The following is a 144,179-nucleotide window of genomic DNA, read 5'->3' as shown; positions in this document are numbered from 1 at the left end:
TTCCAGGTAGAACCGGACAGACCGGGGGCAGGCTGGAAACACGGGGAGGAAGGGGTCTGGTACCGGTAGATCTTGTGGGATGGAGGTGTTCAACAGTGTTCGCCGAAGGAGACCTTGATTTCTTCACCAGGACTGGCACTACTACAGGGTGAAAAGCCCTAGGGCAAGTTATATTTCACATTGGCTTCCAAAATCTGCAGGATGGAAAGATTTCAAGTCTCCCGTCCACCAACCAAATAGCTTGAGGCACAGTGATTTACCGGATCCAGGACTGAGTTCAGCGGCTCGTCCCAAGGGGAGGATCCACTTCACCTGCGATAGGGCTGGGACACTTAAACAATCAAGGGGGTCCCCAAGGTGCTTTATGCCACGGGAATCGACCCACAGAGGCTGCCATACCGGACCTAACCTCTGACCTACCTGGAATCGACCGGAACTTCATCACGGCAGAGACCAGTGTGCATTGAACCAGTAAGTAAAGACCTGGAACCCGCACCTATTGACTTTCACTCTGATTGCTGTCGCCCTGCGCTCCGGCGCTCCCGGGGACTGCCGTGTCCCCGCCATCCTCCCAGGGCCCGCTCTGCCTGTGGGGAGCGATACAATCCAAGCTGCACCCAATATCTGCCCCGGAGAGAAACCCTGCAGCGGCGACCACCTACCTGGCCGCATACCACAGGTGGCATCACGATCATCTAAAGACTTTCCTCACCGTCACCCCCATCCTCCACCTTCAACTACAACCCTCATCCTCCCTCCTGCCTCTCGTCCATCGGCATCCTTTTCTTCCTGTACGCCTCGGGGAAACAGAACCTGGCCAAGCCACCCCATGGCGACGCAGAGGATCTGCACCCCCGTCCCACCAACGAGTAGGTTAAAACACCTATCCCGTGGGGCGCTACAGTTACATTGCCCGATCACCACTAGCTTCTCTCTCCCTGCCTTCAAACATATAACCAACTAACAGGAAGTGGCTGTTCACATCCTGTTTGCGTGGAGAGGGCAGATGGCAGTGATTGGGTTTGAGGCTTGTGTCACGTAGCAACACCCCAGAAACACGAGTACTGGAAAACGACATGGAAGGTGAGTATAGCATAATTATTTTAATGGCGGCAAACATGGGGAATGAGAAGGGATTGTCCAAATAGTGAGTGGACAGCCCCTTTAAGAATCTTGGATCAAGAATTATCACAATATAGCATGGGTGGTGGTTATGTCTTAAGGCCGCTTTACACATGTCATGAAAATATTATAAGCAGATATGTTTTCATGATCTCTGGATCAAGAGTCATTCCCCCCTCCTTCCTCCAGAGCCCTACCAAATTAACAGCCAGAAAAAGATTTCCTTGTCAGGAGATGGAACAGATACATTTGAATTAGCTTATCACACCTTCCCCCAGTTCTTCAAACACCCCCTGCGTAACCAGAGACGCTCTGACTACAATCTGTACACACCGGGGTGGAGTACAAGTGTCCTATAGCTTTGCTGATCAAAGGGCCAGGGCAGCCGTATTGTCTCCGTTGGGGAAGTATTAATATTGCGAGATACATATGTCCCCCAGATATCGCGGGCATACCGCTGATCTCAAAATTCCATAACGCACATCTCACATATTTTAGCTTAATCGTAGGACATACGGAAGAGCCACAAATTAAAATCTGCCACCCAAAACATACCAGATCCCCCGTGTGTGGTATCCACCTTCTGCTAAAATCATAATATAAAAAATGAGGTTAATATCGTCCGCGGGGGATGCTCCCACATGGAGATATGAGGACTATGAGGACTTCATAATGTTGGAAGAGGGGAAAACCCCCTCCCTTGCATGATGTCAGCAGAGGTGGGGCTGCGGGTGAGAGAGAGGTTGATAAAAGCCAGTGTCTTAGTAGCCACTGTGTCAATGCCCAGGGGATATACATTCTGTGTATAGGATTGTCTATTTCCAAGGGGGTGCCCCTATCCTATATCTGAGCCATATTCCGTGACCAGGTGTAGTAATCTCTTTCATTTCTCCTTTTTATTTTATGTAACTGTCTATATTGTATTTGTATTGTTCCCTTTTGTAAATTCTTGTATATTTTTATAAACACTGCATTCTATTTTGGATTAAATATATCAAATTTAATAGTTTCTTTCCTCATGCTCTATATTTATGAATCCACAACCTGAAGGGCCTTATGCTATCTGTAACGGGTGTATGAACTTCCTGTACTAAGTTTCGGTGGTGGCAGCAGAATTATTGTTGTGTAGAATTATTGGGGTGCTGTCATTAAGGGTACAGAGGTATATACGTATATATTCCATTAGCGGGAATCGGTGATATATACATTTACCCTTGCTGTGAGACCTCCAATATTTGACATTATTAGCTCAGCAGCCTCATTTACTTATTGTCCGGCAGTTCCGAAATTGACCTGACACTAAGGGGGCGCTAGAGAGTAGTCGGGTTCTTGACAAATCCATGAACAGCAGCGAGATATCTGAGTGACTCCCCCAGCTGTTCATGACAAATTGGTAGCAGCAGTGGGATATAGAGCATCAGTGATCTGGTTTGAGCAATCATCCCTTTCACTAAAAAGTTGCAAAAGTTTTGAGGATCGAACTCAGTGTTTAAATATACCTAGAACAATACTTTACGTGTAGCAGTTTCCCCCTCCCTCCTCTTGTTTTTCTATCCTATCTTTTATTTGCCACTTATGGCTGCGCTGACTAAAGCCTGATACAGCCAGCTGATGAAGGAGACTCTGATTGCCATCTGCACGACCAGAGAGATTGATGTCAATGGCAAAAAAAAGCCAGACCTCATTAAAGAACTGTTACAATGGGACGCAAAGCAAGTCCGTTCCCCAGTGCTGATGACAGGGAGACAAGCCAAGCCCTGGATGATACTGCGGCCAAGGCCTCTTCTACAGCTTCAAGCCAGAGCAGCGACCGGGGCAGCATGGACTCCTACCTGCAGATGGCCCTACAACAACTCGCTGCTGATGACCGGGAGGGACGGCTGAAGCTCATTCAGCATTATCAGGAGAGAGCTGAGCGAGAGGCTGAGAGGGCCGAGCGAGAGCGCCAGGCCCAGAGAGACCATGAATTGAAGATCCTCCAAGCCCGGCAGCAGACCTCTTCCTCACTGAACTGTGAGTCCAATAATAACAACAGTTTTAAGCCCCGACCGGAGCACTTTCCTGTGATGGAAAAGGACAGGAACTTGGACACCTTTCTTAGGGGATTTGAAAAGACTTGCTTGCTGTACCAGTTGCCCTCAGCACAATGGGCACGATACTTAACCCCAGGGCTGCGAGGCAAGGCCCTGGACGCATTTGCCAGTCTCCCTCAAGAGCAGAGTGGAGACTATGAGGCCATAAAGCAGGCCCTAATACGGAAGTATCAGCTGACTCCAGAGATATACCGCAAAAAGTTCTGAACCCTCCAGCGTGGACCATACGACAGCAACAGAGACGTTGTGGATGGGCTCCGGACCAACTTTAACCAATGGGTCCAAAGACTGTCCGCCACCACTGCTAAACAGATAACAGACCTGATGGTAAAGGTCCAATTCCTACACCTTTGTCCTGCGGAGGTGCGACAGTTTGCGATGGACAGGGAACCAAAGAATGCGAATACAGCAGCACAGATTGCTGACACCTATGAGGCCAACCGTGCATCGGAGATGCGGAAGCCGTCCACCTCCAGCTGGAAAGGGGGTAAGATGACTACTACCACCCCTGCCCCTGCCAGCCGACATTCTGGAGGTCCTGCCCCATCTTCTAGCACCCGGCCTACCCCTGATATCCGCCGGTGTTTCACCTGTGACCAACCAGAACATATTAGCTTCACCTGTCCTGAGAGGCAAACGAGGAGCCCCACACCTGAGGCCCGAGGGCCTAGTTCCAATGTCTTGTTTGTGGTTGAAGGGATTTTTTATATATGTACGGTATATACATATATGAAAAACGGGTTTAAGCCGCGCTAAAGAAACAATATTTCCAAGGTATTAAATTTAGATCTCTTTTTTATTACAGTTCCAACGCGTTTCAGAGACATAAACCGTCTCCTTCTTCAGGGAAAAGAGAAAATGTACACACAGTATGTAGACCAGTTGGTTATATAGGAGTCCATTGAAAGCCACGTTGAAAGCCATTAATTATTAATTATTAATTATAAATGATTCAATCTAAAAATATATATATATTTTTATAAATGAATTTTTATATGGATACATATGTCCTTTTCATATATTTTTTTACATCTATATATGTATTTTTTATATATATATATATTTTTCATATAAATATGTACATTCATTATGATGTACATATGTATGTACATTTTTCATCTAAGTCATCTACAATTATATTTTTGAATAATAATCTTTGCATTATAATTTTCATTTTATCTACATATTCACTTTTTCATATGTTTTGTATGTCTGTTTCCTGCACTCAAGATGTTGGTGCGGCATTTGAACCCGAGTCACCTTCACTGTGTTTTTCACGCATGCGCCTTCCTTCTTTTCCCACGGGTTGAACTCAGTTCACCCTGGTTCTCATTGAGAACTAGCTTAGTGTCTCTGCGCAGGCGCTCTTCTTTCACTATAAGTTCATAGCCTTTGCTTTCTAGGAATTCCTCGGAAGTCTTTGTTTTTGTTTTACTAGTATCTATATACACACACGTTCTTCCTAAATCATCAGTTTATGATATTCAAATGCACATTCTTTTTATTAAACTGACACAATAGTCAATTTTGCATAAATTTCAAATGCATATTCCCTTATCAAACCGACACATTTATTCTACACATTAATACCTGTAGCTTTTGGTGTTTTTGACATCCATATACACAGCGCATTTGCATGTTATGTTTTTACACCTTTAACCCCTTACTGCGGAGTCATTCAATAATTGTTTGTTTTTTTCCCCTTCAACAAGCAGTCAGCCATAGAGTAATGGATGGTTACAAGCTATTTGGAGTTAGAACTCAGGGAAATATCCCCCCTTTGGGGTTCTAGTACCACATTTAACAGTTGTTTTTTATGTCTATCATCACATTCACGCGCTTAGAAAAAAACCAAACAGTTTCAATAATTTTCATTTATCACTTTTATTCATCATTATCTTTTATTTTTTCAGTCATTTTTATGGTGTGAAAAAGTCAGATGCTTGTATACATGTATATATATATTTTTTTAAAAGCTAACACGATTTCGTTGGAGTCTTCACGTGCTCATGAGTCATTCTGTTACCATGAGAGCATTGACGTCACTGTGATCAACGTGGCTTTCAATGGACTCCTATATAACCAACTGGTCTACATACTGTGTGTACATTTTCTCTTTTCCCTGAAGAAGGAGACGGTTTATGTCTCTGAAACGCGTTGGAACTGTAATAAAAAAGAGATCTAAAAAAAAGAGATCTAAATTTAATACCTTGGAAATATTGTTTCTTTAGCGCGGCTTAAACCCGTTTCTCATATATGTATATACATATATAAAAAATCCCTTCACCACGATTATTACGGGGCCGCTGCTTGGAACCACGCTGACACTCACATGCTTTACAAGGAGTTGTGACTGGCACAACTTCATCAGGTGAGTGTTTCATCTTTATTTTCTAAACGGTTATTGCCGGGTAAGACCCTATTTGCGCCTTTTGTTTCCTTATCTCTAGCAGCCTTGTTTGTGGTTGAGACGGGTGGTCGAGCCCGTGAGAACTGACAGCCCTTTACCATGGGCGAGACCATCACTGAGGGGCTGAAGGACACTAGTGCAGAATGAACTCTCATCCGCCCTGAATTCGTGTTGCCTGTTGAACTTATCCTGGGGAAGACCCTGACTGTCACTGAGGCTGGGGGTGTTCACCAATCTTTCCCAATGGCCCGTGTTTTCCTGGACTGGGGTGCTGGGAGGGGATGGAAAGATGTGGGGGTGTCCCGAGGCCTTCCAGCAAATGTTTTATTGGGGACCGATTTGGGGCGGTTGGTGGCACAATACGTCCCTGACATTCTTCCCCAATCTGATAAGTCATGTGATACAAATGTTGATAAGTCATGTGATGCAAGCGCCGTTGATAACTTATGGGATGCAAATGTTGTTAAGTCATGTCATGCAAGCGCCATTGATAAGTTATGTGATGTAAGCCTTGTTAAGTCATGTGACCCGAATATTGATGATCAGAAGGTGATTATTAATGTTGTGCATGAAAATAAATTGGATGATTGTGCGGGGAACTTCAACCACGTCACGCTGCGGGGTGACGCTGCTGAGGATTTCCCCAAGGTAGTGAGTGTCCGTGCTAAGGTAGATGGAGGCAGGCATGGGGGGGGGGGGGTCACATGCAGCTTGTCAGTGTCACGACGGACTGTGACATGACCGGTGGTAGCTGCCCCATAAATAGCGCTGACCCTGAGGTATCACATAGGGATGCGTCTCATGGTACAGGAGAACTCAGCCATGTCACACTGCGGGGTGATGTGGCTGACGATCCCCTCACAGCTGTAAGAATCATTGCTAAGGGAGATGGAGACAGGCACGGCAGCCATGAGGAAGGTGGCTGTGTGCAGCTTGTCAGTGTCACGATGGACTGTGACATGGCCGGTGGTAGCTGCTCCATAATTAGCCCTGATTCTGTGGTACGATATGATGAGAGGAAAATGTTTTCCCCGGTTGGACAGGGTGATGGGACAGTCGTATCCATGACCTGCCCGGACGATGGGAAAGTTGTGTTCGCTGCCTGTCAGGGTGATGGAAAAGCAGACCCCATAACCTGTCGCGGTAGTGCAAAAGTGTCTCTCACAGCCGGTCAGGATGATGGGAAAGCTGTGCCCATCGCCTGTATGGAGGATGAGAGTATGGAGGATGAGAGTATGGTGCTCACTACCTGTCAGGGGGAGGGGCAGACAGCTTTCCTACCCTGCCAGGGAGATAGGAAAGTTGTGCTCCCTACTTGTCAATGTGATGGGGAAGCAGAACCCATAACATCCCAAGGTAGTGAGGATGGTTTTTCACCAGCTGGCCAGGATGATGGGAAAGTTGTACCCATCGCCTGTCCAGATGATAGTAAAGTTGGATCCACTGTCTGTTAGAGGGATGGGACAGACGTACCCACCCCCTGTCAGCAGGGCGGGAAAGAATCTCCCACCACCTGTCAAGATGAGGCACCCGTGTTGCCCACAACTTAGCAGAGTGATCGGAAAGTTGAATCCCAAACCGGTCAGGGTGACAGGAAAGTGTGGTTCCCAGTCAGGCTGATGGGAAGGTGTCTTTATCCCCTGGGGAGACAGCCTATGTAGCTGCTGTCACTCGCCAACTGGGTACTCAGAATGCAGGCAATGCACTGAATTCTGGGACTTCAGCCTGCAACGGGCTAAAGGAGGTCCAAGAGGGCTCCTGTAAATGTGACACCCTGGACCACCAGGGGTCACAGGTAACAACACCACCAACACCACACACACACACCCATCCTTAGTGAGGACACAACAGTCACCCGAAAGGGAGACCTGATGCCTCCCTCAGGGCAAGTAGGGCACACCAGGTGGGCGGAGTCAGGCAGAAATACACGCCCACCGAGGAGACTACTGTCCTGAGGCAGGAAATACAAAGGGAGGAGTTGTAGAGCGACAGTGACAGGAGGTGTAGAGGAGTAGAGCTGTCAGGGACCCGGGTAAGAGCCTGAGACCCTTCTAACGTCAGGCAGGCAGACGGTAGTGGCCGCCTGCAGGAGTACCGGTGTATGACCGGCGGAACCGTAGGGACCGGGCAGGGTTGGAGCCCGCCGGACCTGAACCGGGGAGTCAACCGTTTACCGGAGCACCAGAAACTGGATACTCAGATCCCATCCTAGCTTGGAAACCACTGAGTGTAGGCAAATTGACTGATTGTAGTCTGGACCTCACGGGTTCATTCTCACCCCAAGACCCGAAAGAAGGCAAAAGCCCACCGAGACCGGGGGAGCGGCACCGCCAAAGGCCAACCACCCGACGGGCCAGCGCCTGCGGGCAACAGAGGGCTCCTCCGGCAGCTGAATGCCGGGGAGCGGGCTACCACTGGCCAGGCAGGGGAGCCGAATAACAAAACCAGAGGTGCAGGGAAGAGGGACCATCACCAACCTCACTGGGGACATCAGCAGCCGGCCGCGGGTACCGACCATCCTCGAACTTTGGTTTACCAGTGACTCTGAGTGTGATTAATCGTGAGTACACCAGTGCCATCCGGCACCGCAGCGCGGCACCCTGCACCACATCGCCATCGCCGTACCCATCGGGCCCCGGGACGCACCGCCCCTACCCACGGAGGGGTTAACACTAAGGGGCACTTTGCACACTGCGACATCGCAGGCCGATGCTGCGATGCCGAGTGCGATAGTCCCCGCCCCCATCGCAGCAGCGATATGTGGTGATAGCTGGCGTAGCGAAAATTATCACACACACACTCACCTGCCGTGCGACGTCCCTGTGGCCGGCGACCCGCCTCCTTGTTAAGGGGGCGGGTCGTGCGGCGTCACTGCGACGTCACACAGCAGGCGGCCAATCGGAGCGGAGGGGCGGAGATGAGCAGGATGTAAACATCCTGCGAACCTCCTTCCTTCCGCATATCCTACGGAAGCCGCGGTGACGCCGGTAGGAGATGTTCCTCGCTCCTGCGGCTTCACACACAGCGATGTGTGCTGCCGCAGTAGCGAGGAACAACATCGGACTGTCGCATCAGCGTAATTATGAATTACGCCGACGCTGCACCGATGATACGATTGCGACGCTTTTGCGCTCGTTAATCGTATCATCGAGACTTTACACACTGCGATGTCGCATGCGATGCCGGAAGTGCGTCATTTTGAATTTGACCCCGCAGTGTGCAAAGTGCCCCTAAGGCTGCGCCACCAACACCAATCCCAGGAATACCGTCCACTCCTGCCCCGTCCCCAAAGCAGAGAGTGCTTAGAAAAGACCAAGGGGGACACAGCGAGAACATGTCGGCACCCAGCGCAGACGATGGGATGGCGCCAGTCGCCGGAGCGGCGGCGCCCGATGGTGGAGATGCGGCCGTCCCTGCTCCGGTCGCACGAGAGCGAGAGAGGCCGCGGGTCCGGCGGTCACCCAGGTAATGCCGATCTCCCTGCCCTATGTGCTCGGTGCAGCCTGGCTACCCCAGTACGACGGGAAGCCTGATACATTGCAGACCTTCTGGAAAAAGATATGCTCGGTTCTCGACCTGTATGCCATGACTGGCAGGCAGCGTGCGGTGGTAGTCCTGGGGCAGTTGACCGGCGCGGCTGAGCAGGAGGCGGAGACCTGGGCCGACGCGGACCGGACCTCTGTGACCACCATCTTTGAAAAGCTCCAGGCCGCCTTCGAGATGCGCACCGCGGCCGAACTCCGGATGCAGTTTTACCACTGCCGGCAGCGGTCAGCAGACAGCATCAGGGACTATACCTTACGTTTGCAGACTGCTCTCCGAACCGTGAAGCGGGCAGATACCATCAGCAAGGCCGATAGTAATAAGATGCTGGTGGAGCAGTTCCTACGGGGCCTGGGGTCTGCCGAAGATCGCAAGCAGCTGCGACTTTGGGCCCTGGAACACCCCGACCTGGACTTTGCAGTAGTGAAGGAACGGGCCATCAAGGCCCTGCAGCCTTTGGAGGTCAGTCTCCCAGACGCGGCCCCCCTTCCAGTCGCCACCGCTCCCGTCTCAGTACTACCCCCACTGCTGGCCCTACCGGCACCGTATGCGCCCGTCGGGGCGAGGGATGAGCTGGCAGACAAGGTGCAACGCATGAGCGAGGAACTGGTCGCCGCACTCAAGCTTCTGCCGAGAGTCAAGCCGCCGGAGACCGTCAAGCTCACCGACCGCCCCGAGGATGTCCCGTGGATGCAGCGGAGGAGGGCCAGCGATCCCCGGTATGGACTGCCGGTGTGCTACCGGTGTAACCAGCCCGGCCATTATGCTCATCGGCTGGCCGTTAAACGAGCCACCCCTGGGGCCAAGGGCCAATCCTCAGGAGTAGACCCCTATGGCCCGGCGGACTGGCGGGACCGGTATGTTGGTGGCCGCCCTATCATCTCGGTGGCGGTGGATGGGATCCCGACCACAGCCTTACTGGACACTGGATCGCAGGTAATGACCATGCCCTATGCATTGTACCAGCGTTATTGGGATGACAGTGAGCTTAGCCCCCCCGACAGTGGTATGACTATTGTTGCAGCTAATGGGCTCCCTATGACTCAGGTGGGACTTAAGGAAGTGACCCTGACTGTGGGAAGGACAGAGCTGAAGCGTCAGGGGATGATTGTCGTGCTGCACGAGTCTAGTGACCGCAACCCGAAGATAGTTTTGGGGACAAATGTGATTGAGCACTGTATGGGCGAGGTGTTGAGTTTGCTGCAGCAGTTGTCCACCACTGCAGGAGCGGGCCGGCAGAGGGCACTCCAGCGTGAGATCCGGGCCCTCCTGCAGCGGCAGCAGGTGAACCTGACAGGTGGAGAGATTGGTGGTGCGCGGGTGATGGATGTAGCACCCTTGGTGGTGCCGCCCAGGAGCGAAATGATGATCTGGTGCAGAGCAGCAGTCGGCCCCCAGGGACAGGATTACCCGGCGATGGTGGAACCCTTGCCTTCGGAACACTGGCCCACCGTAATGGCGGCCAGGGGGGTGATTGACGTCAAAAAGGGGAGAGTGCCAGTGAGGGTGCTGAACTGTGGAGAGGAAGAGGTTAGGCTCCCCCGCTATGCCACGATAGCTAAGCTGCTCACCATCGACACCCATGCCATATACGAGACCATGCCCGCTGCACCTACACCCGACACCAGCCGCAACACACCACCCTTACAACCAGAGGAGTGGTGCCGGGAGCTACATGTTGGTACCGAATCTACCCCAGCACATCACAAGGAGGCGGTATACCGGGTGGTTCAGGAGTATGGGCAGGTTTTTAGCAAACATGCGCTAGACTTCGGGAGGATTAAGGGGGTCCAACACCATATCCCCACGAGCACACACCCGCCCATCAAGGAAAGGTATAGGCCGATTCCCCCAGCACACAATCAGTGCGCCAAAGATATGTTGCACAGCATGAAGGAGGCGGGGGTCATTCGGGATAGTTGTAGTCCCTGGGCAGCCCCACTGGTGCCAGTGAAGAAGAAAGAAGGCACCATGAGGATGTGCGTTGACTACCCCAAAATCAACCAGATTACGCACAAGGACGCCTACCCTCTCCCCCGCATCGAAGAGTTTCTGGCCGCACTGAAAACCGCTAACTATTTCTCCACTCTTGATCTCACCAGTGGCTACTGGCAGGTGGCGGTTGCACCGGAGGACCATGAGAAAACTGCGTTCACTACCCCGATGGGACTCTGCGACTTCAACAGCATGCCATTTTGGCTGTGCAATGCCTCGGGGACCTTCCAGAGGTTGATGGAGTGCTGTCTCGGCCATCTTAATTTCGAAACAGTTTTACTGTACCTGGATGATGTGATCGAATACTCCTGGACGTATGAAGCCCATCTGGAGCATCTGGTGGAAGTGTTTGCGGCCCTCGCTAAATACGGGATGAAACTGAAGCCGTCCAAATGCCACCTGCTGAAGCCCAAAGTACAGTATCTCGGGCATGTGGTGAGCACTGAAGGTGTAGCCCCGGACCTGGAAAAGATCACAGCCATCCAGGACTGGCCACGCCTGACCACAGTGAGAGAGGTGCAACAGTTCTTAGGCCTGGTGAACTACTACCATCGCTTCATCAAGGGGTACACGAAGATGGCCTACCCGATGCAAGACCTCCTCGTGGGACAGACCAAGAGTGGTAGACCCTCCGGGGGCCCCGTTGGTGTGGCGTGAGCAGCAGGAAGAGTCCTTTCGGCAGTTAAAATCGGCATTTACGGGAGAAGAGATCTTAGCCTACCTACGGCCTCCCCTTCGTGTTGTACACGGACGCCAGCAATGAGGGCCTAGGCGCTGTTCTGTCCCAGGTCCATGACGGAAAGGAGAAGGTGATCGCCTATGCTAGCCGGAAGCTTCGACCCACCGAGCGGAACCCCGAGAACTACAGCTCCTTCAAACTGGAGTTCCTGGCCCCGGTGTGGGCAATAACCAAAAGGTTCAAGCACTACCTGGCCGCAGCAAAGTTCACCGCCTACACGGACAACAATCTATTGACACACCTGGACACGGCCAAGCTGGGTGCTCTTGAGCAGAGGTGGATGGCTTGACTGTCTAACTACGACTTCACCGTCAAGTACTGGGCCGGGCGCAAGAATACCAACGCGGACGCCCTATCCAGGATGCCGCATCTACCCGACGAGGGGGCAGAAGAGGGCCGCCTAGAAGAAATAGAGCTGCACGCGTTTCACCGGCCGCAGGAGGAGAAGCCCTGTGTGGCCCAACAACAGGTGGACCTCGACCCGCTGCCCAGCCAGGAGTGGCGAGACGCCCAAGACCAGGCGCCTGCAGTCTGACTGGTTAAGACCCTGCTAGCCCAAGGCGTGCGCCGAATGGACCCGGTGGCCCCCTCCGAGGCCCAGCGACTGTGGAAGGAGAGGGATCGCCTGTGCCTGTACCAGCAGAAGTTGTAACGGGAGCTGATCGACCCGAAAACCCATGAGAAGGTTTGCCAGTTGGTGGTGCCTCAGGATTGTGTACCCAAGGTCCTTCAAGCTTATCATGACGGTGCTGGGCACTTCGGTTGGAAAAAGTTGGAAATGCTGTTGAGAGAGCGGTTCTACTGGAATGGGATGCGGGATTCCGAGGAGGCGTGGTGCCGAGAGTGCGGCCCTTGTACGCTGAGAAGACGGGATGAAGCTAGCCAGAAGGCCCCGCTGCAGCCGATTGTTACCCACCAGCCGCTGGAATTGGTTGCCCTAGACCATGTCAAGCTTGCGCCCAGCCGAAATGGGTAGACCTACGCCCTGACCATCGTGGACCACTACTCCAGATTCATGGTGGTTGTCCCGGTAAAAGATCTGACCGGCCCCACCGCCGCCAGGGCCTTTCAAGCCTACTTCTGCCGGCCCCATGGCTACCCGGAGAAGGTGCTTACTGATCAGGGCCCGGCCTTTGAAGCAGAAGTGTTTCAGGAGTTCTGCCATTTGTATGGGTGCAAGAAAATCCGGACCACCCCCTACCATGCCCAGACCAATGGGATGTGTGAGAAAATGAACCATCTGGTCCTGAACCTCCTCAAAACGTTGCCCCTGGAAGAGCAGAACTTGTGGCCGGAGAAGCTGCCTGACTTGGTAGATATGTACAACAACATACCCTGTAGTTCCACCAAGTGTACCCCGGCATACCTGATGAGGGCCCGACCCGGTCGACTGCCGGTGGACTTAGAGATGGGCTTGGAAGCGCTCGAAGCCCTGCCCTCCACCGCCAGCTGGGATGCCAAGCACCAAGTACAGTACCGACGGATTCAGGAGTATGTGGAGTGGAACCTGCGTCAGAGCTGGGAGAAGCAGGAACAGCGCTTTAACCAACGAGCTCCGGCTACTCCCTTCAAGCCGGGAGATGTGGTGCTGAAGCGAAAACGCAGAACCCATAAGCTTGATGATCAGTGGGAGAGAACTCCGTATGTTATACAGCCCACCGGATGGGAGAATGAGAAGACCTACCTGATCAGTCGTGACCAGGGGAGGACCATGGCTACCGTTTCCAGGGACCACCTGAAGAGATGCCCGGATCCCCTGAGGCTGGTAGAAGAGGTCCCAGTTCCCGTGCCCGGTGATGAAGCAACAAAGAAAGAGGTGATCCATACTATTATGGGAGATTTTCCAGCGGACTGGCCCATGCAGAATGGTGCGGTGATTGTTCCCGTGATAATGATAAGAAGTGGAGATGGAACCGACCGCCAGAGAGCCAGCAGAGTCAGTGCCCAGGGATGCACCTACCCCCTGTTCCCCTATGCGTCTACCTACTCGACTCGACACCCGGGAAGAGGGGCTTGTTGTCCCCTCTCCCCCATTACCTTCCCCTGATGCCCTAGTACTGAGACGATCCACCCGCCCTAACCTAGGTAGGCCCCCGCTTAGGTACAGAGAGACTGATCTGTAGGGGTGCAAGACCTGATTGTGTATATAAGTTGAATGAACGAATAACCAATTGACGAGACGTTTACCTGATTAGCTACTGAAGTGCCCATCCCCGTTGGGACTTGTGTTGCCCCGTTGAACCCCCCGCCCCCCCGTTTAACCTCTGTTGCGTGAGTGACTGCTCATGGACAAGGCCGTGGACTTGCTGGCCACCCAAAAACTTTTGGGCTTGTAAATATTGCCCCATCCTGCCCCCTTTACATGTCTTCCCGTTTCATTAGCCTCCGGAGAGGCAGATTGGAGGAAGGACCCGCAGCAGAGCAGGCTGGGTTCCGGTCACCACCGGGACCGGTGACCATCCTCCGGGGAGCCCTTGTGCAACTGCTGGGTGCACCGCACCGTACCCGTTCCCGCCTGGGTGATCTGGCCAAGTTCCTGTTTCCGGACTGGGGAAGAGGGGTGCTGCCCTTTTCTTAGGGGCAGCATCAAGGCTAGGTTGTTTGGGTGGGGAAGGCGGAAGGACATGAACCCGTTCCGTAATAAAGTTATGCAACGTTAAAGTAAATACCTCCCGTTATGGGAAGACCTGCAGAAATCTTATATTGTACAAATGTTATTAGAATTGTAATTGTTTTCCCGTTTTTCACAGTTTAACAGCAAAAATAAACCGAAGTTGGTTGGTCAGCCCGCGGACGGTCTGCATTAAACCAAGGGCCAATGTGACGCCCTGGACCCCCAGGGGTCACAGGTAACAACACCACCAACACCACACACACACACCCATCCTTAGTGAGGACACAACAGTCACCCGAAAGGGAAACCTGATGCCTCCCTCAGGGCAAGTAGGGCACACCAGGTGGGCGGAGTCAGGCGGAAATACATGCCCACCGAGGAGACTACTGTCCTGAGGCAGGAAATACAAAGGGAGAAGGAGTTGTAGAGCGACAGTGACAGGAGGTGTAGAGGAGTACAGCTGTCAGGGACCCTTGTAGGCGCCTGGGACCCTTGTAACGTCAGGCAGGCAGACGGTGGTGGCCGCCTGCAGGAGTACCGGTATACGACCGGCGGAATCGTAGGCACCGGGCAGGGTTGGAGCCCGCCGGACCTGAACCGGGGAGTCAACCGTTTACCGGAGCACCAGAAACCGGGTACTCAGACCCCGTCCTAGCTTGGAAACCAAGTGGAGTGTAGGCAAATTGACTGATTGCAGTCTGGACCTCACGGGTTCATTCTCACCCCAAGACCCGAAAGAAGGCAAAAGCCCACCAAGACCGGGTGAGCGGCACCACCAAAAGCCAACCACCCGACGGGCCAGCGCCTGCGGGCAACAGAGGGCTCCTCCGGCAGCTGAACGCCGGGGAGCGGGCTATCACTGCCCAGGCAGGGGAGCCAAACAACAAAACCAGAGGTGCAGGGAAGAGGGACCATCACCAACCTCACTGGGGACATCAGCAGCCGGCCGCTGGTACCGACCATCCTCGAACTTTGGTTTACCAGTGACTCTGAGTGTGATTAATCGTGAGTACACCAGTGCCATCCGGGCACCGCACCGCCGCGCCCTGCACCACATCACCATCGCCGTCCCCATTGGGCCCCGGGACGCACCGCCCCTACCCACGGAGGGGTTAACACCAAGGCTGCGCCACCAACACCGATCCCGGGAATACCCTCCACTCCTGCCGCAGCGGTGGTGCATCCTGTCACCACAAACCGTGGGTGGCGTCACAGCTCACCCGACACCCACCGTACACCACCACCCCCCACTGCTTCCCCCTTAATGGAGTGACGTGGCCCCCGGTCCGGAGGCGCTCGAGCCACCGACCACCCGAGCCCGGACCTCGAGCGGCTCAACCCGACCAGCGGAGCGGCCGAGCCCTCTCAGGGTGGTACATAAAGTTGGGGCTTTAATACCACTCCTGGCTACCCTTAGTCAGGGGTTGTGGACTGCCCTGCCAGCAGAAGACGATCTTGAGCTATCGAGTGACCCCACGGAGACTCCTGTTTCCGAGACCAAAACTGAACGGGTACCGTGGGATCCGGGAAGTTTGGCCTGGACCTCAGTGCTGCGTTCAGCCAGGGCAACTCGCGGAACCCAGAGCACACCCTATTGGGCCTAAGCCAAGCAAGAGACTGCGGAGCTGCACCTGGAGAAGTACCCAGAGATCCTGCCTCCATAGCGCAGTCAAGAAGGGGGAGGTGTCATGAAAATATAATAAGCAGATATGTTTTTCATGGTCTCTGGATCAAGAGTCATTCCCCCCCCCTTCCTCTAGAACCCTACCAAATTAACAGCCAGGAAAGATGTCCTTGTCAGGAGATGGAACAGATACATTTGAATTAGATTATCACACCTTCCCCCAGTTCTTCAAAGACCCCCTGCATAGCCAGAGATGCTCCAACTACAATCTGTATACACAGGGGCGGAGTACAAGTTTCCTGCAGGACTATAGCTTTGCTGATCAAAGGGCCAGGGTAGCCGTACTGTCTCCGTTGGGGAAGTATTAATATTGCGAGATACATATGTCCCCCAGATATGGCGGGCATACCGCTGATCTCAAAATTCCATAACGCACATCTCACATATTTCAGGTTAATCGTAGGACATACGGAAGAGCCACAAATTAAAATCCGCCACCCAAAACATACCAGATCCCCCGTGTGTGGTATCCACCTTCTGCTAAAATCATGATATAAAAAATAAGGTTAATATCGTCCGCGGGGGATGCTCCCACACGGAGATATGAGGACTATGAGGATTTCATAATGTTGGAAGAGGGGAAAACCCCCTCCCTTGCATGTTGTCAGCAGAGGTGGGGCTACGGGTGAGACAGAGGTTGATAAAAGCCAGTGTCTTAGTAGCCACTGTGTCAATGCCCAGGGCATATACATTCTGTGTATAGAATTGTCCATTTCCAAGGGGGTGCCCCTACCCTATATCTGAGCCATATTCCGTGAGAAGGTGTAGTAATCTCTTTCATTTCTCCTTTTTATTTTATGTAACTGTCTATATTGTATTTGTATTGTTCCCTTTTGTAAATTCTTGTATATTTTTATAAACACTGCCTTCTATTTTGGATTAAATATATAAAATTTAATAGTTTCTTTCCTCATGCTCTATATTTATGAATCCACAACCCGAAGGGCCTTATGCTATCTGTAACGGGTGTCCGAATTTCCTGTACTAAGTTTCGGTGGTGGCAGCAGATATATTGTTGTGTAGAATTATTGCTGTGCTATCATTAAGGGTACAGAGGTATATATATATTCCATTAGCGTGAATCGGTGATATATACATTTTCCCTTGCTGTGAGACCTCCAATATTTGGCATTATTAGCTCAGCAGCCTCATTTCTTATTGCCCGGCAGTTCTGAAATTGACCTGACACTAAGGGGGCGCTAGAGAGTAGTCGTATTCTTGACAAATCCGTGAACAGCAGCAGGATATCTGAGTGACTCCCCCGGCTGTCATGACAACACGCTACGGCATCGCTCAAGCGATCTTGTTGGGGTCATGGAATTTGTGACGCACATCCGGCCGCTTTAGCGATGTTGTTGTGTGTGACACCGATGAGCGATTTTGAATCGTCGCAAAAACGTTCAAAACTGCTAATCGGTGACATGCCCCCCTATTCCCAATTATCGTTTCTGCTGTGTGTACTTTGTAGTTCGTCGTTCCTGTGGCAGCACACATCGCTGTGTGTGACACCGCAGGAACGAGGAACTTCACTTTACCTGTGGCCGCCGGCAATGAGGAAGGAAGGAGGTGGGCGGGATGTTACGTCCCGTTCATCTCCACCCCTCCTCTTCTATTGGGTGCCCGCTTAGTGACGTCGCTATGACGTCGAACAAACCGCCCCCTTAGAAACGAGGCGGTTCGCCGGTCATAGTGACGTTGCTAGGCAGGTAAGAAGTGTGATGGGTCTGAGCGATGTTGTGCGCCACAGGCAGCGATTTGCCCGTGTCGCACAACCGATGGGGGTGGGTATGCACGCTAGCGATATTGGTAACGATATCGCAGCATGTAAAGCGGCCTTTACAGTTGGCACCAAAGTCTAACCATGGTGATTGAATCTAGCTCCATTTGTAGCAATTCAACCCTTGAAATGTTGCAGACAGTTACAGTGCCTTGCGAAAGTATTTGGCCCCCTTGAATTTTTCAACCTTTTACCCACATTTCAGGCTTCAAACATAAACATAAAACTTTTTATGTCATGGTGAAGAATCAACAACAAGATGGACACAATTGTGAAGCTGAACGAAATTTATTGCTTATTTTAAACTTTTATAAAAAAAATAATAAACTGAAAATTGGGGCGTGCAATATTATTCGTCCCCTTTAATACTTTGCAGCACCACTTTTTGCTGCGATTACAGCTGCAAGTCGCTTGGGGTATGTCTCTATCAGTTTTGCACATCGAGAGACTGAAATTCTTGCCCATTCTTCCTTTGCAAACAGCTGGAGCTGAGTGAGGTTGGATGGAGAGCGTTTGTGAACAGCAGTTTTCAGCTCTTTCCACAGATTCTCGATTGGATTCAGGTCTGCACTTTGACTTTGGCCATTCTAACACCTGGATACGTTTATTTGTGAACCATTCCATTGTAGATTTTGCTTTATGTTTGGGATCGTCTTGTTGAAAGAAAAATCTCCGTCCCAGTCTCAGGTCTTTTGCAGACTCCAACAGGTTTTCTTCAAGAATGGTCCTGTATTTGTCTCCATCTATCTTCCCATCAATTTTAACCATCTTCCCTGTCCCTATTGAAGAAAAGCAGGCCCAAACCATGATGCTGCCACCACCATGTTTGACAGTGGGGATGGTGTGTTCAGGGTGGGAAAAGGATGAAAAATTCAAGGGGGCTGAATACTTTCACAAGGGACTGTATAACAGCAGTATTTAAGAAGTTGGGTATGAAGATAAAGTGTCCCTTCCAAAGCTTATTCTCCCCACTCCACAATGCAATTGTTGAGGTGTCGTGGCAGTCAGGAACCTATTGAAAGCCCACGTGTCTGCCATTTTTCTTCACCTATGAGGCCCAGCCTGTAGGAGATCAGTAGTATTATACTTTTATTTACATATTTTTCAGGCATATTTATTTTAATTATTTTTTAGATTTTACTCTAGCTTTGCAGTGCAAAAGTGCAGATTCAAATTGATGAGACCTTATAAGGCTGTGTGCGCACATTGCGTCGTGTCAAATTCTGCAGTGATTTGACAGCTCATGTGCGATTCAAATCGCTGTAGAAACACTGCGTAATGGACGCAGTGTTTCTGCAGAAAAAATGCCGATTTCATGCGCTTGGGATGCTGCCTCTCCCATAGACAGAGTGGGAGCTGCATCCATAGCGCACGGAATAATTGACATGCTGCATTTTTTAACGCACCGCTTTTGGATCAAAATTTCAGCATCAAATCACTGCATTAAAAAAAGCATTGTGCACACGTATCATGCACAATCTTCACATATTGTGCTGGGGACACAGGACGCATGTGCTTACGCTGCAGTGCTAAACGCTGCGTAAATGCATATGTAGCGCCCCTGACTACATCAGGGTGCTACAGGGAACTGCATCCTGTACTCCAGGGTGCAGGGCCTACCCCCCATGGTTCCAGGTTCCCATCAACAGTGTCACTAACACCCATACAGGCGACAGGTTGGGTCGCAGACGGTGGTCCAGGACCACAGGAGTCGGAAACCCAGTCGCCGGGTATTGGAGAGGAGTAACAGACTTAGTTTTGGAGAACGGTCGGCACCTGAAGTCCAGTAACCAGACCGGTACTGTGCATGGCGGGGAACAGGACCCTAGATCAGGGAGTAGCTTCGCGCAACCTGATAATTCACCTATGGAGGATAGTCTCTTTATGAACTTTCCCCAAGAGCTCAGGGATTGAAGGCATCAGCACAACGCGGGAGATAGGGTTCTCCAAACTACAAAACCCACTAAAATCCCAAGTGCCAGCCATCGAGAGCACAGCTGTCATACACACGGGTAGCGGGGCCCCGAAAGCTTCAAGCCGAGGGGCCACAATGGTCAATAAATTTATGCACGGAAGCAGGGTCCGGACTTACCAAGTGACACCTGTGGGAGCAGGACCTGGACGGGCTTACCCCATAGAGACTGCGGTGCCTAGAGACTTTGGTTTACCATCTGTTTGAGTATCTGCTTATTCCACCTGATCCAGCACCACGACTACCGCAGTGAGTAATCTGAACCCTGCACCCTGCTTTGCAAGGCCAAGCCACCCGTTTATCAAATCCCCATTGTCCGGGGCCTTCCCAACCTGCGGAGGGACTGACACCTGGCAGCCCCCACACCATCTGCCCTGGTACTCCTTTCGGCAGCGGTGGTACTCCCCTTTAGGCCTAAGCCACACGGCGAGAAAATCGGTGCGAGTGGAGTGCGATAAAACATCGCATTCCCCTCGGACCAATTCTAGCCTGTGTGTCAGCTCACATGAGCGATTATTTTCTCAGCCCTAATCGGACCGAGAAAACAATCGCAGCATGCTGCGATTGTAAGCTGAGACTCTTTCTCTCGCACCCATTCAAGTGAATGGGGCGAGAGAAAAATCGCACTGCACTCGCGGTACACCGGTGTACTGCCAGTGCAGTGCGATAATGGCAATAGCCGGCTACGGAGGAGAGAGGGAGAGAAATCCCTCCCGCCCCTCCTCCGTGCCAGCCCGCCCCTCACAGCTGAGGTCTGCTCACATGATCGGACCTCAGATACAGGCACACTCATATGACACTCTGCTCCTGCTGTTCTGCCAGCGCGAGCCGAGTCTCATGCGAGCATCGCAGTAGTGCCCCATGTGGCCCCGGCCTTATCGTAACCCTCAGGTGGCGTCACGAACATTCATCCCCTGTAAATACCCCTCTTTACATTTGACTGGCCGCAAGCCCCCGGGTCCGGAGACCCTCGAGCCATAGCAATCCCAGATCCGAGCAGTACGACTGCTGCAGGGGCGACACACATGCAATACGCACACATGCGCACATGCCCTTAAACTCTTACGAAAAAACCCTTAAAAGGAATCTGACACCAGGTTTCTACTGTTCCATCTAAGCAATGTTGTAGGGGCAAATACCCTGATTCCAGCAATGTGTTGCTTACTGGACTGCTTGCTGCAGTTTTGCTTACAAGCTATTTTATTTGCTGTAGATCTGCCAGTTGTCTGATTGCCTAGCTCTGTATAACCACGCCCACATCACTGATTGGCTGCTTTCTGTGTGTGCTCTGTATCACCCTGTCTACATCACTGATTGGCATAAATAATCAAAAATTTCGTATAAAACCACCTTAAATTATTATGCTAATCAAAAAATACCTCAAAAAGGAATAGGTGGCTTTTTTAACGTTAAAAATAATTTTTTATTCAGAAATTTAGTTTAAAATTACATCAAATGCATATTTGTAAACACTAATAACAAGGACTGGATCAAATACCCATGATAGAGCAGCAGCGATTAAACCAAAATTTACAACCCTTTAATTGTTAGACCAACTTGTATGTAATGCCATAATTTTAATGTTTTTCAAAAAAATAAAGCATAAAGTGCGAAGTGCTTCTTCATTATAAATAACACTGAATTATTATGGTAAAAAAGGTATTAAAGTGAAAAAAGCTATTATAATGCAAGTGCCAATAAATCGCAATAAGTATTGCTAAATACAAAATACCTTAAAAATGGTCAGGGTTGTTAGGTGTGCCGCATATATCCCCTATATATGCGGCACACCTATATGCCGGGATATATGCGGCACACCTAACAACCCTGACCATTTTTAAGGTATTTTGTATTTAGCAATACTTATTGCGATTTATTGGCACTTGCATTATAATAGCTTTTTTCACTTTAATACCTTTTTTACCATAATAATTCAGTGTTATTTATAATGAAGAAGCACTTCGCACTTTATGCTTTATTTTTTTGAAAAACATTAAAATTATGGCATTACATACAAGTTGGTCTAACAATTAAAGGGTTGTAAATTTTGGTTTAATTGCTGCTGCTCTATCATGGGTATTTGATCCAGTCCTTGTTATTAGTGTTTACAAATATGCATTTGATGTAATTTTAAACTAAATTTCTGAATAAAAAATTATTTTTAACGTTAAAAAAGTCACCTATTCCTTTTTGAGGTATTTTTTGATTAGCATCACTGATTGGCAGTAGAAAGCTGCCAATCAGTATCTGGGGCATAGTCAGACTATATGGTAACAATTTTACTAGTCCTATAATGATAAAAGTGATTTTACTAAAACTACAGCATACAGCCCAGTAAGTGATACATCGGTGGAATCAGGGTCTGTGCCCCTATTTCATGCTGCTCTAAGATTAGGTAGCAAATCTGCTGACAAATTCCCCTTAAAAGTTAAAAAAGTGAAAAATATTGCATTTATATCAACTCCGTTTTACCGGAACAGAAAAAAAAGTAAAAACCCAAAAACGATAATGTTTAATTTTCTAAATTAATAAAATGCAATAATATTTATCTCCTAACTGTGAACGTAAAAAATGAAAAGACAAAAACATAAAAATGGCATTTTTTTTTAATTTTTGGGTCACCCAAAAAATATAGAGTAAATCAAGATCAGAAAGTCATTTTGATCCCAAAATGTTAATGATAAAAACTACAGGTAGAACAACAAAATAAAAACAAGTCCCAAAACAACATTATCGACTAATAAATAAAGATGTTTTAGGTCTTGGAAGGCAAGGAGGAAAATCTGAAAGTAAAGAGGTGACCCACAAGGAGTCAGCATAAACTTGGAGAGACGCTGGTGATAAAAAGTATATCATAGGTAATAGAGGACATGGAAGGGACAACCCCTTTAAATGCGATATCTGGCTGGTAGATGAGTGTTTGTATGAGTGCCATCTCTGAGACGGAGGCTATGGATGTCTCCCTCGCTGGTGTCTACAGGGCTTCGCTTGGCTGCATTGTCATGAATAGCTGCTTACTCATTATTAGTTACTCAAGCACTTTGGAAATATGCAGCCGTTTCGTCACATATGCATGGTGTGTACATCCCCTTTTCTTATGGTGTTTAATTAGCTGGAATTACTGTTCTGCCCCAGCCACATAACAGCAGTCACAACCGAGACCTGTGAAGACAAAACAATAATTAGTCTCCTGCCGGGACATTCCTGTACAAAGGCGGCGAGCGAAGAATAAAAATGTGCGACGTTCTAGACTTTCCTATATAAACCATCGCAGAATCGTGGTTGAGTTTTCTTCTACCATGAAGATCTGTGCATATATTAGGGTCCTACATCCAAAGTCAGAAGGCTTCTTCATACCTCCTTTATTCCCCATCCAGAACCTGTTCCTCAAACATCCTCAGACCCTTTGTATTGAATTGACGCTTTGGATTCGGGTTTCAGCTACAGAATGCTAGTGACACCTGAGGAAGGTCATTCTCTAGGCTTCCCCATGTCATGGTAGCCATAAGAGACCCAAAATATATCTCAATGTTATGTATGATCCTAAAAGTAGAGAAGTATTCAGGTTATGGAGGCAGGTTTCATACCTACAACAGAGGTTCCCGAAATTTCTTACCTTAAGAGCCACATTCAGCTCTGAGAAATGATCCAGAGCCACAAATCTTAGAAGTCAACTGTGCACCCCTTTGAAGTCTAAAATTCCCTATTTTATAGTATAAATACCTTTTAAGTGCCCCCTTGAAGAAGACCTATCACCAGGTGAAAAGTGACAAGTTTTTGCACTTATTTTATTCCCTCTGCTCCCCTAGGTATGTTATAAACGATAACCTCACCATACAGTTCCAGAGATATGGGACTTTTATTTAGAGCTAATTGTGATAATCCCTACAAAGTGGGTGATGCTGATAGGTAATTATGCCAAGCAGGCAAAAGACACGCCCCCGAGGATCCTGTGAGCCATTCCCTTTAGGTAAATACCATGAAAATTACCACTAACTAAGAAGGCACATATCTACGCCACCATATGGCAGATTTAAAAAAACAAACCAGAAAACAGAAATGTTAGAGGAGCTGCTGGAATAAAATACCTGCCCACTTTTGTGATAGGTTCTCTTTAAAAAATAGTAATGCCCGTTATGCGCTCCCATATCAAGTAATAATGCCCAGTGTGCACCTTGTCAAGTATTAATGCCCCTGAGTGCTCCCAAACCAAATAATAAAGCCCCCTCAGTGGGCTCCTTAATACAAAATGATGCCCCCTGTGGATGCCATTAACCTTTGTCCAGCTGAATAGGTACAATTGTAACTATTCCCTTTTTAAATTGCAATAATTTTTTTTTCGAAAAGCCGTAGAGGGCTGAAATTTTGTGACATCTCAGCAGTTTTGGTCCAGAATAAATTGGCCAAATTTCAATAAAATATCTCCACCCCCTTCCGAGATAAGGGGTCGAGAAATTTTGGCAAAATTATGCAGCCTGACAAAGGTTAAAGTTGAAAGTGTGTACTCACTTCACGAGCCTGTGAGCCCCTCTGGTTGGGGACTTGTACCTAGCAGCAGTTCATAGTTATGGCAGTCTTGCCTCTGAAGTCACAATTCCAACCTCTACCTGGACTCAGATGCTGGGTGATTAAACAAGGACCACGGGAAGGGCAGCCTCCAGTTAAGGAGACCGCCTATGCCAAACATGGTATCCATCCACAGACAGCTGTTTCGGGGTATTTGCCCCTCATCAGTGTGGAGTAGGATGGTGTCTCCGCGGTGTTGGATGTTGATCTCCCCGAGGTCAACCATCCTTACCTATGTAGTCTTCTATTAGGCATTGCTCCCACTAGCCAGTTTCCTACACCACACTGATGAGGGGAAAATACCCTGAAACAACTGTCTGTGGATGGATTCCATGTTTGGTATAGGTGGTATCCTTGACTGGAGGCTGCCCTTCCCGTGGTTGTTCCTTCCCGGTGAAAGACCTGGCTAGTTTCCTGCCAGCGTTGAGAAACATGTGATGGTGTCTCCGCGGCATTCTTGTTTTGCATATTTTCCCAGGGGGCCTTGTTCTAGTGTTACAGCGTTGAGAAACACGTGATGGTGTTTCTGCGGTGTTGGATGTTGATCTCCCCGAGGTCAACCATCCTTACCTATGTAGTCTTCTACTAGGCATTGCTCCCACTAGCCAGTTTCCTACTCCACACTGATGAGGGGCAAATACCCCGAAACAGCTGTCTGTGGATGGATACCATGTTTGGCATAGGTGGTCTCCTTGACTGGAGGCTGCCCTTCCCGTGGTTGTTTCTTCCCGGTGAAAGACCTGGCTAGTTTCCTGCCAGCGCTGAGAAACATGTGATGGTTTCTCCGCGGCATTCTTGTTTTGCATACGCTCCCTGTTCCAGTCATGACCTCCTGCCTATTGATCTCGGATCATTACCTGACCACGTCTCTGTTTTCTCCCTGAACCTAGTATGTGCTCTCCTGGATTTCTGACCCTCAGATATTGAATTGACTACGCCTCTGTTTACTCCTTGTGCTCATACGTGTCCTCCCATTATCAGACCCAGGCTTTCCTGACTACTCTTCTGTCCATTCTGCCCGTTAGTAGTGACTGCATCACAAGTTTATCTACATTAAAAGGAACCTGCCAGGTGCAATATGCACCCAGAACCACGAGCAGTTCTGGGTGCATATTGCTATTCCCAGCCTAACCGTCCCTGTATCTAGTAGCATAGATAAAGAGATCTTTTGGAAAAAGTATTTCTAAAGATCTTTTACTGTATGATAGTGCGCATGATCCTGGAGTTCCGGTCCATTTCTTCACTTTGAAGTCAGGACGTGTACACCCGGCTTCATAGTGCGCATGACCGAAACACTGGGGTCATGTGCAGTGAGCCGAAATCCAGTGTCGGGCGGCGATGGCAGCCGGAGAGGTGAGTGAGATCATCCTCTGACGCTGCACGTTCATTAGCATGTTAGCACTCCCACAGGGACATACTAACATGCTAATGGAGCCGAGTAGCCAGAGAACTAACGCCCAGGGGAATAGTCCCCTCGCTCATTAGCATACAGTAAAAGATTGATGGAAATACTTTTTCTAAAGATCTCTTTATGCTAGTGTATACAGGGACTGTTAGGCAGGGATTAGCAATATGCACCCAGAACTGCTCGTGGTTCTGGGTGCGTATTGGACCTGACAGGTTCCCTTTAAGAACACAAGAATGGGACCTACTCAAATTCGACATGTCCAATCTTTATCAGAAATGAGTTGGGAAATCCCCATAGACATTTGATAGTCGGTCCTTCTAAAATCATTCTCTAGTATGAATGTAGTTACAATCGTTATAAGCTGTTACTTTGGACCACTCTTTGAGCCATTCGTTGTGGCATTTTAGATGTCTGGAATATATCAGTATCATTATAACGGACCAGGCAAATGCCAGTGTGGAGAAAAGCTCCCAGTGGCCACGCTGAGGGAACTTTTCTGATCTCCACAGACATTTTCTGACTTACAATTCTGTGACTTGAGCAGAACTTAAAAATCTTTTAATGGGCAGGAAACCATTACAAAGCCATTCTTAAAGAAGAACGGATAGGATAACAGTGCAGATACTTGTTATATGGGTGGTAATTCCCCACCTCCAAAAAACAAAAAAAAAAATTGAAGGTGAAAGCCACTTAAAAAAAAACTAAGGTTAGATACTGTGGATGTAAATACCTGTTTTATATCAGTATTTGTAAGTTCCTCTTGAAGATCAAAGGGTCAGATAGGACAAATCGTGATTTTTTTAATGTTTTTTTAACCCAACTTTTGCTTTGGAGCAGGGACGTTTCAAGCCCATAAAAGAGCAGTGAAGTCAAAGGTTTATTTTAGTGATTTATTATGCATTGCTTATACAGCTTTACAGAAATTACCATCACTTCCCACGTTGGGACTCACAATCGAAATTCCTTATCAGTATGTGGAGTGTAGGAGGAAACCTATGAAAACACTGGAAAAACATGCAAACTTCATGAGGTTAGGATTTCGGCTCTACAAGCCAACAGTGCTGACCACTGATGACCAAAATTAATAATTGCTGCTCATCAAAAAGGCTTAAGGATGCTTTGACACCAGTATCATATCTTCCATCTCTGTTTGGTTCCAAGTGGTCATAAGGGGATCATACTGATTTTAATGGGTTCCATTATTTTTGATAATGGGAGTAGTACAGAAAGAGCCACCGGTGGAAGCACCTAACTCATTCCTGAGTCTGGATGAGCAGCTGTTATGCAACACGGCCAAGTGGTGTTGGTACAGCAGGCCAACACAGCTGGAAACATGGAGACTGCAGTGGCTGGAAGAAAATAGGAGGAGCAGGACTGGAACCATAGGATCCGATGAAGCAGAATTGAAACAACAATAACAGATGAAGCAGAGATGTAGTTCAGAACAATGAGCAATGGACTAAGACGATATAGTTGCGCTCAGATTGTAATGGAATTCATTGTGTAGTAGGTACAGCTGTATATCAGATTAATCACAGTCATAGGTAACCTGACGTTCATCAGACAGAGCTGAATAGCAAAATTGACTCATCAGCAAAGCTGACCTTGTCAAAATGTCTTGTTCAGAGCTGGCAGAACAGAAAAGAGTAGAGTAAAGGCATGGACACCTACTGCCTAAATTCTCAAATATATTCTTGCTACTTTTGCCAGATTAAAGTATGTCAGAAGAGCAAGTGGTTGCAGAAGGAGGATGGAGTCCTAGGCGCTGGATCCAGGAGAGGTGACTAAGGCTAAGTGAACACTGTGGCATTTTTCACGTAGGTCTTGATGAAGGGGTGATTCATCAAGAGACACCTGAATCTTACTCCAAAATTACTAGTGAAAAAGTCGAAAGAACATGAGCTATTTGCTAATTATACGTGACGAAATGTCCATATCAAAGACATTTCCTTCCCCTCTCTGGACAATGGACTCCTGTGGACCTTGTCCAACTTTATTGGAAATTCAACTTGTTCTTAGATGTCCTACAGCAGCCATGGTCAGAAACATGGAGCTGACAATTGACTCTAAATTGGGCATTTTTCTTGCCAAGGCTTGGCTTCTTGAGGCAAGATGGGTCTTGAGGAAATTTGGAAAATGTTTTTCAACAATTTTGTGACGTCTAATATAGACTTTCTGGAATTTGCTGCAGGACAAATCTGTTGTTTTTCCGGTATAGTATCTTTGGATCTCATTTTTTTTGTTTAAGTCTTATTTATGCAGGACGATAACCAGCACATGAGTGTTCAAAATTGTGGGTACCCAGTTATCGCTTTGAGTAAGCATGGTGCCAATCAGCTGATGATTGAGCAAAGCATTTGTTCTTTGGTTAGTTGTATTGGCTATAAATTATTATTGTCTGCCGCACATTGCCCTGTTAAACAGGAAATATCCTGCCACCATGATGGTAACAGACTGAGTGCACTGTGTATGGAAGACTGGAAGGGATAGCTTGTTTATGGTCAGAAATAGGCTTTTGTAAATGAGCCTATCCTCTCCCCCTAATCTTAGGGTGGACAACTGTCATGGGGACTGGATGACAGGAACGGGACACCTAAGCTGAACCTCGAACTGGGAACCCTGTGCTGTCCCTCAGCTCAGAGGTACGTTAAATGGTTGCGAAGTCTGAGTTGCCAACGTGACCCTAACTACTGTCCAAGCCCTGATGTAGTTCCCCTTCCCCACCTCGACCCAAGGGGTGAGCTGGGACCATAAACACAAACCACACAACTAAACATGGACGGAGAAAACAACAACAACTCGTACACATGGAAATCACACACAAAGGAGCAACTAAACATGCAAAAGCGAAAATAACATAAAAGGGAGGAAGTAGTCAGACAACTGAGAAACGTCCACACCATACAGTAAGCACATCAAAGACTGCTGCAGTCAGCACCAATGCTGCAGCCAACACACCAAGTAGCAGAGAGGGCTCTTCCAGCTCCTTACACCTCCAGGCCAAGCTGGCAACTGAATGAGAATAACCGGCACCCTCTGCTGGGAGCAGAGGGTATATATGGGGGTTGGGAGTGGTCTCAAATCGGAAACACCTGAAGAGGCGAAGACATGCTTGCTGGAAAGGAATGCAGACATTAACCCTCTAATAGCCAAAAGAAAAGGAATACATTTAATGTGCAGACTCTTAAAAAAAGAGACTCTGGCCCAGCACCTATCATTAATCTCTATAATAGGGTGATGACTGTGACAACAACCATGAACAACTATACCTCCTGGCCCTCCATACACATGAACTCTCGGCTTCTCCCAAGTGTGCATACACTCTCAGTGACAGAGAGAAATGAGACAATGCCAGATGCCTATGGCAGCAGTTTATTTCTCTCTATTTCTCTTAAGAATAAAAGATTGGGCATGTTGAAAGTATATATGCCTGATCCCTCTTTTCGTCAACATATTTTATTCAGGGAGAATCAAGAGACGTCCTTGCACTGTTAGATGATATGCAGGTCCCACAAAATTTGGTTGATGTTCATCTAATGTGTATTTCTTCTGCTGACAGACAATATCACCATACTGGAGCCTCTGACAATGTGGCAGAGGTGTATTGGTTGTATTGTTAGATTTGTATACACAGTAGTTCAGGATGGAGTTGACACAGGAAATTAACACATAACTCCTAGAGAACTGGCCGTTTGCAATGACCACAAACATTATATGTTGAAATCTGGAAACTTATAAACTGTCCTCGGGAATGGTCTGCTGAGAGAACAGCATGGATGATGGTTCATTGATGGATATAGTGTGTGCTGGTGCCATCTATTCCCCAGGTAAATGACGCAGATGCACTCAATTATCCATATGATGTAAAACGTGATTCATACGTTAAGGCCACTTTGTTTCATCATGTATTAGTCCAATTCTCATATTCTTGGACCCATTTTAGACACTTTCGGTGGTGGTGAGCATTATGGTTGATGCAATACCTTTCTATGATAGTTGCAATGCATTGCTTGTTCTAATGCCTTTCTGTCATAGCCACCAGTCAGCATTTTGGGCTCCAGACACTATTCTGCAGTAACGAACCAGAACCAGTAATGAGCCTTGTATGTTTAAGTAACGGTCCCTGGAGAATCGGTTCTCCTTCCTTGAACCTTTTTTGATAGTGACTAAGTGCAAATTCTGTGTATCAAAACTAGTAACAAGAAATCCACGAGACCTGCCATTATGTGAGAACATCTCAAAAAACCTGTAGTGTAATGAATCACACCCCAAGACCTGTTTTATACTGAGGACACCTCACAAGACCTGCCTTATACTGGGAACAACCTACAATACTTGTTGTATACAGGGAATGTCCCAGAAACATCCAACAAGATTTGCCAAATATGAGAAATATCCCAAAAGATTTGTTTCCTACTGGAAACATCCCACAATACTTCCTTATGGTGAGAGCATGCAGAAGACCTGCCATATCCCAGGAACATTCTATAAGACCTGCAATATACTGGGAATACCCCACAAAACCTGTCATTTCTTGGGTTGCGTGTTCTATCATATGCCTGGAACACCCCAAAAGGCCTTTTCTCTACTGGGTTCACTCCAAAAGACCTTCTGTGTTGCGTGAGCATTTAAAAGAGGTCATGGTCATGAATACACCACAAAACCTGCTGTGTACTAGGAACACCACAGCCCTTCCGAATGTAGTGGGCCTCCAAAAGGCATGTCATATGCAGGAAATACCTAAAAACCCTGCAATATACCGGAACCATCCTATAAGAGCTGTGGTATCTTATGAAATATATGACCTGGAACACCTCAGAAGACCTGTCAAGAATAACCCAACAGACCTACTGTCTACTGGGAATATCCACAAGATGTTCTACCATATACACTGGAAATGTCCTACAAGACATTTACTGGTAATAACAAAATGTGGAACATTCCACAAGACCTGACAATTAATGCGAACACCCCGAAATATCTGATGTCCGCTGGTAACACCAGCATCTGCAAGTCATGTCATATCATGGAAACATCCTACAACATCTGCTGCCTATTCGGAACACCCCACAAGACCTGAAGTGTACAAAGAACCCCCCACAAGACGTGTTGTATATTGGAAATACCCTACAAGGCCTGCCGTATACCAGGAACCCAAAACAAAATGTATCCTGGAATATAAACCCACTGCATATCTGGAGCATCCCACAAGATCTGCCATATACAGGGAACACCCCACAAGACCCACAGTACACCAGAAACACCTCACAAGACCTATCGTATACCGGGAACAACCCATAAGACCTGCTGTATACCATAAACACCCCATAAGACCTGCATATATCAGGAGTAACCCACAAGACTTTCCATATTCTGGGAACACCACTCAATACCCGTATATATACCAGGAATAAACCATAAGACTTACCATATATCAGAAATACCTCCCAAGACCTAACATCTACCAGGAACAGCAAACAAAACTTTATTTATTCTGGAATATAGACCTGCTGTATAACTGGAACACAAAACAAGATCTACCATATACAGGGAACACCCCACATGACCTGCTGTATAGCAGAAACACCCCACAAGACATGCATATACCAGGAATAACCCCAAAGACATTCCATATTTTGGGAATATTCCACAATACCTGCATATACCACGAATAACCCCTAAGAGTTTCCATAATGTAGGCCCCCCCAAATACCTGTGTATATACCAGTAATAAACCATAAGACTTACCATATACAGGGAACACAACACAAGACCTGCTATCTAATATATAAAGCTGAATGTGTGTATGTATGTGTGTATGTCCGGAATTGGCATCTGCACTGTCGCAGCTACAGCCACAAAATTTTGCACACTCACACGTCTGGACCCCGAGAGCGTCATAGGCTATGTTGTGAGGCAAAATTTTAACCCCGCGCGTTCCAATTTACCAATCAATTTTGCCCCTATCTACATAATGGGGAAAAAGTGAAACAAAAAGTGTATCCGCACCGTCGCATTTACAATCACGAAATTTTGCACAGACACCTCATGTGACCCAGGGAACATCGTAGACTATATTTTGACAGGAAAATGTAACCCCACGCTTTACCGTTACTCTCCAAAAAACATGGCTCCATTAAAGTAAATGGAGCCAGGAACTACAGGTTATAAGTAGGAGCTGTGATTGGTTGCTATAGGAACAAAAGACATTCATAGTATAAGAAGCTTATACAGTTAGGTCCAGAAATATTTGGACAGTGACACAAGTTTTGTTATTTTAGCTGTTTACAAAAACATGTTCAGAAATACAATTATATATATAATATGGGCTGAAAGTGCACACTCCCAGCTGCAATATGAGAGTTTTCACATCCAAATCGGAGAAAGGGTTTAGGAATCATAGCTCTGTAATGCATAGCCTCCTCTTTTTAAAGGGACCAAAAGTAATTGGACAAGGGACTCTAAGGGCTACAATTAACTCTGAAGGCGTCTCCCTCGTTAACCTGTAATCAAGTAGATAAAAGGTCTGGGGTTGATTACAGGTGTGTGGTTTTGCATTTGGAAGCTGTTGCTGTGACCAGACAACATGCGGTCTAAGGAACTCTCAATTGAGGTGAAGCAGAACATCCTGAGGCTGAAAAAAAAGAAAAAATCCATCAGAGAGATAGCAGACATGCTTGGAGTAGCAAAATCAACAGTCGGGTACATTCTGAGAAAAAAGGAATTGACTGGTGAGCTTGGGAACTCAAAAAGGCCTGGGCGTCCACGGATGACAACAGTGGTGGATGATCGCCGCATACTTTCTTTGGTGAAGAAGAACCTGTTCACAACATCAACTGAAGTCCAGAACACTCTCAGTGAAGTAGGTGTATCTGTCTCTAAGTCAACAGTAAAGAGAAGACTCCATGAAAGTAAATACAAAGGGTTCACATCTAGATGCAAACCATTCATCAATTCCAAAAATAGACAGGCCAGAGTTAAATTTGCTGAAAAACACCTCATGAAGCCAGCTCAGTTCTGGAAAAGTATTCTATGGACAGATGAGACAAAGATCAACCTGTACCAGAATGATGGGAAGAAAAAAGTTTGGAGAAGAAAGGGAACGGCACATGATCCAAGGCACACCACATCCTCTGTAAAACATGGTGGAGGCAACGTGATGGCATGGGCATGCATGGCTTTCAATGGCACTGGGTCACTTGTGTTTATTGATGACATAACAGCAGACAAGAGTAGCTGGATGAATTCTGAAGTGTACCGGGATATACTTTCAGCCCAGATTCAGCCAAATGCCGCAAAGTTGATCGGACGACGCTTCATAGTACAGATGGACAATGACCCCAAGCATACAGCCAAAGCTACCCAGGAGTTCATGAGTGCAAAAAAGTGGAACATTCTGCAATGGCCAAGTCAATCACCAGATCTTAACCCAATTGAGCATGCATTTCACTTGCTCAAATCCAGACTTAAGACGGAAAGACCCACAAACAAGCAAGACCTGAAGGCTGCGGCTGTAAAGGCCTGGCAAAGCATTAAGAAGGAGGAAACCCAGCGTTTGGTGATGTCCATGGGTTCCAGACATAAGGCAGTGATTGCCTCCAAAGGATTCGCAACAAAATATTGAAAATAAAAATATTTTGTTTGGGTTTGGTTTATTTGTCCAATTACTTTTGACCTGCTAAAATGTGGAGTGTTTGTAAAGAAATGTGTACAATTCCTACAATTTCTATCAGATATTTTTGTTCAAACCTTCAAATTAAACGTTACAATCTGCACTTGAATTCTGTTGTAGAGGTTTCATTTCAAATCCAATGTGGTGGCATGCAGAGCCCAACTCGCGAAAATTGTGTCACTGTCCAAATATTTCTGGACCTAACTGTATGTGAGGTAATAAGATGTCGGTGGGGAGACGGATTGAGAGAGACAGACAGACAGAGAGACAGACAGAGAGACAGACAGAGAGACAGACAGTGAAAGAGACAGACAGAGACAGACAGACGGGTAAAGAGACAGACAGAGACAGACCTTGAAAGAGACAGACCTGGAAAGAGACAGACCTGGAAAGAGATTGACCTGGAAAGAGATTGACCTGGAAAGAGACTGACCTGGAAAGAGACTGACCTGGAAAGAGACTGACCTGGAAAGAGACAGATGGGGAAAGAGACAGACAGACATACAGACAGGGACAGAGACAGGCAGACAGGGAAGGCGGAGACAACCAGAGAGACAGACAAAGATAGATGGGGAAAGACACAGACCTTGATAGAGACAGTAGGGGAAAGAGACAGAGAAATAGAGACAGACAAAGAAAGAGACAGACAGAGACAGGCAGACAGAGAAAGAGACAGACAGGAAAAGACACAAAGAGATGGGGAGACAGACGGGGAAAGAGACAGACCTGGGAAAGAGACAGACCTAGAAAGAGACAGATGGGGAAAAAAACAGAGAGATAGAGACAGACGGGGAAAGAGACAGACAGAGACAGGCAGACGGGGAAAGAGACAGACGGGGAAAGAGACAGACGGGGAAAGAGACAGATGGGGAAAGTCTGTGTGGAATATCTTGGGTGTTGAAATATATGTTGTGAAATGCTTCTATTAGCTTAGTTTTTGCCTTTTAATAATAACATTTCTATGTATTTCTTTTGTGGTTTTTGTGTGCAGAATACATTTTTGTTATAACATTATATTTTGTTAACAACAGTTATTAACCCGGGCGAAGCCGGGTAGTACAGCTAGTTTACTCATAACACCCCAAAAGCCCGTTCTATATTAGAAACACTCCACAAAATATGCAGAATACCTAAAAAAACCACAAGACCTACTGTATTTCGGAAAAACACAGCCTGAAACCCCTTATTTTGGAGATGCTCAAAACCAGTTGCCTAGACATTACAATTAGCGCTTTTTTTTAAGTCAATAGGATTCTTGCACATGTTTTTGCTACCAAAACATCAATTTGAAGACTTGACTGATCACTTTCTCCAAATATATCCACCTCTGACAGGCACCATTGTCACCAGATCATCAGTGTTCTTAACGTCATCTGTCAGAGGTATTAATGTTAGAGCCTCTCAGTGTACAGTGTACAACCTAGGGATATATGTAGGATTATCAATTAGCTAATTATGTCATATTACCCCAGATGAAACACTACAGATTATAATCATTATAACATGATATGGAGATGATAGATCCGTAGATTTAGAATTATAGCAGCTTTTGTGACCTTTCTAAACAGAGCTGCGATGGTTGGCGAAGTGTAATGTATTTGCTCATGTGTTACAATAAAGTGATGGGAAATATATAGTTTATTACAAAATAATCGGGAAAAGAATATTCTTGCCTAAGAATATCCAAGGCTGGAATAACTCTTTAACTTTCAAACCTTGTCTACGTTAAATAATCTAAATACAGTTGATATAAAAAGTCTACACACCCCTGTGAAAATGCCAGTTTTTTGTTGTAATGTAAAAAGAATAACACTAAATAATTATTTCGGAACCTTTTCCACCTTTAATGTTACCCTTAATCTGTACAAATCCATTGAGAAACAAACTGAACAAGAAAAATAAATAAAATAATGTGATTGCATAAATATGCACATCCCTAAACTAATACTTTGTTGAAGTACCCTTTGCATCTCTGACAGCATTCAGTCTTTTTGGGTTGGAGTCTGTCAGTTTAGCACATCTATAATTTGCAATCTTTGCCCATTCTTTCTTGCAGTAGCTCCACATCTGTGAAAACATGAGGTCATGTCCTGTGTTCAGCGCCCTCTTCAGGTCACACACAATGTTATGGATATGATTGTAAATCTTTAAGACATTCCATAGTTATCAAAATGAACCGATGAGCTTTCGATCTAACACTCAATCTCTACATAACCCCTATGTAGCTGACCCCCTCCTTTGGAAAAAGGTAATTAAAGCGAATCCTCTAGCAGATGCTAGTCCAATTTCAGCTTCAAAGAAGAAAAGGCGAAACATATGTTGGGGTGATGGGACGTGGTGTGAGTCTTTTGTAAGTATTGTGCAGTCTGTTTCTCATGCCTCCTATAACTATTTAATGAATACGGCTGATGTCCGTCACTTTAAACAGGGAGAAACTTGTATGGGGCACATTATGCAATACTAACAGGCTTATGTTAATCAGTAATTAGAGCATTGCACTTGGCACTTTCTATCAGCACTTTAGGCTGCAATAAAGGGCTTTTCCATGGGTGTTATACAGTTAGGTCCAGAAATATTTGGACATTGACACAATTTTCGCGAGTTGGGCTCTGCATGCCACCACATTGGATTTGAAATGAAATCTCTACAACAGAATTCAAGTGCAGATTGTAACGTTTAATTTGAAGGCTTGAACAAAAATATCTGATAGAAATTGTAGGAATTGTACACATTTCTTTACAAACACTCCACATTTTAGGAGGTCAAAAGTAATTGGACAAATAAACCAAACCCAAACAAAATATTTTTATTTTCAATATTTTGTTGCGAATCCTTTGGAGGCAATCACTGCCTTAAGTCTGGAACCCATGGACATCACCAAACGCTGGGTTTCCTCCTTCTTAATGATTTTCCAGGCCTTTACAGCCGCAGCCTTCAGGTCTTGCTTGTTTGTGGGTCTTTCCGTCTTAAGTCTGGATTTGAGCAAGTGAAATGCATGCTCAATTGGGTTAAGATCTGGTGATTGACTTGGCCATTGCAGAATGTTCCACTTTTTTGCACTCATGAACTCCTGGGTAGCTTTGGCTGTATGCTTGGGGTCATTGTCCATCTGTACTATGAAGCGCCGTCCGATCAACTTTGCGGCATTTGGCTGAATCTGGGCTGAAAGTATATCCCGGTACACTTCAGAATTCATCCGGCTACTCTTGTCTGCTGTTATGTCATCAATAAACACAAGTGACCCAGTGCCATTGAAAGCCATGCATGCCCATGCCATCACGTTGCCTCCACCATGTTTTACAGAGGATGTGGTGTGCCTTGGATCATGTGCCGTTCCCTTTCTTCTCCAAACTTTTTTCTTCCCATCATTCTGGTACAGGTTGATCTTTGTCTCATCTGTCCATAGAATACTTTTCCAGAACTGAGCTGGCTTCATGAGGTGTTTTTCAGCAAATTTAACTCTGGCATGTCTATTTTTGGAATTGATGAATGGTTTGCATCTAGATGTGAACCCTTTGTATTTACTTTCATGGAGTCTTCTCTTTACTGTTGACTTAGAGACAGATACACCTACTTCACTGAGAGTGTTCTGGACTCAGTTGATGTTGTGAATGGGTTCTTCTTCACCAAAGAAAGTATGCGGCGATCATCCACCACTGTTGTCATCCGTGGACGCCCAGGCCTTTTTGAGTTCCCAAGCTCACCAGTCAATTCCTTTTTTCTCAGAATGTACCCGACTGTTGATTTTGCTACTCCAAGCATGTCTGCTATCTCTCTGATGGATTTTTTCTTTTTTTTCAGCCTCAGGATGTTCTGCTTCACCTCAATTGAGAGTTCTTTAGACCGCATGTTGTCTGGTCACAGCAACAGCTTCCAAATGCAAAACCACACACCTGTAATCAACCCCAGACCTTTTAACTACTTCATTGATTACAGGTTAAAGAGGGAGACGCCTTCAGAGTTAATTGCAGCCCTTAGAGTCCCTTGTCCAATTACTTTTGGTCCCTTTAAAAAGAGGAGGCTATGCATTACAGAGCTATGATTCCTAAACCCTTTCTCCGATTTGGATGTGAAAACTCTCATATTGCAGCTGGGAGTGTGCAGTTTCAGCCCATATTATATATATAGAATTGTATTTCTGAACATGTTTTTGTAAACAGCTAAAATAACAAAACTTGTGTCACTGTCCAAATATTTCTGGACCTAACTGTATATTAATACATGTTTTAACCTGCTATTATTTGCACAGTTTAATTTTTTGTATATTCGGTCTTTTAAAATATTTTATATATAATTAAGATAATGCATTTTGAAAATAAACTTTGATATTATTATATATAAATTTATATATTTTTTTATAATAACAATTACCCCATGTTATTTATATGAATTTTGCCCTTGAATGATTATGTGCACTAGTGCTAATATTTATTAATCACTGTTATATATATAAGGGATATATTTCTCTATATTTATATATATTTGTACTTTTATAATAAAAAATAGACAATTTCTTACTGTGAAAATAATCCTTTATTTTGCTTGTTAACTCATATTCATGTCTCTGTTGTATTTATGTGGAATTCTTATTGAAATTTTATTTGTAACAATTTTGTAATAATATTTGAATAACAATTAATATTTTATTACTTAGTTTCTATAGCTTCATTGTTCTGAAAATACCGATCAGACATTGTGTGTTATATCCTTAATTATAAGTAGGTGTTCACACTTATGCAACCATATTATTTTATATTTATTCTTATTTTCTCCCGCAAATTGATTTGTTTGTTTCTCAATGGATTTATAGATATTCTGGATGACATTAAAGGTGTAAAAAGTTCAGAAACTATTCTTCTTGGTTTGATTTTGTTACATGGCAAAAACCTGAAATTTTAACAGGGGGGTGTAGACTTTTTGTATCCACAGTAGATGCAGCTCATAAACAATAAAAGCCTAACTTTTGTTCTCCATTTCCCTTGCACAAAGTTTTACATGACTCAACACAGTACATGTAATATTCCCTCTGTCTACAACCAGCTTTAGTGCCTTTGTTCCTTCTAGAGATGGATAGGAAAATCGTGATTAATTATGAGGTATCTCCCAGACATATTCATGCACTCTCAACTTGGCCGAGCATTCATGTGTTCTTTATGGGATAAGGTTCGACTGAAATATTAACAACCTGATCATTATCTTCTTTGACCATCTTTTGAGGGAGATTTGGGAGGCCTCATACATTAGAAATCTATTTTTAAAGCATGTGGACAGAAAATGACTGTTTGAACCAAGCCCAGGTAGACCCTACAGATCAGAGCACCTTCCCACCTCCTTGTTTTGTCTCAGTCTCTGCCCTCCTCTTCCTTGATTGACAGCTGTGATATTACAGGAGGTTGGGTGGAAAACAAGTAGGTTTGAAGGTTCACTAAACTCTATGGCCACTGACAAACATAAATACAGGGACTGTGCTTGGTTTGAACAGTCATATTTTTCTGACAAACTCACTATGTCTTAGCGCTAATAGCATCTACTTTAGTCAATGCTCTCATTAGTTTTTAATTGGATTTGTCATTTTGTTTAGTTGCTATTTTTCAGACGCTAGCAATAGGCTTCATGAAAAAATGAGGGTCATAATGTAAAGCTAATATAGGAAAATAGAAAGAAGATGACTCTCTAGACTTGTTTATCTCCCCTGAGGCTGTGAAATTATCCTTGGGCAGGAATACCGGAGATGATTTACATGGCAACCAAGTAATTGATATGTAAGCCAGTGTTGAAGGGTGGTCCAAATATTATTCCTGAGTAGGGAAAGCCCAGCTGTGTGTGTCCGTCATGTCCATCATGGGCAGGGAGGATACTTTTTTCCAGACTGTGTACCTCGTGTTGGTAAGTGAATGCTGTTCTCATGTGTTTTCTATCGCCGTCATCCCCACATGGATTAATCCTTATTTAATTCTACATAAGTAAGTGCAATGACTCTTATCAAGTGGGGATCAAAATGTAACGTGGGCTAATTATTCTTGCCATTGACGTCAAGGTACATATTAACGTCAGGTAGGATCGTTTGTCCAGATAATTTGTATGGGGCCTCCGTGATTCAAGACAAGAGTTTGGCATGTTTAATAGCAATGCCCAATTCTTTTAATCCCGTTGGAGATATGAGGTGTTTGGCAGTGGCACTCCCTTAATTGAAAATACAAGTGTTCTTCATGGAATAAGCAGTATGTGAATGGGGCCATCAGGAGAGTTAGTTATCAGCCGTCTCTCTCTGGTATAAGGACCCTCCTAAAGATACCGATACATGTTATATGAAACTCAGCCAACAAACTGTCCGATGAGTATGGGGTCCCCTGACTCACCGGATAGATAGTGTCGGGGGAGGGAAGGATCGGGCATTGGGAATTTTAACACCTGATCCTTTTGCTTTCAGGAGAGATATGTCGATACCAGAATTGCTTTCTCTTCTTTCCCTATCTAATACACAAGATCACTCGAACAACACACGGAGCGCAATGTACCCAGGATGCCGGGCATGAGTCGGATTCTCTAGCATGTGCCACCGGTGTTAGTGGCCGAGCCTGTGTCCTTGTGCTCCGGTGACCGTGAAAAGCACGTGGCTGTGGGCGTGCTGAGGTTTCTCTGTCAGCTAGGTTGTCAATGGTGTGCCCCTTGATGTTGGTGCAGGAAAAACAAGAAAATCAGGAGACATGTTCAACAGTAGATGGACTATTTACTTATTCAACATTCAATAAGGTACACTGCCAAGATGGTGATAACATACTCAGATGACACGGCAGATAGCAAACAAATGCAAGGATCCAGTCACATATGAGGCGTGACAACAGCAAGTGCGAACAGAGCCCATCTTGTTGACCAAGGTGACACAACAGAGGTGGCTTCCTTTAGCCCACTGGGGTGGTGTTCCCCAGCAGACCCAAGAGCAGTAAGACTCAGCCCACCAGGCTATTCTGCCCAGTAACAAGGCCTATGGGGAGTCTGCCCAATAACAAGGTCTGTGGGGACTCTGCCCAGTAACAAGGTCTGTGGGGACTCTGCCCAGTAAGGCTACTTTCACACATCCGGTTTGAGCCCTGCGGCTCAATCCGGCTGTGAAAACTATGCAACGGATGCGGCGAAAACACCGCATCCTTTGCATAAGTTTTTACATGCGGCCGGTCCGGTTTTTTCCGGTTGCGGCATGCTACTGAGCATGCGCAGTGGAAAAAACCGCATGCGACGACCGGATGCGTTTTTTTCCGCATCGCGCCGCATCCGGCCTCTATAGGGATGCATTGAAAAATGCACCGCAGCGGCCGGATGCGGTGCGATGCGGTGTTTTTTGCCGGAGCAAAAAACGTTGCAGGGAACGTTCGATCCGGTCGCCGCATCGGCTAAATCTGCCGCATGCGGCAAAAACCGGACCGAACGCAAGCCCCTGCGGCACAATACGGCACTAATGTAAGTCTATGCAAAAAAACCCGCAATCGGCGTTACAAAAGCCGGTTGCGGTTTTTCTGCAGAACGCCGTATTGTGCCGCAGAGCAAAAATCCGGATGTGTGAAAGCAGCCTTACAAGGTCTGTGGGGACTCTGCCCAGTAACAAGGCCTGTGGGGACCCTGCCCAGTAACAAGGCCTGTGGGGACCCTGCCCAATAACAAGGTCTGTGGGGACTCTGCCCAGTAACAAGGCCTGTGGGGACTCTGCCCAGTAACAAGGCCTGTGGGGACTCTGCCCAGTAACAAGGTCTGTGGGGAGTCTACCCAGTAACAAGGCCTGTGGGGAGCCTGCCCAGTAACAAGGCCTGTGGGGAGCCTGCCCAGTAACAAGGCCTGTGGGGACCCTGCCCAGTAACAAGGTCTGTGGGGAGTCTGCCCAGTAACAAGGCCTATGGGGAGTCTGCCCAATAACAAGGCCTGTGGGGACTCTGCCCAGTAACAAGGTCTGTGGAGACTTTGCCCAGTAAGGGTACTTTCACACCTCCGGTTTTTCTTCTGCGGCACAATCCGGCACTTTGCAGGAAAATCGCAACCGTTTTTTTTTGCTGCCGGTTGCGATTTTCCTGCATAGACTTTAATTAGTGCCGCATTGTGCCGCATGGCCTTGCGTTCCATCCGGTTTTTGCCGCAAGCGGCAAATTTAGCCGATGCGGCGGCCGGATGGAACGTTGCCTGGCACGTTTTTTCGTGCGGCAAAAGAAACCGCATCGCGCCGCATTCGGCCGATGCGGCGCATCTCTCAATGCATGCCTATGGCGGCCGGATGCGGCGCGATGCGGCAAATACCGCATCCGGCCGCCGCATGCGGTTTTTGCCACTGCGCATGCTCAGTAGCATGCCGCAAGCGGCAAAAACCGGGCGGGCCGCATGGGAAAAACTTATGCAAAGGATGCGGTGTTTTCACCGCATCCGTTGCATAGCTTGCACAGCCGGATTGAGCCGCAGGGCTCAAGCCGGATGTGTGAAAGTAGCCTTACAAGGTCTGTGGGGAGTCTGCCCAGTAACAAGGTCTGTGGGAAGTCTACCCAGTAACAAGGCCTGTGGGGAGTCTGCCCAGTAACAAGGTCTGTGGGGACTCTGCCCAGTAACAAGGTCTGTGGGAAGTCTACCCAGTAACAAGGCCTGTGGGGAGTCTGCCCAGTAACAAGGTCTGTGGGGAGTCTGCCCAGTAACAAGGTCTGTGGGGAGTCTGCCCAGTAAGGCTACTTTCACACATCTGGTTTGAGCTCTGCGGCTCAATCCGGCTGTGAAGCCTATGCAACGGATGCGGTGAAAACACCGCATCCTTTGCATAAGTTTTTTACATGCGGCCGGTACGGTTTTTGCCGCTTGCGGCATGCTACTGAGCATGCGCAGTGGCAAAAACCGCATGCGGCGGCCGGATGCGGTTTTTGCCGCATCGCTCCGCATCCGGCATCCATAGGGATGCATTGGGAAAAGCGCCGCATCGGCCGGATGCGGCGCGATGCGGTTTTTTTTTGCCGGAGCAAAAAACGTGCCAGGGAACGTTCCATCCGGCCGCCGCATCGGCTAAATCTGCCGCATGCGGCAAAAGCCGGACCGAACGCAAGCCCATGCGGCACTAATTAAAGTCTATGCAGGAAAACCGCAACCGGCAGCAAAAAAAAACGGTTGCGGTTTTCCTGCAAAGTGCCGGATTGTGCCGCATTGCAAAAGCCGGATGTGTGAAAGCAGCCTAACAAGGTCTGTGGGGAGTCTGCCCAGTAACAAGGCCTGTGGGGAGTCTGCCCAATAACAAGGCCTGTGGGGAGTCTACCCAATAACAAGGCCTGTGGGGACTCTGCCCAGTAACAAGGTCTGTGGGGAGTCTGCCCAGTAACAAGGCCTGTGGGGAGTCTGCCCAGTAACAAGGCCTGTGGGGAGTCTGCCCAATAACAAGTCCTGTGGGGAGTCTGGCCAGTAACAAGGCCTATGGTGAGTCTGCCCAGTAACAAGGCCTGTGGGGAGCCTGTCCAGTAAGGCTACTTTCACACATCCGGTTTGAGCACTGCGGCTCAATCCGGCTGTGAAAACTATGCAACGGATGCGGCGAAAACACCGCATCCTTTGCATAAGTTTTTACATGCGGCCCGTCCGTTTTTTTCCGGTTGTGGCATGCTACTGAGCATGCGCAGTGGAAAAAAACGCATGCGGCGAGCGGATGCGTTTTTTCCGCATCGCGCCGCATCCGGCCTCCATAGGTATGCATTGAAAAATGCGCCGCAGCGGCCGGATGCGGTGCGATGCGGTGTTTTTTGCCGGAGCAAAAAAACGTTGCAGGGAACGTTCGATCCGGCCGCGGCATCGGCTAAATCTGCCGCATGCTGCAAAAACCGGACCGAACGCAAGCCCCTGCGGCACAATACGGCACTAATGTAAGTCTATGCAAAAAAAACTGCAACCGGCGTTACAAAAGCCGGTTGCGGTTTTTCTGCAGAACGCCGTATTGTGCCGCAGAGCAAAAATCCGGATGTGTGAAAGTGCTTTCAGGCTACTTTCACACATCCGGTTTGAGCAGTGCGGCTCAATCCGGCTGTGAAACCTATGCAACGGATGCGGCGAAAACACCGCATCCTTTGCATAAGTTTTTACATGCGGCCGGTCCGTTTTTTTCCGGTTGCGGCACGCTACTGAGCATGCGCAGTGGAAGAAACCGCATGCAGGCAACGTTCCATCCGGCCGCGGCATCGGCTAAATCTGCCGCATGCGGCAAAAACCGGACCGAACGCAAGCCCATGCGGCACAATACGGCACTAATGTAAGTCTATGCAAAAAAACCCGCAACCGGCGGCAAAGAAAACGGTTGCGGTTTTTCTGCAGAGTGCCGTATTGTGCCGCAGAGCAAAAACCGGATGTGTGAAAGTAGCCTAAGGCTACTGTAATGTAATGTAATGTGTGAAAGTAGCCTAAGAGGGCCTGTGGGGAGTCTGCCAAATAAGGCTAGTTTCACACTTGCGTTGGACGGGATCCGTAGCATTGCGTTGTGTGACGCATGCAACGGATGCATTGCATATAGTGGCACAACGCATGCTACAGATCGTACAAAATAACGCAATCCGTTGTAGTTTTTTTCCTTGACTTTACACATCTGAGCATGCGCAGTTGTGTAAAGACAGCTGCGTTAACGGAATCCGTCAAATGACGCATTCTAACGGAATCCGCCACCATAGGCGTCCATTATAAAAACAACGGACGCCTAACGGATTCCTGCAGGTTGCGTTTTTTTTTACACTCCGCCAAGCGCAGAAAAACGTTACATGCTGCGTTCCATCCGCCCAACGCAGCGTCAAAAAAACGACGCTGCGTCGTCCAGCGGATGCAACGCAGACACTTGCGTTACAGTGCGTTGTCCATACAAGTCTATGGAGAATAGCGCAGCGCGTTAACGGACTGCGCTATTCTCCATAGTGACGGAATGCGCTGAACGCAAGTGTGAAACTAGCCTAACAAGGTCTGTGGGGAGTCTGCCCAATAACAAGGTCTGTGGGGAGTCTGCCCAGTAACAAGGCCTGTGGGGAGTCTGCCTAGTAACAAGGCCTGTGGGGAGTCTGCCCAGTAACAAGGCCTGTGGGGAGTCTGCCCAGTAAAACAAGACCTGTGGGGAGTCTGCCCTGTAACAAGGCCTGTGGGGAGTCTGCTCAATAACAAGGCCTGTGGGGAGTCTGCCCAGTAACAAGGCCTGTGGGGAGTCTGCCCAGTAACAAAGCCTGTGGGGAGCCTGCACAGTAAGAGGGCCTGTGGGGAGTCTGCCCAATACAAGGCCTGTGGGGATTCTGCCCAGTAAGGCTAGTTTCACACTTGCGTTGGGTTGAATCCGCTGGGTCCGTTGCTGCGTGGTCTTAACGTATCCGTTATTTTTGTGTTGTCAACGGATGCGACGGGTCCATTAGTTCACAGGAATCCTTTAGCTGATTCCTGTGAAATAACAGACCCGTTGCATCCCTTGCATTTGTTTTGGCGTCCGTTAGGCGTCCGTCTAACGGAATGCGTGGGCTCCGTTTTTGTTTTTTTTCCATTTTGTTCATTCTGGGCATGCTCAGTAGAAATTAGCGGAATCCAGCGGCGGATTCCGTTGTAAAGCACTTTGCAACGGAATCCGCCACCATATGGATCCATTATAACTATTGACGGATTTAACGGAATCCGCCGCTCGGCGTCATTTTAACGCAAGCAATTAACGTTCCATGCTGCGTTCCTTCCTGCTCGGCGGAAGCAACGCAGCGTCGGCCAGCGGAAGCAATGCAGGTACTTTTGGCACAATCCGTCATCCATACAAGTCTATGGGAAACAGCGGAATCCGTTAACGGATTCCGCTGTTTTCCAAAACGGTGGATTGCAACTGATGGAAAACAACGCAAGTGTGAAAGTACCCTAACAAGGCCTGTGGGGAGTCTGCCTAGCAACAAGGCCTGTGGGGAGTCTGCCCAGTAAGGCTGCTTTCACACCTCCGGTTTTAGCAGAGACAGCCAATCCGGCTCTAAAACCTTTGCAACGGATGCGGTGACAAAACCGCATCCTTTGCATAAGTTTTTAACATGCAGCCCGTCCGGTTTTTACTGCTTGCGGCAGGCTACTGAGCATGCGCAGTGGAAAAAAACGCATGCGGCAGCCAGATGCGTTTTTTGCCGCAGGACGCCGCATGCAGCGTCCATAGGCATGCATTGAAAATCGTGCCGCATTGGCCGGTTGCGGCGCGATGCGGTTTTTTTTGCCGGACAAAAAAAACATGCCAGGCAACATTCCATCAGGCCGCCGCATCGGCTAAATCTGCCGCATGCGGCGAAAACTGGACGGAACGCAAGCCCATGCGGCACAATACGGCACTAATGTAAGTCTATGCAAAAAAAACGCAACTGGCGGCAAAAAAAACGGTTGCGTTTTTTCTGCAAAGCGCCGGATTGTGCCGCACAGGAAAAAACGGATGTGTGAAAGCAGCCTAACAAGACCTGTGGAGGGTCTGCCAAGTAACAAGGCATGTGGGGAGTCTGCCCAGTAACAAGGCATGTAGGGATTCTGCCCAGTAACAAGGTATTTGATAGTACCCAACTCTGAGGTAATACATATGGGGCAGTCGGGATAGATAGATGTCCGCTGAACGAACATTCGGCCGATAGTTGCCTCACGTGTTTTACCAGCTTATAATTGAAACACATCGAATATTGATCCTATTAACCTCTGTGCTGTTGGGATCAACTATTTTAATTTATAGTGCCTTCCATTCTTGGGCATTTTGGGGGACTACATAGACATTATGTTCACTAATGTAAGAAATTCTAAAAATACCCTTGAATGGGGAAAACAGTATATAGTCATGGCCAAAAGTTTTGAGAATGACACCAAAAATATATTTTCACATGATCTGTTGCCCTCTGGTTTTTAATTGTGTTTGTCTGATGTTTACATCACATACAGAAATATAATTGCAATCATATTATGAGTACCAAAAAGTTATATTGACAGTTAGAATGAGTTAATGCAGCAAGTCAATATTTACAGTGTTGACCCTTCTTCTTCAGGACCTCTGCAATTCTCCCTGGCATGCTTTCAATCAACTTCTGGACCAAATCCTGACTGATAGCTGTCCATTCTTGCAAAAGCAATGCTTGCATTTTGCCAGAATTTGTTGGTTTTTGTTTGTCCACCCGTCTCTTGATGATTGCCCACAAGTTCTCAATGGGATTAAGATCTGGGGAGTTTCCAGGCCATGGACCCAAAATCTTTATGTTTTGTTCCATGACCCATTTAGTGATCACCTTTGCTTTATGGCAAGGTGCTCCATAATGCTGGAAAAGGCATTGTTGGGCGCCAAACTGCTCTTGGACAGTTGGGAGAAGTTGCTCTTGGAGGACATTCTGGTACCATTCTTTATTCATGGCTGTGGTTTTAGGCAAGACTGTGAGTGAGCCGATTCCCTTGGCTGAGAAGCAACCCCACACATGAATCGTTTCGGGATGCTTAACAGTTGGCATGAGACAAGACTGGTGGTAGCGCTCACCTCTGCTTCTCCTAATAAGCTGTTTTCCAGATGTCCCAATCAATCGAAAAGGAAAAACAAAAAGAGAAAAAATGCACGGTTTCGCTGCGCTGCTCAGAAAGGTAGTGATGAGGTTATTTGGGATGTAGATTTATTAATTATTTACATGCCACTACGCGTTTCGGGGGTACAACCTCCCCCTTCCTCAGGTAGCAGTAAAATGCAGGAAAATCAGATCTTAAATACACAAACTGGATGAAGAGAAAAGAAAAAAAAAAAAGACAATCCTTATTCCCTTAATCAGATTAAATCCCCATGGGGGTGGGATCATTCAGACAATTAGTTGATTAGGAAAGCTCTCCCCTAGAAGATACCGATCTTATGCATTCATAAAAAACAATGGTATATATGGGTTTACAAAAAACACCAATACATAATGAAATAAAATGTGCATTAAAAACATTGATAATAGACAATAAACGTGTATTTTGCCTCCATTTGGTGCAATGCATGTGTGATGCCATATTGGCAATATGGGGAGTGACTAAAAAACACAGTTTCTCTCTTTTGGATTCATCTTTCCTCCCTTTTCCAATCCTCCATTTTACCCCTTTCATATTCTAAAGGCTACTTTACACACTGCGATATCGGTCCCGATATCCCTAGTGTGGGTACCCGCCCCCATCTGTTGCGCGACACGGGCAAATCGCTGCCCGTGCCGCACAACATCGCCCAGACCCGTCACACATACTTACCTGCCCGGCGACGTCGCTGTGACCGGCGAACCGCCTCCTTTCTAAGGGGGCGGTCCGTGCGGCGTCACAGCGACGTCACTGAGCGGCCGCCCAATAGCAGCGGAGGGGCGGAGCTGAGCGGGACGTAACATCCCGCCCACCTCCTTCCTTTCGCATAGCGGCCGGGAGGCAGGTAAGGAGAGGTTCCTCGTTCCTGCGGTGTCACACGGAGTGATGTGTGCTGCCGCAGGAGCGACGAACTACATCGTTACTGCTGCAGTAACGATAATCGAGAATGGACCCCCATGTCACCGATGAGCGATTTTGCACGTTTTTGCAACGATGCAAAATCGCTCATCGGTGTCACACGCAACGGCATCGCTAATGCGGCCGGATGTGCGTCACCAATTCGGTGACCCCAACGAGTTCGCATTAGCGATGTCGTAGCGTGTAAAGCCCCCTTTATACTAACTAATTATAATTTTCTCCATATAATTTTCTCCATATGAATTCATCCTATTTTTAACATACTGTATATTGGTATGTCAGCTCCAGCCAAATAATTTAATTTAGTCTCCGATGGGGAACAACATTTTTATCAAAAGTTCCTTTCCAATTTATATTTACATACCGTATATACTGGCGTATAAGACGACTTTTTACCCCCTTAAAATAATGGCTACAGTGGGGGGTCGTCTTATACCCCGGATATACAGCGGTGACTGCAATATGTTAACAAAAAACGCAGATTCGGGGAGGAGGGGACCTGTTCCTGACCTTAGGAGGGGTGGTGCCTCCTCCCCGGACCTACGGAGGCTGTGATTGGCTGACGAACGCCGCTCAACCAATCACAGCCACTGTAATGTTCCAGCCATTTAAAATGACTGAAACATTGAAATCCAGCCCTGGCCAGTGCAGCTGTAGCACTGGCCATTGGCTGGAGCTTGTGACCTCACTGGATCACCCTCCCCCAGCTCCAATGCTCTGATTGGAGAGATCGGCCTTGTGACCGATTTCTCCAATCACAGTGGACCTGTTGCCGGTGACCGCCCCCATCAGCTTCATTTGTCCCTGCAGCACGCCAGCACACTGAGCACAGTGAGTGACTGTACACAGTGCAATGGCAGGGCGACAAGCTCCGGTCCCATGCTGTTATGAGACCGGAGCATGGGACCCGGAAGTTGCCGCGCTGCCATTGCACTGTACGAAAAGCGTCCCGATCCGCCGCTGCCCTCCGCGATCTGCCACCTGTCTCCCCGATCTCCTGCCCGCACCCTCACCCCCACACCTCCCGATCCGCTGCCGCCGCCGCCCTCCATCTGCCACAGTGCCACCGCTCCCCCCAATCTGCTGCCCGGCCCCTCACCTCCGTGCAGCAGATCGGAGGGAGCGGTGGCACTATGACAGATGGACAGTGAGTATATCCCAAATTCTATATTTTTAGGGCAGAAGTTGGGGGTCGTCTTATACGCCCAGTCGTCTTATACGCCGGCATATACGGTATATAGCTTTTTAATCTTTCCAAAAGAATTTTTTATCCAAAACAGTCTTTTTTATGAAAATTCACATGGAAAATCAGTTGGGTCTCTATATTGATTTTATATCATCACTTTTTTAACTAACAGTAACCTTCCTGTTTTTTAGTCACTCCCCATATTGCCAATATGGCATCACACATGCATTGCACCAAATGGAGGCAAAATACACATTTATTGTCTATTATCAATGTTTTTAATGCACATTTTATTTCATTATGTATTGGTGTTTTTTGTAAACCCATATATACCATTGTTTTTTTATGAATGCATAAGATCGGTATCTTCTAGGGGAGAGCATTCCTAATCAACTAATTGTCTGAATGATCCCACCCCCATGGGGATTTAATCTGATTAAGGGAATAAGGATTGTCTTTTTTTTTTTCTCTTCATCCAGTTTGTGTATTTAAGATCTGATTTTCCTGCATTTTACTGCTACCTGAGGAAGGGGGAGGTTGTACCCCCGAAACGCGTAGTGGCATGTAAATAATTAATAAATCTACATCCCAAATAACCTCATCACTACCTTTCTGAGCAGCGCAGCGAAACCGTGCATTTTTTCTCTTTCTTTTTTTTTTTTCCCTGCATCATTATCTCCCTATGGGAGCTCACGGGGCTGCTGCAGCCAGAACCAGGATCGTACTATCCGTTTGAATCTAACACCAGGGGCTGGAGAATCACCGCATAAGTGATCACGGGACCGTCCGACCCGGAGGAGGAGCTGCTATCAGACGCCGGTCCGGCGGCTGCACACTGCACGTGGAAACCCCAATCATGTGAGCAGAGTCCTGCGGAGTCAGGAGGACGGGATCCCTGCTGACCAGGAGCGGTGAACTTGCGATCCCCCTTCAATACCACTAACAGTGTTGTACCTGACGTACAACACTATCAGGTGAGTGTGCACCTCACATTGTACATACCTCGGTACATTAAGATCCCACACAGGAGCGCCCTCTCTCTCTTTATTCAAATCAATCGAAAAGGGGATTCATCTGAGAAAATGACTTTACCCCAGTCCTCAGCAGTCCATTCCCTGTACCTTTTGCAGAATATCAGTCGGTCCCTGATGTTTTTTTCTGGAGAGAAGTGGCTTCTTTGCTGCCCTCCTTGAAACCAGGCCTTGCTCAAGCAGTCTCCGCCTCACAGTGCGTGCAGAAGCACTCACACCAGCCTGCTGCCATTGCTGAGCTAGCTCGGAACTGCTGGTAGTCCGATCCCGCAGCTGAAACAGTTTTAAGATACAGTTCTGGCGTTTGCTGGTCCTTCTTGGGCGCCCTGGAGCGTTTTGGCAACAATGGAAGCTCTCTCCTTGAAGTTCTTGATGATGCGATAGATTGTTGACTGAGGTGCAATCTTTGAAGCTGCGATACTCTTCCCTGTTAGGCCATTTTTGTGCAGAGCAATGATGGCTGCACGTGTTTCTTTAGAGATAACCATGGTTAACTGAAGAGAAACAATGATACCAAGCACCAGCCTCCTTTTAAAGTGTCCAGTGGTGTCATTCTTACTTAATCATGACTGATTGATCGCCAGCCCTGTCCTCATCAACACCCACACCTGTGTTAATGGAACAATCACTAAAACAATGTTAGCTGCTCCTTTTAAGGCAGGAATGCAATGATGTTGAAATGTGTTTTGGGGGTTGAAGTTCATTTTCTTAGGCAATATTGACTTTGCAAGTAATTGATGTTAAGCTGATCACTCTTTATGACATTCTGGAGTATATGCAAATTTCCATTAGAAAAACTAAGCAGTAGACTTTGTAAAAATTAATATTTGTAGCATTCTCAAAACTTTTGGCCATGACTGTATATCAGTACACTTCATGCACAAGAATTGTTCGAGGGGATACTTGGGAGCGGTTGTCCCACTAGTATTCTGCAATTTAGCATCTATCCAGTGGAGAGGTGAATTTAAAAAGTAGGGAAAACTTTTACAACGTTTTGACAGAATTAAAATATTACAGGTAAATGGTCCCCCGACTTTTAGGACAACCCCTTATTAGAAGAACCTGGCAGCAGAATACAAGAGAAGAGCAAAGTCAGCGGTGATGTGAATGACCATAGCTCTCCATTTGCCTGAAAGTTAGAAGACCCCGTAAGCTCCATGGGTTTGAGTCTTTTAGGTCTCACCCAAAGGCTTAGCCTTATTTGTATATGATGGAAAAAAACCCTTAAATCTGAGATCTTCTCTTTTTCATAGTAAAAAAATCGAAGGCCACAGGGAGCGGGCAGCATGACATGTGTTATCTAATAACAGAGAGCAAATCCATACTCCGCCTGGAGGTGAACAGTTACACAACATGTATACCCTCGCCTTGGCAGTTGACTAAGCACAGACTATTTCATCTGTCACCAATAGCGCAATTCTCTTAAAGTACTATACCAATTCCAATCATTTAAATGTGTTTAGTACCAGCACAGAATGTGAAGACCCGTAGAAGAAGGCTGAGCAGATACAACCATATACGAGAAGATGAGAGGACATTATACTTTTATGTTTTGGCTTCTGTGCAAAAAACTTTTTTATGATGTTTCCTAATCAATAATATTCGATACTTCATGCACTTCAAGGCTGTATTAAAGACTTTTTATGTAGTAACTAGATGCGAGATGTTTGGATGTCAGGTTGAGCCTCTTAGATTCCCGAAGAGAAATCAGAGCTCCATCCGGAGACCTTACTACTCAACCCTGGCAACAGATACCACCGCGTTCTTTCCATTCACACCAGCATGTGGTGGACTTATTTTTAATTTGCCAAAGTTCTCATTTAAAGGAGATATCTTTTTTTTTTTTTTTTCAAAAATGAGCCTAAGGTGGTCTAACAATAAAATAATACTATACATACTTACCTTCCATTTCTCGGTACTGCTGCCTGTGCCTGTGGTCTCTTTTCTTCTCCTCTTTGCAGGGGATGTCATGTGAATGTCGCACTGGTCCAAAGACATAAAATGATGGCAGTCCCACACTCGAAGCCACAGTGGACTGCGACACACAGAACCTGAAGGTCAAAAAGCGCATCTCTACCCGTCAGTGTACAGTGTGAGCCCTCACATAGACCATTATACATTATACAGTATGAGCACAGCGCTCTCCTTTTTATCTCCAGCATCACTGGCGATCATTATTTCTGCTCAGTGTAAATCAACATGCATCAGTGAACAGCAATGAGGCCCACTGCTACCTCATCCAGCAAGATGATAATGCCTGTGCCTAGTGGTGTGGATGCAGATTATGCTGATGTCCAATGATCTGATATGACACTTGGGAGGGCCTCTCACGTCCCTTAAATTTGCCTATAGTTGTTTGTCATTCTTCAACCAGTTCTGAAGGGTATTATTCACAATGAATCAGTCATCAGTGTGGCATGTGGCCAAAGGGCATCCAATTCTTTACCTTTCTGTGACTCTTCTAGTCTCTCTGTATCTCTGTTGCGACATGCTAATGACTAGAGTTGAGCGATGTTCGATTCGAACCGTTCTGCAATTTCAAATTCGAGTGATTTTGGGCGGTGTTCGAGTCGTTTGACAAACTCGAACGATTTGCTTCAAGTTCGGCAGTTCGAGTTACCGTTCGATAATGGTTCGATCACCAAAAGCGTGGCTTTTCACAGTAAGGCAATGTGCGCACGTTGCGTATCTGCATGCGTCTTGCGTCCCCAGCACAATCCTTCTCTCTGTCCTACTCATCGATCACGGGCGCGACGCTGCACGGCTGTCACAAAGCTCCGGCGGCTTTCCCTCTTTTGAAAAAGGCTGCCGCTCATTATTCAATCTGGCATTCCCTGGTTTCCCCGCCCACCGGTGCCCATGATTGGATGCAGTCAGACACGCCCCCACGATGAGTGACAGCTGTCTCACTGCAACCAATCACAGCCGCCAGCGGGTGGGTCTATATCGTGCAGTAAAATAAATGAATAAATTATAAAAAAAAAAACTGCAGTTCCCCCAATTTTGATACCACCAGCCAGGATAAAGCTACACGGCTGGAGGCTGGTATTGTCAGGATGGAGAGCGCCACAATATGGGGAGCCCACCACCCTAACAATATCACCCAGCAGGCCCCCGGAATTGCCGCATCCATTAGATGCGACAGTCCCGGGACTCTACCCGGCTCATCCCGAATTGCCCTGGTGCAGTGGCAATCGGGGTAATAATGAGTTAATCATGGCAGGCATCTCCCCGAGATACCTTCCATGGTTAGCCTGTAAGTGAAAGTAAATAAACACACACAACGAAAAATCCATTATTTGGATTAAAAGACAAAAAACCACCCTCTTTCACCATTTTATTAAAATCCCCAAATACCCCTCCAGGTCCGACGTAATCCACAGAGGTCCCGCGACACATCCAGCTCTGCTACATGAAGCTGACAGGGAGCGCTGTAGAACACGAGCGCTCTGTGTCAGATCCACGCAGCAACTGAAGTGAGCCGCGCTGTCAGCGGGGACATCACTGAGGTAATGCCTGCGTGTGCGGTGATGATTGGGGCGGTAGTGCCTGCGTGTGTGCGGTGATGAGTGCGGTAGTGCCGATGTTTGCCCTCCCATACATCCATCCATCCCTCCCTTCATCCATTGATCCCTCCCTCCATCCCTCCCTCCATCTCTCCATCCATTCATCCCTCCCTTTATCCCTCCCTCCATCCCTCCCTCTATCCCTCCATCCATCCCTCTATCCCTCCATCCATCCATTCATGCTTCCATCCATTCATCCATCCCTCTATTCCTCCATCCATCCCTCCATCTATCCATCCATTCATCCCTCCATCCCTCCCTCCATCCATTCATCCTTCCCTCCTTCTCTCCATCCATTCATCCCTCCCTTCATACCTCCCTCCATCCCTCTATCCCTCCATTCATCCCTCTATCCATCCATACATCCATCCCTCCATCCCTCCCTCCATCCATTCATCCATCCTTAAATCCCTCCATCCATCCATCACTCCCTCCATCCATTCATCCCTCCCTTTATCTCTCCATCCATTCATCCCTCCCTTCATCCCTCCCTCCATCCCTCCATCCATCCCTCTATCCATCCATCCTTCCATCCATCCATTCATCCATCCTTCCATCCCTCCCTCCCTCCATCCATCCATCCATCCCTCCATCCATTCATCCCTCCATCTCTCCATCCATTCATCCCTCCCTTCATCCCTCCCTCCATCCCTCCATCCATCCCTCTATCCATCCATCCTTCCATCCATCCATCCCTCCATCCATTCATCCATCCTTCCATCCCTCCCTCCCTCCATCCATCCATCCCTCCATCCATTCATCCCTCCATCTCTCCATCCATTCATCCCTCCCTTCATCCCTCCCTACATCCCTCCTTCCATACCTCTATCCCTCCATCCATCCATTCCTCCATCCATTCCTCTATCCATCCATCCCTCCATCCATTCATACATCCCTCCATCCATTCATCCCTCCATCCCTCCCTCCATCCATTCATCCCTCTCTTCATCCCTCCCTCCCTCCATCTCTCCATCCATTCATACCTCCCTCTTTCCCTCCATCCATCCCTCTATCCCTTCATCCCTCCATCCCTCCCTCCCTCCATCCCTCCATCCATCCATCCCTCCATCCATTCATCCCTCCCTGCATCCCTCCCTTCATCTCTCCATCCATTCATACCTCCCTTCATCCCTCCCTTCATCCCTCCATCCATCCCTCTATCCCTCCATCCATCCCTCCATCCATCCCTCCCTACATCCCTCCCTCCATCCGTCCATCCCTCCATCCCTCCATCCATTCATCCCTCCCTCCATCTCTCCCTTCATCCCTCCCCCATCTCTCCATCCATTCATCCCTCCCTTCATCCCTCCCTCCATCCCTCCATCCATCCCTCCATCCATCCATCCCTTCATCCCTCCCTCCATCCCTTCATCCATCCATCCTTCCATCCATCCATCCCTCCATCCATTCATCCATCCCTCTCTACATCCATCCATCCATCCATCCCTCCATCCATCCTTGTAGCTGAATAATCTACTTCTGGATTCTCCAGTGCAATACAGATGTCAAGATTACCAAATCTTCCTATGCTTTTCATGAGAGGCATTAGAGGCAGTGGCTCATTGGGTAGAGCTACTGCCTAAGGAGAATTAGTTCATGAGTTCGAGTCCCGGCCGTCCCGGTAAAGAATTTACTTTATTTTAAATTATAATTATTATTTATTTATAATTATAATTTAATTATGCACTGAGGGGAGGAGTCGGACATCAGCTGTGATCCGCGGACACATCTCTAAAATCGGAGCAGTTCACGGAATGAGGCTGCATTGCACTCTCCTCTCTCTCTCATCTCTCTCTCTCTCTCTCTCTCTCTCTCTCTCTCTCTCTTTTTCAAATTCAAATATGCTTTATTGGCAGGACCAAAATACAATTAGTGTTGCCAAAGCAAGAGAAATACAGTAAGTGTGGTGGGAGGGGATCAGGGTTATGGGGAGTTGGGGGCACAATTTGGGCTCTGAAAGTCCATTTAGGGGCCTTATGTTCCCCTCAGCTTATGACATGTGGTGACATATTGGGCGGTGATCTCCACCATTGAATCCTCTTCCCCCAGTAAAAAGCGGAGTTTCATCTCCTTGTCCATGGATGGAAAGTCCGGGGTATGGGTGGTAAATTTCTGGAAGTGGGAGGCCCTCACTGCTGAGTATTTGTCACAGTGCAGCAGGAAGTGCGCCTCGTCCTCCAGAGCCCCCTGCTGACAGTGCTGGCACAGTCTGTTCTCCCGCGGCTTGTATGTCTGTCGGTGGCACCCTGTTTCCACCTCTAGGCTGTGGGCACTCAGTCTGTAAAGGCTCAGGGTCTGCCTGTCTTTGGGGTGGCGTAACCTTTCCAGATATGGGGCCAGAGTGTAGTCCCTCCGCAGTGACCGGTAGATGGTGAGTTTCTGGGAGTTCTCTAATTCACTCTTCCAGTCCTCTATGTATTGCATCTTGCAGCTCTCTGAGATCTCTTTTATTTGGGCTTTTGTCAGGGTGTGTTGCTGACTTTGGCTGGACTGGCTGCCGCAGTTCCTGGCTTGCTCTGGCTCAGCAGGGCTTTATGATGGTAGGAGCTGGTGTTGCTGTTCTGTATGTGTGCCTGGTGTGATAGCGCCCTCTTGTGTATACTGAGCCATGAGGGGAATTGGCCCAGCTCTGCCCGACAGGCTATGTTTGAGGTGCTGCGATGGACTTGGAGGAGATATTTACAGAACTCCATGTGGAAGACTTCAGTTGGGCTGGAATCCCACTTTGTGTGGTCTGCGTAGGTCACTGGGCCCCATACCTCGCTGCCATATAGCAGTATAGGGGTGATGATGCTGTCAAATATCTTGAGCCAGACTCTCACAGGTGGTTTAAGGTGGTACAGTTGTCTTCTGATGGCGTAGAAGGTTCTGCACGCTTTTCCTTTCAGGGCTTCTGCTGCTTGCTTGAGGGTCCCGTTATTGCTTAGCTCCAGACCGAGGTAGGTATAGCTGCTAGTTTTCTCCAGCGTGGTGCCATTTAATGTGAAGGAGGGAGAGTTTATTTTATTCTGGTTCCTCTTCTGAAACACCATGACTTTGGTCTTCTTTTGGTTGATGGGAAGCGCCCATGTGGTGCTGAATATCTTGGAGGCCTTTCTCGGTTGGGGAGAGTAGCAGGAGGTAGTCTGCGTACAGCAGGGACTTCACCTCTCGGTCATACAGACTGAGGCCTGGAGTGGGGGAGGACTCTAGAGCTGTTGCTAGTCCATTTATATAGATGTTGAATAGAGTTGGGCTCAGGCTGCAGCCCTGTCTGACCCCACGGCCCTGTCGGAAGAAAAAGGTCCTCTTCCCGTTCACCTTCACGCTGCACCGGTTCTCAGTGTATGAGCTCTTGATCACATCGTAGGTTCTGCCACCTATTCCGCTCTCCAGAAGTTTCAGGAACAGACCTGGATGCCAAACTGAGTCAAATGCCTTTTTGAAGTCCACGAAACATGCAGATATTTTCCCCTGTTTTTTGCCTTGGACGTGGGTCTTGATGAGGCTTTGCAGGGTGTAAATGTGGTCCGTGGTGTGGTGGTTTGGAATGAAACCAGCTTGGCTTCTGCTGAGGATCTCACCCTGGGTGAGGAAGGCGATAATCCTTTTATTAATGATGCTGTTAAACAGTTTTCCCAGAATGCTGTTGACACAGATCCCTCTGTAGTTTGCTTGGTCATATCGGTCTCCATTCTTGTAGATGGGCGTTATGAGACCTTGATTCCAGCTTTGAGGGAAGTAGCCGGCACTCAGGACGTGGGTGAATAGTTTTGCCAGTGCTGCATGAATGTCTGGGGAACTGTATTTGATCATCTCAGGCAGGATGCCGTCACTGCCCGTGGCCTTTTTACATTTTAGCAGTTTGATTCTGTCTTTTATTTCCAGCACACTGATTGGTATGTCCAGAGGATTTTGAAAGTCCTTGATTGTCTCCTCCATGTCCCTCAGTTTAGTCATTAGATGTTCCTGGTCTGGGGTTAGGTCTTCTTCTGGGATATTCTTGTAGAGGCCTTTGAAGTAGCTGTGCCAGATGTTGCCATTTTGAATGTGGAGGGTGCTTTTCTTGGGATTTGTACCGATATGGCTCCATGTCTCCCAGAATGAGTTGTCCTGGAGGGAGTCTTCGAGCTGCTGCAGTTTGTGGGAGATGTGCTTTTGTTTTTTCTCCTTGAGGGTTCGCTTGTATTGCCTCTGTAGGGTGTCATAGACCACTCTTAGCTCCTTGTTGTCCGGGTCTCTGTGTTTTTGATTTGAGACTATTCTTAGGGAGTTGCGCAGTGCCTTGCATTCTTTATCAAACCATTTTTGGCCTTGTTTATTTGTAGGTCTCTTGGAGTTGGTCCTTCTGAGGTCTGCTAGCTCTGCCATGGTATATAGGATGTTATTAAAGTCGTTTACTGCCAGGTTGACCCCTTGCTGGTTTGATGTATAGGATTTTGTGTGAAAATTTACAAGCAGCTCTTTAATCTCTGTTCTGTTGGTCATGTTGGTGTATTCAATGGCTAACTGTTTGGGCCACTTGAAGGATGGTGGCAAGTTGTGGAGACAGCTCAAGTGGGGCTTTTGTGTGGGTGACTTGTCCATGGATCTCAAGTACAGCAGTGTCTGGTTGTGGTCTGACATGTGGGTGTCGGGGGTGACTATGAAGGCATTTATATTTGCTGGGTCTATGTCTGTTATGGCATAATCCACTACACTGCTGCCCATGTGGGAGTTTATTGTAAATCTCCCTAATGAGTCACCCCTGCTGCGTCCGTTCAGTATATGCAGCCCCAAGTTCCGGCACAGGTTAAGCAGTGTTCTGCCGCTTTTATTCACCACTCTGTCATAGCTGTTTCTTGTTGTCTGTACTGAGTCTCTGTAGAAGGGCTCATCTCCCAGGACGTATGTGTTTCCTTCAGGTGACAGGTAGTCCTTCTCTGTACCTGTCCTGGCGTTCAGGTCTCCACAGATGAGCACCTTACCTTTGGACTGGAATTCGGCAGCCTCCCTCTGAAGTTCCTCGTAGATGTCCAACTTAAAGTATGAGGATTCTGATGGAGGGATGTAGGCTGCGCAGAGGTAGATGTCCTGCTGAGAAGTGAGGATGGAGCTACTTATCCTCATCCAGATATGGCTTTCTCCTCTTTTTATTGCCTTGATATGTTCTTGGATCTCCTCCTTGTACCATATTAGTATGCCCCCTGAGCAGCGGCCGTGTTTGGTGTTCTTGTTTTTCTGGGCGGAGACAGAGAATTCCTTGTATCCCATGGGTGCGAGAGATTCCTCCTCTGCCCGGGCCCATGTCTCCAGGAGGATCTGGATGTCAATGATCTTTAGCCTTTGTTTGAAGTCTGGGTCATTTGTCTTGGACCCAAAAGCTGAGGCATTCAATCCTTGAATGTTCCAGCTGCTGATAACTAAGGATGTCATATTTAGTTGATATACCTTATAATGAGGAAGGATAGATTTTCATAGGACATAACCGGATTTAGTGGTGGGTTTGGGTGGCATATTTTAGTAGTGTCCCAAGAGTTTGCTGTACAATGTGTTGAGCAATGTTCTTATTTCTGCCATGTTGTTGCCCTCTGTTGCTTTGTATTGCCATTGTGGAGTATGTGGTCTTGTGTATTTCTGCCATCTCTGTGGACTCTTTTCTCTCTCTCTTTTCTCTCTTTTTCCCTCTCATTTTCTCTTTTTCTCTCTCTCTTTTTCTCTCCTTTTCTCTCTCTCTCTCGTTATCTCTTGTTCTCTCTTTCTCTCTATTTCTCTCTCTCTATTTCTCTCTTTTTCTCTTTTTTTTCTCTCTCTTGTTCTCTCTTTTTCTCTCTTTCTCCCTCTCTCTCTCTTTTTCTCTCTCTTTCTCTCTCTCTCTCTCTTTTTTTCTCTCTTTTTCTCTCTCTCTTTTTCTCTTCTTTTCTCTCTTTCTCTTTTTCTCTCTCTCTTTTTCTCTCCTTTTCTCTCTCTCTCTCATTATCTCTTGTTCTCTCTTTCTCTCTATTTCTCTCTCTCTATTTCTCTCTTTTTCTCTTTTTCTCTCTCTCTTGTTCTCTCTTTTTCTCTCTTTCTCCCTCTCTCTCTCTTTTTCTCTCTCTTTCTCTCTCTCTCTTTTTCTCTCTTTTTCTCTCTCTCTTTTTCTCTTCTTTTCTCTCTTTCTCTTTTTCTCTCTTTCTCCCTCTCTTTCTCTCTTTTTCTCAATTTTTCTCTCTCTCTCTCTTTCAATCTTTTTCTCTCTCTCTCTCTCTTTTTCTGTCTTTATCTCTCTTTTTCCCTCTCTCTCCTCTTCGTAGCTGAATAATACACTTCTGGAGTCTCAAGTGCAATACAGAGGTCAAGATTAACAAATCTTCCTATGCTTTTCATTAGAGGCAGTGGCTCAATGGGTAGAGCTACTGCCTAAGGAGAATTAGTTCACGAGTTAGAGTCCGGCCGTCCCGGTAAAGAATTTAATTTTAAATTATAATTATTATTTATTTATAATTCTAATTTAATTTTATTATGCACTGAGGGGAGGAGCCGGACATCAGCTGTGAGCCGCGGGACACACCTCTAAAATCGGAGCAGTTCACCGAATGAGGTTGCAATGCTCTCTCCTCTCTATCTTCTCTCTTTTTGTCTCTCTTTCTCTCTCTTTTTCTCTCATTTTCTTTCTCTCTTTTTCTCTCTTTCTCTCTCTCTTTTTTTCTCTCTTTTTTTCTCTCTCTCTTTTTCTCTCTTTCGCCCTCTCTCTCTTTTTCTCTCTCGCTCTTTTTCTCTCTCGCTCTCTTTCTCTCTTTTTCTCTCTATTTCTCCTCTTTGTAGCTGAATAATCCACTTATGGATTCTCAAGTGCAATACAGAGGTTAAGATTACCAAATCTTCCTATGCTTTTCATTAGAGGCAGTGACTCAATGGGTATAACTACTGCCTAAGAAGAATTAGTTCACGAGTTCGAGTCCCGTCCTCTTTTCTTTCTCTCAGACCTGGCGATGATCAGCTGATGTGGTCACCTGACGGAATCAGCTGACACTATAAGTTGAGCGGTGAGTCCGGCTGTCCCGGTAAAGAATTTAATTTTAAATTATAATTATTATTTATTTATAATTCTTATTTAATTTTATTATGCACTGAGGGGAGGAGCCGGACATCAGCTGTGAGCCGCGGGACACACCTCTAAAATCGGAGCAGTTCACCGAATGAGGTTGCAATGCTCTCTCCTCTCTATCTTCTCTCTTTTTCTCTCATTTTCTCTCTCTCTTTTTCTTTCCCTCTTTTTTTCTCTCTTTTTCTCTCTCTCTCTTTTTCTCCCTCTCTTTGTCTCTCTTTTTCTCTCTTTCGCCCTCTCTCTCTTTTTCTCTCTCGCTCTTTTTCTCTCTCGCTCTTTTTCTCTCTTTTTCTCTCTCTCATTCTCTCTTTTTCTCTATTTTTCTCTTTTTCTCTCTTTCTCTCTTTTTCTCTCTATTTCTCCTCTTTGTAGCTGAATAATCCACTTATGGATTCTCAAGTGCAATACAGAGGTCAAGATTACCAAATCTTCCTATGCTTTTCAATAGAGGCAGTGACTCAATGGGTAGAACTACTGCCTAAGAAGAATTAGTTCACGAGTTCGAGTCCCGTCCTCTTTTCTTTCTCTCAGACCTGGCGATGATCAGCTGATGTGGTCACCTGACGGAATCAGCTGACACTATAAGTTGAGCGGTGAGTCCGGCTGTCCCGGTAAAGAATTTAATTTTAAATTATAATTATTATTTATTTATAATTCTTATTTAATTTTATTATGCACTGAGGGGAGGAGCCGTACATCAGCTGTGAGCCGCGGGACACACCTCTAAAATCGGAGCAGTTCACGGAATGAGGTTGCAATGCTCTCTCCTCTCTATCTTCTCTCTTTCTCTCTCTTTCTCTCTTTCTTTTTCTCTCATTTTCTCTCTCTCTATTTTTCTCTCTTTCTCTCTCTCTTTTTTTCTCTCTTTTTCTCCCTCTCTTTTTCTCTCTTTTTCTTTCTTTCGCCCCCTCTCTCTCTCTTTTTCTCTCTCTCTTTTTCTCTCTTGCTTTTTTCTCTCTCGCTCTTTTTCTCTCTTTTTCTCTCTCTCATTCTCTCTTTTTCTCTATTTTTCTCTTTTTCTCTCTTTCTCTCTTTTTCTCTCTCTTTCTCTCTCCCTCTCGTTCTCTCTTTTCCTCTCTTTTTCTCTCTATTTCTCTTTTTCTCCATCTCTCTTTTTTTCTCTCTCTTTTTCTCTTTTTTTCTCTTTTTTCTCTCTTTTTCTCTCTTTCTCCCTCTCTCGCTCTCTTTTTCTCTCTGTTTTTTTCTCTCTCTTTTTCTTTTTTTCTCTCTTTTTCTCTCTTTTTCCCTCTCTCTCTCCTCTTTGTAGCTGAATAATCCACTTATGGATTCTCAAGTGCAATACAGAGGTCAAGATTACCAAATCTTCCTATGCTTTTCATTAGAGGCAGTGACTCAATGGGTAGAACTACTGCCTAAGAAGAATTAGTTCACGAGTTTGAGTCCTGTCCTCTTTTCTCTCTCTCAGACCTGGCGATGATCAGCTGATGCGGTCACCTGACGGAATCAGCTGACACTATAAGTTGAGCAGTGAGGCCGTCTTTTTACCGCCCGGCCAGCTAAACTATCAGCTACTGCAGTCGGACAGGAGTCTGCACAGAAGTGTGTAGTTTGTTTGTTTGTTTTTTTTGCACTGATGCATCAGCTGATTGTATAAAAGCCATTTATATAATCAGCTGCTGTGTCATGTGATTCAGGCCCTTGAACCTGACACATCATCTGATCGCTTTGCCTTCCAGCAAACCAGTCAGATATTGGATCCGGATTGGACGGCGCGGGACCCTTGACCCAGAATTACTGCGGAGGCGCGTTCTTTATTTCAATAAAGATGGAGTCACTAACTGTTGTGTTTTATCTCTAATAAAAATATTTTTCTGTGTTGTGTTTTTTTTTATCTTTACTAGAAATTCATGGTGGCCATGTCTAATATTGGCGTGACACTATGAATTCGGGCTTAGGGCCAGTTGATAATATACAGCTAGCCCTAACCCCATTATTACCCAGCAAGCCACCCGTCACCAGGGCAGCTGGAAGAGGTGGATACAGCGCCAGAAGATGGCGCTTCTATGAATGCACCATTTTCTGGGGCAGCTGCGGACTGCAATTCGCAGCAGGGGTGCCCAGAAAGCTTGGGCACCCTGTGCTGCGGATTCCAATCCCCAGCTGCCTAATTGTACCTGGCTGGACACAAAAATTTGGCGAAGCCCATGTCCTTTTTTTTCATGAAATAATTAAAAAAAAAAGAAAAGTCCTTCACTATATTTTTGGTTCCCAGCCAGGTACAAATAGGCAGCTGGGGGTTGGGGGCCGCCCATAGCTGACTGCTGTACCTGGCTAGCATACAAAAACATGGAAAAGCCCACGTAATTTTTTGGGGGGGGCAAAAAACTTCTGCATACAGTCCTGGATGGAGTATGCTGAGCCTTGTAGTTCTGCAGCTGCTGTCTGTCTGTATGGAGGAAAGCAGACAGCAGCTGCAGAACTACAAGGCTCAGCATGCTCCATTCACTAGTGTATGCAGGAGAGCAGACAGCAGCTGCAGAACTACAAGGCTCAGCATACTCCATCCAGGACTGTATGCAGGAGTTTTTTGCCCACCAAAAAAATGAAGTGGGCTTCGCCATATTTTTGTATGCTAGTTAGGTACAGCAGGCAGGTACGGCTGCCCCCAACCCCCAGTTACCTATTTGTACCCGGCTGGGAACTAAAAAGATAGGGAAGCCCTTTTTTTAATTATTTCATGAATTTCATGAAATAATTTAAAAAAAAAACCGACATGGGCTTCGCCCCATTTTTGTGTCCAGCCAGGTACAACTAGGCAGCTGGGGATTGTAATCCGCAGAACAGGTTGGCATGTGCTTTCTGAGCCCCTCTGCTGCGAATTGCAGTCCGTAGCCACCCCAGAAAATGGCGCTTTCATAGAAGCGCCATCATCTGGCGCTGTATCCAATTCTTACAGCTGCCCTGGTGACAGGTGGCTCACTGGGTAATAATGGGTTAATACTAGCTTTGTTTTACTAGCCAGTATTAAGCCAGAGATTCTTAATGTCAAGCAAGTTTGACCCGGCCATTAAGAATCTCTAATAAAGGGTTAAAAAAAGACACCACACAGAGAAAAAATACTTTAATAGAAATAAATACACAGACACAGTTAGGGGGGCTTTACACGTTGCGACATCGCTTCCGAAATATCGTCGGAGTCACGTCGTTAGTGACGCACATCCGGCGCCGGGTAGCGACATCGCAACATGTAAATCCTAGGTGCGACGATAAACGATCGCAAAAGCGTCGAAAATCGGTGATCTGTGTAGCGTCGTTCATTTTCATAATGTCGGGTTGACGGCAGGTACGATGTTGTTTGTCATTCCTGCAGCTCCACACATCGCTGTGTGTAAACCCGCAGGAGTGACAAACATCACCTTACCTGCGTCCCGACGGCAATGCGGAAGGGAGAAGGTGGGCGGGATGTTATGTCATCTCCGCCCCTCCGCTTCTATTGGCCGGCTGATTAGTGACGTCGCCGAGCAGGTACGTGCGTGTGAAGCTGCCGTAGCGATAATGTTTGCTACAGCAGCAATCACCACATATCGCACGTGCGACAGGGGCGGGTGCTTTCGCGCTGGACATTGCTAGCGATGTCGCAACGTGTAAAGCCCGCCTTAGAGACTCCATGTTTATTACTCCCTCTCACCCCTCCACGATCCTGGTCTTCTGTCTTCTTTCTCCTTCAACCCATGTGTGACGCCCTGGGCAAGCCTGGGGTCACAGGTCACAACACCACCACACCCCACACTCCAGGTAGGCACATCACAGCTAAACTACAAATCCTTGTTGCCTTCCTCCAGAGGCTGATGATTCACACCAGGGGGTGGGCCAGGCGGTTGGCTCCGCCCACCAAGGAGGTCACAGTGCTGGAGGCAGGAAGGACCAGGCAGATAGCCCCGGGCAGGGGAAGAGTGAAGTCTAGCTGAGGGCTAGAAAGGAGTAAACAACCAAGTGAAAGTAGAAAAGTGGAAAAGGAGGAAAGCAAGTGAGGTGACAAGAAGGAAGGAAAGCCTGAAGGGTCCAGCTTTGTGTAGGGCCAGATCAGCAAGGTCAGCGACGGCGGTGACCGTCTGGAGTGGGACCGTTTGGAAGTTCCTGGAAGGACCCCGTTGGCTGTGTGCCCGGTGGTCTGGAGCAGTGTTCCGAAGGACAGTCAGCACCAGGGCAGGGGCCTCTCGGACCCCGGCAAGGCTAGGAGTCGCCAAATTTGCCGAATCCGTCAGTGAAGGGGACGTAGATCCCCCAGCAACCAAGTCCCGATTGAAGGCAACAGCTCAACCTGTACAAGAGAGACACCGCCACTGCCAAGGCACCAGTTTCTCAGGGCCAGCGCCTGCGGGCAAAGTGTAGAGCTCCTCCGGCCCAGATTGTAGTCGGGGAGCGGGTAACCGGAGGGAATCCACCGCTACCACAAGTCAACCATAGGTGCAAGGAAGAGGGACATCACCGTCAACTACCGGGAGTGCAGGTGCAGCCGTCTGTGGGACCGTCCTACCAGCCGTTTGGTTTACCGTACAAACTGTGTCCGTGTCTCAGGCTGAGTGAGTACCACAGTGCCGCAAGGCACAGCGCTGCCCCCGCGTCCCTGCGCCCACCAGGCCCCGCACCTCACAACCCATCACCGGGCCCCGGGATCACCAACCCCTACCCACGGAGGGGCAACACAACACCTGGCTGCTCCCCATCACCATCCCCGGGATCCCCATCCAGAGCAGCGGTGGTGCAATCACCACAACCGTGGGTGGCGTCACGAACTATAACAATCCCCACACCCAACAAACCCCTTTCACTCACGGGCGAGGAGTGCCGCTCGAGAAACCCCCGGGATCCGGCCTACGGCTCGAGCCACCACTGAGCAGCGGCCGCCGGACCCGAGCAGAAGGGGGCGAGCGCGGTGTGCTGACACCATCCTCCCCGCCCGCGACAACTTGGCGTCACGAACAGGATCTTACCGCTCTGCCGTCTGGTAGAGGTGCGCCTTGTTACCGCCGGAGGTATCCGGCAGAAAAATTGCAGAAGCCGCCATCTTTGGCGCGAAAAGTTCCCGCTCGAGCGTCTTCTCGAGCAGTAGAGGCGCGAAGGCCAAGACCCCGCCCCGAGAGAGGAGGGGCCGGAAAGAGCTAAGGGGGACGCGATGGCGGCTGGCGGCATGTAGTCGCAGCTATAAAAGCAGGGACGCCAGGACCCTGCAAGCATACCGTTCCTGGAAGAAAGAGAGAAAGTCACCATGTGGATGCCGTCCCGAAGCACCGTGGCCCCCGCGCCGGGAACCGCAGCGTGGGTGGAAATCCGGACCGCGCAGCTCCATCTAAGGCTGCAGGTCAAGATGCAGCTCCTCTTGGAGGAGTGGGAGACCGACATGGCGGACGTTATAGCCACCGTGCGGAGACGCGAGGAGGAAGCGGAGGAAGGGAGGGTGAGTGACCCACGCCCCTATGTCCCGGAGGAATCGGTCGCTGCGGCTGAGGGACCCGGTCCAAGCCCTCTCCCCCCGTTGCCTCCCTCGCCACCCGTCTCGGGGGCCGTGACCCCGCCACTAGGCCCGCTACCACCGCAACCGGTAGCGATACCCAGCCCGTCCGCCCCAGCGGACCGACCTGTAGCCGGAGCCCGTAGCAAACCGGAGGTGTTGCCATGGAAGGCCCCGAAGCGTGTGCCAGAGACAGTCCCCGAGCCGGAGCCGATGACCCGCTCCGAGCCGAAGGCCCAGCTGCGGAAAGCCCCTGTGCCCATCCCCCACACCTCGGCTGAGGTGGCGCCGGGTTGTTGCTGCAAGGCAGCGCCCAAGGCCATGACACCGCGGGATACGCCGCCCACCTTCCTGACAGTAGGTAACGTTCTGGATGTCCCGCGGGGCCCGACCCGTGCGCCGGCACTGGCAGCCGCGCCATACTGGGATAGGGAGCCGACAAAGCTGGGCCTGGAGATCGCGGAGAGGGAGAGAAGGAAAGCCGAGCTGGTAGCCCGAGCCATTTGGGAGAAGGAAAATCTTCGGCAGGCGACCTTCCGTGTCCGGGGCCCGTTGTATGAAGGGCAGGTGAGGCGGTTTGATGTCCGCCGGGGCTATGGATTTATATATGAACCGGGCCTGGAGGCCGAAGTGTTTGTGGCCCGGCGGGACGTGAATGCCCATCTGCCCGAGGAGCATCCTGGCCGTAACCTCATACCGGGGGACATGGTGCGGTATACCCGGCACTGCGGAGAGAGGGGGTGGTTTGCCCTGGATGTGAAGCTCAGGGGCAGCAACGAGAGCAGGGTGAGCTCTGCATCCCCTCCCTCGGATGAAGCAGCAGAAAGACCGGAGTAGGGCAGCGGATGCCCGTAGCACCGTCCCCATGGGGACCACCTGTTTGTTTGTTGTTTAAAAGTTTTGAAAAATGAAAATGATGATTACCGAGTTTTCACTAGATTATCTGTTGTGATTTGCAACCGGCAGGAGCCGGCACCGTTGTCCCCGTGTGGACCGTTTAAAAATGCATGGGAACTATCCATGGACAAGCCCGTGAACTTGCAGGGCAACCACAGACGTTAGTGGCTTGTAAATATGTTGGTTACCGTTACTGTTTTCTGCAATGCCGCCTCCGGAGAGGCAGGTTGGAGGGAGGGCCCTGAGCAGAGCAGGCTAGGGCCCAGCCACCAAAGGAACCGGTGGCTACCCTCTGGAGGGGAAGGACATATCCCGCTCGGGTAACTTGTGCTGGACTGTGGGTCAAGGGGTGCTGCCTGGGCTTTAGGGGCAGCATCAGGGCCAGGTTGCTTGGGTGGGAGAGAGCGGAAACCGTAACCGTAAACCGTTGCAACGTTTAAGAAATGTGCCTCCCGTCTTGGGAAGAGTTATTAAAAATGTTATATGTTAATTACCAAATGTTATCTTTTTCAGAAAAATAAAACCGGTGTAGGACGGCAGCCCGCGGACGGTCTGCATTTTGCTAAGGGGGAATGTGACGCCCTGGGCAAGCCAGGGGTCACAGGTCACAACACCACCACACCCCACACTCCAGGTAGGCACATCACAGCTAAACTACAAATCCTTGTTGCCTTCCTCCAGAGGCTGATGATTCACACCAGGGGGTGGGCCAGGCGGTTGGCTCCGCCCACCAAGGAGGTCACAGTGCTGGAGGCAGGAAGGACCAGGCAGATAGCCCCGGGCAGGGGAAGAGTGAAGTCTAGCTGAGGGCTAGAAAGGAGTAAACAACCAAGTGAAAGTAGAAAAGTGGAAAAGGAGGAAAGCAAGTGAGGTGACAAGAAGGAAGGAAAGCCTGAAGGGTCCAGCTTTGTGTAGGGCCAGATCAGCAAGGTCAGCGACGGCGGTGACCGTCTGGAGTGGGACCGTTTGGAAGTTCCTGGAAGGACCCCGTTGGCTGTGTGCCCGGTGGTCTGGAGCAGTGTTCCGAAGGACAGTCAGCACCAGGGCAGGGGCCTCTCGGACCCCGGCAAGGCTAGGAGTCGCCAAATTTGCCGAATCCGTCAGTGAAGGGGACGTAGATCCCCCAGCAACCAAGTCCCGATTGAAGGCAACAGCTCAACCTGTACAAGAGAGACACCGCCACCGCCAAGGCACCAGTTTCTCAGGGCCAGCGCCTGCGGGCAAAGTGTAGAGCTCCTCCGGCCCAGATTGTAGTCGGGGAGCGGGTAACCGGAGGGAATCCACCGCTACCACAAGTCAACCATAGGTGCAAGGAAGAGGGACATCACCGTCAACTACCGGGAGTGCAGGTGCAGCCGTCTGTGGGACCGTCCTACCAGCCGTTTGGTTTACCGTACAAACTGTGTCCGTGTCTCAGGCTGAGTGAGTACCACAGTGCCGCAAGGCACAGCGCTGCCCCCGCGTCCCTGCGCCCACCAGGCCCCGCACCTCACAACCCATCACCGGGCCCCGGGATCACCAACCCCTACCCACGGAGGGGCAACACAACACCTGGCTGCTCCCCATCACCATCCCCGGGATCCCCATCCAGAGCAGCGGTGGTGCAATCACCACAACCGTGGGTGGCGTCACGAACTATAACAATCCCCACACCCAACAAACCCCTTTCACTCACGGGCGAGGAGTGCCGCTCGAGAAACCCCCGGGATCCGGCCTACGGCTCGAGCCACCACTGAGCAGCGGCCGCCGGACCCGAGCAGAAGGGGGCGAGCGCGGTGTGCTGACACCCTCCTCCCCGCCCGCGACACATGCAGCTCTGCTACATCAGACAGCACTGCATGGGAGGAAGACGCTGCTGCTCCCGTGCAGTCTAATCACTCTGTGAGTGAGCAGAGGCTGCAGGTTGTAAGCGGTGACGTCCCCGCTGCCACCGTTGAAATAGTAATCTGACAGGCGGGTTACTATAGCAACGGTGATCTCCGTTATTCACCGGCTGTGGCATCCAGTCCTTGCATGTGGGCTGACTCTGTAAAAAGCACCCACATGCAGGAACGGGGAGCCAAGCGTGTGCCCAAGCATCTCGCCGGTACACGGAGATGCTCAAACGAGCACCGCGTACCAGAGAGATGCACTGACAGGACCTAGCATGACGTCTAGCCATGTGACCAGTCTATAGCCAATGAGATAATACACACGTGACTGGTCACATGCTATGACGAAGTCACGGAAGGTCCTATCATCAGTGCTGGTTACCAGGAGGGCGCAGCGATGATTGGAAGGAAAAGCGGCGGGAGACAGAGTGCAGGACACGTTGCAGGGACCTGTAAGTGTAATAGCAATGTTTATTAACTGTATGTGTACATGTATAATGTGTTTATATGTGTTTGTGTGCCATTGTTTTCAATGGGGTTCGAAGGTGTTCGTCGAATGTTCGCCGAACTAGGCCGCCGTTCGACGAACCAAACCGAGCTCGAACACTAGGGGGGTGGCTCAACATTACTAATGACACTCTGTGACACTTTAAGCTCAGTAGCCACTTCTGTCTGTAAACAACCTGCTTGAAACCTCGTAAGTGTGAGGTGCTGTTGATAAGTTAAACAAAAATAATTGTAGAAAAAAAAATGGCACAAAAGTTATCCAAACAATTCTAAAATAAAATCCATTTATTCAATCATGATGAAAAAAACCAGAAGCAATCAAAAAGGCACAGTAGGTAAAGAGCATGTGGAATAAACACAAAAGGCAGCACGTTTCTGACCGATATGATCCTTATTCAGTGCCTAAAACTTTTTTTTGTTAGGGAGTTAGAAGGGTTAAAAGATTATCTGCAACTTCTCATTGTTTCAACAAAACATACCAAACCATTTTTTTAAGGACCACACTACATTTGAAGTGACTTGGACGAGTCTTTGTGACAAAAAATACCTGTGTCCGTCTCTTTAAAGGTGCACAAAACTGCTGCTGACCGCACTTTTATGCGCACCTAAAGAGATACGTGAAAAGATGGACACCTCCGGACCACAGGCCAGTACAAAGTAACCCCTCTGCTTCATTACAGGAAATTTTCCATTGGGAATTTTGTCTGAATCATGTTTATTAGCGATCCATACATAATTTATGGTGTAAGTGCTCAGCGTAGAGTGCAAACACAGGATAAATGTGAGCCGCGATCTTTGGGAGGCAGAATGAATAAATCAACAGCAGTTGAAGAAATGGCTTTATTACTATTTTTTGCACTATTACACTAATCACTATAAGTGATTAGGCGGCTTTATTCCTTAGGTTAGTACGATTACAGCGATACCATGTTTATCTAGGGTTTTTTTTAGGTTTGGCTACTATCACATTAAAAGACTTTTTTTTTTTTTACAAAATAACGTTTTTTTTGCATCTACGAATTTTGAAGGCTATAGTTTCTTTATTTTTGTTCTGAAAGTCATATGAACTCTTATTTTTTTTGTGGGATGAATTGGTGTTTTTATTGGTTTATTGTGAGCAATAGGACATTTTCATTGAAACTATTTTTATTTACATGCAACTCTTTGGCAACGTTTTGTTCAATTTTTTGGCAATATGATGAGAAAGCATAGGTTTTATTGTGGTGTCCACTGAAGGGGTTAACTAGTGTAAAGGCCGCTTTACACGCTGCGATCTCGCTGATCTCACATCGGCCGGATGTGCGTCACAAATTCCATGACCCCAACGAGATCGCTTTAGCGATCTCGTAGCGTGTAAAGCCACCTTAAGTCTATTTAGTTGTTTTTAAAGAACTGGTGGTCTTCTTTCCTGAACAGATTAACATCTGGTCCTGGCCAGCTGAAGTAAATGGCAGCATACAGCCTGCCAGGGCGTACCACCCCACTAGTGAAAATCCAGACATCCAGCCAGGACCTCTATCTTCATGTAGTGTGTTGGGGAGCGGCATACGACTACCTGACCAACACAACTACCACGCCGTGCTACAGGTTTACGGAGGTAAGTGATTTATTTCCTCGGACCTCTTTGTCTGAGGAAAGAATTGGACGTGCATTGCCTCTTGAATTACATTGGTCTCAGAGCAATCCGATAATTTGACGGATAGCACTCAGTCCAAAAATACATATGGGTGAACGAGCACTAATAAGAAGAATTTTTCAAACATTTTTCAGGAAGATTTTGGAGCTGATCCACTCAAAAAATGCATAAAAAAATACTTTGGGAACGTAATCTTAAAAATACCCTAGTTTGCTGGCACTGCCTTCCATCCTAAATGGTAGCTGCACTAATCGCAGGCAGTGATTCCACAGCAGATTGAATAGATGAAGCACATTTATTCAGGGAAAGATGACTTTCTTACCGTTAGTTTCTAGGTTAGTAATACAAGTACACTTTAAAGTGTTTTCTAAGCGTGGGAGATCGCTGCTTTATAAAAAGGAATTATGTGAGCAGTAATGGGGTTTAAAGATGTCGTCCTGCACGATGATGTGAGTGTGCTCTATTATTCCGCAGCTTCTTGAGTAGGAGTGCAATAACTCGATTACACATGGTTGCTTAGAGATGAATAGCAGCGACTTGCAGCAACCTCCTGAAAAAATCTTCATAGGATTAATAACAGAAAAAATCTTTTGTGTGCTTAGACTAACATCTTAGTGCTTGATGATACGTCCACACATCTTTGGTCTGTTTTTTTTCCATGTCTTTTCAAACAGAAAGTGAAGATCTGAGGTTGTGGGTTGTATTAATCACCTAGGCAGGTAAATTAAGCAACAATTTTTATTTCTTCCGTAGACGATCCTGCAGCAACCATAGTCCTTATGCTTATCCAGATGACGGATATCACAACAATAGCTCGTGTATCCATCTCCAGACGGCAACAAAAGTCGTTATGCTCCTCCAGATGACGGATATCACAACCATAGCGTGTGAATCCAGCTCCAGCTGTCAACAATAGTCCTATGCTCTTCCAGATGATGGATATCACAGCCATAGCGAGTATTATCCAGCAGCTCCAGACAGCAACAATAGTCCTTATGTTCCTCCATATGATGGATAATGCAACCATAGTGCTTGTATCCAGCTCCAGCCGCCAACAATAGTCCTTATGCACCTCCAGATGACGGATATCACAACCATAGCGCGTATTATCCAGTTCCAACCAAAAATTATTATAGTTCTCCAAATCCAGACGATTGATATCACAACCGTAGCACTTGTATTCAGATTCAAATTTTTATAGTCAATTCATGGGCACCAGGACCTGGCCACAGCAACAGCTCCTCGTCCCTCCACAACCCAGCACTAACTCACCGACCAAACATGTGGCTTATTGTTCTCCCCCTCTTGGGATCATCCCCAAGGATGGGCAGATGTACTCACACCCATCCCTATAAACATGTTCTACATGTAGCTCAAAGTATGCAAAAGGTTCCAGAAGCCCAGTCTATGGCCATGTCTGTAGGATTGTGTATTAGAAAAGCCCCTTGCAGAGAGGAATAAAATACTCACAACCCCCCCACCAGATGAATGATAATGAATCCTACAACAACAGACGAAGTGGAAGAAACTTGACATGCCCAATGGAATAGGTCACCACACATCCAAGGAGTGCAACGATATGAAGTCTGCCAGGTGGACTATAACTTGAATAAGAGGAAAAAAATATCGGCACACCCAACGTAAAATAATTTCTTTCTTTATTTTTACATAATGTTAAAAAAGTCCATCCATATTCAGAAGACCCTGACGCGTTTCCGACGCAAAAGAGCGTCCTTAATCAAAGGCCAAAGGTTCAAGTATGCAAAAGGTTCCAGAAGCCCAGTCTCTGGCCATGTCTGCAGGATTGTGTATTAGAAAAGCCCCTTGCAGGGAGGAATAAAATACTCACAACCCCCCACCAGATGAAGGACAATCAATCCTACTGCAGGCTCCTTACATTAGAGTCCATGGAGACCAACTAGGATGACACACTGTTACAACCTCTTCAAATTGGGTGCCTTAAACTGACTAGCAAGCAATCTCTAATAAAACACAACAATAACATCAATGTAACCAGCTCTCAGTGCTGTAAAAGTTCCCAGAAACTGCTACTCATCCCTCCACCCACATCACAGCATCAACTCACTGACCAAACATGATATTGTTCTCCCTCTTCTGGGATCAGCCCCTTGGATGGGCAGAAGTACTCATCACACCCATCACATAAATATATTCTATATGTAGCTCAAAGTATAAAATGTTCCAGAAGCCCAGTCTATCACTTTGTCTTCAGGATTGTGTATACCCTGCAGAGAGGAACAAAAGACTCCCCACCCCCCACCAGATGAAGGACAATGAATCCTGCTGCAGACCTGATTACATTAGAGTCCATGGAGGCCCACTTTGATGAAACACTGTTACGACCCCTTCAAATTGTGTACCTTAAACTGACCAGTAGAGATGAGCCACCCCCTAGTGTTCGAGTTCGGTTCGTCGAACGGCGGGTGTGTTCGACGAATGTTCGGCGAACACCTTTGAACCCCATTGAAAACAATGGCAAGCAAACACATGCAAACACCTACAAAAACACCTTCTAAGGTGTCCAAAAGGTGACAAACAACTCAGAAGACACCACAAACACATGGAAAAGTGACAAGTACATATACTCATGCTGACAGAATAGAGCTGGAAGAGTAAAAGGAGGAGAAGACACAGATATAGGCATGTCATGCCCTTCTAAAATCATGTAAAACACAGCAAAAAGACTCCAACCTGAGTCTCCATTTTTTCAAAAAATTGGGCCACAGACACCACTTAAGTTGCATCAATTATCCCACAGTTGCAAACTTAACATGTTGATTTGCATGAAGCACAATCAAAAATCCACAAGCCTTTGCTCTCCCCAGGATGACAAAAGGGTAGAAAAGTCCTTGCGGATCCATGACTTGTTCATCTTGATGAACGATCATCTAAAACACAGCAAGGGGACTCCAACCAGTCTCCATTTTTTCAAAAAATTGGGCCACAGACACCACTTAAGTGGCATTGATTGTCCCACAGTTGCAAACTTAACATGTTGATTTGCATAAAGCACAATCAAAAATCCACAAGCCTTTAGGCTATGTGCGCACGTTGCGTAAATTCATGCAGTTACGCTGCGCTTTGCAGCGCAGCGTAACTGCATGCGTCCTGCGTCCCCTGCACAGTCTATGGAGATTGTGCAGGGGCCATGCGCACGTGGCGTCTCAGAGCGCAGCGCTTCGGCTACTGCCGAAGCGCTGCGCAAAAAGAAGTGACATGTCACTTCTTTCCTGCGCTTTGCCGGCAGCTCCTGCTCTGTCTATGGCAGGAGCTGCAGGCAGAGCGCATGGAATCGGCGCTCACTACGGACATTTCTGCAGCGATCTAAAGCGCACATGTGCTCTTCAGATCGCTGCAGAAATATCTGCAGGGCTAGTACGCAACGTGCGCACATAGCCTTACACTCCCCAAGATGACACAGGGGTAGAAAAGTCCTTGCAGATCAATGACTTGTTCATCTTGATGAACGTTAGTCTGTCCACAATGTCACTGGACAGACGCCTGCGCTTATCTGTCAGCACACACCCAGCAGCACTGAAGACACGTTCCGAGAGAACGCTGGCTGCGGGACACGACAAGATCTCCAAGGCATAAGTGGCGAGCTCAGGCCATTTTTCCAGATTGGAAGCCCAAAATGAGCAAGACTCCAGTGGCACAGTCATGGCATCGATATTCACTTGGAGATACTACTGTATCATCCTCTCCAGTCGTTGACTATGTGTCAGACTTCTTGTGTCTTGTGGCCTTGCAAAGGATGGTCTAAAAATTTCATGAAACAATTAGATAAAATTGTTGTTACCACCAGATACGGTGTTGCTGGTACGGTTTGAGTGATGATGACTCGACAGTCCCATGGTTGGCAAGTTACAACTGTGAGATTCACTCTGTGCACCACTGGTGTTTATTGGAAAAGCCGAGCTAAGATTGCGTAATAGCTTCTGCTGATACTCCTGCATACGTGCGTCCCTTTCTATGGCAGGAATTATTTCGCCAAATTTCGACTTGTAGCGGGGATCTAAGAGTGTGGCAACCCAGTAGTCAGCATTACTTTGAATTCTGACAATCCGAGGGTCATGTTGTAGGTAGTGCAGCAAGAAGGCGCTCAAATGTCTTGTGCATCCAGGAGGACCAAGTCCTTGTTGTGTTGGTGGCGGCGAGGTGAGAATCATGCTTCCTTCCTCTGCCCTCTCTCCCCAACCTCGAACAACAGAAATGTGATCAAGGTCTCCCTCATCTGCTGAGTCTTCCATGCCCATCGCCAGTTCGTCCTCCATTTCTTCCTGGGCTCCTGCACCTTCCTCAACAGTTTGGCTGCTACCATGCGCCCTTGTTAATCCCTCTCCCCCACCGTCCCATGCCTGCCGCCTTGGTGCTGCTGACCGTCTAGACCTTGTATATCTTGGTATCCCTTCCGCATATGAATCCTCCTGTACTTCCTTCCCTTCCTCTTGTCCTACCACCTGACTCCGAATACTGTTTAGAGTGTGCTCCAGCATGTAAATGACTGGAATTGTCATGCTGATAATGGCATCATCAGCGTTAAACATCTTCGCCGCCATGTCGAAACTGTGCAGAAGGGTGCATAGGTCCTTGATCTGAGACCACTCCAGTAGCGTGATCTGCCCCACCTCTGGATCTCGTTGGCCCAGGCTATACGTCATAACGTATTGCACCAGGGCTCGGCGATGCTGCAACAGTCACTGCAACATGTGTAGAGTCGAATTCCAGCGTGTCGGCACATTACATTTCAGGCGGTGAACCGGCAGGCCGAAAGACTTCTGGAGCGATGCAAATCGTTCAGCTGCGGCGTGTGAACGGCGGAAGTGAGCACATAGTGACCATGCCCTCTGCAGAAGCCCATGTAGGCCAAGATAGTGGGTTAAAAATTGCTGGACAACAAGGTTCAACACGGGAGCCATACAAGGCACATGTGTCACATTGCCCCGGCAAAGGGCCGCACCCAGGTTTGCAGCATTATCGCACACGGCCTTCCCTGGCTGCAGGTTGAGTGGAGACAACCATTGATGAAACTCGGTCTCTAGAGCTAACCACAACTCGTCAGCTGTGTGACTCACATTTCCCAGATATTTCAACTTAAAGACCGCCTGATGTCGTTGAGCTCTGCTGCCAGCATAGTAATGAGGGGTGCGGGATTCCTTGTGCGCAATTACAATGCTGGTGGCCTGACCAGACGGGCTTTGGGCGGAGGTGGAGGACCCAGACGGGGTGTAAGAGGCAGAAGCAGTTGAGGAACTTCTACATACAGAGGATTGACGCACAACTCGTGGGGATGGCAAGACTTGTACAGCAGATTCTTCTCCATCTTTCACCATAGTTACCCAGTGCCCAGTCAGCGACATGTAACGCCCCTGTCTATGCTTATTGGTCCAAGTTTCTGAGGTGAAATGCACGCTCTCACACACAGAGTTTCTCAAGGAAGCGGTGACTTTGTGTGCGACATGCTGGTGTAGCGCAGGCACACCTTTCTTTGAGAAGTAGTGGCGACTGGGCATCTGGTACTGGGGCACTGCAACGGACATAAGGTGTGTGAAGGGTAATTCCAACCATCTGATTTCAATGTCAGCCCTCTTTTCTGTCTAAAAATTTGTATAACTTATTAAGTATAACTTTGATTATCTGACCAAGTCTAACGTGGTTGGAGATTACGTCCCGATTTAACCCATAAATGAATGCCTTTCTTGTCTATGCCTGGTATAGCAGCTACCCTCAACAAGCTTTAGTGTTTCCCAAAGTAGACATTTTGGAATACATCCCCGAAATTCTCTCAGACCCTCGAGTTCAACATAAGATTTGTCAGATGGACAATTGTTTAGTCTACAGGTACAGTTGAAACCAGGAGTTTACATACACTATTTAAATAGACACATCTGGATGTTTTTCTCACTATCTCAAATGAAATCAGAATAAACCTTTCCCGTTTTAGGTCAATTAGGAGCTAAAGTTATTTATATTTACCCAAATGCCAGAATAATAAAAAAGAGAATGTTTTAAGGCATTTTTATTATTTTCTGCAAAATCAAGAGTTTACTTATGTTTCATTAGTATTTGGTACCATTGCCCTTAAACTATATGACTTTGGTCAAACATTTTGGATATCCTTCCACAAGATTCAATTATGGTCTTTGTTCCTGTGTGCATTTACAAACATTAATCTGGCTTTTTATGTTTCTTTTGGAGTAATGGCTTCTTCCTGGCAGAGTGGCCTTTCAGTCCATGTTGATACAATACTCATTTCACTGTGGATAATTACACAATCTTACCAGCTTCCGCCAGCATCTTCAGAAGGTCTTTTGATTTTGTTCTTGGTTTGATATGCACATCAAAAAACAAGAGCACTAGGAGTATTGGTGCAAAAATAGACATTTATTATAGGTATCAATAAATAACAACAAGTTAGACAAGAGATGTTTTACAAGCAAGGTTGAGGGAATAAATACCTGGGTCCCACAGACCACACTGAAGGAACTTATGTGGAATCGATATATAAGAACTTAATCAGGCTAATCTACAGGTAATCTGAATAAATATACAATTGTGTAAGATACTGAATCTCATAGATCCCAGTAAATAAATAAAGATGATAGATCCTGTAAATCAAGCCTGGTTTCACAGAAGCCCCTATATTGGTTCATGTGGTTGCTAGATTAGGTAGGTACATATAGGGTATTCATAGAGTCCCATCACTAAGTTAGTAGTGGCAGACCTATGTTTGCAGATTATAGTTTGCAGGATAAACATTACATATCCACAAGGTAAGGTGGAGGAGTGCTTACCTAAGTACAGTGGTGGTGCAGGGGAGCCAGGCCAGACCAGAGGGGACCTCCGACGGCCGTTTCGCGGTTATCACCACTTCTTCTGGGAGGAGTGAGCGTTACGCATTTACAGGATCTATCATCTTTATTTATTTACTGGCATCTATGAGATTCAGTATCTTACACAATTGTATATTTATTCAGATTACCTGTAGATTAGCCTGATTAAGTTCTTATATATCGATTCCACATAAGTTCCTTCAGTGTGGTCTGTGGGACCCAGGTATTTATTCCCTCAACCTTGCTTGTAAAACGTCTCTTGTCTAACTTGTTGTTATTTATTGATACCTATAATAAATTTCTATTTTTGCACCAATACTCCTAGTGCTCTTGTTTTTTGACATGCTCCTGGAGTGTGCTGCCTCAGGGTCACACTGGAGGGTTAATATCATACCCGGTCCGGTGCTGCCCATATGAGACTCTAAGCTATAACCATGAGGCTCTTTGTTTGGTTGCTGATATGCACATGTCTGACCAAAGCACTTTCATCTTCCTGAGCAGTATGATGGCTTGACATTCCCTTCTTGCTTATACTTGCATATAATTGTTTGTACAGATGAACAAGGCACCTTCAGGTATCTGGAAATTGCAGCCAATGATGAACCAGAATTGTGCAAGTCCACAATTCTCTTCCTCAGATCTTGGCTGATGTCTTTTGACTTTCCAATGATGTTACACAAAGAAGCAATGTGTTTAAGGTTCACAATCAAATACATCCACAGGTGTGTCCCTAATTAACTCAAATATTGTCAATAAACCTATCAGAAGCCTCCAAAGACATGACATCATCATATCGGCTGGCTCATATTATTTAAAGACATAGTACGTTAGTGTATGTAAACGTTTGACTTTGCAGAAAGAAATAAAAATGTCTTAAAACATTCTATCTCTAATTTTATTCTGGCATTTGACAAATATAAATAATTTTGGTAATCCTAATTTACCTAAGACGGGAAAGGTTTATTCTGATTTCATGTCAGATAGCAAGAAAAACATGCATATGTCTTTTTAGCTAGTGTATGTAAACTTCTAGTTTCAGCTGTAATACAGAGGCTGCTGTCTGTAAATATATATATATATATATATGTATATATATATATATATATATATATATATATATATATATACATATATATGTATATATGTATATATATATATAATTGTAGATTCTCATTGAAGGCATCAAAACTATGAATTAACACATGTGGAATGAAATACTTAACAAAAAAGTGTGAAACAACTGAAAATATGTCTTATATTCTCGGTTCTTCAAAGTAGCCACCTTTTGCTTTGATTACTGCTTTGCACACTCTTGGCATTCTCTTGATGAGCTTTAAGAGGTAGACACCGAAAATGGTTTTCACTTCACAGGTGTGCCCTGTCAGGTTTAATAAGTGGGATTTCTTGCCTTATGGGGTTGGGACCATCAGTTGTGTTGTGCAGAAGTCTGGTGGATACACTACACTATCGTACTGAATAGACTGTTAGAATTTGTATCATGGCAAGAAAAAAGCAGCTAAATAAAGAAAAACGAGTGGCCATCATTACTTTAAGAAATGAAGGTCAGACAGTCCGAAAATTTGGGAAAACTTTGAAAGTGTCCCCAAGTGCAGTGGCAAAAACCATCAAACGCTACAAAGAAACTGGCTCACATGAGGACCGCCCCAGGAAAGGAAGACCAAAAGTCACCTCTGCTGCGGAGGATAAGTTTATATGAGTCACCAGCCTCAGAAATCGCAGGTTAACAGCAGCTCAGATTAGAGACCAGGTCATTGCCACACAGAGTTCTAGCAGCAGACACACCTCTAGAACAACTGTTAAGAGGAGACTTTGTGCAGCAGGCCTTCATGGTAAAATAGCTGCTAGGAAACCACTGCTAATGACAGGCAACAAGCAGAACAGACTTGTTTGGGCTAAAGAACACAAGGAATGGACATTAGACCAGTGGAAATCTGTGCTTTAGTCTGATGAGTCCAAATTTGAGATCTTTGGATCCAGCCATCATGTCTTTGTGCGACGTAGAAAAGGTGAACGAATGGACTCTACATGCCTGGTTCCCACCGTGAAGCATGGAGGAGGAGGTGTGATGGTGTGGGGGTGCTTTGCTGTTGACACTGTTGATGATTTATTAAAAATTGAAGGCACACTGAACCAGCATGGCTACCACAGCATCTTCCAGCGGCATGCTATTCCATCTGGTTTGCGTTTAGTTGCACCATCACTTATTTTTCAACAGGACAATGACCCCAAACACACCTCCAGGCTGTGTAAGGGCAATTTGACTAAGAAGGAGAGTGATGGGGTGCTACGCCAGATGATCTGGCCTCCACAGTCACCAGACCTGAACCCAATCAAGATGATTTGGGGTGAGCTGGACCACAGAGTGAAGGCAAAAGGGCCAACAAGTGCTAAGCATCTCTGGGAACTCCTTCAAGACTGTTGGAAGACCATTTCCGGTGACTACCTCTTGAAGCTCATCAAGAGAATGCCAAGAGTGTGCAAAGCAGTAACCAAAGCAAAAGGTGGCTACTTCGAAGAACCTAGAATATAAGACATATTTTCAGTTGTTTTACACTTTTTTCGTTAAGTATTTCATTCAACATGCATTAATTCATAGTTTTGATGCCTTCAATGTGATTCTACAACTTTCAGAATCATGAAAATAAAGAAAACCCTTTGAATGAGAAGGTATGTCCAAACTTTTGGTCTGTAATATATATATATATTAGAGGCTGCTGGCTGTATATTAATACAATATAGAGGCTGCTGGCTGTATATACTGTATAGTGGCTGGTTTTAATTGTATAAATAAGGCCAGAGTCATCCCGTAATGCCTCCCTTAATGAGACATTGAGCCCTCCCTCTACAGCTCATTTAGTATGAATGGTTACCACATTTTGACAGCAATTTTGCAACCATGTCTGTGTTTTATTCTTTACTAAAATTAAATATGTCCGTTATAGTGTTTCACATGTTAGAATATCTCTTTGTGCTCCAGACCGGCTCTTCCTTATTGTAACATTACTTGGATGTCTATTTAAATCTTTTTTTGGTCACCCGGTCACTCACCTGGTCAGATTTATCACTGCCTAACTAGGCATAACTGAAATGGTAACATCAGGAAATTTATATGTAGCCAGCAAGCTCGGTATTCCAGAATATCACCCGGCCATCACCAGCTTAGCATGCCCGAGTGCCATGTTATTGAACAGGAACAGAAACTGCCTTCAGTTCCCAAAAACAATTTCTTAATTTTTCATGCACTTTGTAGGCACTGCTCAGTCCTCTGGACATGCAGAAAAGATTTCCCACAGGCGTGCAACCCTTATCTGGCTGACTTACAAAATGGCAATGTCCATTGACCACTGTGAACTTTCTTAACTGCTTCTTCCATATTGGGAATTAAGCGTATACTTCACGTTATTCCCAGGGATCAGTCAGAGAGAGAATATTGTAGAAATGTCAGTCTGTGATTCAGATATAATATTTTAAAGGGAACCAGTTCTAGATTCATGCTGCTAAAGCTAAAAGCTATATGTAAGAAGAATCAGAACCCGGCTAATTATTCTACTCTAATTATTCGTTACTCATGTAACCAGCAGACAGGTGACTATATAATGGTGTTGCTTATCAAAGAAAACCCTATCTCATTTCATGCTGTCAACAATGGTACCACATGGAAGAGATATGTCACAGGACCTGAGACAGAAAATAATTTCTTTACACAAGAAAGATGAAGGCTACCAAAAGATCAGCAAGGTTTAGTAAGCCAGATTCTGGAGCAAAAGTGAAACAAAAACTGTAAGAAAGATGAAACTGAAACCATCTCACAGAGCTTTCCAGGTCGACCACGGATGTCACCACAGGAAATCCACATGCAAGTTCATTCATGAAGATAAAGAAAGCCAAACTGGGGTGAGTGTTTCCCATGACATAATACAGCGTACACTTCAGAGGAACGGCATGTATGGGAGTTGCCCACAAAGGAAGCCTCTCCTAAAGCCGAGGCACAAAAAAGCCACCTACAATTTGTCTGTGCCCATGCTGAAAATATAAGATTAATGGGACTATATACTCTGGAGTGATGAGACCAAAATAAATGTTTTTGGAATTAATGGCTTCTAAACTGTAGGTCAGAAATACAATGAAACATGTATGGTGCCTACAGGAAGATCTGGTGATGGCAGTGTCCTTATGTGGGGAGGGGGGTACATAATCACTGCTGGTGTTGGGGGAACTATATGTCATTGATGGTATCATGAATTCACAGATGTTATGCTCTATATTGGAAGAGGAAATGTTCCCATTACTCCGTGCTCTTGGTAGACGCATTTTTAGGCATTTTTCCAACATGACATCTTTTCAATTTCTGATGAACAAGGGGAAAGAGATTCAGTGGCCAAGTGTCTCGTGATCGGACCCCAACTGAGCACCATTGGGGAATTATGAAGAGACAAGTTGTCATCACTCACCCTTTAGCATCAAAGCTGTAAAAAACCTCATCCTTGAAGAATGGAAAAAGATTTCTTAATGTGTCACCAACTTGTTCATTCCATGCAAAGAAGACTTGGTGCCCTCATTAAAAATCATGGAGGTCATATGAAATACCAGATGTAGAGTTTTTGATATGGGGTGCACTCTTAATTGCACCAACTCATTTGACTAAAACTGATGATTTTGCAATTAAAACCTTACTTTTATATCATGGATTAAAAAAAAATGTTCTATGAAACTCAGTCTTGTCAAAATTTTGGAGATTGTTCTGTGTTCAGTGAGATACTAATTAAAATTTTACTTTTATAACGGGGTGAACTAATTTTTGCTGAGCACTATAAAGTAGAGCTACTGCATATAAAGAACTCAGTAATAAAACAACTTTCAGTAAGTTTCCCCAGTAGGGAAGAATTTTGGCTGGGAATTAAAAAAGAAATTAGCTAAAAAGGAGAAAATATGCTAGGATACAAAAATAACAAAAAGGAGACAGTTGTATGCTGCCCCGTCGCAGACCGGGGTGCTCGGATCCGGGGTGATCGTGGCTCGAGGGGTCCAGACTCGGGCTCAGCAAACACTCCGATCCTTGAAAGGGGATTAATTACAGGGGAGAAGTTCTTGACGTCACCTGCGAGATGCGGTAGTGGGAGTACCGCTGCTGGTGGAAGGAGTATCGGGGCAGATGGTGTGGAGCAGCAAGGTGTCAGTCCCTCCGCAGGTAGGGAAGGCCCCGGCCTCTGGGGTGTGGGTGAATATTGGGAGCGCAGAGTGCAGGGGACCAGGGTACTCACTGTGGGTAGTCGTGGTGCTGGATGAGGATTATAAAGTAGACACTCGCACTGAAGGTAAACCAAAGTTTCTGTGCATCACAGTCACTACGGGGAGCCCATCCAGGTGTCCGCTCCCACCAGTGTCACTTCGTAATCCGGAGCCCACCTCCATGCACAATTTAGTTGTCTGTTGTGGCCCTTTGGCTTGAAGCTGTTAGGGCCCCGCTCACTATGTCTAGTGTAACTGTGCTCTTGATGGCTGGCACTTGGGATTTCAGTGGGCTGCTTTACTGGAAAACCCTATCCCCTGCGTTGTGCTGATGCCTTCAATCTCTGAGCTCTTAGGGAAGTACATGAAGATACTCTCCCTCCCAGGTTAATTATCAGTACGTTGAATCAGTTCCTGACCTAAGGTCCTGAACCCCGCTGTGCTCGGTACCAGTCAGTTCTTTTGGTTTTCTGATGCCGACAGTCCTCCTAGACTATGTCCGTTGCACCCTCTTCCAATGTCACTGCCACCGGACCCCGACTCCTCAGGTCCCGGACCACCGTCTGCAACCCAACCTCGGTCTAGCTCCCCAGGAGCTACCACTCCAGCTCCTCACTCTTTGAGGGCTACCACTCAACTGCCTACTTCCTCCCTCCCACCAGTCTGCCGCCTGACCCTCAGGTGGGTGGCCCTATTCCAGCTTGACCAACCCACTGGTGTATCTGACAGTCATGATGTGAGGTGTGGTTGGGATTTGTGGTGCTGATGGTAGTGATATCGGTTTCTTAGGAACCTGGAACCATGGGTGGTAGGCCCTGCACCCTGGGTGGAAGGATGCAGTTCCCTGTGGCACCCTGATATACTCAGGGGCACCACAGTTGCACTTTATAGTGCTTTCATATGCTGAGCAATGAATATTGGACTATAGACTTGTGTTACTGCTATGAAAAACATGTAAAAATTTAGATTACGTAGGACACAAAAATGGCCAGTTTTATGTGAGCCTAAGAGCCAATGGCAAGGTGACCTCTTTTTGTCGGGTCCCTATCAAACTAATGCCTCTCTTTGGGTTAAAAAACCTACAATTTATGGGCGGACAGGTTTTAATTCTCCATTTACAGGTTCCTGTCCACCCATAAATTATAGAGTTTTATTAACCCAAAGAGAAGCATTAGTTTGATAGGGACCCATCAAAAAGAGCTTGCCTTGCCTTTGGCTGTTGGGCTCACATAAAACTGGCCATTTTTGTGTACTAAGTATTTCAAATTTTACATGTTTTTCATAGCAGTAATGTATGTCTATATTCCCATATTCATTGTTATACATATCTTGGCGCTACAGAGTGCAACTGTCTCCTTTTTGTTACTATGTTTCATGTTCAGTATGCACCTGTTCACATTAGAAAAGTGGATGTACCATCAGTATTTTTTTTCAGATTACAGGGTTATGCCTTCTGATTAAGCACTCCTGCTCTTCAGCCTCAGGAGATGTCCAGCCATAAATTGTAGGTTTTTTTAACCCAATGAGAAGCATTAGAGTAGGCAGGGACCCAACATAAAGAGGTCACCTTGCCGTTGGCTGTTGGACTCACATTAAACTGGCCATTTTTGTGTGCTAAGTATTTCAATTTTTGCATGTTTTTCATAGCAGTAATGCAGTATTTTAGCACTACAGAGTACAACGGTCTCCTTTTTGTTACTATGTTTCATGTTTATTTTGCACCTGTTCACATTAGAAAGGTAGAACATGTCATCAGTATTTTTGTTAGTTTACAGAATATAAGAATAACCATAACTCAGGCATTATAGAACCTGTTGCTTCATCGCTGTTGCTCCAGTGGGCTTCACCGGTTTATATTTACTATGCTGCAGCTTTATAATTACTGCATATCTACGTTACCATTGCAGTATTACTTGCATGTATGGCACATGACTGTTGAGTGTAGGGATTGGCATGATTGTACGGCATATAACCAGTGCAACAAAGTAATAAAAAATTGACAAGGACCACTGAAGTTTTATACTGAAGCAGGATCATAGGTAGAACTTGGAGAGAAGCTTTTGGGAACTGCTGCTAAGGGGCTGTCACCAAAATTTGCCAAATTTAGACCATTCAAGGTGTTATTCAAATCAGCATCAGGGCTAATAACAAAAGTCACAAAAATCTGTCTGATCTGTTGTACCATAGATACCAATGGTCCCCCGACAGAGCTCATTGATTTACGGTTGTGTCCATTGTGGTATTGTGGGTTTTGATATCAAATAAAGGGCAGAGGATCTAAATGTGATCCATTGACCTAAATATTTCTCAACGTGTTCCTGATTTTTTTAATAGGGATATTAAATGATGCACATGTGCACGCGAGAAGCGAGGAGCAGACGTCAATTCAACATGTGAATGGTAACCACATCTATTGACATGAGTGTAATCCATTCTAAATCTTGCACATTTGATCCATACCGGGAGTGTATATTTATAAACCTCTATACGGTTTACTGCAGCTTTCCGAGTGTGCCTGAAATTCAATAGCTTCCAGTAATCGCGCTGTGTCAGCAAGATTACCAGTTTCCTAACATGTGCCTTCCAAAATTAAGGTGCTTGTAAATGGATGTGACCCTCATAGTTCCAGAATATTTTCCAACATCTGCCTTCCAAATATAGAGGCTTCTGATATAGATGGGAAAAGACTGGATTCTTTCTTGAAGCACAAATGGCTCTGAAAACCCAAAGATTGCCGGCTGTCTGGGGAGAAATATTTCTGCTGTCAGTGAAGCAGACCTGTCAGCTGACTATGCTCCGAGACAGGTCTGTGCCCCTATTAGAATTACTACTTTTCTCCAACTCCTTCATCACCCTTATTAGCCAAAAGGCAAAAAATGAGATATATTGGCCTTCTGCCATGCATTTGTTAGAATTAGATAGGAACTTTAGACTTCATGCTGTGGTTTTATGAAGAATAACTTTTTCTGGTCATTAGATGACATTCATTTTTACCAGTTTTCACTTTTGTCTGAGCTAGTGCGTGAATACTACCATCTGTGATGGGTCCCACACACACAAACATAAGGGATTTCTGCTATTCTGTCTCTATATAGTGGATGTTCAGAAGCAGCAACAGAATGGAGGACATACAGCAGGAGTGAACAGTGTAGCTGTGAATCCAGTAATATAGTGAGATCCAATATTTACTAGAAAGCAGAAGCAAAATGGCAGCAATTACACAGCAGTTCTGAGCAATGTAGCTGTGAATGCAGCAATAGGGTGAGATCCAATATTTGCTAACAATCAGGGATATAGGAGGAATCCCAATGGAAATTGACAAAAACAAAAATTCCTAAAAGTTACAAATATTATTTAATATATTTAAAAACTCAATAAGTAGATGTGAGGAGAGCACTCCAAAAAACAGGCGAAAAGGGCCAAAAAAGTGAGATAAGCAAGGATCTCGGTAAACCTGAAGGGCCCTACCGTTGTCCCTACGGTCTCACCCTACCTTGCCACGGAGGTTGGCACCCTAATAAAGCACAATTGGCACCCCCGCTCACCAATGACTCACCCTTAAAGACCACCCTGATGCAAAAACCAAGTCTGATCAAATAAGTTTTAATAACCAGGCTCAAAGGAGATAACAACGGTGGTGTTCACTATTAATATGCCATGCTAAATCCATTCATAATAGATACCGCATGCAACAACAAATCAAAATGCCAGGGCTACTGGTGTGCATCACAGCGCCCCACAAAAATAATTTAAAAGGCCCACAATATAGGTTATAAAACAAAACAAAAATGAGAAAAAATGAAGAGAAAGACAAAAAACACTTCCCTTGTAGATGTCATCGTTCACAAGTCAGCCTCAATGCATTTCTCCTGTGTTTCAGGTTCATCAGGAGGCCTGATTGGGGTTAGATGACCCTGGATGGTGTGGATAAGATCTAGCATGGCATATTAATAGTGGCCGTTGTTATCTCCTTTGAGCCTGGTTATTAAAATGTATTTGATCAAACTATCAAACTTGGTTTTGTGCATCAGGGTCTATAAGGGTGAGTTATCGGTGAGCTGGGGCGCCAATTGTGCTTTAATACGGGGCCAACCTCAGCGTCAAGGTAGGATGAGACCGTAGGGACAACGGTAGGGCCCTGCAGGTGTACTGAGATCCTTGCTTATCTCACTTATCTTTTGGTCATTTTCGCCTGTATTTTGGAGTGCTCTCCTCACCTCTACTTATTGAGTTTTTAAATATATTAAATAAAATTTGTAACTTTTAGGGATTTTTCATTTTTGAGATAAAAAACTTACTAGAAAGCAACAGCAGAATGACAGCAATTACACAGCCGTATTGAGAATACAGCAATGAAGTGAGATACAATCCTTGTAAGAAAAAAGAAGAAACATGGGAGCTATTACACAGCAGTTCTGAAAAGTGTTGCTGTGAACCTGAATCCATCTCTGGAATGAGATAAAACACACAGCGGCACCATCTGCAAATGTCTCGCTGTGCTTCTTTCAAGGTGTTCCATCCTTTTTCCATAAAATGCAATAGAAAACTGTAATCTGATCCCTCAGTGAGCTGTTTCATACAGGATGGATTTTATTTGTATTTCGGCGTGAAAAATGAGATTAAGGTTTAGGGGAGAAGAAGTAGTGGCTCGTACGTGAAGAAAGAAGCATATTTCTCTCATAAGTATATGTCACGGGTGTGTCACGGTTGACAGACAGCCCTGTGGTGTCCGGCTGTAGATGGTTGCAGGATTTGGCTATACAAACTGCCCCCTGACATTCTATTCTTCCTGCTGTGGTGTAAATGGTATCCTTTGTGTCTACCCTACTTAGAGTTAATCCCTTTCCTTTAAGGACCCTGCGGATATTCTTCCTCACCTTTCAGCTGTTAATCATTATAACTTCCCCTTGTGTCCTTAAATACCCACATTTCCTCATGGTGTTTGGTGGTGATAGAGTTATATAGCTATACAGGCCTTGGATGCAAGCAGTCAGCTTGTATTCATCTGAAGAAACACTGTTGCTTGTTGCTGTTCCTCTCCCCATGTCTTCTTAGAGATAAGTTGTTTGTTCCCTTCCCCCTATTTGTGCTCCCTGTATCTTCTCTAGAGCTAATGGTGGTGTCACACACAGCGACGACGAAAACGACAATGCTGCTAAGTCGCCATTTTCTGTGATGTAGCAACGACCTCAACAGCGACGTCGCTGTGACACATTACAACGATCAGACCCCTGCTGCGAGATCGCTGCTCGCTCTTGAATATTCCGGGTAATTTTTTGATCGCTACTATCCCGCTGCGCCACATGCATCCTTGTGTTTGACACCGCAGCAGCGACGGTCGCAACGACTTTGAAGGCAGTGACGTAGGACTGAAGGCAGGACAAGGGCGTGTTTTTGCGGTGTATTTTACAACGCCCCCACGACTCCGATTGGTGGTCATAACAGCATTCCGATTGGGTAACTTGCCGAAGGCGATACAGTGATTTCATTCTTTAAGTTCCATTCTTTGTTTCACGTAGTAGAGCCTCTGTCTGGTGTCGCTAGTGTGTCGTTCTTTTTTGTGTCTTCCTTTGTTTGGCACGGTCACCCAATCAGGCACCGCTGTAGTGATCACCAATCGGAACAGAGGGGCGTAAAAAAGGCAACGCAAAGGCGCTGTAGTGATCACCAATCGGAACAGAGGGGCTTGAAAAGAGGCAACGCAAAACATGTCTAGGGGTAAACACCACGCCTCTATCAAGGTCTGAGTCGTCGCACAGCAACGCGTGTGACACGTCCCAACGACAGTAAAAGTCGCTATGATCGCTGCTCCATCGCTGCTTAAAATTACATGTTTGACAGCTAACTAGCGATCATGTAAGGTCGCTGTTACATCACAGGAAATGGTGACGTAACAGTGACGTCGTTGTCGTTGTGTGTGAACCCAGCTTTAGTGTCATTGATTAAGCGCTTATCCCATCTGTTCCTTATCTAGGGCCCACTTCAGAGTCAACACAGGCCAGGTATCCTTCTCAGCATATAGGTACAGAAACCTAAGTAGGCCTATGTAGGATGGTCAGGGGAGCCAAGGGCCAGTGAAAGGTTTGGTCAGGGGTCACCATCTTCCCCTTCCCTAGACAGGGATTCCCATCCCTTTCGCCATATGCGTGGTACTTCCCTAAACCTAGGGTGACAATATACTGGAAAGATCTTTTAACCTTAAAACTTCTTCTAATATTGATATATAGAAAGGTTATTGAAACGATGGTGATTATGTAAGGGAAAGTACAGAACCGGTCTGACCATCAATGTCAAGTTATGTATTTTTTATGTACACCATGATCAAGTTTAACTTGTCCAGCCACTGGGGTCAAGTTTACCTGCCCATCATTATGTTATTGGACGTCTTCTCAAAATGTGTGCCAATCACTAACAAAATCTATAACTACCTTAGACCCATTTTGTCTTCTGCCCAGCAGCAGGGATTTCCTTCCCTCTATTCCTGTCTTGACACGTTCATCTGTAAAGTGATATTTATTTATCTTCTTGGTGTCTTAATTTTACAACTAGAGATTCCCGCATTTCTACCTCCGACAAGGGGCTAAGGGAATTCCGTCCACATGAAGTAATGGAACAACATACCATATGGCAAAACTGTGGGGGATGTTCTGAAAAAAAGACCATTCAGGTCTTGGTGCAGTAAAACCTTCAGTCAACCTTTGTAATGTTCCATATGGAGTAATGGAAATCTGTGGCTTCTGAAGATCTGGTGTTTGTTTATATGGTGGAATTGGGCATCCATGTATCCTAAAGAGGGATTTAGAAACGTTTCACCGTATGGGATGCCTCTTTAAATGTATTTATTTTTTTGTAGGATTTAGAAGTGTATAGGTGGCTGGAGTTTCCACATTTTATCTTGAATTGCATGTGGGCTAAATTTCCAATTCATTTTCTGAGAAATGTTTTTACAATCAGGTGGTTAGTGGTCGGTAAACACTGTGATGCACAGGCAGATAGAGGAAGCACATACACAAGACCTGTTGTATACTGGGAACACCTCACAAGACCTGCCATGTATGGGAGCACCCCACAAGACCTGCCGTATACCAGAAACAGAACACCCCACAAGACCTGCCGTATACCAGAAAGAGAACACCCTACAAGACATGTCGTATTCCGGGAACACCCGACAACACCTGCTGTATTCCAGGAACATGTTCCTACAAAAGACCTCCATATATTTTACCATACGGTCATTAACCATAATAACAAACTATATCGGTTTTCTAATAAATATATACTTTATTTCATACATAATTTTAACATTATATCATAGGGATACAAAAGTGGGCAGAATAAGGTACAAAGATGTGCACATATAAAAACTGCAAAACTGCAGGGGGGTGTGTCTGAACAAACAGCGTATGAGGGAAACAATAATATATCAATACTAGTCATCACAACCCTCCATGAATAAAATATAAATCACCATGTCAACATGTAAGCATATCAGTCATATGAGAGATCAGTTGTAGATATAACACATCAACAATCAACCAAAATGATATACATATCACCAAATGTAAAATACACCTGTATTAGTGGTGAGTATCACAATTCAGATGATTGGTGCAAAACATATTAACCTGTTAGGTAACCTACTGACAGACCGCTAAAGTGCCAAAGCCTGTCACACATGGAGGAGTGCGACACCACCCAGGACCACAGGGTCCAACCTAGGCCCCAATCTGCGTCTGCCTCTCTGCAGACGTCCTCTCTCCTTCACTCCTGAACTTCTCTCTCCGCTTGTTTCCTGCCTCAGGCCAGCTCACTCCAGGGTGGGTGTCCTCATCTCCTGACTCCGCCCACCTGGTGTGTCAGTCTGAGCCCGAGGCAGAAAGCAGGTCACTTTGGGGATGTCTGCTGTGAACTGCTGGGGGTGGGGGTGTGTGTGTTGTTGCCTGTGTCCCCTGGCTTGTCCAGGGAGACACATTCCCCCTTAGCAAAATGCAGACCATCCTCGGGCTGCCCGTCCATCACCGGTTTTATTTTTCTTTTAAACTGTAGAAGATAAGGAAAAAAAAAACAATACAAGGATACTAACATCATCCCACAACGGGAGGCATATCAAAAATTAAACACTTTTAATAACGGCAATGGGTCCTTCAGTCACCCACCCAAATAACCTAGCCTTGGTGCTGCCCCTAGGAAGTGGGCAGCACCCCTTGACCCCAGTCCAGGAACGGCTCCAGATTGGTCAACGGGACCGGTACTTCGCTGCCGTTGAGGCCGGGCGGACTTCCGGAGCCGTCGTCATCTCCGTCGCGGCCGGGCGGACTGCCGGGGCCGGTGGCAGGGCGGTGACAAAGGTGAGGCCTGGGGACCCCAGGTCTGGGTCCTCCCCCACAGACGCTGCGGGCTCCGCTACCGGTAACAGGGGTAACGGGTCAGTGCATCACTGCGGCGGCCTCTTCCAGGAACCAAATGCTGGCAGAGTCCTGGCGTCCCTGCTTCCACAGCCGCGGTTCACATGCGGCCGGACGCCATCCCGTCCCCCTTAGCCTCTTTTTAGCACTTCCTTCTTCAGGGGGCGGGGCTCCACTTTCGCGCCTTTCCTGCTCGGGGAAGACGCTCGAGCGGGAAATTTTCGCGCCCAAGATGGCGGTTTTACAAAATTTTCGGCTGGACACCTCCGGCGGTCACAAGGCGCACCTCTACTCAACGGCAGAGCGGTAAGATCCTGTTCATGACGCCAAGTTGTCGCGGGCGGAGGAGGGGACGCCGCGCTCTCCCACTGCTCGGGTCCGGCTGGCACTGCGGCCTGCTGCTGCTGCTCGGTGGCTCGAGCGATGGGCCGGATCCCGGGGACTCGAGCGGCGCTCCTCGCCCGTGAGTGAAAGGGGGTTTTTGGGTGTGGGGATTGTTTATTGTCCGTGACGCCACCCACGGTTGTGGTGATTTGTTAACACCACCGCTGCTCTGTATGGGGAGCCCGGGAGTGCTGGTACGGAGCAGCCAGTTGTTGATGTGCCCCTCCGTGGGTAGGGGTTGTGGTGCTCCCGGGGCCCAGTGATGGGATGGTGGACAGGCGGGGATGGGGCCTGTGGAGGTGCAGGGGCGCAAGGGCAGCGCTGTGCCGCACGGCCCGGAGGTACTCACTCAGCCAGTAAACACGACACAGTTCTCGGTAAACAAACGGCTGATTGGACAGGTCCTTCGGACGGCTGCGGTGTTTTTCCCCTGACCCCAGGTTGTTAGTGTAAGTCCTTTCCTTCGCCTCCGTGCACACTCTTCCTGCTCTCCGGTTTCCAGCTGGCTCCCCGATTCAGTACCGGGGGGCCACCGCCCAACCCCGTCTACCTGCGGTTCCACCAACTGGCTCCCCGGCTCCCTGCAGATGGCCACTACCGTCTGCTTGACTTTCTGCACAGGGGCCCTAGGCTCCAACCTAGGCCCCAATCTGCGTCTGCCTCTCTGCAGACGTCCTCTCTCCTTCACTCCTGAACTTCTCTCTCCGCTTGTTTCCTGCCTCAGGCCAGCTCACTCCAGGGTGGGTGTCCTCATCTCCTGACTCCGCCCACCTGGTGTGTCAGTCTGAGCCCGAGGCAGAAAGCAGGTCACTTTGGGGATGTCTGCTGTGAACTGCTGGGGGTGGGGGTGTGTGTGTTGTTACCTGTGTCCCCTGGCTTGTCCAGGGCGACACACATCCATGGTCCGAAAACGTCTAGGCCCACATAGGTGAAAGGTGGCTCTGTAGAAAGTCTGTCTGTAGGCAAGTCAGCCATTTGCTGGTACAGTTGTTTTCCTCTCGCTTTACGACAGTGCACACAATCGTGTAGTATTTGTGCTACACGTCTCTTCATTCCAATAATCCAGAGGCCTGCAGACCGTAAAGCACCTTCTGTAATTTGCCTGCCTTGGTGTTCAGTCTTTTCATGGTGGTGTCGGATCAGCAAGACTGTAACATGGTGTTTGTTGGGAATGATGAGAGGATTTTGTTCTGCAACTCCAATACGAGCCTGATTTAAACGACCACCAACTCTCAGTAAGCCGAAACTGTCGATGACTGGGTTTAAATTGGCGAGAGGACATCTTAATGGAATCTGCTGTTTGTTGTATAAACACTTCCATTCTATGGCGAATTCACTCTGTTGGAAGTGGCGTATTATGAGGGACTCGCTATAGGAGATGTCCTCAGCAGAAAGGGGTTTGTGGCAGACATGCCAGCGATGACAGTCTTTGTTTTAAAGGTCCGCATGATAGCATCTGGCGATGTGCACTAACCTAGCGACAGTCCTGATGAGCCTCATCCAGCTGGAGAAACGTTCAAAACGTTGGCAACCGAAGTTGGAAGTTTTTTCTGCACTGGTGGCCAGGGTATTGACTTCAGCTCGGACATCTGGATTGTTGTCTGGATCTAGGATGCTGAAGGCTTCCTGGACACCCTCTTCTGACTGTCTCAGCAGGAACTCTGGACCTGTAAGCCAAGAAGAGTTAGCAAAAGAACTTATAGACATAGGTCTAGTTGTGTGATCTGCTGGATTCAGTTCAGATGGTACATAACGCCATTGTTCTGGTTTGGAGGATCTCTTGATCTTTTCAATGCGGTTACTGACGTACACATAAAATCGTCTTGATTAATTGTAGATGTAACCTAAAACGACCTTACTGTCAGTGTAGTATTGGACCTCATCTATTTCGACACACAGTTCTTGTCGTATGAAGTCGGCAATTTCCACTGCCAAAACGGTGCCACAGAGTTCCAGTCTGGGAATGGTATGGTCGGGCTTCGGGGCCTGCTTCGCCTTGCCAAATACAAATCCAATGTAGTTTTGTCCATTGGGGTCTGTCACTTTCAGGTATGCAACCGCTGCTATGGCTTCTGTGGAGGCGTCTGAGAAGATGTGCAGTTCCTTCTTTATGCTAGAGGTGAGGGAGATTTTGAGATAACATCTTGGGATGTGGATCTTGTTCAACCCACACAACGACTGTTTCCAAGCTTCCCATTTTTGCTGTTTGTCAGAAGGGAGTGGGGTATCCCAGTCCTTGACGGTTTCAGAGAATTGTCTCAGCAAGGATTTGCCTTGTATAGTGATAGGCGCCACAAATCCCAGTGGGTCGAACAAGTTGTTCACTATAGAGAGGACACCACGTTTTGTGAATGGCTTGTCTGAGCAACTTACTTGAAATCCGAAGGAGTCGGCTGCAAGATCCCATCTGATGTCCAGGCTCCTCTGAACGGGTGGACTGTCTAGCCCCAAGTCAATGTCCTTGAACCCAGGGGCGTGATCACCCGACACAAAGGCTCTCATTACGGTCAGGCTATTGGAAGCAATTTTGTGTAACCTGAGTTTTGCCTGGGACAGCATGCCTTGAGTCCTTTTGAGCAAGTCAATGGCTTCTTCCTCGGTGGGTAGTGATTTGAGCCCATCATCTACATAAAAGTCTTTCTCAACAAAGTCTCTGGCGTCTGTTCCATACTCAGACTCTCCCTCTAATGCGGTTCTCCGGAGACCATAGGTTGCAACTGCGGGTGAAGGGCTGTTTCCAAATACGTGGACCCTCATACGATATTCCACCATCTCTTTATTGGTGTCATTATCCTTGTACCACAGAAATCTGAGGAAGTTCCGGTGGTCCTCTCTGACTAGGAAACAGTGGAACATCTGTTCAATATCGGCAGTGATGGCGACAAGCTCTTTTCTGAACCTCAGCAATACTCCTACCAAGTTGTTTGTTAGGTTAGGACCTGTGAGGAGAACATCGTTAAGGGATACGCCTTCATGTTTGGCGCTGGAGTCGAAGACAACCATGATTTGATTCGGTTTTCGTGGGTGGTATACACCGAATGAAGGCAGATACCAACACTCTTCGTTCTTCTTCAAAAATGGAGCAGGTTCTGCGTGGTTGTTGCGGAATATTTTGTCCATAAAGGCAACAATATGTTCTCTCATTTCGGGTTTGCTGTTCATAGAACGCTGAAGAGAGTTAAATCTGGTCTGAGCTTGAGCTCGGTTGTTTGGGAGTCTTATCCTGGTAGATCGGAAGGGTAATGGAGAGACCCAATGGTTGGTTTTGTCTTTAGAAAACTCACAGTCCATTATTCCGATGAATTCTCTGTCCTCTACTGACAAGGCTACTTTATCGTCATCCTTGGTTGTGAGAAAGACTGATCTTCCCAAGTTGTCGATATGCAGAGAAGAAGCGATGTCAGGTAGCTGTATTGTGTCTGGAGACTTCTCTTTCACTCCATAGTGATGAGGACATGGCTTTAAGCAGGTTGAGCGCCCATCTCCATGCACATAAGTCTTGAAGGAGTCCATTTCTGATCGATCAACGCACGCATTTCCTATGACTACCCATCCCAAGTCCAGTCTCTTGGCGTATGGTGCATAGTCAGGCCCATTACACTGTTGTCGCACCTTGTGTACCCTAAGATTGTCTCTGCCGAGCAGGAGTAGAATCTCTGCATTATTGTCCAGAGGTGGGATAACACTAGCGAGGTGTCTTAGGTGTGGTTGATGAAATGCAGCTTCTGGGGTAGGAATTTCATTACTGTGGCTGGGTATTTGGTCACATTCAACGAACGTTGGTAGAGGTATTTCAGTCTTCCCATTGATAGGAGAAGCAATGAATCCCTGGGCTCTTCTGCCGCTAGTCTCTAAGCGACCCGAGCAGGTGTTCAAGGTGTAGGGTTCTGATGGTCCATTAATGCCGAAGGCTTCAAAGAATTTGGTTCCTGCCAGGGACCGGTTGCTTTGGTCGTCTATGATGGCATACACCTTCATTGCCTTTTTTGGATGTCCCTCGGGATAAACCTTGATGAGGCATATTCGGGCACAACATTTCTGCGTTTGGCCCTCTCCACATACCTCTGAGCATGAGCAGGAGACGGCTGTGGTGGTGTCAGTCTGATTCTTGGACTCCCCGCCATGACTTGGAGTGGGAGTGGTGGTGACTGCAGCCGGTGTGTCTGTAGCCAGCTGGGTTGGGTGCATGGCTGAAACGTGTTTTTCGCTGTGACACTCCTCACACTTGATGATGGATTTACAGTCCTTGGCCATGTGCTCAAGTGATGCGCAGCATTTGAAACAAATCCCAAGCTCTGTGAGGACTTTCTTGCGCTCCTGTAGGGTTTTGGATCTAAACCCTCTGCACTTGTTCAGTGAATGCGGTTTTTTATGGATGGGATATTCTTGATTGAAAGACTTATCTTGTGATGAGATGGTGTTCTGTTTATCTGTGCGTGCTGCAGATGATGGTAGCTCAGTCTTCCTAACACTCACAGTGTTCTTAATGTCTCTGCGTTTGTGTATGGCACCTTCATACCTTGATGATGATGTTGCAGCTGCCGAAGTGTTGAACTCTAGGAAGTCGAGGCTGGGGTCGTTCCTCACCTGGGCCTGCTCGTCGATGAACTTGCAGAACTGAATAAATGGGGGAAAGGTGACGTCATGCATTCTTTTGTACCTTGAGACTGACGTTGCCCATTTCTCCTGCAGACTGTATGGCAGCTTCACCACGATTGGGTTCACTTCATGGGCTGTATCCAGGTAGCACAGCCCAGACAGACGAGGATCTCTTTTGGCGAGCTCCAGCTCCATGAGCAGATCACTTAGGTCTTGAAGCTTGTGGACTTCTTTAAGGTTGATCTTTGGGATGTCCTGCAGTCTCTTGATTTGAATAGGGCTTTCTCTATTGCTTCTGCGCTGCCAAAGGTGCGTTCCAGTCTCTGCCATGCAGCAGCGAGACCTGCTTCTGCTTGTCCCACATAGACGGTCCGGAGGCTCTTGATACGGTTTGTAGAGCCTTGGCCCAACCACTTGATCAGGAGGTCGAGCTCCTGTTCTGCAGTGAAGTTGAGATTGGCGATGGCTGCCTTGAAAGTTGCTTTCCAGGCCCTGTAGCTCTCTGCACGATCATCAAATTTCGTGAGACTAGTGTTGATTAGCTCTCTGCTCACCATGAACCTGGCAAACTCAGACATATCTGATTTCTCACCACTTGTTGCCACGACGACTCGTGATGCCCCTGGGGCGTATGGGCTGCCTGGCGTGAATGGATGAGATGTTCCCGGGTAAAATGACGTTGCTGCAGGGTTGAGCTGTGGTTTAGCCTCTGTAGAGTCTGATGACCGCTGCTTGAGCTGTGGAAGTGGGTCAGGAAACACTTGGTTGCCATCTTGCCGTGGTGACTGTGTTTGAGAGGGCACCTCTTGGTGACTGTTATTAATTTGCTCGGGTGCTTTAGGTGGCACTGGCACTGGTAGAGCTAAGTTGGAGGTTTCAGTGTTGTCGGCTTGGATGGTACTGCAAACCGGGGTTGCTACAGGTAACTGATTCAGTACATAGTCTCTTGTGCGATCAACTGGATTATCTGCTTCCAGTGGTGGCGAGTGAGCTGGATCAGGACCTTGGATCAATGCTTGCTCAAGTAGTCTCACTTTAGCTAGCGCAACTTCCTCTTCCATCTGTGACCGAAGAATCTTTATCCGAGCCTCCGCTTCTGCCCTTTTGGCTTCCGCTTTAGCAGCTTCTGCTTTTGCAAGGGCTTCTGCTTTAGCGGCTTCTGCTTTTGCAAGGGCTTCTGCTTCTGCCCTTTTCGCTTCTGCTTCTACCCTTTTGGCTTCTGCTTCTGTCCTTTTGGCTTCTTCCTCTACTTCTCTTTCTGTGAAGGAACGTCTCACCTTGGATTCCTCTGCTCTTATGCGGGCCTCTAGTATCCTGTCGCTCAGGGCTGAGCTTCTTGAGGATGATGACCCGGATGACCGAGAGGAACGTCTAGATGAGGTTGATCGGTGTGATCTGGTTTCTTGCTGGTGAGAGATACGGTGTTCGGCCTTGTCTATGGCATCTTGCACCTTAGCATCTCTTTCCTTGTCTACCTCTTCTGCCTTGCTCAGGTCTTAAAGAGCTTCATCAATTTTAGAGTCTTTTAGAAAGGTAATGTACCTTGTTGACAGTCTCTTGTATCTTTCATGATCTGTGTTCAGCCGTTCCAGAGCAGCCTGTAAGCATGTGACATCACCTGATGAGGATTCAAGTCTTGACATGTAATAGGTGACTCGTTCCCACTGTTCTTCCAGGTGTTCACATAGCTCATCTTTCATAGTGTGATAGTTTTCAGTGGCCTTTATCGTGGGTTTGGAAGAGCGCTTCGGTCGGACAACTTGGTCTGCTGGAAGCATGGAATCTGCCTCCTGGGCTTCATAATGGACAGTATCAGATTGTATTTGCTCTGTTTCAGCAGTGGGGAACTGTCCAAGGTCTTTTTCGGACATTTTTATTTAAGGTGTACTGTCTCTTTAAGAAACTTGACTTTTGAATAGGGGTCCGAAAATTGTTGTGCAGCTCTGCAAGGACTCCCTGATAAGATTCCCAAGGTGTCTTTAGCAAAACTTGGGGTTCGCAGTCCAGCAATGTGCAGTAATGAGGTATAATGTACTGAAGTCTATAGAAGGAGTATAGCAAGAGAGAAACAGCAGGTGCATAAACTGTCCCTTTACAATGCAAGCAGAGGTGACACAGGACGTGGCAGATGGGAAAGCTTCCCCTTAGGCTTGTCCAGGCATGCACTGTGCAGGCAGACTAGTGCACAAGGCTTGTTGCTAGGCAGATTGCATGGGAAGTTACAGGGCTCTTAGGGAAGTTTTTGCTTTGGGCTCTTAAGCAGTCTTCTGACTGTTCTGTCCCCACTTAAAGGCGATGGAAGGTGCGTAGTTGTGAGAGGTTGTGAGAATCTTACCTTCGTTTTTCCTATAGGTGGGGCAGACAGGACCAGAGCGCTCCAGAGTGAAACATGCACATGCTGAGATGAAACAATGGTGGTTTATTTTCTCCAAAGGTTAGGACATGCAGAGTGCAGTAATCCAAGTACTTGGCATTGTAATTCTCCAGTGATGCTTGCCTCTGAAGCTACTACGTGGTCAGAAGACTTTGCTCCTTGTAGCTCCAATCCAATAAGGGATGTTGTTCTCACAAACTCTGGTTTGGAGTGAACATACCAGGATGTGATGCAAGAGGGTCATCAGACACTCCCATGGGCTGGGCAAAAGAAACAGAGGAGCTGAAAGGTCTGACCAGTAGATGGCAGCAGAGACAAGCATGAAAAACATTAAATAACAGTTTTAACTAAGACAAATAGAAACAGCACAGTGATTTATATTTTATTCATGGAGGGTTGTGATGACTAGTATTGATATATTATTGTTTCCCTCAGACGCTGTTTGTTCAGACACACCCCCCTGCAGTTTTGCAGTTTTTATATGTGCACGTCTTTGTACCTTATTCTGCCCACTTTTGTATTCTTATAATATCATGTTAAAATTATGTATGAAATAAAGTATATATTTATTAGAAAACCGATATAGTTTGTTATCATGGTTAATGACAGTATGGTAAAATATATGGAGGTCTTTTGTAGGAACATGTTGGCTTGTTGGTGACTCTTCATAGTATAAGTGTCTAAATATGGACCTAACTATTCATATACTCTTGTGTTGTATTCCAGGAACACCCCACAAGACCTGCCGTATATCAGGAACACCCCACAACACCTGCTGTATTCCAGGAACACCCCACAAGACCTGCTGTATATCAGGAACACCCCACAAGACCTGCCGTATTCCGGGAACACCCCACAAGACCTGCTGTATATCAGGAACACCCCCACAAGACCTGCCCTGACGTATACCGAAAACACCCCACAAGACCTGCCGTATACTGGGAACATCCCACAAGACCTTCTGTATACTGGGAACGCCCAACAAGACCTGTCATATACCGGAAACACCACCAAGACCTGACATATACCGGGAACACCCCACAAGACCTGCTGTATAATAACAACACCCCCATAAAACCTAGGTAATCAGATTTTTACACTTTCCTTTTATTTCCGATTCTAACACATCAAATGTTAGGAACAAGACTTACCGTATACCGAGAACACCTCTCAAGACCTGCTGTATAGAAAGAACACCTCACAAGATCTGCCTTATATTAGGAACACCCCACAAGACCTGCCGTATACCAGAAACACCCCACAAGACCTGCTGTATACCGGAAACACTGTCATGGCCAGCCCAATCTCCAGACCTGAACCCCATTAAAAACCTCTGGAATGTAATCAAGAGGAAGATGGATAGTCACAAGCCATCAAACAAAGAAGAACTGTTTACATTTTTTGCACAATAAGTGGCATATGGTCACCTAAAGCAGTGTGAAAGACTGGTGGAAAGCATGCCAAGACGCATAAAAGCTGTGATCAAAAATCATGGTTCTTCAACAAAATACTGATTTCTGAACTCTTCCTGAGGTAAAACATTAGTATTGTTTCTAAATGATTATGAACTTGTTTTCTTTGCATTATTTGATGTCTCTGAAACCAATGCATATTTTTGTTATTTTGACTGTTTCACATTTTCAGAAAATAAATACAAAATTGTTTGCTTGGAAATAAAAAAACAATTTACATTTTCCTCAAAAATATACCTATAAAGAGAAAAATCAGAAAAACTGAAAATTTTGCAGTGGTCTCTTAATTTTTGTCAGAGCTGTATATTCAAAACTATATTATATGGGACAGATAGTGAAAAGCAGACTTCAAAACAAGTGAAGATGGCAACTAGAGATGAGCGAACCGGTTGTGGTTCGGCTCGAGTTCGGTTCGTCGAATGGAGGTCTCGTTCGAGTTCAGTTTGTCGAACGTTCGACGAACCGAACTCGAACCGCATAGGAAACAATGGCAGGCAATCACAAACACATAAAAACACCTAGAAAACACCCTCAAAGGTGTCCAAAAGGTGACAAACAACTCACAACACAACACAAACACATGGGAAAGTGACAAGGACATATACTCATGCGAAAACAAAAGAGCAGGACAAGGAAAAAGAGGAGGAGACACACATATATGAGTATATGCAAGGAAACGTCGATGCCATTACTGTGCAACTTGAGCCCTGCTCATTTTAGGCTTCCAATCTGGATAAATTGCCTGAGCTCGCCACGTACGCCTTGGGGATCTTGTCGTGTCCTGCAGCCAGCGTTCTCTCGGAACCTGTCTTCAGTGCTGCTGGGGGTCTGCTGGCAGATAAGCACACGTGTCTGTCCACTGACAATGTGGACATGGCTCTAAGAGGACTTTTCTTCCCCTGGCTCATCCAGGGGAGGTGAAAGGCACGCGTATTTTTGAGAGTGCTTCATGCAAAGCATCTTTTTCTTTTTCAAAAGGGGGGTCAACTGATGCCAGTCAAGTGGGGTGTGTGTGGCCCAATTAGTGGCAACGAGGGAGACTGTGGTTGGAGTCCCCTCGCTGTGTTTGTAAAAGAACCAAGATGAACAAGTCATGGCTCTCAGAGGACTTTTCTTCCCCTGGCTCATCCAGGGGAGGTGAAAGGCACGCGTATTTTTGAGAGTGCTTCATGCAAAGCATCTTTTTCTTTTTCAAAAGGGGGGTCAACTGATGCCAGTCAAGTGGGGTGTGTGTGGCCCAATTAGTGGCAACGAGGGAGACTGTGGTTGGAGTCCCCTCGCTGTGTTTGTAAAAGAACCAAGATGAACAAGTCATGGCTCTCAGAGGACTTTTCTTCCCCTGGCTCATCCAGGGGAGGTGAAAGGCACGCGTATTTTTGAGAGTGCTTCATGCCAAGCATCTTTTTCTTTTTCAAAAGGGGGGTCAACTGATGCCAGTCAAGTGAGGTGTGTGTGGCCCAATTAGTGGCAACGAGGGAGACTGTGGTTGGAGTCCCCTCGCTGTGTTTGTAAAAGAACCAAGATGAACAAGTCATGGCTCTCAGAGGACTTTTCTTCCCCTGGCTCATCCAGGGGAGGTGAAAGGCACGCGTATTTTTGAGAGTGCTTCATGCCAAGCATCTTTTTCTTTTTCAAAAGGGGGGTCAACTGATGCCAGTCAAGTGGGGTGTGTGTGGCCCAATTAGTGGCAACGAGGGAGACTGTGGTTGGAGTCCCCTCGCTGTGTTTTACATGATTTTTGAAGGGCATGACATGCCTAAGAGGTTGAGTTTCATCATCTGCAACTTGTTGGCAACAGAAAGGCTGCCTTTACACCCTTTTGAGACCGAGGATTTTCGAGACCTTATGCCCATTGCAGTGCCCCAAGAGCCGATGGCCAGTCGTCACTCCTTCTCCAAGAAAGGCGTGCCCGCGCTACCACAGCAGGTCGCACACAACCTCACCGATTCTTTGAGAAACTCTGTGTGTGACAGGGTGCACTTCACCACAGATACTTGGACCAGTAAGCATGGACAGGGGAGTTACATGTCGCTGACTGGGCACTGGGTAACTATGGTGAGAGATGGAGAAGGGTCTGCTGTACAAGTTTTGCCATCCCCACAAGTTGTGTGTCAATCCTTCCTCTGTATGTAGAAGTTCCTCCACTGCTTCTACCTCCTCAACCTCGTGTGGGTCCTCCACCTCGGCCCAAACCCTGTGTGGTCAGGCCACCCGCGTTGTAACTGCGCACAAGGAATCCCACACACCTCCTTACTATGCTGGCAGCAGAGCTCAACAGCATGAGGCGGTCGACTCTTTTCTTTGAAATGTCTGTGAATTGTGAGTCACACCGCTGAGGAGTTGTGGACGGTAAGCTCTGGAGATTGAGACCAAGTTTCATCAATGGTTGTCTCCACTCAACCAGCAGCCAGGGAAGGTCGGGTGTGACAATGATTCAAACCAGTCTGCGACCCTTCTTCAGGGCAATGTGACACACGTGCCTTGTATGGCTCACATGTTGAACCTGGTTGTCCAGCAATTTTTAAAACACTATCCCGGCCTACATGGCCTTCTGCAGAGGGCACGGTGTAACGCCTGCCTGGATCGACACACTCAGATGGGCTGTAAAGGATAGGCTAGAGGCAAGCCACTCACCAAGCTGGACACCCAGAACCCTGAAACCCTTTAACCCCTATACAGTGATTTGGAATTACACAGGGCCCAAGTTGATCAATACCTGTGGAAGGCTGCAGTTCCAGAGAATAGTAGTCATGCAGGGTCAAAAACATTAATTGAGGAAGAGGAACAGAATGGGATGGCCAGGACTTAATCAGAAAACAAGCAGAGGTGAAATGCGGATTGGCCAACGAGGTACATAAACAGCAAGCAGGAAAAGTAGTCAGGTAACAAGCACACAAAATCATAAAACTGAACTGGGGGTAACAGTAACAAGAGGTTCATAGCTTTGTCTGGCAGTGGTCTGCAGACAGGAGGGGCCTAAAAAAGGGTGTGGTGTCTTCCCATTGGTTGTAGCTGAATGATGGTACTTCATCTGTCAGATACCCACCACCTACATTCAGCCTGTGGTTCTGTATCTGTCAAGGTAACGCAACCCAGTGGGTGACCATAACCTGCGTCCACCTGCGCCGCTGGCATCAACTCCTTTCCCATCATCAGCGCTATGCACGAAAGGAACACGATGTCACCTGGCGACCGGAGTACAAATTGATTGAGTGGACTACGTTGGTGAATTAACAGCCGTGTGCGGCAATGATGCAAACCTGTCTGCGGCCCTTCGGCAGGGCAAAATGACACACGTGCCTTGTATGGCTCACTTGTTGAATCTGATTCTCCAGCAATTTTTAAAATACCATCCCGGCCTACATGGCCTTGTGCAGCGGGCACGCTGCTATGTGCTCACTTTCATCCTTCGCACCCAGCAGCTCAACAACTTTCATCGCTCCTGAAGTCTTAGGGTCTGGCGGTTAAACGTCGGAAATGCGATGTTCCGACACACAGGAATTGGAATCTGCACATGTTGCAGCGTCTGTGGCAGCACCGCAGAGCCCTGCTGAAATACGGTCTGACGTATACCCTGGGCTAACTTGATCCAGAGGTGGTGCAGATCACGCTGCTGGAGTGGTGTCAGATCAAGGACCTATGTGTGACGCCCTGGGCAAGCCAGGGGTCACAGGTCATGACACCACCACACACCCCACTTTCCCTGCAGGAACACCAAGGTCAGGACACAAAACCCTTGTTGCCTTCCTCCAGGGGCTGATGTCCACACCAGGGGGTGGGCCAGGCGGTTGGCTCCGCCCACCGAGGAGTTTACAGCCCTGGAGGCGGGAAAAACAGGCAGATTAGTTAGAGAGGAGTTTGAGAGTAGAAGTGAAGTGGTAGAGGAGCAAGAGAGAGGCGTTAAGGTGGAAGAGAAAGTGACAGTTAAGAACCTGAAGTTGGTCCGGGTGTGTGCCCCGGAGTGAGACAGCAAGGTTGGCAGACGGTGGTGACCGTTTGCAGGAGAGGCTGATCGGAGGTTGCCGAAAGGACCGTGGACAGGTGGTGGCCCGGCGGTACCGGAGAGGTATACGAAGAGAAGCCAGCACCATTGGCAGGGGCCTTTCGGATCCCGGCAAGGCTAGGAGTCGCCGTGAATTTGCCAAATCCGTCAGTGAAGGGGACCTCCTGGGTCTCCCAACAGCCAAAGTCCCGATTGAAGGCAACCGTCCAACCATATTGGAGAGACACCGCCACCGCCAAGGCACCAGTTTCTCAGGGCCAGCGCCTGCGGGCAAAAGAGGGGCTCCTCCGGCTCATATCCAAGCTGGGGAGCGGGTTACCGGTGGGAATCCATCGCTACCAACAACCGTATTTAGGTGCAGGAAAGAGACAGTCACCGCTAACTTGCAGGGAACATCAACACCGCAGCCGTCCGAGGGAGCCGTCCAACCAGCCGCTTGTTTACCGTGAACTGTGTCATGATCCTTGGGCTGAGTGAGTACCTCCGTGCCGTGCGGCACAGCGCTGCCCCTGCGCCCCTGCACCTCAACAGGCCCCATAACCCGCCTGTCAACCATCCTAACTCTCCATCATCGGGCCCCGGGACCACCAACCCCCCTACCCACGGAGGGGAGGGCCAACATCTAGCTGCTCCATACCATCACTCCCGGGATCCCCATACCGAGCAACGGTGGTGTCCACACAATCACCACAACCGTGGGTGGCGTCACGGACAATAAATCCCCTAAACCCAAGCCCCCTTTTCACTCACGGGCGAGGAGCGTCGCTCGAGTCCCCGGGATCCGGCACATCGCTCGAGCCACCGAGCAGCAGAGGCCGCAGCAGTAGCGGCAGCCGGACCCGAGCAGAGGGAGAGCGCAGCGTCCCCTCCTCCGCCCGCGACAACTTGGCGTCACGAACAGGATCTTACCGCTCTGCCGTCTGGTAGAGGTGCGCCTTGTTACCGCCGGAGGTGTCCGGCCGCAAAATTTCAGAAGCCGCCATCTTTGGCGCGAAAAGTACCTGCTCGAGCGTCTTCTCGACTAGTGGAGGCGCGAAGGACAAAACCCCACCCAGATAGAGGAGGGGCCGGAAAAAGGCCAAGGGGGATGAAATGGCGACTGGTCGCATGTAGCCGCGGCTATAAAAGCAGGGACGCCAGGACTCTGCAGCGATATTGGGTTCCTGGAAGACCTCGTCACCAAGATGCATAACCCAACTCCCAACGAGGAAGCCCCCGCGCCCGGCACGGCGATGTGGTTGAGGGACCGGACCGTCCCGCTGAGTAACCGTCTGCAGGCCCACATGCAACTCCTCCTGGAGGAGTGGGAGACCGACATGGCGGACGTGGTGGCTGCTATGCGGAGACGCGAGGTGGAAGAGGATTTGGAGGAGCGGGTAAGAGACCCACGCCCCTGTATTCCCGAGGGATTGGCCATTGAAGCTGAGGAGCCAGGCCTGCCTCCGCTCACCCTGCCTCTCGCCCCGCTACCCGTGTTAGCTGCTACCGCTCCGCCACTAGGCCCGCTACCTACCCAACCGGTAGCGATATCCTGCCAATCCACCCCGGCGGACCAACCGGCTGCAGACGCTCAGGACGTCCCCGAATCGCTCCCGGGGGAACCGCTAGGACCGCGGCCCCTTAATAGAAATGTGCCAGAAGTCCCGGCGGTGATTGCACCAGACCCCGAGCCAGGGACCGTAGCATGGATGAAGGCCCGGGTGATTGCGTTCCACCAACATCAACAGGATCAGACCTTCCGGATGATGGAGCAGTGGACCAACGAGGTGGAGATGCTGATTGCCACTGCCCCGATGTACGGGAGGGGAACAGATGTAATAGAGTCGACTGGTGACCCACGTCCCTATGTCCTACCAGGACCGGCCGCTGCGGCTGAGGGGCCCGCCCTAGTCTCGACCGATGCATCACCCTTGCCGTTACTTATGGGGCGCCTCAGTGTTTCGCCTGACCTACTGCCCCGTGCTACTGCAGAAGGATCTGATGCGCTGGATGCTGGAGGCCAGGAGGCTGAGGCAGCTAGCGGCAACCCGCCTGACGCAGGAATGATTGATGATGACTCCGGCCCCGGGCCCACCGCTGAGCTTGAAGGGGCAAGTGAGCGTCCCCGCTATGAAGGAGACCCAGTGGTTTTCTACACCCCGTGCACCGGTGGGAATGGGTACCGGGCACCCCTGTCACAGCAGGCATGTCAGTGCATGTTTGATATGCTGGTGGCGGAGGATGGATCCATCTCAGCTGAAGAATCAGAGTAAGGCAGCGGAGCACCGTTGCACAGTCCCCGTTGGGACCACCTGTGTGTTGAAAGGTTTAAGTTTGCAAGTTGAAAATGAAAGTAAATGATTACCGAACAGTACCCTGATTGTCAGCACCGTGATTGAACCGGCCGTTGCCGGCACCGTTGTCCCCGAGGGGACCATCCACATTTTATGCATAGGGAACTCTCTATGAACAGGCCCGAGAACTTGCAGGGCAACCACAAACATTAGTGGCATGTAAATAAAATATGGTTGTTGCGGCTACCGTTACCGCCTCCAGAGAGGCAGGTTGGAGGGAGGGCCTGCAGTGGAGCAGGCTGGGGCCCAGCCACCACCGGAACCGGTGGCTACCCCCTGGAGGGGAAGGACAGATCCCGCTCGGGTAATTTGGTTCAGGACTGGGGTCAAGGGGTGCTGTCTGTTTCTTAGAGGCAGCATCAGGGCCAGGTTACTTGGGTGGGAGAGAGCGGCAGCAGCAACCGTTTAAAATGTTACTGTAACGTTTAAGCAAAGTGCCTCCCGCTGTGGGATGATGTTACTATACTTGTATGTCTTGTTTTCTTATCTTTTTCAGAAAAATAAAACCGGTGTTGGACGGGCAGCCCGAGGACGGTCTGCGTTTTGCTAAGGGGGAATGTGACGCCCTGGGCAAGCCAGGGGTCACAGGTCATGACACCACCACACACCCCACTTTCCCTGCAGGAACACCAAGGTCAGGACACAAAACCCTTGTTGCCTTCCTCCAGGGGCTGATGTCTACACCAGGGGGTGGGCCAGGCGGTTGGCTCCGCCCACCGAGGAGTTCACAGCCCTGGAGGCGGGAAAACCAGGCAGATTAGTTAGAGAGGAGTTTGAGAGTAGAAGTGAAGTGGTAGAGGAGCAAGAGAGAGGCGTTAAGGTGGAAGAGAAAGTGACAGTTAAGAACCTGAAGTTGGTCCGGGTGTGTGCCCCGGACTGAGACAGCAAGGTTGGCAGACGGCGGTGACCGTTTGCAGGAGAGGCTGATCGGAGGTTGCCGAAAGGACCGTGGACGGGTGGTGGCCCGGCGGTACCGGAGCGGTATACGAAGAGAAGGCAGCACCATTGGCAGGGGCCTTTCGGATCCCGGCAAGGCTAGGAGTCGCCGTGAATTTGCCAAATCCGTCAGTGAGGGGACCTCCTGGGTCTCCCAACAGCCAAAGTCCCGATTGAAGGCAACCGTCCAACCATATTGGAGAGACACCGCCACCACCAAGGCACCAGTTTCTCAGGGCCAGCGCCTGCTGGCAAAAGAGGGGCTCCTCCGGCTCATATCCAAGCTGGGGAGCGGGTTACCGGTGGGAATCCATCGCTACCAACAACCGTATTTAGGTGCAGGAAATAGACAGTCACCGCTAACTTGCAGGGAACATCAACACCGCAGCCGTCCGAGGGAGCCGTCCAACCAGCCGCTTGTTTACCGTGAACTGTGTCATGATCCTTGGGCTGAGTGAGTACCTCCGTGCCGTGCGGCACAGCGCTGCCCCTGCGCCCCTGCACCTCAACAGGCCCCATAACCCGCCTGTCAACCATCCTAACTCTCCCTCATCGGGCCCCGGGACCACCAACCCCCCTACCCACGGAGGGGAGGGCCAACATCTAGCTGCTCCATACCATCACTCCCGGGATCCCCATACCGAGCAGCGGTGGTGTCCACACAATCACCACAACCGTGGGTGGCGTCACGGACAATAAATCCCCTAAACCCAAGCCCCCTTTTCACTCACAGGCGAGGAGCGTCGCTCGAGTCCCCGGGATCCGGCACATCGCTCAAGCCACCGAGCAGCAGAGGCCGCAGCAGCAGCGGCAGCCGGACCCGAGCAGAGGGAGAGCGCAGCGTCCCCTCCTCCGCCCGCGACATATGCACCCTTCTACACAGTTTACAAATGTCGACAAAGATGTTTAGCACTGGCGATGCCATTCTCAGCGTGACAATTCTGGTCATCTACAAGATGGAGCACACTGTAAGCATTATTCGGAGTCAGGTGTTGGTCCAAGAGGAAGGGGAGGAAGTACAGGAGGAGTCATATGCAGAAGGGATAATAAGATCTACAAGGTCCAGACGGTGAGCGGCACCTAGGCGGCAGTCATGGTGGGGGAGAGGGATTAACAAGGGCGCATAGTATCAGCAAAAATTGTTGAGGAAGGTGCAGGAGCCCATGAAGAAATGGAGGACGAACTGGCGATGGGCATGGAAGACTCAGCAGATGAGTGAGAGCTTGCTCACATTTCGGTTGTGCGAGGTTGGGGGGAGAGGGCAGAGGAAGGAGGCACGATTCTCACCTCTCTGCCACCAACACACCAAGGACTTGGTCCTCCTGGATGCACAAGACACATGAGCGCCTTCTTGCTGCACTACCTACAACATGACCCTCGGATTGTACGAATTCGAAGTAATGCTAACTACTGGGTTGCCACACTGTTAGATCCCTGGTACAAGACAAAATTTGGCGAAATAATTCCTGCCATAGAAAGGGACGCACGTATACAGGATTATCTGCAGAAGGTGGTACGGATTCTTAGATCTGCTTTTCCAGTAAACACCAGTGCTGCACAGAGTGAATCTCAACGCTTTGTCATGGATAGGAGGAAATGGTCTTTTACTTGTCCACATCTGAGGGACCGAGGGCTGTCTGCTGGGCTGAGATGGCATTGAGTACGGTGTCCCTGCAGAGCTGCACTTTTGGTCATATACCAAATGAGTTGAAAAAGGACAGATGCTGGTGGAAAGGGGAACAGTTGTGTTGGAAAGGGGAAAAAAGTTTTTGTCCGTGGGTTTGGTGGTTAAGCAAAAGTAACATTTGATGAAGAAACACCATCTGTTACGGTGGGACTGGCAGATTTGGATAAGGTGGTATATACTATGTTACCGCTATATAACGAAAATTAATAAGAAAAGAAAGAGAAAGGTATATATCCCCATCAGCAGTCAATGTCCACCGTGCTCACAGATGGAAAAGGAGAGGTTGGCAACTGGAAGGTTAGGTGGAGGATACAGTTCTGTGTGGCTATGAAACTAATAGTTGCCTGAACCGAGTTAGACGCCACTGGGATCTGGAGACTGGGAGCCCTGTTAGCGTCACAGGGTCCACACGCCCACCCAGCCCAGGAACTCCCTGTTAACATCACAGGGGCCATTCAGTACGCTGACCGTGTGCATTGGGGCCACACCTGTGGACAGCAGGCGCATCAGCAGCAGCAGGCCTGTTAATGCCACTGGGCTGCACAAGCAGGACTTGTAGTACAGGAGCTGGTCTTAACCGTTCTTCGTTACCAACTGTGGTGGCGGCCTGCATCGACGCCCTATCCCTGCCTACCTCTGGCCTAAAGCCGCAATGGGTTCAACACATGGAGGTGTGCTCTTTCGGAGCATAATAGAAGACTGCGCACCTCCTTGTTGGCTCCAGCCCGTTTTATAACCTGGGTCCGCCCCAAACCAGGGTGGACCACAATGCACCTCCTGGAGACAAAAGCAGAGTGACACGTCATGAGTGGCATAACTAGCGTCCTATTTGGAACCGCAACTTCAATAATGACCTCATGGCTGCCACGACACAAACACCTCACCAGTCATCGTCTGACCATCAATAATGAGGTGACAAGTCATAGGGGTGGGCCTCTGCAAGCCATTTGGGAGTGGCCTGGCCACATCGTCAGGACACCTGATGCCCTGTGGTCTATATGGGCCCCCCACATCAGGGGCAGTGCCAAAGAGTTCATTACCGGACCTAGTCTCTGATGCAGTAAGTGCCTGAGCATGCTCAGTAGCATGAAATACAGTCTCCGAAAAAAGTCTATCAGCTTTAGCATGGTGTCTAGGCACAACACAGGACTTAGACCCGGCACGGAGTGCAAGTACCTGTGCAAAGAGGCTTTTCGCACTAAGTGTGGGAGCATGCGCTGTATCCCGAAATGAAGACTTAGCCTCAGGAATGGCACAGTCAGGCTGAGCATACTCACTAGGCGAAACACTGTAGTTAGGCTGCGGCTGGGGTAAATCGGCACACGCATGCGCACTAGCTGCCTCTCCACACTTAGACGTGGAGGAGAAATTGCTCTTCGGGTGTGGACTTGGAGATGCTGTCTATGAACAGAAGGAAAAGCTAAAGGAAGCCTCACTTTCTATCCCTCCGAATTATCAAATGCAGCAAGGAATTCCCTGAGTTTGCTATAAAATTAGCGTAGCAAAATGTGCATGAGGGTGTCATGCAGAGGTGCTGCAAATAGATTTGCACCAGTGGGACACTAATGGAAGTCCAACAGTCACTTCTTGTATGTCACTAAATAGCAGCATTTTTTGCTATCATTATAGCTTATTAAAAACAGAGCAGGAGGGTGTCCTGCACAGGTGCTAGAAATAGATTGGCACCAGTGGGACAATAATGAAGTACAACAGCCAGTTCTTGTATGCCACTAAATGGCAGCATTTTTTGCTATCATTATAGCTTATTAAAAACAGAGCAGGAGTGTGTCATGCACAAGTGCTAGAAATAGCTTGGCACCAGTGGGACAATAATGAAATACAACAGCCAGTTCTTGTATGCCACTAAATGGCAGCATTTTTTGCTATCATTATAGCTTATTAAAAACAGAGCAGGAGGGTGTCATGTACAAGTGCTAGAAATAGCTTGGCACCAGTGGGAAAATAATGAAATACAACAGCCAGTTCTTGTATGCCACTAAATGGCAGCATTTTTTGCTATCATTATAGCTTATTAAAAACAGAGCAGGAGGGTGTCCTGCACAAGTGCTAGAAATAGCTTGGCACCAGTGGGACAATAATGAAATACAACAGCCAGTTCTTGTATGCCAATAAATGGCAGCATTTTTTGCTATCATTATAGCTTATTAAAAACAGAGCAGGAGGGTGTCCTGCACAAGTGCTAGAAATAGCTTGGCACCAGTGGGACAATAATGAAATACAACAACCAGTTCTTGTATGCCACTAAATGGCAGCATTTTTTGCTATCATTATAGCTTATTAAAAACAGAGCAGGAGGGTGTCATGCAGAGGTGCTGCACATAGATTTGCACCAGTGGGGCACTAATGGAGTACAACAGCCAGTTCTTGTATGCCACTAAATGGCAGCATTTTTTGCTATCATTATAGTTTATTAAAAACAGAGCAGGAGGGTGTCCTGCACAAGTGCTAGAAATAGCTTGGCACCAGTGGGACAATAATGAAATACAACAGCCAGTTCTTGTATGCCACTAAATGGCAGCATTTTTTGCTATCATTATAGCTTATTAAAAACAGAGCAGGAGGGTGTCATGCACAAGTGCTAGAAATAGCTTGGCACCAGTGGGACAATAATGAAATACAACAGCCAGTTCTTGTATGCCACTAAATGGCAGCATTTTTTGCTATCATTATAGCCTATTAAAAACAGAGCAGGAGGGTGTCCTGCACAAGTGCTAGAAATAGCTTGGCACCAGTGGGACAATAATGAAATACAACAGCCAGTTCTTGTATGCCACTAAATGGCAGCATTTTTTGCTATCATTATAGCTTATTAAAAACAGAGCAGGAGGGTGTCCTGCACAAGTGCTAGAAATAGATTGGCACCAGTGGGACAATAATGAAATACAACAGCCAGTTCTTGTATGCCACTAAATGGCAGCATTTTTTGCTATCATTATAGCTTATTAAAAACAGAGCAGGAGGGTGTCCTGCACAAGTGCTAGAAATAGCTTGGCACCAGTGGGACAATAATGAAATACAACAGCCAGTTCTTGTATGCCACTAAATGGCAGCATTTTTTGCTATCATTATAGCTTATAAAAAATAGAGCAGGAGGGTGTTATGCAGAGGTGCTGCACATAGATTTGCACCAGTGGGGCACTAATGGAGTACAACAGCCACTTCTCGTATGCCACTAAGTTTACTCAATTTTTGGTATTATAATGGCTTAGTAACAATGAGTTTGAGTGTGCAATGCAGGTAGACGTGCTGCAAATATCTTTGCAGTAGTGGGACAATACAGAAGTCCAACAGCCACTTTTATGATGCCACTAAGTTCACTCAGTGTTTGCTAGTATAATGGCTTAGTAACAATGAGTTTGAGTGTGCAATGCAGGTAGACGTGCTGCAAATAACTTTGCACTAGTGGGACAATACAGAAGTCCAACAGCCACGTTTAGGATGCCACTAAGTTCACTCAGTGTTTGCTAGTATAATGGCTTAGTAACAATGAGTTTGAGTGTGCAAAGGGCAGGAGGGTACAGTGGCAGGGTTGTGGGTCTCTGGGTAGAGGAAAGGAAGCCTGCCTTTCTATCCCTCCTAATGGGGAAATGCAGCGAGGAAATCCCTGACCTTAGCTACACAGACGCTGTCATCTTGTGTAGCTGTTAAACTCTGTTTTCACGGACCTGTCACCTATGGCTCTGACCCTGACGGTATTAGCCCTTAAAAGGACTGATAGAAAGTGCTATCCCTATTCTGTACAGCGCTGTGTATAGAGCGTACACAGCAGTATCGGAGATAGGCGCTGCGCCAGCGGTGACTGACACCAAGGACGCAGAAGAGATAATGGCGTCCGGACGGGCAGATACTCGTTTTTATAATGCAGGGACATGTGACATGGACATCCTATCACACATGCCGTTGCTTCTCTGGCTAAAAGTCCACTTAGCTGTGTGTGTGTCTGGGATTGGCTGACATGCTGGCCCGCCCCACTACACACGCGCGCTTAGGGAAGGAAGACAAGGAAAAAAAAAAAAAATGGCGGTGATCTGAATGCGCTGTTCCCGCACACTATACACTGAAATTTCATAATAGTGTGAGTCACAGAGTGACTTACACTATTACAGCGGACAGCCAGCTAGTAATTAGCTGGTCTTTTTGCTGTTAGAACCGTTCTCGAACGTATCTAGAACTATCGAGCTTTAGCAAAAAGCTTGAGTTCTAGTTCTATCTAGAACAGCCCCCAAAATCACTCGAGCCGCGAATTGGAGAACCTCGAACCGCGAACCGCGCTCAACTCTAATGGCAACCAAATGTTCAGCACTAGTGACAAGTTTGTTACTTGATTGAGCCTCAAGCATCTAAGTTTTAAAATGTTCGAGTTTCCCATCGACTTCCATTATGCTCGGTATTCAAGTCGCGTCGGTGCAACTTGAAACTCGATCGAACACTCTTGCCCATCACTATTCAGCACCATTCGTCCTTGCATGTTACACAATATGGAGAATTATTAGGTAGGTAAGTATTTTGATCATATCATTGTTTTTAGTACTCGCTCCCAAGTGCATATAAACAATCGTCCCATTGTCATCCAGTAGAGTTGAAGGAGGGAAATCCGTTGATTATTCCATTTCATGCGAGTGTCATTTATTTCTTGACTATCATCCGTATGTGAATGCTTATTTGAAGCAGATCAGGCGATGTGTATTGTGTAATGAGGTGGGGTTAAACCCTAAGTTTACAACGTCCTTTTTTAAGGTGTGCAAAATTATTAAGCACCTTGTTTTCCTTAGGCAAAATGGGTCAAAACTGAGATTGAACTGTCTTTGAAAAGTCAAAAATTGTTACGGCTAACAGATAAATGCAAAAAATATTATGGTGCGATCACAGAATCATCATAAGTTTGTTGTAAATCATCAACATGGACTCAAAAATGTGTTGAGACAAAAAAATACACATTAACTAACCAAGATTTGAGAATAATCAAACGTGAAGCTACCAGGAAGCCATTATTGTCCAATGCGGTTATACTCCAGAACTACAGCTTCCCTGGAGGCCCAGAATACAAAGTGTCCAGTGCTCAGAGACAGGGTTGAGAAAGGAGAAGGCTGAAACCCACCACAGTGTACAGTGGATTGCTATGGATGTGTGGTGCCCCCTGAGGCTTCAGTCGCCACAGAGTATTGCATCTGTCTTAAGGTGTAATGCATATCCCGGGTAAGAGTAGGTAACCACTGGTTTTCATTTACAAAACATTCACACAGAGATCTTACACAATATTTTACATACACACCTAGTTAGCCAGCCACCACTTACACAGGAAGCCGCACAGTCTGGGGAATTCCCGGTCACCATAGCAACTGGTTATCAGGCAGGCTGAGTCATCCCAAGGGTGGGAGCACTGAGTAAGAGATACACAAACAGATTTTAGTCAGATCAGTCCAGGACAGAGAATAGAGCAGACAGCCTTAAGGGAGGAAGGAGAGCAAGGCTGGTCCTGGGGACAAGAGACTGCAGGACTTTGTCCCAGGACCAGGGGCCACAACACTGCACTGCGTCTGCAGGAATGATACTGGATTAGGGTGAGAGGCGACCGGTGGAGATGATGAGACAGAGGAGACATGGTAGCTGAGGTCAAGCCTAACCGTTCCCACAATGCCAGTGCAGTCGGGGTGCAGAGCCCTCAGTTGGAGAAACCTTCATGGACTCTAACAAATCTGCAGGGGATGGGGATTTCAGGTCCCATCGTCCACACCCCACGTTTCCGGAGCACAGTGACAGGTTTACAGCCAGGCCACATGGCGAGGACCCGCGTCACCTGCACACGGGAAGGGACACTTAACACGGACAGCGGGTCCCTAAGTTGCTTCAGGCCATGGGGAACCGCGAGTCAGCGCAAGGAGGAAGGTCGCACACATTTCCACAGACACTGGTGATTGCCTCTGATTCACCTGGGACCGGCTGGAGTTCATCCATGGTGGCGGAAAGCGGCACCTCCGGGGACCTTTAAGAACTGTGAGTAAAAGGAACTTTGAACCGCAGCACCGGTGTCGCCCTCATCCTCCCTGGGGCTCGCTTCACCTGGAGCTGGACTATCTGGGCTGCGTTAACATCAGCCCCGGAGGAGAGCAACATCTTGCAGTGGTGGCCGATTCCTGGCCGCACACCACAGGTGGCGCTGCAAAGCATCCCCCATTCCCATCCAACACCGATCCTGAAAGAGGAAAAGTCACAGGAAGGGTCCGCAGCGGAGGAGGCCGAGACCCCAGTCACAGCTGCAACCGGTGCTGCCAGGGACCCTTCACCCCCCTTCCATCCTCCTTTACACCTTGCACCCACTTGTTTGTCTTTTACATGTAGCCAACAGGGCCACGGAGCCGGGTTAGGTCAGTCACAGCAACCCACAAAACCACTGGCCCAGTGACGAGTAACCCTGAGGCCCCGTGGGACGCTACAGATGACCATCTTGGATCTTTAGTATCTACTAAGGGACTACAGGAGGGACGTACTGTTAAAAAGGATCAGTCATGGATAGATTAATACGTTTTTAATGGCCTGCAGTCATGCAACTAACTAACATCTTACAAGATATTGGACATTTGTTTTCTTAACGAATAATGGTGCTGGTCTTATGAAGGGTACGGTCTTCTTCATGCTGAACAGGCCACCATCAGGGCATTCCTGCCCTTACTGATATATGCGGCCCGGTGAGACCAAGCAAAGAGGAAGGCCTGGAATGGGGTAATTACTTAGGTTTATTAAGCACTGCACAAGGATGGCCACCGGCTGGGGCCTGTAGCAGAGGGTGATGTCAGAGGTGGATGGCCCACCCTCTGTTCATTATTGTGAAGTTTGTACTGCGCATGTGCTAAACAGGCTGCCATACACAGTACAAACAGGAAGTTATCTGAAATAGAACGAGGAGATTCCCCAATCACTACCGAGGGCGAAAACTCCATTTGAACCTTTTTTCTTCAGTGTTGGAGCTGCCCATGGCTGGTGAGTATGATCTGTGTGTCTTCCAGCTCCTTTTTATGGCTCATACACAGCACTATATTGTATATTCAGGTGCACACTATATCTTGTATTACAGTACGTGTCTGTATCTGTGTCTGGTATATGTATGTAAAGTGGATGTGTGTGTACAGTATAGTCCTGAGTATACACTATAGGCAGCCCGCGGCCTCTATATTGTTTATAAGCAGCTTACAGCCTCTATATTAAATATATACAGCCCACAGCCTCTATGTCATCTATATATATACAGCCCGCAGCCTCTATGCTATAAATATATATACAGCCAGCAGCTTCTATGTTTTATATATATATATATATATATACAGCTAGCAGCCTCTATAATATATATATATGTATACATATATACAGGGCCGTATTTGGCATTCATGCTGCCCTAGGCACTTTAAGTTGTAACGCCCCCTACTGGTAAGGCTGCTTTCACACTTGCATTATTTTGCATCCGTCACAATCAGTTGTGTGACTTATGCAACGGATGCGTTGCAGATAGTGGCACAACTGATGTGACTGATGCAAAACAACAATCCGTTTTTTTTTTTACTGATTTACCAGCGGCTGGCTATTGTGAACGATCAGCTGATCACCCGGCGGCCGGCCGCTGGGCGATCACCTGATTGTTCACAGTTGCCGAGCGATAAGATGATCGTTCTCAAAAGCCAGCTGATCACTCTCGAAATCCAGCCGCTGGGCGATCAGCTGATCGTTCGGCCGCCGAGAGAGAAACATTGATTTCAATTATTAAACAGAAGAGCTGAGCATGCGCAGTAGAAAAAAAAAAGGATTCCGACGCTCAAAAAATGCTACATGCTGCGTTCCTACGTTCGTACATAACTACACATCACAAGAACAACCATCAGTATATGAATACATCACCAGAACCACAGTCAGTACATGCCTACATCACCAGAACAATCATCAGTATAGAAATACATCCCCAGAACTACTGTCAGTACATGACTGCATCAGCAGAACAATTGCCAGTACAGAAATACAGCCTGAAAACAACCGACAATACATGACACATCACCAACGTTATACAGCAGTCACTTTCAATGTCAGGTTAGCTCCTATCATATAAACTTGTATACCTTAACAATGGTAAGGAGATGATTGAAATTGTTGTTACCAACTATCATCAAACTAGGTACCACAGTACTGATTAGATGCTAGTAGCCGCACTAGTAAACATTTAAAGAGTAACTTAAAGGTTTGGTCTGAAGGCAAAGTAATTTTCATTCTAAATGCCTATCTATTTAGTGCCATAATATAATTTTTTTTAATATACTTGCATTAATAATTTCCTATCCTGCCCCTTGATGACGCTTCATATCAGGGAGGGGCAGAGGCTGTGGCAGTGACTGCAGCCTCCGCACCATGATAACGCTTCTTTTGAGTATCCCAGCATGCACCATGCTCTAAGATTCTCAAAAGAAGGGTCATTAAAAAGGTCCATTAATTCTTAGACTGGTGCAGTAATGTGTCCTGAGACCCCCATAGGTGAAGTGCACGGCTCAGGAGACAGGACTCTGATTTTCTACTGAATCCGCGCTGCTCTGTCTGCTCTCCTGCACTATCCTAATAAGTCTTTGGAGCAATTGTGGGGGACTCGGGACCAGGTTCCCCTCAGATCTGATCAAAATTAATTACCCTAAAACATATAAAATAATTTCTAAAAACATCAAGTCTCTCTTTAAGGTGCGTTTACACTGCTGCGGATTATCGATCTACCTCAACAAGCTGTCAATCACCTGATGCAGGAGCAAAATATCTGTCACCCACAAAATGCCGATCACCCTGCACAAATATTCATAATAGGGAATGTCGCACATAGAAAAATCATACCGGGTGTATATAGCCCATACAGAAATCACACCAGGTTATACAGCCCATACAGAAATCATACCAGATGTATACAGCCCATACAGAAATCATACCGGGTGTATACAGCCCATACAGAAATCATACCGGGTGTATACAGCTCATACAGAAATCCTACTGGGTGTATACAGCCCATACAGAAATCATACCGGGTGTATACAGCCCATACAGAAATCATACCGGGTGTATACACCCCATACAGAAATCATACCGGGTATATACAGCCCATACAGAAATCATCCCAGGTATATACAGCCCATACAGAAATCATACCGGGTGTATACAGCCCATACAGAAATCATACCGGGCGTATACAGCCCATACAGAGATGACACCAGGCGTGTACAGCTCATACAGAAATCACACCAGGTGTACACAGCCGATACAGAAATCCCACCAGGTGTATACAGCCCATACAGAAATCATACCAGGTGTATACAGCCCATACAGAAATCACACAAATTGTATACAGCCCATACAGAAATCACACCATGTGTATACAGCCCATACAGAAATCATACCGGGTGAAAACAGCTCATACAGAAATCATACCGGGTGTATACAGTCCATACAGAAATCATACCGGGTGTGTACAGCCCATACAGAAATCATACCGGGTATATACAGCCCATACAGAAATCATACCGGGTGTATACAGCCCATACAGAAATCATACCGGGTGTATACAGCCCATACAGAAATCATACTGGGTGTATACAGCCCATACAGAAATCATACCGGGTGTATACAGCCCATACAGAAATCATACCAGGTGTATACAGCCCATACAGAAATCATACCAGGTGTATACAGCCCATACAGAAATCACACCAGGTGTATACAGCCCATACAGAAATCACACCAGGTGTATACAGCCCATACAGAAATCATACCAGGTGTATATAGCCCATACAGAAATCACACCAGGTGTATACAGTTCAACTTAACATTTGATAAAAGATTCACTTTTGTTTATGGCATAGGCCACTCCAAAAGTGCACAATGCCCCCTCACTGCAAAAAAAAAATAAATAAAGATTTTTTTATTGTTAGGTTACACTGTTTCTACCTGGCATGATTTTATATGGGCTGTGTTCCCTAAAAAATGTTTGTACAGTTTAATTGGCATTTGGGGGGTGAAAGACGCCTTTAAATATCTTTCTTGGCCGCACATTGTCCTGTGAACACGCTGCCAAGAACAATGCTATTCTATGTGTACAGGACGATCATGGTAAAGATCGTTCTGTGCACATGAAAGTGCGGTCACAGGCTCAGCAGCTGTTAAATTATTGACCATCGGCTGGATATAGATCAGCGATCACTTAAAACCTGCATTTAGCCAATGTGTTTAGTCATCACCTGCATTTATCCAGCCTCAAACCTCGGTAACTCACAGGTCCTGGCGCCATGATGACTTCACATCCACAGCTTGTCTCTGCAGACCTCCATCTTCTCTGCTCTTCTGCAGCACATCACGACACAGTGCCCTTAAAAATAACATGTCATTAAAAAAATAATCAACCATGCTGTTCCCTAAATAAGCCCCCAAAATAAATAACTGTCCCTCACTTTAATCACTGCACAAAAAAATTACCCCCACACTGTCTATATTATGGTACATGGCTTCCACACTACCCCCTTTTTATACCACACCGTCTCCCCTCACCCACTACACCCTCCTCACTTAGGAACTACGATCTCCAAACTGTCTGCACTACATGCTGCCCTCTATTCGAACTGTCTCCCACACATTAGACTTCTACATATTGAGCCCACCCCATGCTGCCCCCTATTCCACAGTGATTCCACCCCACAGGCTGCCCCCTGCCCCATACAGATCACACCCCATGCTGTGAGCCCACACAGAGCCAACTACATGCACCCCCTTTATCATACAGAGCGCTCCCTATGCTGCTGCCCCTGTCCCATAGAGATCCCACTTCATGCACCCCATTTTCCTATACAAAGCGCTCCCTATGCTACTGCCCCCTGCCCCATAGAGATCCCCCTCCATGCACCCCCTTTCCTATACAGCGCACCCCCTATGGCTGCTGCCCCTGCCCCATAGAGATCCCCCTCCATGCACCCCCTTTCCTATACAGCGCGCCCCCTATGGCTGCTGCCCCCTGCCCCATAGAGATCCTCCTCCATGCACCCCCTTTCCTATACAGAACGCCCCCTATTGCTGCTGCCCCCTGCCCCATAGAGATCCCCCTCCATGCACCCCCTTTCCTATACAGCGCGCCCCCTATTGCTGCTGCCCCATAGAGATCCCCCCATGCACCCCCTTTCCTATATAGAGCGCTCCCTATGGCTGCTGCACCTGCCCCATAGAGATCCCCCTCCATGAACCCCTTTTCCTATACAGCGCGCCCCCTATTGCTGCTGACCCCTGCCCCATAGAGATCCCCTTCCATGCACCCCCTTTCCTATACAGCGCGCCACCTATGGCTGCTGCCCCTGCCCCATAGAGATCCCCCTCCATGAACCCCCTCTCCTATACAGCGCGCCCCCTATGGCTGCTGCCCACTGCCCCATAGAGATTCCCCTCCATGCACCCCCTTTCCTATACAGCGCGCTCCCTATTGCTGCTCCCCCCTGCCCCATAGAGATCCCCCTCCATGCACCCCCTTTTCTATACACCGCACCCCCTATTGCTGCTGCCCCCTGCCCCACAGAGATCCCCCTCCATGCACCCCTTTTCCTATACAGCGCACCCCCTATTGCTGCTCCCCCCTTCCCCATAGAGATCCCCCTCCATGCACCCCCTTTCCTATACAGCGCGCCCCCTATGGCTGCTGCCCCTGCCCCATAGAGATCCCCCTCCATGAACCCCCTCTCCTATACAGCGCGCCCCCTGTGGCTGCTGCCCCCTGCCCCATAGAGATCCCCCTCCATGCACCCCCTTTCCTATAAAGCGCGCCCCCTATGGCTGCTGCCCCCCGCCCCATAGAGATCCCCCTCCATGCACCCCCTTTCCTATAAAGCGCGGCCCCTATGGTTGCTGCCACTGCCTCACACAGATTACACCCCATGCACCTCTTTTTCCCATAGAGAGCGCTCCCTATGGCTGCTGCCCCCTGCCCCATAGAGATCCCCCTCCATGCACCCCCTTTCCTATACAGCGCGCCCCCTATTGCTGCTGCCCCCTGCCCCATAGAGATCCCCCTCCATGCACCCCCTTTCCTATACAGCGCGCCCCCTATTGCTGCTGCCCCCTGCCCCATAGAGATCCCCCTCCATGCACCCCTTTTCCTATACAGCGCACCCCCTATTGCTGCTGCCCCCTTCCCCATAGAGATCCCCCTCCATGCACCCCCTTTCCTATACAGCGCGCCCCCTATGGCTGCTGCCCCTGCCCCATAGAAACCCCCCTCCATGAACCCCCTCTCCTATACACCGCGCCCCCTATGGCTGCTGCCCCCTGCCCCATAGAGATCCCCCTCCATGCACCCCCTTTCCTATAAAGCGCGCCCCCTATGGCTGCTGCCCCCCGCCCCATAGAGATCCCCCTCCATGCACCCCCTTTCCTATAAAGCGCGCCCCCTATGGTTGCTGCCACTGCCTCACACAGATTACACCCCATGCACCTCTTTTTCCCATAGAGAGCGCTCCCTATGGCTGCTGCCCCCTGCCCCATAGAGATCCCCCTCCATGCACCCCCTTTCCTATACAGCGCGCCCCCTATTGCTGCTGCCCCCTGCCCCATAGAGATCCCCCTCCATGCACCCCCTTTCCTATACAGCGCGCCCCCTATTGCTGCTGCCCCCTGCCCCATAGAGATCCCCCTCCATGCACCCCCTTTCCTATACAGCGCGCTCCCTATGGCTGCTGCCCCTGCCCCATAGAGATCCACCTCCATGAACCCCCTTTCCTATACACCGCACCCCCTATGGCTGCTGCCCCCTGCCCCATAGAGATCCCCCTCCATGCATCTCCTTTCCAATACACCGCGCCCCCTATGGCTGCTGCCCCTGCCCCATAGAGATCCACCTCCATGAACCCCCTTTCCTATACACTGCGCCCCCTATGGCTGCTGCCCCCTACCGCATTGAGATCCCCCTCCATGCACCCCCTTTCCTATACAGCGCGCCCCCTATTGCTGCTGCCCCCTGCCCCATAGAGATCCCCCTCCATGAACTCCCTCTCCTATACAGCGCGCCCCCTATGGCTGCTGCCACTGCCCCATAGAGATCCCCCTCCATGAACCCCCTTTCCTATACAGCGCGCCCCCTATTGCTGCTGCCCCCTGCCCCATAGAGATCCCCTTCCATGTGTCGCGGGCGGAGGAGGGGACGCCGCGCTCTCCCTACTGCTCGGGTCCGGCTGGCACTGCGGCCTGCTGCCGCTGCTCGGTGGCTCGAGCGATGGGCCGGATCCCGGGGACTCGAGTGGCGCTCCTCGCCCGTGAGTGAAAGGGGGTTTTTGGGTGTGGGGATTGTTTATTGCTGCTGCACCTGCCCCATAGAGATCCCCCTCCATGCACCCCCTTTCCTATATAGAGCGCTCCCTATGGCTGCTGCCCCTGCCCCATAGAGATCCCCCTCCATGCACCCCCTTTCCTATACAGCGTGACCCCTATGGCTGCTGCCACTGCCCCATAGAGATCCCCCTCCATGAACCCCCTCTCTCTACAGCGCGCCCACTATGGCTGCTGCCACTGCCCCATAGAGATCCCCCTCCATGAACCCCTTTTCCTATACAGCGCGCCCCCTATTGCTGCTGACCCCTGCCCCATAGAGATCCCCTTCCATGCACCCCCTTTCCTATACAGCGCGCCACCTATGGCTGCTGCCCCTGCCCCATAGAGATCCCCCTCCATGAACCCCCTCTCCTATACAGCGCGCCCCCTATGGCTGCTGCCCCCTGCCCCATAGAGATCCCCCTCCATGCACCCCCTTTCCTATACAGCGCGCCCCCTATTGCTGCTGCCCCCTGCCCCATAGAGATCCCCCTCCATGCACCCCCTTTCCTATACAGCGCGCCCCCTATTGCTGCTGCCCCCTGCCCCATAGAGATCCCCCTCCATGCACCCCCTTTCCTATACAGCGCGCTCCCTATGGCTGCTACCCCTGCCCCATAGAGATCCACCTCCATGAACCCCCTTTCCTATACACCGCGCCCCCTATGGCTGCTGCCCCCTGCCCCATAGAGATCCCCCTCCATGCACCCAATTTTCTATACACCGCGCCCCCTATGGCTGCTGCCCCTGCCCCATAGAGATCCCCCTCCATGAACCCCCTCTCCTATACAGCGCGCCCCCTATGGCTGCTGCCCCCTGCCCCATAGAGATCCACCTCCATGAACCCCCTTTCCTATACACCGCGCCCCCTATGGCTGCTGCCCCCTGCCCCATAGAGATCCCCCTCCATGCATCCCCTTTCCTATACAGCGCGCCCCCTATGGCTGCTGCCCCCTGCCCCATAGAGATCCCCCTCCATGCATCCCCTTTCCTATACAGCGCGCCCCCTATGGCTGCTGCCCCCTGCCCCATAGAGATCCCCCTCCATGCACCCCCTTTCCTATACAGCGCGCCCCCTATTGCTGCTGCCCCCTGCCCCATAGAGATCCCCCTCCATGCACCCCCTTTCCTATACAGCGCGCTCCCTATGGCTGCTACCCCTGCCCCATAGAGATCCACCTCCATGAACCCCCTTTCCTATACACCGCGCCCCCTATGGCTGCTGCCCCCTGCCCCATAGAGATCCCCCTCCATGCATCCCCTTTCCAATACACCGCGCCCCCTATGGCTGCTGCCCCTGCCCCATAGAGATCCACCTCCATGAACTCCCTTTCCTATACACTGCGCCCCCTATGGCTGCTGTCCCCTGCCCCATTGAGATCCCCCTCCATGCACCCCCTTTCCTATACAGCGCGCCCCCTATTGCTGCTGCCCCCTGCCCCATAGAGATCCCCCTCCATGAACCCCCTCTCCTATACAGCGCGCCCCCTATGGCTGCTGCCCCCTGCCCCATAGAGATCCACCTCCATGAACCCCCTTTCCTATACACCGCGCCCCCTATGGCTGCTGCCCCCTGCCCCATAGAGATCCCCCTCCATGCATCCCCTTTCCTATACAGCGCGCCCCCTATGGCTGCTGCCCCCTGCCCCATAGAGATCCCCCTCCATGCATCCCCTTTCCTATACACCGCGCCCCCTATGGCTGCTGCCCCCTGCCCCATAGAGATCCCATTCCATGCATCCCCTTTCCTATACACCGCGCCCCCTATGGCTGCTGCCCCTGCCCCATAGAGATCCACCTCCATGAACCCCCTTTCCTATACACTGCGCCCCCTATGGCTGCTGCCCCCTGCCCCATTGAGATCCCCCTCCATGCACCCCCTTTCCTATACAGCGCGCCCCCTATGGTTGCTGCCCCCTGCCCCATAGAGATCCCCCTCCATGCACCCCCTTTCCTATAAAGCGCGCCCCCTATGGTTGCTGCCACTGCCTCACACAGATTACACCCCATGCACCTCTTTTTCCCATAGAGAGCGCTCTCTATGGCTGCCCCTGTCCCATGCAGATTACACCCCATGCACCTCTTTTTCCCATAGAGAGCGCTCTCTATGGCTGCCCCTGTCCCATGCAGATTACACTCCGCCGGCTACCGCTCTCTTCAGCTCTATAGCGCTTACCTCCCGGCTCCGGTGACTTCTCCTCAGCGGCACTCAGTATGCAGAGACGCCGGCAGCGGTGACTCATCGCGCTGCCCGTGACGTCATCAGTGAGCGCGCCAGGCCAGGGAGCTGATTGCAGCTCCTGACCCCGGAAGTGCCGGCGCGCAGAGAGCAGGTATGGAGGATGATTTGTATTAGCGTTTAAGATGCTAATACAAATTAATCACGGGACCACCAACTAACTCCCCCGCCCCCGCAAAGACTCCGGTTTTAGTAATGAGTCTGGGGAGGGAAATTTAAAAAAAAAAATATTTTTATTTTATTTTATGTTTTTACTAGCGCCCTTGGCGCCGCCGCCCCCGTACTGTACTACAGTTGAAACCAGAAGTTTACATATACTATCTATAAAGATACATATGCAGGTTTTTCTCACTATCTGATTTGAAATCAGAATAAACCTTTCCAGTTTTAGGTCAATTAGGATTACCAAAATTATTTATATTTGCCAAATGCCAGAATAATGAGAGAAACAGAGAATACTATGCCTTTAAACAATATGGAACAGCCATGATGTCATGTCTTTGGAAGTTTTTGATAGGTTTATTGGAAACATCTGAGTTAATTTGAGACACACCTGTGGATGTATTTTAATGCACACCTGAAACATACTGCTTCTTTGTCTAGCAATATGGGAAAGTCAAAAGAAATTAGCCAAGATCTCAGGAAGAAAATTGTGGATTTGCACAAGTCTGGATCATCCATGGGTGCAATTTCCAGATACCTAAAGGTGCCTTGTTCATGTGTACAAACAATTATATGCAAGTACAAACAAATGGGAATGTCCAGCCATCATACCGCTCAGGAAGAAGATGGGCTCTGTGTACAAAAGGTGAACGTACTTTGGTCAGACAAGTGCATATCAACCCAAGAACAAAAGCAAAAGACCTTGTGAAGATGCTGGCGGAAGCTGGTAAGATTGTGTCATTATTCAAAGTGAAGCAAGTACTGTATCAATATAGGCTGAAAGGCCACTCTTCCAGGAAGAAGCTATTACTCCAAAAGAAACATAAAAAAAGTCAGATTAATGTTTGCAAATGCACACAGGAACACAGACCTTAATTTTTGGAGACATGTCCTGTGCTCTGACAAAACTAAAATTGAACTGTTTGGCCATAATGACCATCGTTACATTTCAGGGAAAAAGGGAGAAGCTTTGAAGCCCAAGAACACCATCCCAACTGTGAAACACGGGGGTGGCAGCTATATGATGTGGGTTTGTTTTGCTGCAGGAGGGACTGGTGCACGTCACAAAAAATAGCATCATGAAGAAAAAAGATTACATGGCAATACTGAAGCAAAATCTGAAGACATCACCCAGGAACTTAAAGCTTCGGCAGAAATGAGTCTTCCAAATGGACAATGACCTGAAGCATACTGCCAAACTTGTTCCAAAGTGGCTTAAGGATAACAAAGTCGATGTTTTGAAGTACCCTGATCTCAAACCTATTGAAAATTTATGGGCAAAGCTGAAAAGGCCGATGCGAGCAAGGCGACCTACAAACATGGCTCAGTTACCTGTGGAAGGATATCCAAAAAAATGGTACTAAATATACTAATGAAATCTATGCAAATGTTTGACTCTGCAGAAAGTAATTAAAAAGCTTTAAAACATTCTCTCTCTCACTCTCTCTCATCCTGGCAAACCAAAAGTTTGAACACACCTTCTCATTCAAAGAGTTTTCTTTATTTTCACGACTCTGAAAATTGTAGATTCACATTGAAGGCATCAAAACTATGAATTAAAACATGTGGAATGAAATACTTAAAAAAGTGTGAAACAACTGAAAATATGTCTTATATTCTAGGTTCTTCAAAGTAGCCACCTTTTGCTTTCATTACTACTTTGCACACTCTTGGCATTCTCTTGATGAGCTTCAAGAGGTAGTCACCGGAAATGGTTTTCCAACAGTCTTGAAGGAGTTCCCAGAGATGCTTAGCACTTGTTGGCCCTTTTGCCTTCACTCTTCGGTCCAGCTCACTCCAAACCATCTCGATTGGGTTCAGGTCTGGTGACTGTGGAGTCCAGGTCATCTGGCATAGCACCCCATCACTCTCCTTCTTAGTTAAATAGCCCTTTCACAGCCTGGAGGTGTGTTTTGGGTCATTGTCCTGTTGAAAAATAAATGATGGTCCAACTAAACGCAAACCGGATGGAATAGCACGCCGCTGCAAGATGCTGTGGTAGGCATGCTGGTTCTGTATGCCTTCAATTTTGAATAAATCCCCAACAGTGTCACCAGCAAAGCACCCCCACACTATCACACCTCCTCCTCCATGCTTCACGGTGGGAACCAGCCATGTAGAGTCCATCCGTTCACCTTTTCTACAAAGACACGGTGGTTGGATCCAAAGATCTTAAATTTGGACTCATCAGACCAAAGCACAGATTTCCACTGGTCTAATGTCCATTCCTTGTGTTCTTTAGCCCAAACAAGTCTCTTCTGCTTGTTGCCTGTCCTTAGCAGTGGTTTCCCAGCAGCTATTTTACCATGAAGACCTGCTGCACAAAGCCTCCTCTTAACAGTTGTTCTAGAGATGAGAAGGTGTGTCCAGGCTCTTGGTCTGTACTGTATATATATATATATATATATATATATATATATATATATATATATACATATAGCCTGCATCCACAATTTTATGTATGCCACCCGCAGACTCTATATTATATATAAATACACAGCCTGCAGCCTCTATGTTGCATATCTATAGCCACCCGCCTCTATATTTTATATATTATACAGCTCTGGCAAAAATTAAGAGACCACTGCAAAATTTTCAGTTTTTCTGATTTTTCTCTTTATAGGTATATTTTTGAGTAAAATGTAATTTGTTCTTTTATTCTACTGACAACGTCTCCGAATTTCCAAGCAATACATTTTGTATTTATTTTCTGAAAATGAGAAATGGTCAAAATAACAAAAAAATGCATTACTTTCAGACCTCCAATAACGCACAGAAAACAAGTTCATAATCATTTAGAAACAACAATAATAATGTTTTCACTCAGGAAGAGTTCAGAAATCAATATTTTCTGGAATAACCATGATTTTTAACCACAGATTTCATGCGTCTTGGCATGCTTTCCACCAGTCTGTTACACTGCTTTTGGGTGACCTTATGCCACTCCTGGTGCAAAAATTTAAGCAGTTCTTCTTTGATTGATGGCTTGTGACTATGGATCTTGCTCCTCATTACATTCCAGAGGGTTGCAATGGGGTTCAGGTCTGGAGATTGGGCTGGCTATGACAGGGTTTTGATGTAGTGGTCTTTCATCACATATTGATTGACCCAGCTGTGTGGCATGGTGCATTGTCCTGCTGGAAAAAACAGTCCTCAGAGTTGGGGAACATTGCCTGAGCAGAAGGAAGCAACTGTTTTTCCAGGATAACCTTGTATGCAGCTTGATTCATACGTCCTTCACAAAGTTTAATCTGCCCAATTTCTAGAGTATGGTAATCTCTAATTTTCAGTTTTGCCCAACACCTGGTAATACAATGACATTACCTGCTGGCCTCGGATTCGCTGGCGATTGCAGATTTCCTATGCGCGGAGGAGGAAATAAAAAATCTGAAGTAAAGCGCTGTTGGCTGTGGTCCCTGATATAAGGCTGCGATGATCAGGGGGCCTGTGGGCCACAAGAAGCTCAGGGGCTGCTAAAAGCTCAGGGGCCGCATGTGGCCTGCAGGTTGCGTGTTTGAGACCTCTTGGTTAGGCCTCTTTCACACGTCCGTGTCTCCGGTACGTGTATGGTCAGTTTTCTCACGTACCGGAGACACGGGCACACGTAGACCCATTAAAATCAATGGGTCTGCGCTCACGTGCGTATTCTGCCATGGACCGTGTGTACGTGTGGAGCATAAGTGTGCCCGTGTGCTCCACACGTCAACATGTCCACGTTTTCTCCGGCATCACGGGTGTCATACGGAACGCAAACGGGTCATACGTAACACAAACGGACCACACGGATGTGTTCCGTGTGACACGCGCCGGAGAAAACACATGTATCTGCAAGAAAAAAACAAAACCTTTACTCACCTTCTCCAGCCCTGCAGTCTCTGCCGCAGCTGTCACTTGCTTCCGACCGCCGCTCATTATGCTAATTGAATATTCACTTCACTGCGGCCGGAAGCAGCAGCAGCGGGGAGTCGGCAGGACCGGAGACCGAAGATCAGCACCATGGACAGCGACGCCAGGTACAGTTGAGTAGAAAGTTCCCGTTCTCCGTGTGTTATCACGAATAACACACGGAGAACACACGTGTGCATACACATGGCACACCGAGGGCAATACGCACCTTTGACACGTCCGTGAAAAACGTGCGTGATTTTCATGGACGTGTAAATGAGGCCTTAGAGAGAGGCATGTTACGTACTGCACATAAGCAGGCCTCACTTAGAGCCCTGATTAAAGGTACACAACACAAATTACGAGCGGCCGCATCCCGATCTATAAGACAAGCAGCAGCCGCTGGTGATTTAACTAGAACTGCATGTGTGGCTCCCCCGGGCCAGTCATTTCAGAACAGTTTAGGCCACACATGCATATCTAGTTAAATCACTGATGGAATCGGCTTCTCTTATAGATCAGGATGCAGCCGTCTGCCTCTGTCGCACGTGTCTGCAAAAATGGCTCGGCGTGTCACCACTGACACGCGTGTCACAGGTTAGCTATCACTGTGTTAGATAGTGTGATAAACAGATTATGAGAAAATCTATTTATTTATACATTTTGTGCCTTATTCCTGAAAAAAAACACTCCACAGAGCCCCCCTCTATAGGTCTTTATTCTGTTTGTTTGTTACCCAGTGTAATCCATGAGCAGACAAACCGAGAGAGAGTCTACTCTATACATGAAGTGGGGGCAAGGCTTTCTCTGCTTATGAATCTGGGGCTGTTTATTACAATGGAGAAACTAAGTATTTGATACTCTGCCTATTTTGCAAGTTTTCCCATCTACAAAGAATAGAGAGGTCTGGAATTTCTATCATAGGTACACTTCAACTGTGACAAACAGAATAAATAAAACAATCCAGAAAATCACAATATATGATTTTGAAATAATTAATTTGCATTTTATTGCATGAAATAAGTATTTGATCACCTACCAACTAGTAAGCATTCTGGCTCTCACAGACCTGTTATTTTTTCTTTAAGAAGACCTCCTACTTTGCACTCATTACCTGTATTAATTGCACACATTTGAACTCGTTCCTTGTATAAAAGACACCTGCCCACACAGTCAATCACACTCCAACCTCTCCACCATGGACAAGACAAACAGCTGTCTAAGGACACCAGGGACAAAATTGTAGACTTGCATAAGGCTGGGATGGGCTACAGGACAATAGGCAAGCAGCTTGGTAAGAAGGCAACAACTGTTGGCGCAATTATTAGAAAATAGAAGAAACACAATATGACTGTCAATCTTACTCGGTCTGGGTTCCATGCAAGATCTTGCCTAAAGGTCAGGAATCAGTTCAGAACTACAAGGGAGGACTTGATCAGTGACATGAAGAGAGCTAATACTACCTTCTCAAAGATTACCATTAGTAACAAACTGCAGCATCATAAATTAAAATCCAGCAGGGCACGCAGAGTCACCTGCTCATGCCAGTACATGTCCAGACCCATTTGAAGTTCACCAAATACCATCTGGATGATCCAGAGAAGGCATCGGAGAAAGTTATGTGATCAGAAGAGAACAAAATAGAATTTTTTGGTACCAACTCCATTCGCCATGTTTGGAGGAAGAAAGATGAGTACAATCCCAAGGAAACCATGCAAACCATGAGCATGGGGGTGGAAACATCATACTTTGGTGGTGCTTTTCTGCAAAGGGGACAGGACGACTGCACCATATTGAAGGGAGATTTTGGCTCTGAGATTTTAGCCAATAACCTCCTTCCCTCAGTAAGAGCGCTGAAGATGGGTTATGGTTGGGTCTTCCAGCATGACAAAGAAAATGACCCAAAACACACAGCCAAGGTAAACTAAGGACTGGCTAGGTAAGAAGAATTTCAAGGTCCTGGGGTGGCCTAGCCAGTCTCCAGACCTGAACCCAATAGAAAATCTTAGGAGGGAGCTGAAACTCAATGATGCCCAGCAACAGCCGCGAAACCTGAAAGATATGGAGAAGATCTGTATGGAGGAGTGGACCAAAATCCCTGTTGCAGTGTTAAGAACTACAGGAAACATCTGACCTCTGTAATTGCAAACAAAAGTTCTGTTTTTCTATTGTATCAAATACCTATTTCATGTAATAAAATGCAAAATAATTATTTAAATATCATACAATGTGATTTTCTGGATTTTTTTATTCTGTCACAGTTGAAGTTTACCTACAATAAAAATTACAGACCCCTTCATTCTTTGAAGGGGGGAAACTTTCAAAATCGGCAGTATATCAAATACTTATTTTCCCCACTGTATGTACAGGAAAAAGGGGCGTCTCTACTGGATGTGAGAAAGGGTCTTTACTGCTTTACAAGAAGTGAGGTTGGGTCTTTGTCTCTTTTAAGAAAGGGGGGTGGGTCTTTGTCTCTATACAGGAAGTGGAGGCTTTTTTTCTCTTTGTACATTAACTAAAAGGTTGGTCTTTATCAGTGAGGGTTGATCTCTGGAGGAAGTAGGGGTGGGTTTTTTTTCTTTACAGGAAATGTGGGCATGTCTTTGACTCTCTACAGGGAGTAGGAGTCTGGTCTTTGTCTCTCTTTTTCTGGTATTCTGTTTTAACTGTATACAGGTATAATAGTTATTCAAGCTTTCAGTTCCGGGCAATAAAAGCATTGGAAACATAGCGGGAACAATGCTTGAAAGTGAGACAAAGGAACGTCCTGAACCTATAGTACTGACAGAATGCTGATAAGGAGAATCTAAGCACTCAAAAGCAGTGGTTGGCAAGTTATGGCATATGAGAATTTGGACAGTTTCTGGATATGTGCCGCCTCGGACCTCTCTGATGTCACTGTGGTGGCTCCAAGCAGGGATGTGGCCGTACTGGGCGTGACAGGCTTTTTGTAATGCGGAATAAAAATAATATTTAAAAAGGGGAGAAAGAGTGCTGGGCACTGCTGGTGGGCCCCAGGAGTTAGATGGTGAAGCGCAGTGCCAGAGGGTTTTCCTCTTGCTCCCCCAACTAGGGCTTGGTCCTGGGGGATGTGTTGAGGTAGGGATGGCGCAGCAGGGAATACATCAGCCAGAGACAGGACAGGGAGCTTTAACCTTTTACTGAATCTCTGCGTAACAGTCCTGAACACTCTTTACAGCCTTCACAATGATGGTGGTTTTCTCTGCCCCGATGAGAGTTGGCTTCTCTGCTGTGTTGTGATAGTGTACTCATCCTGCCACTATTTCCCTACCTGGGAATAGGTATCTTGGTATCCTTGGATTTCCAAGACAAGAACAATCTGGACTTTTGATCCCTTCTGGCAAGCAGGTGACTGGAATCCTGTAGGAAAACTCTCTATTTCTTCTAGAAGTTTCCTGACTCACTCGTGCCAGTGTGCTCTCAGGCAAAAGACACTGTCCCTTATAAAAAGGCTGCAGTCTCTCAGTTTTGTCACTGACCTTGAAGGCACCGAGAACCTAGGGACTGATACCCTGACAAATGTAGCTGGCCCTTCCAGAGGTTTACAGAAATCACCTCAGGATAGGACCTCTCCTCAGTACACTCCTCACTTCACCTCACACTTCACCAACTCAAATTTACCTCAGAGCTATGAACCTCCCCTTTCTCCTTCTAGGGCTCATTTCTCAAGAGTTGGTTTTCTCTCAAGTGAATAACCCTAGTAAGGGAGTGTATGTAAATGTATGTTTTGTTGTGAGCAGCAGAGAAAAAAAAATTCTCACTAAGGCTACTAAGGCTTAAGGGCCATTTACACGCTGCGACATTGCTAACGATATATCAATGGGGTCACGGTGTTTGTGATGCACATCCGACGTCGTTAGCGACGTCGCAGCATGTAACACGTATGAACGACCTTAAACGATCGCAAAAGAGGCAAAAATCGTTGGTATGTGAGACGTCGTTCACTTACCAAAAATCGTTGCCTATTCAGTAGCGAGGTTGTTTGTCGTGTCTGCGGCAGCACACATCTCTTTGTGTGACACCGCAGGAACGAGCAACAACCTCGTACCTGCGGCCGGCCGCAATGTGGAAGGAAGTGATGGGCGGGATGTTCGTCCTGCTCATCTCCGCCTCTCCGCTTCTATTGGACGGCTGCCGTGTGACGTCGCTGTGACGCCGCACGTACCGCCCCCTTAGAAAGGAGGCAGTTCGCCGGCCACAGCGACGTCGCAGGGAAGGTAAGTCCGTGTGGCGGGTGTAAGCGATGTTGTGTGCCACATACCATTTGCCTGTGATGCACAACCGATGGGGGCGGGTACGCTTGCTAGCGATATCGGTACCGATATCGCAGCATGTAAAGTACCCTTTACAGTACCTGTTATACAGGTCGCAATACACACTTAATTGTGTGATATTATTTGTGCTGACTAGGCACAGGGTGCCACAGATATATTAGACAGGAATGGGTCCTAAAAATAGTTTTACTTTGTTTTCAGGGATGAGACTAGACTATAGGCCTTTCCACAGGATTTTGTGAAATGACTGGTACTTGTGTCTTTGTTCTTCTGCAAACCTGCCTTAAATATAATGTTTTTTAATTATCTGATAGCACAGAATATTTGATCTGGAGTCTGGAACAAAAGGGTGTTACTGTATTGTCCAAGTTACAGACCCTACTCCACTGATTGTAATGCACTATTAATTAATTCATTACGTAAACTTGTTTGTTCCTTACACATGGCATTCCGACAAGCCCAACCTTAATATGTTATCTGGCAAAATCTTATTTTCCAAGCAGTTAAAGGAACTGGATAAAGTCCATCAGGAAAAAGGTGGTTTTCCCAAACACAATAACACTTTCAAAGCTAAGACTTTACTGCGGGCTCGAGCAAGCTGCACTGACCTCAAGACCCATAAAGTATGGGGAGGAGAGAAAGGGAGAATGGCTATGTTACATTACTGTTGTTTAAATAAGATTGGGAATTATGTTTGACTCACTGAGGTTTTGCATGGAGAAGATGTAAGACCCATTTGCACTGACGAGCAAAAGGGTAACAATGTTTTGAAGTTTTGACTTTCCCTCTCCACATCTCACCATTCATTACAGCTTTGCGCATGAGACTACCTTCATTTTATAGACAATCATCTTTGCTATCTCATACATCAATGTGACTTGCAACTATTTAGCATATGATTAATTGTGCAGATTCTTGTCGTCACTGCATTGTTACCGTTTTGCACCTAAAATTGTTTTACTTAAATTTGTATTGTTTTGTTAGTATTTTGTAAATCTACCTTTGGCTTTGAACACTGCCTGAATTCTTCTGGGCATGCTCTAGATCAGATTTATGCATTGTTTCACCACCCGAAATCTAATCTCAGGTCTCTTCTGCACGTTCCCAATGTTGGTGTATACTAGTCACCACGCTTGGGTATTTATACAGCTTTTTCTTCAACGGTACCCACAAGTATTTGATAGGGTTGATGTCTGGTGACAATGGGGAACAATCCAGTACCTCTACTTCATTGTCATTGAACCATTTCCTCCCTAATGTCCATTTCCTCCCTCGATGTATGTTTTGGGTCATTGTCCTGCTGAACATGATGTCGTCCTTTTCATAGCCATAGCACTCGAGTGTACAAAGTAACTCGTCTTGCAGGAAACTCATATATATCTCAGCATTGAAACCTCCATCGATCCTGGTCAAGTATCCAACACCTTTGGCTCTAAAACAACTCCAGATCATCAGACCTCTTCAATTTCTCAGTCCGTTAGCCCCATTTTCCCTTGTTTCTTCCAGAGGCATTTGCACTCATCAGAGCCTAGTCTATTGACTTTAAGCCTGCTTTACACCTTTCAATTTCGCATACGATATCGTATGCGATCGTACCCGCCCCCATCGTATGTTGAACGTGTTGCACAAACAATTATTTCCCGTCACACATACTTACCCTTCCATACGACCTCGCTGTGGGCGGCGAACATCTACTTCCTGGAGTGGAAGGGACGTTCGGCGTCACAGCGACGTCACATGGCAGCCGGCCAATAGAAGCGGAGGGGTGGAGATGAGCGGGACGTAAACATCCCGCCCACCTCCTTCCTTCCGCATTGCCGGAGGGAGCCGCGGGACACAGGTAAATTGCTGTTCATCGTTCCCGGGGTGTCACACACTGCGATGTGTGCTGCCTCGGGAACATTGAACAACCTCACGTTCAATTTTTAGGAATTGAACGACGTGCGTGCGATGAACGTTTTAACGTTCAATCGCAATCGCACGTAGCTGTCACACGTTACAATATAACTTACGATGCCGGATGTGCGTCACTTACGACGTGACCCCGCCGACACATCGTAAGATATATTATAGCGTGTAAAGCCTGCTTTAGTCTCATCACTCCAAATCACCCATTTCCAAACTTCTACCATCCACTTTTTGTACTATTTTTGCAATGTCAAACCGATGTTTCTTATGATGATATTGAAGTCACGGCTTCTTCACCTTGTTTCGGGCTTGTGTAATGTGTGTCACCCAGTGCTTGCATGGACATCTGTGATCTCACTATTATGAAGCATGTGAGCCGCCTAAACTGCCGTGTTTGTTGCACCAGAACTGATAGACCTTGTGATGAGATGAATGGTGACTCCGATATTTTGCCTGGACGTTCACCTCTTGGTTTTTGAATGGATGGATGTATTCTTCCAACTGTCATGGCACTCACATGATGCAGTTTGGCAATTTTCTTGGCCGAGAGACAGCTCTCGATGAGCTGGATGATGTGGTATCTCTTTTCTTGGGAAATCTTATTCACGGTTGCTCTTCAATTCGAACCAGTGACCTTTCACTTGGGAATCCACCTAATAACACACCGAGCTGTTAGGGAGTGTGAGAACAGGTTGTCATTTGTAGTATACAGGAAGTAAAAATGTTTCCACCACCAGGAGCAAAACATTAACAATGCAGTGACATGACAAGAATCTGCATAACTAATCATATGCTAAATAGCTACAAGTCAAATCTATGTATGAGCTAGCCAAAATAATTGTCTATAAAATGAAGGTCATCTCACGTTCGAATCTTCAGTGTATGGTCAAATATGGAGCCTGAAAGTCAAAAGTTAAAAACATTGTTACCCTTTTGCTCTTCAGTGAATGTGTTTTTTTGTCAGAAATAAAAAATGTAATTGTTCCAACTTTTCACTCAAAAAAAAGTAATGTTAAAAGGTTATTCTAAACATTAATAGTTTGTTATCTTTCGACAGAATAGTTGAACTGTCTAACCACCATTACCACCAATGATCCTGACAATATGGATCAAAAATACTGCAATGGTCGCTCATGTACTTCACCTGATTCTTATCAATTCTCAATAAGACTGCCAGAATAAGCAGACTCGTGTACTTGGATAATTTTTTCAGTCCTATGGAGAATGAATGGAGTGGTTGTGCATATTTTTGGCATATCAATGGACCATTCTTAGGACCGATGGGTGTTCGATTGCTCGGAAACACAACAGGTGAGCACTTCCCAAAATACCCAATTTTGCCGGGATAATCCAGATAATTGGATCACATAAGGGGCAAGGTGCATGCAAACCCTACTTAAAGTGGACGGCCCTTTACTTTGGTTGATGTAGAGGTTGGTAAGTATGGTGTTCCAGTTTATCAAGCAACTTTTCTTCCCCTCGGTTTCAATGGTTGGCAGGTATTTCAGCACCTGGACTCCCACACTTCAAAAGTTCTTAGATGATTTTTTTCAAACTGCAGTTACTTTTTAAGATTGAGACGCCCTCAAATCATCCGCACTCAGCTGGTGATATGATATGACTAAGTATCCTCTTTGATCCAAAATGCGTCATCATCCCTTATTGGATTTTAATCACACCATTTTTCGGTTCCTCATGTATTTTTAGATACATGAAATAAACATTTGGTTTTATTCCAGGATTGCTAGATATCTCTTTGTTTCTAAGGAACTCAGCTGGTGTCTATCATCCATGACCACTGAGGAAGGATTCTCCGGTTGTGATGGTTACTATACCCCCAAAACTTAACCTAAAAATAACACACTGACTGCATGCGACTTGGTTAAACAAATTGGCCACAGCAGCCTTTATTACCTATTATTAACATACTAACACAAAGGGGGCGCCGTCCAACGGGCGACCCCAAACACACAATAATAGGTAACACAATAATAATAAACGGTACATGAAACCCTATGTAGGCCCGGTCCAGAAACCCTTTCCTACACCAATATCCCTGGCCGCAACACTCCGACCCAGAGATGAGGTATTAATCACCCCATGGATTAATACCCCCCAAACTTTGCAGAACCCCGTGCCTGCAATTTCCCGGAACCCAGAGACACCATACCAAGACAGTGCCTCTCGGTCCAGCTACCAATCCCTTACAACCGCTTCTGGACCAGACCTACCCCCGCCACAGGACAGGACACGTGACACCTTACGTGGCCTGGACCCGCCACACACCCAAGGCTTGCTCCACACCATCCCGCAAACCCAGGGCCCTTAAATCAGAACCAATGTCATTAAGATGAACCCCATCACTCCTCCGAAACTGCCACTTCGGCGATTCCAGGTCCACATGCCTCACCACCACACCGCCGTTTCTCCGCACGAAACGCGCAACCACCCTGTTCACTTGTGCCCGGGCGCGATTAATCTTCTCAACCGACCGAGCCCCCCTCCACCATAATCTGGCCACAATATCCGACCACACCACTATCAAGCCCGGATACCTTGCCCATAAACGCAGTAGGTCGATCTTAATGTCCCTAATCAGATCGCGGGATGCCCGCGAACCCAGGTCATTCCCCCCCACGTGTAAAACCAACACGTTCGGAGGTCTGTCCATCCTGCAATAATATTCAAATTCCGGCACGACCCTGCTCCATTCCATGCCACGCACTCCAATCCACTTGACCGATGCCAGCGATCTGTCCACACCCAACTGCCGACCATTCGGACGAGCGTCGGCCCGACGGGCCCCCCAGAAAACGAACGAGTGCCCCAGGATCCAGATCAGACACACTCCTACAATAAAGGAAACAATTTTAACAAACAACACCAGCATTCCAGATTGCAACAAAGAACAACAAAAACCCAACGGCAGAACAAACAAAACTCTAACCAGAGCCCTCAACGAGATAATAACTGTGGGCGCACATAACCACGAAAACGAGAGGACTCCCACCGACCAATCCGTCTCACCATGTCATCTCCAAGGCCCCGAGAAGCCTCCGTAGCCGCCCCAATCCTGAATGAATGGGACCCGTAATCCTCTGGGCGCTCACCCGCCCAGTGCAGGCAACTCCTCAGCACTGCCACAAACTGGTAACGAGACAACCAAGCGCCGTCCTCGTGATGTAGCAGCGGGCCCAGAAGACCGCCCCGCAGACCACAAAACTTACTCACCACCTGCACCGGGCACAAGCCATCCCCTTGCACCGCATACAACACTACTAACCTGCCTCGACCCATCTGGTCTGTCTTGGACCGCCGAAGCCGACACTCCACTCTCTGTCCCACTACCGACACATCCTCGAATAGCAAACCACCCCCACTAACCCTTGACGGGCTCACCAATTCTCCTATCCGAAAAGCCCCGAAAAAAGCTAACACAAAAGCAGTTTCAAACAACACCGTCTCATACGCTGAGACACAAATTCCCTGCAAACCATCCACCAAACGCCGTAACAAGTCCAACGAAATGGGCCGCCTAGTGTCCCGCACCTTCACCCCTTTCCGAAAACCTTTCAATGCCTGCCTTACCCGGAAGTCCCGTGAAACGTCCTGCTCACCCCTAACCTTTAACCAAAAGGCCACGGCCGCCACCCTAAGCGCCACAGCCGACGCTGACCTCCCAGCCCAAAAATCCTCACTCACCAATGCCAAGAGCGCCAATAAATAATCCACTCGCCCGTTACCAAAAATCTCACCCAGCACTGCCTGCCATTCAACCCACACTTTAGCATAACGGCACCAAGTCACCTCGGTCACCGAATTCCTAATCAAACCCGCAATTACTGCCTCACCAGGCTCCACAATTCCTCTGGGCACACCGCTCCGATCTCGTCTGCCCCCGGCAGTAACTCCCAAAACCTGTGGAACTGAAAACGAGATAAAGCGTCAGCCACCCCGTTATCAACCCCCCGCACATGTTTTGCAACCACATGAATATTCCACAGCAAACACTTGAGCACCAAATGCCGCAGATATGCCACTACCGGTCCAGATTTCGCTGACAAGCTGTTTATTGCATGTACAACTGCCTGATTATCGCAATGAAAGCACACCTTATGTCCCGAAAATTGCGACCCCCACAACTCCACCGCCACCACGATTGGAAACAACTCGAGCAGGGCCAGATTTTTTACCAGGCCACCCTGTCGCCAATCCTCGGGCCACCTTCCCACACACCAATGACCCTGAAAAATGGCGCCGAAACCCGCCGACCCGGCCGCATCCGTATACAGTTCTAGAGCATCATTGGGCACCACCTTCTTCAACCACAAAGTGCGGCCGTTAAAATGCCGCAAGAAGACGTCCCAAACCAACAAATCTTCCATGATCTCCCGCGTGACCCGCACAAAATGCGCCGAGGACCGTACGCCTGCCGTAGCTGTCGCCAACCTCCTGGCGAAAACACGCCCCATCGGCATAATCCTGTATGCAAAATTCAGCTTTCCAAGCAAAGACTGTACCACCTTAAGCCGCACTTTTTTTGCTGCCAGCATTGCTGCAACCGCACTCCGCAAATCCACAATCTTGTCCTCCGGCAACCTACATTCCATGGCCAGCGAGTCAATTTCAATCCCCAGGAACCGCATAACCGGCGCCAACCCCTCCGTTTTTTCCTGCGCCAAAGGGATCCCGAAACGATCCGCCACTCTCTGCAAGGCGACCAACAAACCAGCGCAAACCATGGAACCCGCCGGACCAACACACAGAAAATCATCCAAATAATGAATAATGGATGACAAGCCGGACACGTCCCGCACCACCCACTCAACAAAGGAGCTAAAAGCCTCAAAATATGAACAAGAAATCGAACAGCCCATGGGCAAACAACGATCAACATAAAACTTCCCGTTCCACCAGCAACCCAGAAGGTGCTGACTCTCCGGATGCACCGGCAAAAAACGAAACGCCGATTCTACATCCGCCTTTGCCATCAATGCACCGCGTCCTGCCGCCCGTACAAAGTCCAGCGCTTTGTCGAACGAGACGTAGTACACCGCCGACAATTCCGGCGCAATGCCGTCATTCACAGACGACCCCTCCGGAAATGAAAGATGATGAATGAGCCGAAATTTATTCGGCTCCTTCTTTGGCACCACCCCCAGCGGGGACACCACCAAATTACTGCACGGAGGGCTCTCAAATGGGCCCCCCATCCTGCCCAGCTCAACCTCTTTACCCAACTTCTCACCCACAACCATAGGGTGGTCCCTTGCTGACCGTAAGTTACGACAAACCGGAGGCAATGCCTCAACCGCCGACGGAATCTGAAAGCCGTACAAAAAAACAAACCGCAAAAGCGACGCCGCTGCCCCGTCCGGATACCTACTTAAAAACGGCGCCATCGCCTCTATTTTCACCGGCGTCCTCCCTTTTACCAGACCCGTCCCCGGCCTTGCCTCTCCCTTTCTTAAAACATTTGGACAAACTATGTCCCCCCCCGCAGCCGGAGCACTCATGCTTGAACCTACACGCTGCACCAAATTTGCACTGGCCTTCGTTAAATTGCCAGCACAATCCCTTTTTCTGGATACCCGAGGGCCCGGCTCCCGTTCCCCCGGCGACCCCACGAAAGGGCTGGCTCGGGGCCGCCATTAAACGCATCCATAAGGAAATGTCCTTATGGTCCCACCGCATACCGGGCCGCAACGCCTTCCGCTGCCTAAACTGCTCATCATACCGCAGCCATGCCAAGCCCCCATACGTGCGATACGCCTCCCCGATTGCATCCATATTTTTTCCCTCACCTCTTTTTTGAGGTGCGCCCCTAGCGGTCCCTCAAAGCACACATACACCTCGCTCTTCGCCCTGTCATCCAGCCGCACCACCTCATCCTCCTTTTCCTTCTCCTTTTCTCCCGTTTTGTCGCCCACGGACTCCACTACTCCGCTAACTGCACCCGCCCCCACCGACGCCTTCTCGCTGTTGGCCGCTGCGGCGCCATCCGCCGCTGACCCCGTCCAGGCCGCCGCCGGCGGCGCTCGCGCTAAACCCTGCAAAAACCCCAGCAACTGACTAACCAGAGCTGACCCCTCTGGCGCTGCCGTGCCCGCAGCCACCTCCCCAACACCAGCACCCCGCGCCGCAAGCAATGCCGAATCCACGGCTAGCTCACCCGACCGCGACGCAGAGATGGAAATCGGTACTGTGACGTCCTCTGCCATCTGCTCCTCTGGTTCGTCCCCCGACCTGAGGGCTCTGTCCTCTTCCTCGCTGTAGTCGTCCTCCACTGTCCCAGCTCCGGAGGACGCAGCCGATGCGTCCCCTCCACCACGGCCGCCCTCCTGGGCCGCCGCATGGGCACTGGCAGAGGGCGTCCTCTGCTTTCTGTGCGGCGACAGCCCACAAGACCGTCCTGTCCTCTGGGCCGCCGCCGACCGCGTCCTCTTCCTGGAGGAGCCGCTCCCCGGGCTTGGGGGGCTCCCCACCGTCGTTTCCTGCCCTCCAGGGCCTCCGACAGAGACCTCCCGCTGGGTCGCTGGGTCCTCCCCCGCCCGAGGGAGACCGCGGCCGCCGGACACAATGCTGCTGACCTGAGGGACCTGGCAGTTGCAGCAGGGCTCCCGCCGTCCCTCCTTCTCTCCGCAGCCTCGCAGGTATCCGGGTGGCGCCTGCCCACACCGGTCCCCCTGCTGGCTGCCTGCGCCCAGCCCCCCCACCGTCCTCGGGGGGTACAGCTGGCCTCTATCATCCGCTGGGACCGCACCTGTGTAGGAGCAGCCGCCGGGACGTGCCCCACCGCCGGGGGCCCGGCATCCAGCGCAGGCCCCAGCCCGGACACGCCCCCTCTCCGTGCCTCTGATCCACGCCGGGCACGGCCCGGATCCCGGGCTGCCGCTGGCCTGCCAAATCCAGCCCGAGGCCTGGGACCGGAAGTAGGCCCCAGGCCGGGCCCGCCTCCATCCAGGCCACCGCTGGCCTCATTCCATCGCCGGGCTCGCTCCCGGCCGGGAGACGCCGCTGGGCTCTGCACTCCAGCCCGAGGCCTGACATCGGAAGAAGGCCCCAGGCTGGCCACGCCCCTTTCTCGGCCGCCGCGGCCTCGCCGGAGATTCCTCCCAGCGGCCGGGGCAGACGCTGGGAGCTGCTGACGCCCGCCCCGCTGCGGAGGGGCTCTCGCTGGGCCTCCTCGCCCCCCCTGTGCCCGGAGAGTACCTGAGCGGGGGCCTCGAACGCCGCCCGCGGCTAGAGGGGGAGCGAGGGGCAGGTGCCGACGGGGAAACCCAGGCAGCCCTGACGTGGGACTGCACTGCCTGGGCCCCGTGCACCGCCATCGCCGCTCTGATCAGCCTATTCAGCTCCTGGAGGTCCGCCATGCTGGTTCCTTGGTCCTGGTCCTGGGTCTCCAATCTGTCACCGTCGGGAGGTAAGACCCTCCCTCATCACTTTTATACTCCCCCCCTCCCCTACAGGGATCCTTTCTCCACCAATCCCCTATATCTTCCCATAATGCCCCTCATTATAACTTTATTAACCCCTCACTCCCTCCCTTCCCTCTGGTCATGTCGCCCCTCCCCCCTATGGGGTCCATGGCTTTCTAATGCAGAAGCAATTGAACACACCTTGGGTGGGATTGTCATGTAGGGAGCATATGTTCTGAGTGTCTTCATTTTCGCAGTTAGTCAATGAGATGTTCCGATTTTGAGATTTTGACTACATTTCTGCAGCTCTCGGTCTGGGTTTGTTCATTCCTTGAGTCACTGATATAAGCAGTGCTTAAAGATCTAGATGATACGTAAATGTGGTTTTGAAGGAATGAGTCAGTGCTGGAAAGAAAGACCATAGCCAGGAGTTTTATTGGTCTACCTAGCACACATATTGCCTCTGTAGAGGTGTGGGCAACAGTGCAACACCAAGTTAAGAGTCTAATGGAAATATCTTATTAATTGGCATAAAATAACAGGAAAGTAAACTCACATCACATAAGAAAATTATATCATAAGGCAAAAGAGTGAGGAAAACTCTTAAATTGTGCCAAGAAGATCTAGATTATGTTTTGCAACTGGGTAGAGATCTACCATTTGGACCGCTTGGTTTTTGGATAGAGCCAGGTTTGTACAGTATGGCTAAAGCATCCACCAAGGATCCCCAACTTTTCTAGATGCCACAATGGGTAATGAAACCAATGGATACAGGGAAACAACTGGGTTCAACTAGATCCTCAACATACTTACTACATGCTAAGGTACCGTTACACATTTTTAGGAGACTCAGGACATATGACCTTGTCGAGTCGAAGCAATATCATTACGAAATGACTTGCCCAATGTGTAATTTTATTACATGATTAATCCTACTGTCTGCAGTAGATCATTAGTAAATACATTATATTAGTAAGGATATAGTAGATAGCAATTGAACAGTCAGTTGTCAAAGTTGAAGAGTTAAAAGCAAAATGAACAGATCAAAGTGACTTTGATAGAGGTGAAATTGTAATTTCTAGATAACTAGGTCACAACATTTATAAAATGGCAGGTCTGTAAAGTTTCTCAGTAAATGACAGCTTTTGTGGGATGTTTCCAGTATACAGCAGGTCTTGTGAGGTGTTCCCAGTATACATCAGGTTTTGCGGGGTGTTCCTGGTATACAGCAGTTTTTGTGGGGTGTTCTCGGTATATGACAGGTCTTGTGAAGTTTCCCAGTATATGACAATTCTTGTGGAGTGTTCACAGTATACAGTAGG

The 144,179-nt window shown here is 47.8% G+C and overlaps 1 long non-coding RNA gene across 1 annotated transcript; it reads left to right on the top strand.

Annotated features, from left to right (window-relative positions):
* Positions 1–39,437: 39,437 nt before the first annotated feature.
* Positions 39,438–100,683, top strand: LOC142310368 (uncharacterized). The gene is made up of 3 exons (XR_012754140.1): positions 39,438–39,481; positions 71,060–71,240; positions 99,872–100,683. It is a non-coding gene; the product is annotated as an uncharacterized LOC142310368 (long non-coding RNA).
* Positions 100,684–144,179: the final 43,496 nt, after the last annotated feature.

This window comes from Anomaloglossus baeobatrachus, chromosome 5, assembly GCF_048569485.1.
Source record: "Anomaloglossus baeobatrachus isolate aAnoBae1 chromosome 5, aAnoBae1.hap1, whole genome shotgun sequence".
Lineage (NCBI taxonomy): Eukaryota > Metazoa > Chordata > Amphibia > Anura > Aromobatidae > Anomaloglossus > Anomaloglossus baeobatrachus.
Note: the sequence above shows the minus strand (reverse complement) of the source record. Positions and strands in the feature narration are given on the sequence as shown.